At 45.0% G+C, this 140,466-nt stretch overlaps 1 protein-coding gene and 1 pseudogene across 1 annotated transcript; one reads left to right on the top strand and one right to left on the bottom strand.

Moving 5' to 3' along the window:
* Window positions 1-23,725: 23,725 nt before the first annotated feature.
* LOC133751328 (prickle-like protein 1) lies at window positions 23,726-25,851 on the bottom strand (annotated as a pseudogene).
* Window positions 25,852-77,654: 51,803 nt separating this feature from the next.
* Window positions 77,655-140,203, top strand: KLHL6 (kelch like family member 6). The gene is made up of 7 exons (XM_062177591.1): window positions 77,655-77,944; window positions 109,189-109,354; window positions 126,105-126,554; window positions 133,264-133,501; window positions 135,793-135,995; window positions 138,220-138,433; window positions 139,902-140,203. The coding sequence occupies exons 1-7, from the start codon at window positions 77,655-77,657 to the stop codon at window positions 140,201-140,203; spliced, it is 1,863 nt and encodes a 620-aa protein (XP_062033575.1).
* Window positions 140,204-140,466: the final 263 nt, after the last annotated feature.

Here is a 140,466-nt window from a genome sequence, read left to right as displayed (position 1 = left end):
TAAGTATATTTATGTTAAAGTAATACAATTAATATTATAATAATATCTTTAACATATGCTATAATAATCATGTATTATATTAAAATATGTTTATTATAAATAATATATAATGCATTGATTATTATATAACAATTGTGTTATGTATTAGTATATTATATAATATATTAGTTATATTATAAATAAAATAATAAAGTTATCTTTATAAAATTTCTTTACAAAACTTAAATATTACAAGGTTACTAGTGAAATAGCCATCTGATCTCCCACTCTCCCCACTCCTGGTTCTCCAGAAGCAGACTTTTTTTTTGGACAGGCAGAGTTAGACAGTGAGAGAGAGAGACAGAGAAAGGTCTTCCTTTTCCGTTGGTTCACCCCCCAAATGGCCGCTACTGCTGGCACTGCGCCGAACCGAAGCCAGGAGCCAGGTGCTTCCTCCTGGTCTCCCATGTGGGTATAGGGCTCCAGCACTTGGGCCATCCTCCACTGCCTTCCCCGGGCCACAGCAGAGAGCTGGACTAGAAGAAGAGCAACCAGAACAGAACAGGTGCCCCAACCGGGACTAGAACCTGGAGTACCAGCGCCACAGGCGGAGGATTAGCCTGGTGAGCCATGGCGCCAGCCATGAAGCAGACATTTTCAACTATTTGAGCTATTTCTTCTGGTATTCAGATCAGCATATCCAGATAATGCATACCTGTTTCCTATTAAGGAATCAGTTATCCCTATCCCCCATCCTTCCAATATCATGATCTGGTTAAGTCATTATTTAATGTTTACGATACTGATACTTGGTATTTATTATTCAAGGTTCAAATAGTATAGAACTGACTTTCTTGAATGGTTTTCTGTCTTCTCTGGAGTTAATGTCTTCTTTTTCTTTTTGCTTACTGTATTATATGATTTGAGGATATCCCCCAGTAGTTCATATTTCGAAGCTTGGTCCGCAATGTGGCTGTGTTGGGAGATGGTGGAACTGCCAAGTAGTGAGCACTAGTGGGAGGTAATTAGATCATTAGGCACTGCCCTCATCAGAGATTAATGTAGTTCTTTTCTTGTGGGATCCCAGTTAGTCCCTGTAGCAGGGGTTATGAAAGAATATGACTTGCCTCTCCCCACTGTCTTACTTCCTGTCTTGCCATTTGATCTCTGCCTCCCACCCATGCGTCTTCCACGATTCCATATGCTATATGATATTGCCAAGGGGGCCCTCACCCAAACCAAGCAGATGTCAGTACCATGTACTTGAACCTCCAAAACTGTAAGCTAAATAAACCTCTTTTTACATATTTATTTATTTATTTACTTGAAAGGGCATCAGAGAGAGAGACAGAGACAGAGAAAGATATCTTCTACCTTCTGGCTTATTCCCCAAATGGCCTCGACAGTCAGGGATGGGTCTGGCTGATGCCAGGGGCCAGGAACTCTATCCAGGTCTCCCACATGGGTGGCAGGGGCCCACGTACTTGGGCCATCAACTGCTGTCTGCATTAACAAGAAACTGAATCAGAAGTAGAGTAGCTGGGACTCAAACCAGCACTCTGATATGGGATACCAGTGTTGCAAATAGTGGCTTAACCTGCTGTACCACAATGTCAGCCCCAATAAAACTCTAGAAAAATGAAATATCCAGGATTGGATATTTTGTTATAGCAATGCAAAGCAGACTAAGACATAATATATCTGCCATAATATCCTCCCAACTTCTCTAAAAGAATGATGAAATTCAGTACAATCTATATATGATCAAACTCATTAATCCACATATATGGATATGTATTTGCATGTAGACACACACAAAAATATATAAATTTCCTTTTCTTGGACACTTTTGTGGACACTTCTCTTTAGGGTTTTACATAGTTATTATGTTGGAATTTCCTTTCTCCAGCATCCTGGGCTTTCCTTCCCTGATTTTTTTTTAAAGATTTATTTTATTTATTTGAAAGACAAAGTTACAGAGAGAGGCAGAGCAGGGGCCCAAAGACTTGGGCCATTCTCCACTGTTTTCACAGGCCATAGCAGAGAGCTGGATTGGAAGTGGAGCAGCTAGGACTTGAACCAACGCCCATATGGGATGCTGGTGCTTCAGGCTGGGGCTTTAACCTGCTGAGCCACAGTGCCAGCCCCTCCTTCCCTGATTTTGAATGTTGCCTCCCATTATGGTGGAGCACATTCTTCCTAAATAGCTTCCTAAAAACAGATCCTTGGGAAGTAAATAAATTTTTTTGTGTCTAAAAATGTCATTATTCTACTTTTACCTTTAAATGACAGTGTTGGCTAGGTATACAGTTCTAGATTGTATTATTTTTACTTAAGATTTTGGGAAGACATAGCTTTATTAGCTTTAGATTCCAGTTGAGAAGCATGATGCCATTCTTACACTGATCTGTTGAGTGTGTGTGTGTGTGTGTGTGTTTACTTGATAATTCCCACTCCTTGGGGGTAATCACTGAGTAGGTCAGCCTGATCTTTTGTTAGTGATTCCTTTACTTATGAGCATCTAGCTTTTTGATTAGCCCTTGCAGCCTGCTATTCCTTGTGGCTTAAGACAGAACTTCTGGACTTTAGTACTTGACCCTTCCAGTCTTGCAGTTTCACACCTGACCTTGATGTTGTTGTACTTTATCTTGTTCTCCACCTGTTTACTATTATTCATATGTTCCTCCTATGTGGCATAGCCCAGAAGTTTGTAAGTCTTCCTGTTTAGGAATTTGGGGATCATAGGAAGATCTTGACCTAATACCTTAGGGTTCTTCAAACATTTACATTGGGCAGAGTTGGTGGTATGAAACACAGGATAACTGTGTGCTTGGGCTCAATCCAGTGGCTCCAGGTTGGGGCATGCCACTGTGACTTGTACTTTACAGACAGTGACTCAGGAGAAGGAGTGTCTAGGGATGTGCATTGGTGCATAACACTAAGCTAGCCCAGGAACCTAGGGTAAGAGGCAGGCAACTAAGCAGCCATTGGGTTGTCACTGCCTTCATAAAGTCCCAACTCCTTGGCATTACATACAACGTCCTTCTTGATGCATCCTAGGGTCTACCTGTGCAGACTACATACATTCTTTATGAATAACTTATAGTGCTCCACAGATTATTGCTCTGTCTCCAGGCCATTCCTGTCTGAAGCCTGCTTTTTTTGCCTTGTGTTGCCTCCTTCCCTTCACTCTATTAATTAGCTAGCTCCTGTTCTTCCTGCTGCTTCTTGTGAGCCTTCCCTCCAGGGGAACTCTTCTTTCCCTCTATTGCCCTCTGGGCTTGATATCCCCCTTCTGTATTTCCATAGCAAACCATCCTCACCTCTTCCCCAGAAATTAACATACTAATTGCACCTGTTAATTTATGTGTCTTTCCCAACTGAATGCTCTCTGAGATCTCTGAGGCCAGCGATCATGGCTTATTCATTTTGTATCCCAAAGCACCTGGTAGTTGCTCCATAAGTATCTGTTAACCATGGAATGATCTCTGCTTCTTGAGGTTAAGAGGACCTAAGAGAGAAAGTGTTGTGAACCCCCTGGGATCCATTTGGTCTCATTTACATGATGCCATCCTCAGACCCTCCTGGGGGAGTTGGGTGCAGGAGGATCAATCACAACTCTGAGAGAGGAAGAGAGGGAGGGGACTCATAACACATAGGCAGCCTGGCACAGACGCAGAGGACTGTTGGTGGGTGTAGAGGCTCCTCAGGCAGCCAAAATATATGTGGTGTCAGCCCTGGGGGTTAGGCCTAGTCTATAAGTCAGGCATCGTGGCTGGTGTTAGTCCATTTTTTATTACTATAACAAAACACCTGAGGCAAGCTCCTTTACAAAGAAAAGAGGTTTATTTAGCTCATAGTTTTGGAGCCTGAAAGTACAAGATTGATGGCTCCATTGATTTGGCCTCTGGTGAGGGCCTAATGGTGGATGCATCATGGTGGGAACACATGTGGGAGGAAGAGATCACACTGAAAAATAGGAAACCAGAGCGTAATTCAGGGGTCAGGCTTGTTCTCTCAATCACTCACTCTCATGAGAGCTAGGAGTCCCATGAGTACTACCTTAATCCCTTTCAAGGGGAGTGCCCTCATTGACCTAACCACTCCCTACCAGGCCCCACCTCTTACAGGTCCCACCACCTCTTAACAGTGCCATACTGAAGACCAAGCCTCCCACAAGTGAACCTGTGTTCAATACAGTATATTGGGCCATAGTCTGTCTACTTGCAAATCCCACACCGCACTCCTTGCTTTGTGCTCCACAACAGCCTGTAAGATCTGAAGGTAGCCAGACATCAATCGTGCCTGCCCACCACCCTCACCACCCCCACACCATTCTTTTTCTTCCTTCTCCCTCTAGCCTGTTCTCCTTCCCCATGCAGACAAAGGCCGATCCCATTCCCTAGACATGACAAATACTGCAGAACTCCCACCTCCCCTCTTGGCCTCCAGCACTTTGAATCTCCCTTGTCTCAATTTAGCAGGGGTGATGGCAATCCTTTAAGGCCATTTCCAGTGCCACCTCTTCTTTAGGACCTTCTCTGATTCTCTCTTCTCTCCCCACTTGCTATGAAGCTGAACACATCTTCCAGGACTTCAGAATGCTACACTCACCTGTGTTCACAAATCCCCCTTAAATATCTCTACTCCCTCACCTCAGCGCCTCCTGTCTTCCTCCACTCACACGCCCTCCCAGCCTCCCCCAGCCTCGTGCTTGCATTTCCTCACTCTCTCTGATCTCTGCCACCTTCTTCCTGACAGATACACTCCTTCTTCCCCTCTTTCAGTAATTTGTATTTTCACACTCATGGCTTTTCAAGCAAGGGAGTGCCACTCTTCAGAAGACAGAGAATAGCCATATGTGGAAGCTAATATATATATATTTAATAAAAAAAGTGGATGCTATTTATTTGGTATATAGATATATATAAATATTATTATCTTCCCTGAATTATATCCCTAAATAGTAATATTCCCTTCTTTCTTTACTTTATGGTCTTTGCCATGAATCCCATGTTATGTGATATTAATATACCCACCCCTGCTTTCAAAAAAATAGTATGTATGATGTGAATACTGCAAAATGTTAAAAATTATTAAATCTACATGTGCTTATTGAACATTATATTTCTCTGCATTATTTGAAATATTTTAAAATAAAACAAAAACAACAACAATAAAAAAGAAAACAGAGAATATCATAAATAACCAGTTATCTCGCCCACCCCAGCCTCACCCTATTTTCCTCCACAGATATGTTTAAGGGCTTGGCAAGTTTGTTACACAACACTGAGTGCTGAGTGAAGGGAAGAGTAAACATGGCACACCATTTGCTCTTGGCACCTGAGCCTCTGGTCTTGAGGGCCCTCCCACCCTCCCTTCTTCTCCGGTGAGGTTAGACATGAGTCACCTTCAAAGCCCTGTGGGAGACAGAGAGCCATTGAAATACCTGGAAAGGTTGGCACTGCCCCTCTGGGGACCCTTTCGGCCAAGCATACCTTAGGATCAGACACACTCACTGTAGATTTCAACAAGGAAAGATGTATGTGGAAAACTTTTCCATTTTGAGAACTGGGGGAAGAGAAGTCTTGCCACTTGGAAGGTGAGCTTCCCCTCCCCCGTCCCTGAGCCTTTGTCTCCTTTTCGACGCCTGCCCTTCTTTACAAATGAAGCCAGCAATGGCCTTTCACTCTCATGGAGCCAAGTTGGGATAGCAGTTCTTGGTTTGTTGTTGAAACTGTTTGTCCTAGGTAGAAGTTGATGAAGTTGGTGCCTTGGCGGCCTCAGGATCTTCTTTGAAACCAAACTCACCACACTAGATAGGCCCTGGGTTCTGACTTCAGGGACCAAGACGTATCTGCATATCTTCGTCTACTGTGACATCAGTCATAGCTACACTCTTCATTCTGCCCCAAGGACAGTAGTGAGAATTCAGGTGACCCTCTGGTTGCAGAAGAAGCTGTTTTTTTCAACAAGTTTTGTCATAAATTCCTCCTGCCCTGACTGCTCTAGGTAGACCTACTTCCCCAAAGGATATCCTCTAACACCTTTTCACATGACTCTGCAGAGTCCTCTGAGGCATGAACACTTAGGAAGGGTGTCTTCTGCTTGTGGCATCTGGTCACACGCTCTGGCCAGTCCTAGAAATGAGCGTATCCCTGCCTCTAGCATTGCTCAGCAGTCTGTCCCACAGAGGCTGCAAGTCCATATAGAGTTTCTGCCGCTGGCCCCAGAGGACTGGACTGCATCTCTGGTTTCCTGCCTCCAAGGCTTGCTGCCCCATGACATTTGTGAGGCATACGCTAACTTCAGCTTGATCTTGCTCTGCTGTCCCTGGCACCACTCTCCTCTAAATGCTTGCTGTTTCTGAGTGTGTGCCTGCCTACTGATGGTCCCCTTGATTATTTGATGGGCAGCCTTCCCAGGAATCCTGCGGTGGGTATGAAAGGAAGGGGCTGAACCCATCCAAGAACGAAAGTTGCATTCCTCTCCTGTTACTGAAAAACTACATCCAGTTTCTAAACACATTGTGTCTGTTAAGGCAACTGTCCCTAGCTGGAAAATCCTGAATGTATCATCTCACCTGATGCAGTGCTCATCGAATACTCTGTCTGAAGCATCCCTTTCAAATCATGCAACTTCCCAAAAGCTCCAGTGCAGTTCTTAAGAGTGTTTTCCAGCCAGCGCCGTGGCTTAACAGGCTAATCCTCTGCCTTGCAGCGCCGGCACACCGGGTTCTAGTCCTGGTTGGGGCGCTGGATTCTGTCCCAGTTGCCCCTCTTCCAGGCCAGCTCTCTGCTATGGCCCGGGAAGGCAGTGGAGGATGGCCTAAGTCCTTGGGCCCTGCACCCCATGGGAGACCAGGAGAAGCACCTGGCTCCTGGCCATCTGCAGCGGCTGTTGGAGGGTGAACCAACGGCAAAAAGGAAGACCTGTCTCTCTGTCTCTCTCTCACTATCCACTCTGCCTGTCAAAAAAAAAAAAAAAAAAAGTGTTTTCCCCACATTGATAGTCCAGGGGCCATCCTAATTTCTGTTGTGCCATTGTTCACTCTAATATCTGCTCAGCACTTTGACAGTCTTATCCTGTGTTTCCCTATAAAAACTTAAAATCTCAGAGCTTCCGGCCGGCGCCGTGGCTTAACAGGCTAATCCTCCGCCTTGCGGTGCCGGCACACCAGGTTCTAGTCCCGGTCGGGGCACCGATCCTGTCCCGGTTGCCCCTCTTCCAGGCCAGCTCTCTGCTGTGGCCAGGGAGTGCAGTGGAGGATGGCCCAAGTGCTTGGGCCCTGCACCCGCATGGGAGACCAGGAGAAGCACCTGGCTCCTGCCATCAGAACAGCGCGCCTACCGCAGCGGCCATTGGAGGGTGAACCAATGGCAAAAAGGAAGACCTTTCTCTCTGTCTCCCTCTACTGTCCACTCTGCCTGTCCAAAAAAAAAAAAAAAAAAAAAAACCTCAGAGCTTCCACTGGAGCTTTAGAATTGGAGAGTGTTAGATTCAAAATTTAGCTTTTCTTCTTAATAAAAACTAAATATCCTTGAGCATATTGCTTAATCTTTCTCAACCTCAGGTTTCTCACCTGTAACATGGGGATATAAACACCTACTTCATAGAATTATTGTAAGGATTAAATGAGGAAAATATATTCAAATAGTGTCTGGGTATAGTAAGTGCTCAGTAACAATGAAAATTAGTGGTATTATTATCTTCTTCCCCACCAATTCTATGTCCTCTAAAGCTTTGTCTTTTGCTGTAAGAATATGAAGAGTTAAGATGGGAAGAAATGAAGAGTGCAAGGATATATAGCAGCAGATGTTTGTGCCTGCATCCTATATCAGAGTGGCTGGGTTTGTTACCGGCTCCAATTCCTGCTAAATCAGACTCTGGGGAGGCAGCAGTGATGGCTCAAGTAACTGGGTTTCTGCTCCCCGTGAGAGAGACCTGGATTGAGTTCCCAGCTCCTGGCATTGTCTCCAGCTGTTGTGGGCTTTGGGGAGTGAACCTGTGGGTGGTGGCTTACTCTTTTAATTTTATCTTTGTTTCTCAAAGAAAATAAAAATTTTAAAACATAATGTATAAATTTGAAAAACAAGTATGAAAAAATGATTTAGGGACCTAGAAACCAAAGTCAGCCTTTGTGAACACCCAAACAGTGTTGTCTCCTTCAAGGAGAGATTGCTGACCAGGTTTAGGAAAGAAGTCTGCCTCTGCCCTTCAAATACCCACACTCACCGCCTGAATAACTGAGTTTTATAGCCATGGCTGCCTCCAAGTTGCAGCCCAAGGAATGAGGATACCTGAGTTTCTTTCAGGAATCTTTTGACATTAAACAAACAAACTGTGTATATATACACTGCTCAAATATGTTTTTAAAATATTTTTTAAAACATTTGCCTATTATGATCAAAATAAGCACTTGTGTTCCCTGTTGCACAATCTCCTTTGCTTCCAGCTCCAGATCACTCTGTAACTGGCCTAGAAAATGGTGAGGTCTCCCAGGTCACCAGCACATAGGGACAGAGCCTCTTGACCCTGCCATGGGACAGCATCGCAAGCACATGCCTGGCATACTTTGGAAAGCCTGCCTGCATCTATTACTGGTGCATGAAAGTTTTGCTCCGGTAGCAAATCTCTAAATTTAGATGCTTTTCAGGATGAACTCTGAGTGACCTTTGTCCCAAGGGCTAGTAAGAAATTGGAGGGCACCTTGCTTTTTATTTATTAATTCAAATGTCAAAACTCATCTTTTACAATGAGAAGTTGTGAAGATCACCATATTAATGGAAAATAAGACAGAGACTGTCTAAGAATTCTCCTTTACAGTTTTTGTAAAAATATTACCTCGAATTTTTCTTTTTAAGATTTGTTTATTTATTTGAAAGGCAGAGAGGCAGAGAGAGGAGGGCTTTCATCTACTGGTTCACTTCCCAAATGGCTACAATCGCTTACGCTGCGCTGATCCGAAGCCAGGAGCCAGGAGCTTCTTCCCAGTCTCCCACATGGGTGCAGGGACCCAAGGACTTCTGCTTTCCCATGCCATAGCAGAGAGCTGGATTGGAAGTGGAGCAGCCTGGACTTGAACCGGTGCCCTTATGGGATGCCAGCAATGCAGGCAGCAGCTTTATCCACTATGCCACAGAACCAGCCCCTTGAATTTGTTTTTATTGTACTTGAGTTTGCAGAGTATTATCATATATACACACATCATGGCAATATTTTGCAAGTTCAAATGAAATAAAAACAAATCCAGAGTGGAAATTCTTTTCCTGGTAACTCTATGACAGTATCTATAATTCAGGAATTTCATTCTAATATAATATCTCAATGCTTATTTTTGCCATTTGATTGGAAGAAAAGATAATTTCACAATGCATTAAAAAGAAATTAAAGATTGAAACTTTAAGGAACACTGAATTAACCTTAGGGAAGAATCGGCTCCTAAAAAGGCCTGCCCTATCAACATTTCTATATGGAGAGTCAAGACTGTGACTCTGCGGCCGGCGCCGCGGCTCACTAGGCTAATCCTCCGCCTTGCGGCGCTGGCACACCGGGTTCTAGTCCCGGTCGGGGCGCCGGATTCTGTCCCGGTTGCCCCTCTTCCAGGCCAGCTCTCTGCTGTGGCCAGGGAGTGCAGTGGAGGATGGCCCAAGTGCTTGGGCCCTGCACCCCATGGGAGACCAGGAGAAGCACCTGGCTCCTGCCATCGGATCAGCGCGGTGCGCTGGCCGCAACGCGCTGGCCGCGGCAGCCATTGGAGGGTGAACCAACGGCAAAGGAAGATCTTTCTCTCTGTCTCTCTCTCTCACTGTCCACTCTGCCTGTCAAAAAATTAAATAAATAAATAAAAAATTAAAAAAAAAAAAGACTGTGACTCTGGATTCATATTAACTGGGTTCAGATCCTAGTTCTGCTGCTACTAACAGGGTGACATTGGGAAGTTTACTTTGATGCTTGGTTTCTTTGTCTGAAAATATAATATTATGAGAATTACTTGACAGTTTGTAAAAAGAGCACATAACCCTAATAAATGATAAGTGTTATTCCATCAAGATGTAATGATAAGCACAATTAAGACAAGATATAACATTTCACTGACATATCCTCACAAAGAAATATTCTGTAACAGGAAATAACATTGGGTAGTGGAAAAATACACAAAGAAAGAGAGGAGTCCTATGAAGCCCTGTCATAGTTTCCTCAGCTACCTTAGACAAATCACCTGATTCCCCTGGATCCAACTTTCTCCATCTTTTCTTTTCTTTTTTTTTTAAGATTTATTTATTTTCCTCATCTTTAAAAGGAGCACTTTGCCTTGCACCTGTCAGGGTGTTTGGCTGTACTATTTCTGAAGCCCTGTCTAGGTTTGGAAGGCCTAGGTATGTTTTGATTGAGGGGACTTCAGTGGTAAAGTTCTTTTGTTTCAAGAAACACCCAAATCAGGATATACCTGGAGGCACATGGCACTCTTGGAAAAGGAATTTTGTGAGCATACAAGGCTACAACTGACGAGAAAATAGGTTTCAGTTCTAGGAATGAAACATGAGTTTTATAGGCTTAATGAGACTTGGGAAGCAAACCATTATTTGCCTGAGGATCAGACTGAACTCTGTTCCTGCTCTGAACTTTTTTTTTTTTTTTAAATATTTCTTAATTTGAAAGGCAGAGTTACAGAGAAAGAGAGAGCGAGAGCGCGCGCGCGAGAGAGAGAGAAAGAGAGAGAGAGAGAGAGATATCTTCCATCTTCTGGTTCACTCCCCAAATGGCTGCAATGGCAGGAATTGGGCCGGGCCAAAGACAGGAGCCTGGAACTCCATCCAGGTCTCCCACATGGGTGGCAGAGGCTCAAGCACGTGGGCCGTCTTCCGCTGCTTTCTCAGGCACGTTAATAGGGAGCTGGATATGAAGTAGAGCAGCTGGGGTATGAACTGGTGCCCAAATGGGATGCTAGCAAGGTAGGTGGCTGCTTAACCCACTATATTACAGTGCTGTCCCCCTACCCTGAACCTTTAAGACAACTCTCTCTAAGGGCTTTCCATGCTGGATCTTTGAGTGAACACCTCATCCCCACACAGCTCCACTGTCCTCAGGGAGGACCCTGAACTAATCTTCTCTTCCTCTAAGCCAGGGGTGGGGAACCTGTCTCTGCCAAGGGCCATGTGGATATTTTTAACATCATTTGTGGGCCATACAGAATGATCGAGTTAAACAATAGCCTGCTGTATTTGGTCAAGCATTTAATTAGCTCACCCCTAATGTGATGGCTGGAACCGCTTCTCTTGGGTAAATTATGTGATGTTAGCTAGTATAGATGTTGTTGCTACTCACAACTGCTTTTCTTTCTTTCTTTCTTTTTTTTTTTTTTGACAGGCAGAGTAGATAGTGAGAGAGAGAGAGACAGAGAGAAAGGTCTTTCTTTGCCATTGGTTCACCCTCCAATGGCTGCGGCAGCGGGCACATTGCGCCGATCCGAAGCCAGGAGCCAGGTGCTTTTCCTGGTCTCCCATGCGGGTGCAGGGCCCAAGCACTTGGGCCATCCTCCACTGCCTTCCCGGGCCATAGCAGAGAGCTGGCCTGGAAGAGGGCAACCGGGATAGAATCCGGCACCCCAACCAGGACTAGAACCCGGTGTGCCAGCACCGCAAGGCGGAGGATTAGCCTGTTAAGCCACGGCGCCAGCCTCACAACTGCTTTTCTAGCCTGGAGTGCAGAGGACTCTACAATGGCAAGTTTTGAAAAGAACTGCTTGCAGCAGGAAGTTGTTCTGAACACAGATGCAAGTTTTGATGCATGTCTTCTCAAAGTGGTAAATTCATCACTGCATATGTAACATTTATAAAACTCAAGCAGTGGGAGGTTGTATGCAGCTCTCAGCTCATCATCACTTTGCAGCTGAATGATTTCCTTGCTGTAGGTTATCAGGCACTTCAGCTGGTTCCACACTGAGTGGTGTAGCAAAGGTGTTCAATTCCATTTGTTTACTTTTCACATCCTTGAATTTTTCATTAAATGCCAATTAATTTGACACAGTCACTGGCATATTCAAATGTCCTGCAAGGCTTTTGTCCTTCCAGAGTGGGGAGATGTATGGTGTTATTCCTTTCGAGTTGCTCTTTCCACAGCCTTAATTTAGCTTTAGAGGATTTCATGTTTGAAGGCAGGGAGCTGAGAAGCTGTGTGGGGCCCTGCAGCTTGCTATTAGCTCTGAGAGGTACTTGGTAATGTCCACCATGAATGCTAGATCACACAGCCACTTGCTGTCATTGAGTCCCTGACAGGTTTTCCCTTCATCTCCAATAACAACTTGTCGCAGTTTGTAAAACCTCATGAGCTTGTTCCCGCGACTCAGCCACTACACTTTCCACTGATAAAAAAGAACATGGTACTCAGAGTCAAGATCAGTCAGTAACTCCTTAAGCTGATGCCTGTTATACCCTCTGCTTTTGATAAAAAATGTATGCATGTAACTGCTATTGACATAACACTACTGAGCTGCCACGACTGTGCAGAGACTTTTGGTGTGTGATGCAGTGGCATGTAATTTGATCACTTGGGTGGAGACTGAGACCATTCAGCTCTTTCTTGACCAATGCAATTAACCCTTTTTGCAAGCCAGCCGCGGCTGGAGCTTCGTCTGTAGTAAGGCCACTGAAGTTTTCAAATGTTAGCCCAAATTTTTTCACTGATAAAAAAGTCAAACAAGTCCTCCTCTCTTATAGTGTCATGCATGGCTTCCAGTGACAGCAATGTCAAACTCTGCAGTTGTCCCGTGAACAAAAATGGCTAGTTGGGCAACATTTGTTATGCCTAACAGCCAGAGAGAAAATTTGAAAATCTCTTGCAGAATCCTTCAGTAAAGTTTTTTCGGTATCTTTTGCTAAGTAAGCCAATTTGAGAAGGTTCTCCAAACCAAACACTCTGAAACAATTTTACTTTTGTGCTAAAAATACCCTAGCAGCCAGCACACACTCTTTCACAAACTCTCCCTCTACATGGGGCCTTAGCTTTTTTGCAAGTAGCTGGCTCACTACATAAGTCATCTGAATAACGTCTCTGCCGCAATAAGGCCTGGTGAAAGCAGCTTGTTGTGATTGCAAACCTCACTGAAGAGCACTGATTTTATCCAGATGCGTTTGGCCTCCCAGTTCATTGAGTTTAGCATGTTTTGAGCTGTGATGACGCTCCAGGTTGGCTTTTTTCATTACTGCTAACATATTGCCATGAAGTAGGAATACAGGTTTGCTTTGACTTCAACAACAAAAAATAACCATTTGACCGTTTCTGTTGAAAAGATTGACACTCTGCATCAATTTTTCTTTGTAGTCATTTGTAGGATGTAACATCACTTAAGTTTTGATAACTATCTAGTATGTGTGTTGCCAGTGATGTGATTATTTTGTTTTATCAATGTTCTAATCCTGCATCTTGGATTTGGAACACCTCCAACGTTTGTATCATAGACTCTTTAGGTCTTTTCTGTGTACTGTCATTTTCTTAATCTTCATTTGAGACTCAGTTTTTTGCGAGGATTGTTGGTTGTGGACATGTGAATGAAGGTTGGATTGGAGTTAGCATCTATGTTGACAAAGAAGTCAACAGCATCCTCATCAATCATCGGAGGCAACTCATCAATGTCATGAGGAATCATCTCATTGCGTCTCATCTCATCATCACCAGATCACCATAGTTTCGCCACAGTGTGTTAACACTTTTTCATTGTGTACACTTGCAGCTTCCTGGCACCCACTCTTCTCTGAGTCACCACAAGATAGGCAGATGGACTGCGGGCAGCAACAAGAAGCATACATGTCTGTCCCATCCTGTACTCGTGGGTGTCGTATCTATTCCATAATGGATGTCCCTTCTTTGTTCCTCATAATTTATATTATTATGATTTCCTTAATATAAATTTGTGTTGCTATGAGAAAGGCTCCTAGATTTATTGAATTTTGAATCCCACCTTTTTTTTGCCTTGACAAAACTAAACTAAATGATTTCACAACTTTATATAACAACCCACTGGCCAGATATTCCCCACCCCTACTTAAAGCCATTCCACTCCTGGGCTTAACCTGGAGCTTGCCCTGCTCCCAACCTTTTGGTAGGATGTGCTATCTCCTTGAATTCTTTTTAGAGTCAATAATTCCATGCACTAGGTCCATTATTACATTTCTGATTTGTATTTCCTATTATCTTTTCATTAATTACCTCCTTGCTCTAAAAAGAAGAAATTAATAATTTTTAAAGTTTTCTTTTTCCAAATTAAGAAGTATTATATACCAGTTATAGAAAAATTTAGAAAGTATGAAGAAGAAATAGGATATCATCAAGGATTTTCTGACTCAAACATAGCTATTGTTAACAATACACAAGAACTCCTCAAAAAGTTCATGGAAAATGTATATTACAAAAAAACTTCATGATTTCAAAAGTTTTTTGACCCAGGACAGACATTTGGTGCAAGTTAAAATACCACTTGGGACACCCATGCCCCATATCAGTGCCTGGTTTGAGTCCTTTCTTTACTTTCTGATCCAGGTTCCTTCTAATGCATATCCTATGCGCAACAGGTGATGGCTGGAATGCTTGGGCCCCTGCTACCCACATGGCTCCTGATTTTGGCCTAGTCTTGTTTTGGATGTTGTAGACATTTGGGGAGTGAACAAGTGGATGGAAGATCGATCTCTCTCTCTCTCTGAACAAGTGGATGGAAGATCTCTCTCTCTCTCTCTCTCTCTGCTTTTGATCTCTCTGCCTTTGAAATAAAATGAAACTAAATAAATAATTAAAATGTGTATTTTTTTTTCTTTGCATGGGGCCAGAGTTGTGATGCAGTGAGTTAAGCCACTACTTGTAACACAGGTATCTCATATTGGGACACTGGTTTGAGTCCCCACTGCTCTGCTTAGCATTCAGCTTCCTGTTAATATGCCTGGGAAGGCAACAGAAGATGACCCAAGTACTTGGGCCCCTGCCACCCAGGTGGGACACCAGGATGGAGTTTCTGGCACCTGACTTTAGCCTGGTCCAGCCATTTGGGGAGTGAATCAGCAGATGGAAGATCTCTGTTTCTTCCTCTCTCTTTCACTCTGCCTTTCAGACAAGTAAATAATTTTTTTAAAGATTTTTATTTTAAATATTTGAAAGGCAGAGTTACAGAGAGGGGCAGAGAGAGAGAAGGAGAGAGATCTTCCATCCACTGGTTCATTTCCCAAATGGCTATAAAGGCCAGGGCTGGGCCAGACCTAACCCAGGAGCCAGGAGCTTCTTCTAGGTCTCCCATATGAGTGGGAGGCCCAAGTACTTGGACACCTTCTGCTGCTTTCCCAGGCACATTAGCAAGGAGCTGGATTTGAAATGGAGCAACTGGGACTCCAACTGGCACCCATATGCCAGCATTGCAGATAGTGGCTTTACCCATTAAACCACAATGCTGGCCCTAGTAAATATGTGGGGGCAAACTGTTGAAATCTTTACTTAATATATACTAAACTGATCTTCTGTATATAAAGAGAATTGAAAATGAATCTTGATGTGAATGGAAGGGGAGAGGGAGCGGTAAAGGGGAGGGTTGTGGGTGGGAGGGAAGTTATGGGGGGGGAAGCCATTGTAATCCATAAGCTGTACTTTGGAAATTAATATTCATTAAATAAAAGTTTAAAAAAAATTTTAAAAAACTTATCTTTCAATTCCATCTTTCCACAAACTTTTTGAAATACTCTTATATTTCTGGTCCTTTGTTCATATATTTATATACATAGTATGTCTATAACAAATTCATAGATATATTTGTATGTTTGAATTAATACTATACATGCAAAATAAACATACAAATAGATACATTTGTGTGTTTGAATTAGTACTATAAATGCAAAATATACCCATATGAATATTTAATATGTGACTTTCTGTTCCCTTCTCTGACCTATCTTCATCTGCTGCCTCTTGGCAGTCCCAGTGATACTGCCTTGCAATTTGGAACTGGCTTCCCTCAGCATGAGACTGTCAAATATTCAGATGAATTAGAGTTTCATATGCTAAAAAGATCTTTTCCTAAATTAAAGATGACTTGGGCTCATCAACTATGCAGATACAAGTCCTAATACAAATTTATCTTGGATGCTTTTCAGGTTTCACAGTGTTCCCTTACATTTTTTGTTTTAATTTTAAAAATACCTATATTTACATTGACACATAGTAATTGTACAAGTTTATCAGGTATAGTGAGATGTTTTAAAACATGCATACAATGTATGGTGATTATATCAGAGAAACAAGTATCTATTACTTTAGTTATTATTTCTTTGTGTTGTGAATGTTCAAAATCCTCTCCATTAGCTATTTTAAAATTATCAATTATCAATCATAGTTATTTTATTGTGTTATAGAATATTGAAAGCTGTTTCTCTTAACAATTGCACCCTTGTGACCATTAACTATCCTCTTTTCACCTCTCCCTCCCTTATACTTTTATTCTTATATTATTTTCCATTTTTGGTAAAGAGAAATTTTCAATAAGATTAAAATGAAACTTCCATTAAGTATTATTCACAATTACCTGTTATCATTTCAATATTTAAATATTTTATTTATACTTTTCATAGGCTCTTACTTTTTTTACCTATTTTATATTTTTTCACTTAAGATTATACTAGGAACATTTTCTGTGTTTTATTGGATCCACCTAATTAATCTTTTTCATTGGCTCCACCCTAATAATAACAGTAATGACTGGCATTTATTGAGTGTTTATTGAGGCTTTGTCTGTGTTATCTTATTTAATCTGCATGCAACACTATGAGTTAGTGACTATTAGTAGCTATCCAGATTTTGCAAATTGAAAAGCTGAGACTCAGAATCATTAAATAGTTTGCCCAAAGATTTAAATCTAGAAAGTCTGACTCCAGAGTCTGTGCTCGTTCTAAACACTTAAATAGCTCTGCTTGCTTCCTATGCTTTGTTCAGCGGCTTCACTGGTTTTAAATACTGAGCTTATACAGAGTAGGTTTTGTCTCCTCTGCTTCAGTAACCATGCAAAAGACATCTTTCTGTATAGTTCTGACTCTATTGCACGGTTTTTTTAGGCTCAGTTCCCAGAAATGGAAGGGGAGAACCATTTTGTCCAAAAGTTTTATTCAGAAGGATCTTATTGGGCAAACTGGTAGAAAGAGACAAGGAACATTTATTTCTTTCCCCACAGATCTAAACGCTGTGTTGTGGAGTTAGTGTAGTGTCGGGGAGAGAGCATTGAGGAGTCTGGTCCCTTTCAGTCTGGTTTGGTGCCCCTCTGCTATGGAACAGTCTGGACTTCCTATAACATTTATCCCAGGTATTGGAACTTGTTTCTCTATGTTGCCCCCACTTAGATAAATAGACATTTTTCTTCTTTCTACCCCAAGGTTTGACAGAGTGCCCACTGTGTACTTGATACTTAATAGATGCTTGTTTCATGAATAGATGAAGGATAGAGAAAGACCTGTCTCAACTGTGAACTCTCATTTTCAATTAGGAACTGTCCATTGCTGGGGTGTGTCTTATGTACATCTTTTGTTTTGGTACTTTGACATTTTGGGGCCTTGCTGACGTTGGAAGGGTCTGCCTGCACCAGGATTAGCTACTTCCTAAAGTGGCAAACAACCCCTGGGGTGCACATCTTTCATATGCAAACCCATCAATCTCAAGACACTCCATCCACCTCCTCAAAGAAGCTTTTCAGGACTCACACTTGAGCCACTACTCCCCTGTTCTACTGACCAAGGGCTTGGTAACAGGCACATAGGGACAGCCCCTCTGCACCACAGCCTGCTGAAATTACCCAGACTAGCCAGTCCTAAGCAAATCTGCCTTAACCCTACCCATTCCTTACGGTGAAATCCACAATCAAGGCTCTTGCCCACATTCGCCCCTTCTCCCTTTAACTCCTCAGGAACCCTGATGCTTCCCCAGGTGGCCCTGCATGACATGGGGAAGTGTGCCCCCTCTTCTTGGGGGAACTGTGAGCAACAAACTGTGTTTCTGATGGCAGTTATCACCCCATCTGTTGACCTTACCATACCTGAGTCATAATAAAACCTACATTAAAGTTGCCACCAACTGAAATGGTGGTGGGTGAAACATCAGGACAACATAAGGGAACAGTAGGCCTGCAAGATGTAAGTGACAGTAAGAGTGGCACTAAGTAACAAGATGTAATGTTGACAGCCTGGGAGAGAGCATGATAATTATAATAATTAACAGTAAGGACAATTTCATAAACTCAAAGCTTTATTGCTTCACTTTTACGCATATTATGTAATTAGTTTCTCTTTGCTCATACAGTTAGATGGTATTATCATTCTGTGTGATTACACAATAGGCTAGGCCTTCTGCTGAGTTCATAGAACCAGAAATAAAACTGGAGATTGCCAGATCCAGTCTCCTCATATACAACTGAAGCAAATGAGGCCAGGCCGGGGAAGGGGGTCCGGGCTGTGTGTGCTCCCGTCCATCCCTTCTGTATTCATAGGTGCTGTTCTAAGCATGACCTATTTTTTACCTGTCTCAGAGCCTGGCAAGAAGTAGGGCAGAACCTGCTAGCTGGGGGCCTGGATATCAGTTTCTTTCCCTGAGGTCTGGCTGACACCCCTGGGTTACTATCCCAGGTTGGGTCCTTTCACTCCTGCTCACAATACTATCACACCAGCACCTCTCACCGTCCTTGGGACAGTGACTGAGAAAGTCCTGGCTGTCCTGCAGGGTAGCTGCCTTCATGACCCTGGGGTACCAGGCTGGCCTGGCCATGGGGGTCCAGGCAAGGGATCAAGGTTGCCAGGGGTTCCAAGGGGTTACAGACCTTTCCTGTTGCATTAGTCGGTTCAGAGTGGAACTGATCATGTAATTAGGCATACAGGGGCCTGCATTACTGTTACAGGTGCTCCAAACACCTGGGTGTGAAATTTGCCCCAGAGCCTAAGGTTAGACTGAATCTGTAGCCTAGAGGATGGAGGGAAAAGTTAAAACCAGTTGGGGGGCGGGCAGGGCACTAGCTGGGCACACAGCTAAAGACATTTCTCTCTGCTTGTTTCACAAGCACCCAAGCCTCATGAAAGATCTAATAGGACCTGAGGCATTTAATATATAGTTGATGAATCTGATTTGGTTCTGAATCAGAGTGTCTATTTGAGACAAAACTTAATGGGTGCGCAAAGGGAAGACGCAGCAAGTGCAGTCCAAACACAGAAAGCCCTTGCATTGTCTGAACTAGTTTCTGTGCTATGAAGTGCAGCCAGGACGACACAAACTCCAGAAATAAAGCCTGACTACTTCCTCTGGATCGTCACCCTCATCAACAAAACACTGTGCTGAGGACAGGATCCAAGGCTGGTGACAGGGCGCTGCAGCTCCAGTCCAGGAGATGGCAGAGGCGGGGACCCGAGAGTCAGGAACCGGGTGGAAGCTGAGGGCTGGGTCTCCCATGGGCTCCGAGAGGATCTGGGGGAGCTGTGGGCATAATGAGCTTTCAGGTCAGTTAACGCCCAGAGTGAAGGAGAAGAGTGAGTTAAGGTAGAAATGGAGGTTGGGGGACTGAGACAGCAGCAGCCATGGTCCACATTTCCCTGTAAGGAAGTCACAGCCCTGTGGCCTTGGGTCTGAGATGGCTTAGGTTTGAAACACCAAATCAAGTCAGGTTTTGTAGACAGCTGCACCCGCAGGATGGTCTTAGGCCTTCAAGGGCCCAGGCCTCTCAGGGAAACCCAAAGCTCACTTTATTTTATTTTATTTTTTCTTTTTTTTGACAGGCAGAGTGGATAGTGAGAGAGAGAGACAGAGAGGAAGGTCTTCATTTTTGCCGTTGGTTCACCCTCCAATGGCTGCTGCAGCGGGCGCATCTCGCTGATCCGAATCCAGGAGCCAGGTGCTTATCCTGGTCTCCCATGCAGGTGCAGGGCCCAAGGACTTGGGCCATCCTCAACTGCCTTCCTGGGCCATAGCAGAGAGCTGGCCTGGAAGAGGGGCAACCGGGATAGAATCCAGCACCCCAACCGGGACTAGAACCCGGTGTGCCAGTGCCACAAGGCGGAGGATTAGCCTGTTAAGCGACTGCGCCGGCCCAAAGCTCACTTTAATTCCTAGAGGCCTAATGTCCATGACAGATGGTGGTGTTGTATCCTGGGCAGTGGGAACGTGGGAACAGCATTTGAATTTTTCTCCTCAGGACCCTGCCTCTCACCTCCTAGGAAGGAAACAAGGGGTGGGAATATAGAAAAACACGGGAAGTTTCATATGAGACTTGGAATCAGCCATGTACATTCCCTCTCTCAGAGGCAATCACTGCTTGTTCATCTTATAATGGGCATAATTACCACAACAGGATTATTGTATGAGATGAGGGAGAAGCTATCTTAATGTTTGGATACATCCCCTTCTATTTTTAAAAGCATATTAAACACGATTAGAATCACACTGTAAATTTTTTTTCCTTAAGAATAGTATGACTGGCCGGCGCTGTGGCTTAATAGGCTAATCCTCCACCTTGCGGCGCCGGCACACCGGGTTCTAGTCCCGGTTGGGGCACCGGATTCTATCCCGGTTGCCACTCTTCCAGGCCAGCTCTCTGCTATGGCCCGGGAAGGCAGTGGAGGATGGCCCAAGTGCTTCGTCCCCTGCACCCACATGGGAGACCAGGAGGAAACACCTGGCTCCTGGCTTTGGATCGGTGCAGCACCAGCCGTAGTGGCCATTTGGGGGGTGAACCAATGGAAGGAAGACCTTTCTCTCTGTCTCTGTCTATAACTCTACCTGTCCAAAAAAAAAAAAAAAAAAAAAAAAAAAGAGTACCTACTAGATGGAGGAGGTGTGGTGATACCCCCTCTGCACACTGCACTTCCATCTGCACTGGACTCAGTGTTGTACAGGCACTGTTGTCTTTTCACATGACATGCTTAAAGTGGTAGTGTTGCTCATTATCACTTCACCAGGAAGGTCACATATTGGTTTTATTAGCTACTTTGGGCATATGCACAGGCATGAGAGGGTGTTTTGTGGTGCATGTATGAATGCTTCTTGCTCCTGATGGATTTGAAGCTGGGTGGAGCAATACATGTTTGGGTAGAAGATGGATATAAGGGTTCAATTTTGAGTCCCATTTCTTTTTTTTTTAATATTTTATTTATTTTATTTGAGAGGTAAAGTTGCAGACAGTGAGAGGGAGAGAGAGAGAGAGAGAGAAAGAGAAAGGTCTTCCCTCTGTTGGTTCACTCCCCAAGTGGCCGCAATGGCCGGAGCTGTGCTGATCCAAAGCCAGGAGCCAGGTGCTTCCTCCCAGTCTCCCATGCGGGTGCAGGGTCCCAAAGACCCAGACCATCCTCTACTGCCTTCCCAGGCCACTGAAGAGAGCTGGACTGGAAGAGGAGCAGCCAGGACTAGAACTGGCGCCCACGTGGATGCCGGCGCCACAGGTGGAGGATTAACCTAGTGCACCAATGCGCTGGCCCCCACAAATCCATATTCTAACACAGCAGGATAAGTCTTTGAGAGAGGAAAGAAAGCTAGGACTTTAGCTCATAACTGGGATTTTCTTGGAAGCCCCACTACAGGAGGCTAATTTTTTCCCTCAGTGTCCTTGCCTCTGATTCTCATTGTAAAAAGATGTCTGGGACCCACATCTGGGTGTAGTTGGGTACAGGCAGAAGCCAAAAATATTTTTAAACTGTCACTTTTACTGATTGCATAGTAATCATAGAGCAGACCCAGTTTTTCTGTTTTAAATTTTTTTATTTATTTGAAAGACAGAGAGAGAGAGAGAAAGGGAGAGAGAAAGAGAGAAGAGAGGGCTCTCTCATGTGCTGGGTCACCCCCAAATGGTCATACCATGCAAGGCTAGGCCCAGCCAAAGCCAGGAGCCCAGAACCCAATCGGGGTTTCCCATGTTGGACTTGAGCCATCCTTCACTGCTTCCCAGTGTGCACATTACCAGGGAACTGGATTGGAAATGGAGCAGCCAGAACTTGAACCAAGCACTTTGATATGGGATGTAGTCTTAACTGTTGCACTAGAATGCTCATTCAAAAGGCCCAGGTTTCAAAATTGCTGTTAAAGGCCAACAAATTAGCTAGAAGGGAGGAAGGAAAAGAATAGCTTCTCTTCAAGTAATAACTGTACAAAGTCCTGTGCCACACAAAGCAGATCTTTGTAGTTTTTGTGTCTTTCTATGAGATAACCACCACATTGCTGAGGGTAGCAAAACCATCCTCTACCACGGCCAAAGTGGGGAAATTCACTAACTCCATTTCCCCTTGTTTCTGCCATACATTTCAGTACCAGGTATGGGGCTTTTTTTTTTTTTTAAACATTTATGCAGTTTACATTGCTTGACCCATAAGTAATACTGGTAAGATTGACATGACCGTATTACACAGTTTTTACATAGCTCCACCATGCATACAAAGCCTTTTAAACATGGAAAAATTTGGCAGTTTGAATTTTCCATCCCTAGGCAATATAAATTTGGCCATTAACTTATAAACCCTGACTTAAAATATGAACAATCATTTCATTTGTGAATGCTGTTTATGGTTCCCTAACAAATCTAACAATGCAGTGTAACAAAGGTCTTGCAAGTCAGGGTTATAAAAATATCAGCTTTAAAATCTAAACTGTACAATATGTGCATTAATATTTGCACCGCTCAATTAATAGGACACTGAAGTCTGTGGAATGCTACAGTATAAACAGCAAAGGTTTTTTTTACAATCTGGGGCTGGAGCTAATACAATGCAGTGTTTACCTGGCTAATGAGGAAAGGGGACAAAGTTGGCCTCATACAATAGAATGCACACTGTTAGAGATCAGTGTGACCATGTGCATGGCTCACAACAGGACAGGCTGATCAGGACCTGAGCCAATCTGATCTATGTGGATGACAAACACTATTGCTTTGCACAATTCTCCATCATGTAAAATCAACACCCTCCTCCAGCCACCAGTCTAACAGGTTCTATCCCAGGAAGATAAACTAGGGAAAGCTTACCTTTAAATATAATTCCAGCACTGTAAACAGAAGATGGGTTCTCATTTACATGGACAGAACTCTTTAGTGTTTTGGAAACTCTCCTATGGAAGAAAAAAAGATATGATTACATGGTTAATGGTTATGTGTGGGTTTTTTGTTTTTTTGTGTGTTTTTTTTTTGTTTGTTTGTTTGTTTTTTACAGGCAGAGTTAGACAGTGGGAGTGGGAGAGAGGGAGACAGAGAGAAAGGTCTTCCTTTTTCCATTGGTTCACCCCCCAAGTGGCCGCTGCGGCTGGCGCACTGTGCTGATCCGAAGCCAGGAGCCAGGTGCTTCCTCCTGGTCTCCCATGCAGGTGCAGGGCCCAAGAACCTGGGCCATCCTCCACTGCCTTCCTGGGCCACAGCAGAGAGCTGGACTGGAAGAGGAGCAACCCGGACAGAATCCGGCTCCCCAACTGGGACTAGAACCCAGGGCACCACAGGCGGAGGATTAGCCTAGTGAGCCACAGCGCTGGCCCTAATGGCTATGTTTTAAACAAATGATCTATTGCTACTAGGTTAAGAAATTATATAGTTTTGCCCTTTTCTTCTTGGACTTAGTTGTCCTCTAAGCAACTGATGGGCAGAAGGTGCAGAAGTTGGACCAGAGAGGTTGTCTGTATAGCCGGTGACTAGGGCTGAGGGATTGGTCGTCCCAGAGAACATTTATGTGCTTCTGAGTTGAAAAAGGAGGAGGAATGCCAGGAATCATTCCATTCATTTCAAGGTGTACGTTCTACTTCTGCGGAAATGGTGATGAAACCTCAATCCTCTCTTCCAAGTGGTAGACCTGAGTCCTTTCACTCACAGGAGGCTGCGCGATTTTGATGCTGTTTTTGTTACCACTGTCATGACATATTCTGGAAACTTGACCCTCTGTGGTCTGGACTGAGACTTGGAACTTTTGAGAATTGGCAGATATACTAGTTTTCTCTTCAGGCATGGCTTTTTGCTGGACACAGCTCTAAACTCTTTAAGGATTAGGCACTCTTGTGCAGCATCAAAGAGTTCAGAGTTCCCATGTTGCTTATTTTCTCAAAGTCTTCTTCCTCCATTTCCTCAGAGTTTGCAGAGAATATAACAATGACCTTGGCTTGGCTTGCCCATCCACTGCAGCCCCTGTGATATCAAACAAAACTGCAGAATCTTGAGAATCCTGAACATGTTACTCTGGTTTTAAGTCTGACAATGCCCCAGAGAGTCTTCATATCCTGTGTTGGATCACGGCTATATCCTGAGGCCCTCTGTTCCACATCCAGTTCCTGGAGATTTCTGCTTGCACAGCCTGGGTGCTCGCCATAAGGGGAATTGTCAGTCTATCTTGTGATTGTGTCCCAATATGTATCAGGTCAGTGTTTTTCACTTGAAAGGCTCTGGTTGTTGTGCCTTAATTGATTTTATTCTTTTTGCCCTAAGATTTTCTGTGTTACTCAAAGCTATCTTTAAAAAGTATTTATTTGTTAACTTATCTGTTTACTTGAGAGAGAGGGAAGGAGAAAGGCTCCCATCTGTTGGCTCAGCTGGAAGCCAAGAATTCAATTCAGACCTCCCATGAGGGTAGTAGGTAGTAGGTAGCACTGCTCATTGGCTTGAGAATACATTTCATGCAACTTGAGGAGGATCTCTGTCATATAATCTTCATGCTTAGCCCTACCTTCAGGGTATTCTGGGATCTCATGCTCTATTGTGCATTTCTAAAATTCTTCATTGAAAAGCTCACTCCTTGTCTGGAGAAATTCAGATCGTCTAACTTCCAAGAAAGAGTGTCATCAGCATGGCATTGAAAGGCCAGGAAACGTAGTTGAGAGCAAAGGACGAGAGGAAAGACTGTCTACATTGTTCCACTGGCCAGCTGCTTTTGCCCATTCACACATTTCTGGCATCTCTTGATTAAACTGACTGCACTGCAGTTGTTAGAATTAGAGCATAGATGTCTTTACCAAGGCTGCGTGATTTTGAGCAATGAATCTGACCTTGTTGGGAATGAAGGGACATCCCAACAAATAGGCTTTACACTAAGCATGCCTGCACTGCCCATCGTAGGTTATCTGCATGGTCGACACCAGTATATTTCCCATAGGTTTCACAGTACTCTGTATAGACTCAAAGTGGCCAAGAAGAATGGGTGTTACTGGTGCCAGTGGCAACTCTCAGCCTCAGTGCACTCCTCAACAAAATTATCTCATCACATGCTGAGCGCAGTGGTTTGAGCCGTTCAGCATGATGCCTGTCACAGTGAATTTTTCCATCCTGTTAAAAATAGACGAGCCTGACCAGCAGGTCTTTACATGTGAAACAGACAAAACAGAATCAGTGTCAGCGTGCTCTGGGACCCCCTTGAGAGGCAAGCACTGCAGTTTCACCTCTGTTTATCTTCAACCCACACTGCTCACACACAGTGTGCATTACTGATATCTCATGGCTCTGTGTTACTGCTCCGGACAAGAGCTTAATCTTTCCTCTTTCAAGTATCCTTTCTTCTGCTAAGCAATTGAGCTCTTGCAATTCCTTTTTTGTCCTTTTCATTCAAACGCTAACAATATTTTACCTCAAGTTGGTGAACTGGTACAAAAGTCCTTTGATTTAATGTTTCTTTCTGGAGCTACTGACCTAAGGACACTTTTCCTCTGGTTATCAAAATACAGCTGGATCAACTCCAGTCTAAGGCTCAGGGGGACCAGGGTTACTCCTCCAAGTGTACTGCTGGAGTCATCATCTAGTATGGAATTTTTCTGACACCCAAAGGCAGATTTGCTTATTTTGAACTTGATCACCAAATGTGTTATAATAAAGTTAAAAAGCCAGTTGTTCAGTTCCAGGACAACAAACAATAGTTGCTTCATCTACCAGGAACCTTAGTGAATGCAGCTGCTGAGATATCTCGATCTTTGATCTTGAACATTTTTTCCTGCACAGTGACCTGCTGAAGAAAGGTCGTGGGGTTCTGCATTCAGAGAGAACTGGGTTCAAATCTCAGTTCTGGCTTCTTAGGGATCCCAAAATGGTGGAATAGCAACAGGGTGGTCTGACTCATGTGGGATGCAATTAATATTTAAAAAGAGGAGGGGCTCCGCACTGTGGCGTGGTGGGTGAAGCTGCTGCCCAAAGTGCCGGCATCCCATATGGGTGCCAGTTTGAGTCTTGGCTGCTCCACTTCCCATCCAGCTCTCTGCTATGGCCTGGGAAAGCAGTAGAAGATGGCTCAAGTCCTTGGGCCTCTGAACTCTCGTGGGAGAGCCAGAAGAAGCTCCTGGCTCTTGGGTTTGGATTGGCATAGCTCCAGCTTTGTGGCCATCTGGGGAGTGAACCAGCATATGGAAGACCTCTCTCTCTCTCTGTCTCTCCTTCTCTCTGTGGAACTCAAGTAAATAAATAAATCTTAAGGAAAAAAAAGGAGGAGAAAGGATACTTGCAGGACAAAGATGGGGGAGAATCCCAGCGGAAGACCCAGCAAAAACAAAAGAACAAAATATGCAAAAAAGAACAAATTTGCAGCAAAAAACAACAAAAGCTTGGACCAGGGAGGAAGATGCCTACCCTGGCAAACCAGGTGAGAAGGGAATCCATGGGTGGGCCCACGGTGCTGTTGATAACAGCAGGAGGGAGAGCTTGGTGAACTGCTATTAAAGTTCCACACAAATCCCCTAAGATAGCAGAGGTGGGAAGAAAAAAAAGTGTTGTGTCTCTCTCCTCTCCCTCCCTTGCTACAACAGAGACCTGCAGCCAGCCAGGGAAGCCTCACACCATTTTTTTTTTTTTTTTTTTTTTTTTTTTTGGACACAGGCAGGTAGCTGCTGCCTCTACCTCCCCTGTGAGTGTCCAGCAATAACAGCGGTCAGTCCCCACCTAAACAATGGGGACCACAACAATTCAAAAGAATTCCTCCCCACTCTGCGCATGCTGTACCGTGCCAGTTGCCCAGCAATGGGAGGGGAGGGAAAGCCCCACCTATGGGACTCTCCTTCCTGACTAGCACCATTGTGAAGTGAGTGGGGCTGCAGTGGGCAGGTGCTCTGCACACCTGTGATCCACAAACCTAACCAGAGGAAATGAAAAAAAAAAAAAAAACAACAACACATACCTACCCCGCCACTGACCCCAAAGCTGGTTGGGAGGACCACACATGGACAGTGGCTCTGGGAACACCTTAGTTTCCTTATAGGCAGGACTGGATAGCAGGGTGGAGTGGCCCCACTGACAATCCATGACCTAGAGAGCCCTGGGAGCTGAGTCTGAAAAAATGGTGACTGCATAAGAGGAGACAGAGTGTGACTAGGCCCTGGACAACTACAGAGCACTTCCCCGCACGCCCCACCTCCCAACTCCTCAGTTACCTATAGCAGCTCATAACAGAGGGGACCGTGTTCACAGGAAGGATCAAATGTGCAGTTCATTAAGCAGTGTGGGTGAGTGCTGAAGAAACCAGGGACTAACACCAGGGTGTTCAGCAGCTGTAAGGAGAAGGGCAGGTCATGCTAACAGAAGTGACCATTCCTCTCCATCCAGTTAACCAGAGGAGATTTACCAAGCCCAACAGGGGTCTTACCTTGGAAACTTGCCCCACCCTGAAATACTGAACAGAGCGCCCTGGCCACACCCAGCACACACCTGTTGGTATTCACTGACTGTATAGTCATCCCACAAAGCCACACAGATCAAAGATAAAAGCCACCAGACAATAAAGACAGTACACAAATGCAAAAAAAAAAAAAAAAAAAGGAAAACATTTAAGAAATAAGAATAGAGCCGTAGGTTAATCCTCCGCCTGTGGCACCGTATGGGTACTGGTTCTAGTCCTGGCTGCTCCTCTTCCAATATAGCTCTCTGATATGGCCTGGGAAAGCAGTGGGGGATGGCCCAAGTGCTTGGGTCCCTGCACCCACATGGGAGACCCAGAGGAAGCTCCTGGCTCCTGGCTTCGGATCAGCGCAGGTCTGGCCATTGCGGCCGTTTGGGGAGTGAACCAGTGGAAGGAAGATCTTTCTCTCTGTCTCTTCCTCTCACTGTCTGTAACTCTACCTCTCAAATAAATAAAATATTAAGAGAAAATAATGAAGACACTATGAGCCCCCCATAGGAACACTACAACATTTCAATGTTAGAAGGTGAAGATGAAAAGATTGAGGAAATGCCAGAAACGGAATTCAGAAAACTAGTTATTGGACTACTTAGAAGCAATCAGAAGCAAATTCAAGAACTAAAGGAAACTATATATGATATGAATAAAAATTTTTCCCGTGAAATTGAGATAGTAAAGAGAAATCAATAAATACTAGAAATGAAGAATTCAATAGAGAAAATAAAAAATGAAGTGGAAAGTCTTAACAGAGTAGGTGAGGCAGAAGAAAAGAATATCTGAGCTAGAAGACAAATCTCCGGAGATTTCAGAGTCAGACCAAAAACAAGAAGAAGAAATTAGAAAACTAAAAAACACTGTTGGAGAGCTACAAAATGCTATCAAATGACCCAACATTTGGGTCTTGGGAGTCCCCAAAGGCATGGAAAGACAGAAAGGATTAGAAGGCCTTTTCAGTGAAATAGTAACAGAAAACTTCCCTAATTTGGAGAAAGAAAGGGACGTCCAAGTATAGGAAGAACATAGAACTCCCGATAGACATGACCAGAAAAAAAATCTTCACCACAGCACATTGTAGTAAAACTCTCCACAGTAAAACATAAAAGATTCTAAAATGTGCACAAGAGAAATGCCAAATTATATTCAGAGGAATCGCAATCAAACTCACAGTGGACTTCTCATCAGAAACCCTACAGGCTAGGAGAGAATGGCGAGATATATTCCAAGTTTTAAGAGAAAAAAAACCATCAACCTAGAATACTGTAATCTGCAAAGCTCTCACTTATGAATGAAGGTGAAATAAAGACCTTCCATAACAAACAAAATTGAAAGAATTTGTCACTACCTGTCTAGCCCCACAAAAGATGCTCAAGGATGTGCTACACACAGAAACACAGAAACAGAGACATCACTATGAAAGAAGGTGAAAGCAGAAAATCGTTCATCAAAAATACAAAGGAAATCCAAAATTAAAAATTGGATTATTAATGGAAAAATGACAAGAAGAAGTCGTTACATAAAAATAGTCACCTTGAATGTAAATGGCATCAACTCTCCAGTTAAAAGACACAGATGGGCTGAATGGAGTAAAAAAGAAAGCCCATCTATTTGCTGCCTACAAAAAACACATCTTACCAACAACAGTACATGCAGACTGAAAGTGAAAGGATGGAAAAAGATAATCCATGCTAATGGAAACCAAAAAAGAGCTGGTGTAGCCCTCCTAATAGCAGACAAAAGAGACTTTAACACAATAACTGTTAAAAGAGACAAAGAAGGACACCATGTAATGATTAAGAGATCAATTCAACAGGAAGATGTGATTATTATAAATGTATATGCACCTAATTAAAGAAACCTCAAATAGCAAAGCAATCTTATATAGCAAAAACAAAGCTAGAGGCATCACAATACCAGATTTCAAGATATACTACAGGGCAGTTATAATCAAAACAGCTGGTACTGATACAAAAACACATGGATAGGGGGCCGGTGCTATGGCGTAGTGGGTAAAGCTGCTGCCTGCAGTGCCAGAATCTCATATGGGTGCTGGTTCAAGTCTCAGCTGCTCCACTTCCAATCCAGCTCTCTGCTATGGTCTGGGAAAGCATAGAAGATGGCGCATAGTCCTTGGGCCTATTTATCCATGTGGGAGACCAGGAAGAAGCTCCTGCCTCCTGGCTTTGGACTGGCACAGTTCCAGCTGTTGCAGCCATCTGGGGAGTGAATGAGCAGATGGAAAACCTCTCTCTCTCTCCCTCTCCTCTCTCTGTGTAACTGTGACTTTCAAATAAATAAATAAATCTTTCAAAAAAACCAGATGGATAGACCAATGGAACAGAATAGAAACACCATAAATAAATATAAGCATCTATAACTAACTTATCTTTGACAAAGGAGCTAAAATCAATCCCTGGAACAAGGACAGTCTCTTCAACAAATGGTGCTGGGAAAATTGGATCTTTTCACTTCAGGAAATTAAATTTTGATGGTTGCTATAGTTTTACATTCTGCCTGTATTTGCTTTAAATAGTAGTTTTCTTTAACTTATTTTGGCTTTTTAATTTCAAGTTAAAAATTGTTATAAATTCAGTTTAACAAATGGTTTTTCTTTTTCTGAAGTCAATATAAGCATTCAATAATGGAATATTATTCAGCTTTAAAAAAGTGAAATTCTGTCATTTGCATCAAAGTAGAACTGGAGGACAACATATTGAGTGAAATAAGTCAGAAACAGAAAGGCAAATATCACATGTTTTCCTTTATATGTGGGACCTAAAATTTTAAAAAAATTAATAAATAGAAACAAAAAAGAAAGAAATGCCTGTGTTTATCAGTTTTGCTGCAAATACAGACTTCATCAAACTTGGTTTTAAATCTTTGTCAAATAAATTATTAATTATATGCTACTATAACCTTACAAATTTGGTGACTATTTTAAAATTTAATTCATATGAGTGAAGCTGAACATCTTTTTATTCGATTATTGTTGATAACTCTTGCCTGTTTTCTTGCTCAGCTATGATCTTTTTGCTTTTTATTTTTGAACTCTATATTTAGTGGAGCATTAAGCCTTTGACTATAATGTAAATTAAAAATATATATCTTGGAAGAAGGACCTGTATTCTAACTGTATAAATACTTCAATAAAAACTCATTTAAAAGAAATATATATAAGTGTCGTTGGTCATTTTTTCTTGTACAGTATATATTGACTTATGCAACTATTCCAAATATTTATTGGAATTTACCTTAAGCCAGGTAGAGTGGAAAATGCTCCTTTTTTTTGTTTTTGGAAGATTTATTTTCTATTTATTTGAAAGGCAGAGTTAGAATGAGAGACAGAGAAATGGCTACAACAGTCAGGGCTGTGCCAGACAGAAGCCAGGAGCCAGGAGCTTCCTCTGCATCTCCCATGTGCAGGGGCTTTGGATTATCTTCTGCTGCTTTCCCCGGCTCGTTAGCAGGGAACTGGATTAGAAGTGGAGCAGGTGAGTCTCAAACCATTGCCCATATGGGGTGCTGGGGTCATAGGCAGTGGCTTTTCCCACTACGCCACAACACTGGCCCCGGCAAATACTCATTTCAATTACATTTTCATGTATCATCTGAATCATAATAGAGACCACACTTTTGCTTACTGTGTGTTGTGGTAAGAACACTTTGAAAGCATTGTTCAACATATTTAGGTACTTAACATATATACTAAGCATCTTCAAAAGGTTCATGGAAAATGCATATTATAAAGAAACTGCTCATGGATTTAAGAGGGTTTTTTTTGCACTAAATAAATTTATCTTTTCATTCCATTTTCCATGAACTTTTTGACATTTCCTTGTATACACAGAAACAAGGAACAGAGCCAAGAGTTCAGCAAGCACACATTGCGGTGATGTAGTATTGTCCCTGCTGGCTGTCCTCTGCTTTCACAGGGTCGTAGGTGCAATCTTAGGGAAGATTTGATTCTGACTTCCAGAAATGTGCGCCAAGATGCTAGGGTGTTTCACGGACTCTAAGGCTAGTCTCATGCAGCACCAGAAACAGGTGCTAGAAACCAAGTTATCTCTCCCTGTCTTTGTCTCGATTTATGAGGCATCCAGTTCAACATTCTGTTCTTTCATTCCAGTTCTTTCATTTCTGTTCTCTTTGAGAATGCTGTGTGTTGTGGTAAGAACATTTTGAAACCTTTCTGCAGTGTATTTTAGGAGCTTAACACAAATACTAAGCATCTTCAAAGGATTTATGGAAAATGCATATTATGAGGAAACTTTTTTTCTTTGCTTCCTCAGCTTCCCATATCACATCCTCTTAAGGGTGTACTCATCAAGCCTGATTTAAGGGCTGTATCTTATTCCAAATTTTCACAAAAGACAATTTGATTGGCCCAGCCTGGTCAAGTATCTATCCTGTACCAACCAAAGGTGGCCAAGAAAGTGAAGCCAAGAGAACATGTCTATGGAAATTACCTCCATGGGAAAGGGCAGTTCTGAGGAGAACCCCAAAAGGAATCCCATAACCATGTGTGATCAGTGTTCATTGTGAGGACTCCCATGAAGAGAAAGATCATCACAACAATAATTAATTAATTAGTGTCTGTCTTATTCTAAGAAAGAATTTGAGGTAGCTAAGTCTATAAGTCTATGCTTAGGTGCAGACTTTAATATAATATGCTTGGAAGATAAATTTAGCATAAAAATGCTTCAATACAAAATTATTAAAATTTCTGAGCATGGTTCAGTAGTTTGAGTTATTGTCTTGGGTGGAAAGTCTGATTCCCACTGTTTCTGGGTAAATGCAGAAACACAAAAAAGTGACATTTTGGCTGGTTTCTTTTTTACTACATACAATCTGTGCTTTAGCCAAAACTATATTAGTAAGAAAATGTGGTAAAACAAGAATTAGTAAGTCAATTTGAATTTAACCAACAGAGGGTGTTGGTTTGAGATATTTAAAATATTTCAGTCAATGTAATGTTTTGATGAATGAATTGTTAAAGTCTCACAAGGAAATGAAATTCAGTTTTCTGGCTTTTACTGTGTGTTTCTATGTGACCATAGATAATAGCACCTCCTAGTGTGGGTGTTAAACATTTTAGGTCAAATATCTTCTTGTTTTACTGTTAAGTGAGATGGGGAAGTGAAATATGGAACAAGTCATTGCTATGGACAGGATGCAATAGTAAGGCAAATCACCATTGTTCTTTTGCATTGTTGTTATATTTTTACTGGAAATGTTTTTTTTACGGCAATGCCCTTTGGTATCATCATTTAATTATTCAGTAATACATTTGTCTGGTATAACCCAGGCCCCACCTGGGACTGAGTATTTCTGTTCCCCTGGGGAAAGATTCTGATCTTGAGCTAATTTGCATGACTTCAGATGACTGGGAAAAGGAGAAAGTTACTTTCCACCTAGGGGGAGAAGGGTAATCTAGAGGGAATCTCAAAAAGTCTGTGGGAAAATGGAATTAAAAGTTAAGTTTATTTTGGCATGCAAATTTCTTGAAATCCATGTATAATTTTCACATATTACACATTTTCCGTGAACTAACTTTTTGAAGTACCCTTGTATTTCAAAAGGCATAGATGTGTTTCCTTTTGTGTGATTATAATTGGGAAGTCGAATGTTAAGGGTTAAGTAACAACACACTACATTAGGTTGAGCCATGGATGAAATGGGCCTTAGGGATGGGTGCAGCTTGGAGGACTATCTAATAACTCCAAGCTAGACTCTAGGATCACCTTGTTTCTTTGTGAGGGGAAATAACAATTTGTAGCATTGGAGTCTCTTTGTGAAGACTTTTTGAGAGAACACAATAGTGGGCTCCTGTCAGGCTTCCTTCAACAGAGGTTGTCTTAGAGAGGCCAACCTACAGGGCTCAGCCAGTGCCTCTTCTGCAGACAAGTCAGAGCTTAGAGATGACTGGAGGGATTCCACCAATGAGTCACCAGGGAAGGTGCATGCAGGCGCTGTAGTTAGATGATGGACGCAGTAATGTGAGAACTGGAAGTTCTTGAATGTAGGGGCATCAGTAAAATCATTGGAGAAGACTTCAGGAAAGGCTTGCACTCTGAGTGAGGTGGGAAGATCAGGTCTGTTCCTGTAGCTCTGCCTTCTTCTGGGTCATTCCCACTTCATTACCAACTGACTACTGTATCTCTCTTTAAAAAACCTTCACTAGATCCCCTGTGTCTCTGCCCCCTTTTTTGGAAAAACTGAGAAACTCTACCTACACTCTGCCTCCAATTCTTTACCTTCTTTCAGCCTACTGAGCACCCTGAATCAACTATGTAAAATAAATTGGGGATGAATTAGCTGAGATAATAAGAACTTCACAGGTAGAGAAGTTTCCTGATTTGGGCTCTGGCTTTGCTTTTCTCTTTGGAGGTGGCTTTATGCTCAGGCTGGTGCCAAAATAGTGTCTCAGAGTGAGGTGTCACAGCAGAAATGACAATAGCCAATGGAAGAAGAGTTGTCTTTCCCCGTGTCTTTTTTTTTTTTTTTTAAAGATTTATTTGAAAAAGCAGAGTTAGAGAGGAAGAGCTGGAGACAGAGTCCTCCCATATGCTGGCTTACTCCCCAAATGGCCACAATGAGCTAAGAACTTTCTCCAGGTCTCCCAAATGGATGCAGGGGCCCAAGCACTTGAGCCATCTTCTGCTGCTTTCCCAGGCACATTAGCAGCAAGCTGGACTGGAAGTAAAGCCACCAGGACATAAACTGGCACCATATGGGATGCTGGCATCACAGGTAGCATCAAATCTTAACCCATTACTCACAACACTGACCCCCCAACTTGGGTCTCTTTTTAACCAAAAATGAGATCTTTACAGAAATCCTTTAACAAACTTCTCACATCATTTTGGACAGCATTGTATCACATGCCCATTTTTGAATACACCATTACCTAAAGGAAGTGGCTCATAGTGGATGGCTTGGACCAGTCACACTTTACACCTGGAGCTGTTGGTAGAGGTTCTGTTTGCAAGGAGACTGAGGAGAGCAGATTCTCGGGAAGTCACTAGTATTTCCATCCAGCTTTTGTCCTCAACACTACACCGAGAGGGAAATTCACCATTGAACCTTTCTTTTGCTTTTATCGTGTTCCTCCCTTTAGCAACACTTGACATAGTTGAGCACCTTTGAGGTTCTTCTACATCATACTTCTTTGGTTTTACTGTTCTCTCTAGTTTTCTCTTTCTCATTTTTATGGGCTGAGTACAGAGGGTTTTAAAATAGGACTCATTCTATTTTGCACTTAAGTCTTCCCACCACAACTGGAGCAAATGATTCACATATTTTGAAATGAAGAGTGAGATAGTTAGCCAAGACTTGCAAAGTAAGTGGCCAAGAATTACTTTTTATCTCCCTTATCTGAGGTTGCACTGAGGGGGTCATTTGAAGGGTAAAGCTCAGTGGACTAGAGTGTGCTGTGGCTGGCTTGCTGCTGGTGGCAGGATGAAGAGAATCCTATCCTGGATTCTCCCAGAGTTTTGAGGAAATGTTGCTTGAGTGCTTCCATGGATCTGATAGAGAGAGAGAGAGAGAGAGAGAGAGAGAGAGAGAGAGAGAGACAGGCATAGGGCTTACTTAGGTCCTGGCTAATAGGCCTGCTTGAAGAAAAAAAATAGCAAACCATGAACAAATGCTAGTGAGTTGCCAATTCCAAGATTGTGAAGATTGCAAGGTAGTGAAGGAAGAATTGTTAATGACCAGCCCTAGGTGATGACTTTACCTACAGCAAGGGAATTGGCATTGCAAGATTTCCTAAGATGATGAAATCTACATTGAAGGAATCATAATGTGGTACTATGAGAGAAAGAATAAGCGTAAGACACCACCAACCCCAGGAAATTCTTATTAGTTCACTGGAAGACTAGCTATGTGAGATCACCCCTGCCCTATGCATTTTCTCCCTCCTGCTCTACTTCAGTCCTGGAGGAAACAGAGGCAGCCTATTGAGTTGGGAAAGAGGGCTTCACATTTCAGGTAAATTAGAGATATATTATTTAACATTTCATTACCACAATGAAATATCTGGGGCTGCACATTTCAGATAAAGATATATCATTCAATGTTTCATTACTACAATGAAATACCTGAGGCAACTAATAATATAAGGAGAAAAGGTTTATTCAGAACTTTGAAGTTCATGTCCAAGATTTGGTAGGCCAATTGGCTTGGGTATTGTGAGGCAGCTGGATAATAGTGGTGGAGTCTGTGCAGAGGAAGGGCCATGTGGTGACCCAGGAAGCATAGAGAGCAGCCAGGCCCAACTCAAGCTTTTACACAACCCTCTCACAAGAATTATTTTTTTGAGGGCATGACTGCACCTACCTAAGGGCCTCCTGCTAGGTCTATCACTTAATATAATTGGGTTAAATTTCCACCTTCTTAGCACCATTAACTCATGACTTTGTAATTAAACTTTTGCTTGAATTTGGGGACCAGGCCAACTCATATTCAAACCATAGTAAGAGAAGAGCTAGTTCCCACTGGCAGAAGCTAGATGAAAGCACACCCAAGCTGAGAGAGGGAAGAGACTAAACTTCATTCATAATAATTACTAAAATAAGACTGCATGTGTGTGACCAACAGTGATTAGATTTTATTACTTAACAATGTCCAAAAACATGACAAAATTGCCTTCAATTTTATTCAAGGAGCAAGAAACAACTAGTTCCACCAAGGGGATTGTTTGAACAAGTAGCAGAAGAAAAGATCTAATTACATTGCATTTACCCCTCTTGCTCAATGTTTTCATTACATCTGGCTTTTTGCTTTCCCATTCAAACTCTAAAAGAAACTGCTCAAGACCTGTCCAGAGTCTTTTCCCCTTCTTTGCCTGCATCTTCTTAATATGACTTCTTTTTCTCTTTTATGGATTTTAATCTCCCCTTATGTTGATGACTTTCAAATTTGTAACTTCAACCTAAACATTTTCTCTGAGCCCAGAATTGTGAGTCCAGCTGGTCCTGGTTCAGTTGGGTATCTGGTAAGCATCTCAGCAAGCCCCTAGTTGTCTTGCTCTATCTACCTCCACCATCTTTTTTATTCTGCAGTTGTCTACTATTATAATAAAGAGCATCACCTTTCAACCAGTTGCATAAATCCAAAATTTAAGTCATTTTTGATTTATCCCTTTTCCTCATGTCCTAAGTCTGAGTCTTGCATATTCTACCTGGAGAAAACACCCCAGATTCCATCCTCTGTCTCTACTGACAATCCCTAATGCAAGGCATCATATTCTTTTGCCTGGTCTACTGCCAAAACCCTGTTATGCTACTTTCTTCCACTTTTGGCCCATTTAGTGTGTTTTCCAGTTCACTCATGTGAATTTTAAATCTAATGATGTCACTGCTCTACTTAAACTCTTTGTTATTTTTCCATTTCATATAGAATAAAATTCAGTCTTCTAACCATGGCCTACAAAGGCCCTTATGATCTGGTCCCTGCTTCCTCTTTAAGTTCGTATAGAGTAATCTCCGTCTTGCTCACTAAGCTGCAGCCACTCTTTCTTGAATGTGCCCATCCCTTGCCAGCTTTGGGACTTTGCACTTTTGATTTCCTCCCTGGAGTGTTCTTTTATTGACTCTTATAAGACTGAATTCTTCTCAACCTCCAGGTTTTTGCTCAAATCTCACTTCCTTGGAGAGACTTTTCATGAGTAACTTTTTTTAAGGTTATTTTATTTTTTGGAAAGTCAGAGTTTTATATATATATATATATATATATATATGTATAGAGAGAGAGAGAGAGAGAGAGAGAGAGAGAGAAACAGAGAGAGAGAAACAGAGAGAGAGACAGAGAGATCTTCCATCCACTATTTCACTCCCCAAATGGCTCCAACAGCCAGGGTTAGGCCAGACCTAAGCTAGGAGCCAGGAACTTCTGGGTCTCCCATGTGGTTGCGGAGGCCTGAGCACTTGGGCCATCTTTTTGCTGATTTCCCGGGATCATTAGCAGGGAGCTTGGTTGGAAATGGAGAAGCCAGTACTTGAACCAGAGCCCATGTGGAATGCCGGCATTGCAGGCAGTGGCTTTACCAGATATGCCACAATGCAGGCCCCTGAGTACCCTTTCTAAAGCAGCTGCTCCTATACCCTCCATTACTCTCTTTCTAATTACCTTGTTTCTTTCAGCAATAGCACTTGTCACAAATTTAAATGGAATTTTAACTTGATTACTTATTTTATTTTCTGTCTCTTTTACCACAATACACATTTCATGGCAAAGAGATCTTTCCATCTTGTTCATACCAGTGTTCCTGGCACCCAGAATAATATATGGTACCTGCTCAACAGAGTCTCAGTGAATAGATGAATGAAAAGGGCAGCATCCAATGAGTAAGTTCCTGTGGAGGAACAGGTAGACCTGAGCTAGAAGAGCCTAGAATGAAATCACAGGGCCCTAAAGATTGTTCAGAGGGAGGATGTTGGTTCAAGGTGGGGCTTCCTCCAACTGATTGGACCACAGCCCCCACCACCATGTTATCTGGGAAGAGAAGAACAAAATCTTCAGGGTCAAGCTAGATGTTTACAGTGGTCAGTTTTGTGTTCTCTGTAGTCAGAAGATCAAAGAGAAGGAAATTTCTCAACCGTCAGGAGCCCCTCCCCAAGACAATCCTGTTAGAATGGCAAGAAGGGCACCACTTTAAGCATTCTACTCTTTAATGAACAGATTGAGTGACAGTCTGTTTGGTGCAGGGAGCTGTGTTTATAACTTCCATTCCCTCCTTCACAATTCAATTCAAATTACAAACAGCAATAGATGGTAATGACTTTGATCAGCATCATGTGGTAGAAAACATCTGGGCTTTGGGATCAGAGATATCAGGGCTCAAAGTCTGTCTCTGTCACCAATTTAATGATCTTGGGTAAGGCGCTTACCCTCTATGAGGTTTCATCTCCATGAATGAAACAACTAGCTTTGCAAAGTTTTGGGGTTGAGGGTTTGACACATAGAAAGAACCCTACCAGGGGCCAGTGCTGTGGCATAGCTGGTAAAGCTGCCACCTGTGATTCTGGCATCCCATATGGGTGCTGGTTTGAGTCCCAGCTGCTTCACCTGATCCAGCTCCCTGCTAAGGTGCCTGGGAAAGCAGCAGAAGATGGTCCAAGTACTTGTTCCAGTGCACCCATGTGGGAGACCTAAAGAAGCTCCTGGCTCCTGGCTTCTGTTTGGTCTAGCTCTGTCTGTTGCAGCCATTTTGTTGTGGCCATATGGGGACTGAACCAGCAGATGGAAGATTTCTCTCTCTGTCTCTGCCTCTTTCTGTCTCTCTGTAACTCTACCTTTCAAATAAACAAATTTTTTTTTGGATCAAGGTTGATATGCAACATATCAGTTGGAATTGGGTTTCATCACTTATGACATCAAGAGTCCTAACTAATATAGCATATAACACAATGTGTGGCATATAGCATCAGCTCTGGGACAAATGAGTGCTACTACTACAACAACTACTACTACTGCTACAATAACTAATATTACTACTGAGACCCTTGGTACCAGATCATGAAGATCAAATGTCTAGCCTCTCTGAGGGGCATTCCTGAAACTCAGCTATCAATGTGGTTCTCAGAGACAGTTTGATAAGTCAAACTGTCCTTAAACTAAATTTTTGCTCCTGGTTGGTTTTATCCATAGGCTACACTTGCTTCTATTTCTGTCATTCATTTATTCAACCATTCAATATGCAAAAAACTAAGAAAAGGGGCCGGCGCTGTGGCTTAACAGGCTAATCCTCCACCTTGCGGCACCTGCACACCGGGTTCTAGACCCGGTTGGGGTGCCGGATTCTATCCCGGTTGCCCCTCTTCCAGGCCAGCTCTCTGCTGTGGCCCGGGAGTGCAGTGGAGGATGGCCCAAGTGCTTGGGCCCTGCACCCACATAGGAGACCAGGAGAAGCACCTGGCTCCTGGCTTTGGATCAGCGTGATGAGCCGGCCGCAGCAGCCATTGGAGGGTGAACCAACGGCGAAAAGGAAGACCTTTCTCTCTGTCTCTCTCTCACTATCCACTCTGCCTGTCAAAAAAAAAAATTAAAAAATAAAAAACTAAGAAAAGGAGTTTCCTGTTAAATCTTGTGGCAACAAGACATAAAGGGATTCTTCAGCCTCTCTGAAGTAGCCTCCAGTAGGTACCATTTGGGTGAGAGGAGGTTCTCTATGAAGGAGGTCCTCTATGGCGGGGGTCCGCCATGAAGGAAAGCTTGGTATATCCATACATGTAGAATTTTCTCACCTTTGGGCAGAGCTTAAAAGGGCCATTCCTGTGGGTCGGCAGCTAATGGACATCATGCAGTTCTGAGCTGATCCGTGTCCTGCCTGATCCTGCCTGATCCTCACAGTAGCCTCCTGGCCCCACTCTGTGCTTTGCCTGACTTTAATTACCCTAGAACAGCTGCTCTCTCCTGCCCTGTTACAGCCCCAAGTCAGGGCTGGCATCCAGCAGCCTTCATGAGGGCAGGCATCCAAAGGACTGGAAGATACTTTCTGTAAGTGTTTGCAGAGGGATGATTTCCCTGATAGCATGGCCTCTCTGGGTTACAGAGTCACTTTTCTGTAATCCGGGCCATTGGCAGTTTTCAGCTATTTGAACTCACTATTTCCAGTGATAGCCGGAGAAGCAGTACATATCACATAAGGAATGTGTCCTTGGATGTGGATCACTTTCATTAGGCAGGGAACAAAAACACCATGCACCCTGCTTCTCCAGAGAACCACAGTCCCGAAATGGCAAACAGCATGGAGAAGTGAAGCAGCTGCATTAGTGCACCAGGAAAATACCCCAGCAAAGGCATCAGGGCAGGCAGTGCCCTGGGTTAGGCTGTGGCATCATTCAGAGTTGTCTACAGGCTAAGGCCTCTTTTCTCTGTGTAGTAGTGCTGGGAGGAGTTCTGTGGTTTCAAGGGGGTGGGATGAAGGAACTAGGGAAGAGTCAGTGCTCCTGGCCCAGGAGCGTGGATCCCTGGTGGCCTGATACCATTCCCAGGGCTGCAGACTGCTCTACTTACAGGAGTGGAGCCAGGCACAAAGATCATAGTCAGGTCAGGTGGGGGAGGGCCATGTGCTTGAAGTAGCCTGGGGCCACGTGGCCAGGGTGGAGAACCAAAAATCATTGTCAAAACAAGCTGCATAAGCAGAATGGAAGAATGGGCGAGGACCGGGACAAGGGGACTGCTGCAAAACGAAGGCTGTGGACAGCAAATCTGTGAGGGAGTTTCGTTCCCTGTGAGCCTTCCGTGGTTCTGGGGTGGATGTGAGGCTTAAAGTAGCTGCACAGGGTGCTCAGGTGGAAGGCTGAGCCTGGAACCTGGTACAAGGGACTTCCTCCGGTTCCTGGGGATGTAGAAGGGTGGGATTGCTTTGATGCCTGATACGGTTTGGCTGCACCCCCAACTATACAACTTTGTCTCACACACATCTATGGAATTTAATTTCCATTAGCTTTTTTAAAAGACATTTATTTATTTGAAAGGCAGAGTTACAAAGAGGCAGAGGCAGAGAGAGAGAGGTCCTCCATTCGCTGGCTCACTCCCCAGATAGTCGCAATGGCCGGAGCTGCGCCAATCAGAAGCCAGGAGCCAGGAGCCGCTTCCAGGTCTCCCATGAGGGCGCAGGGGCCCAAGGACCTGGGCCATCCTCCACTGCCTTCCTAGGCCATAGCAGAGAGCTGGATGGGAAGTGGAGCAACCAGGACTCAAACTGGTGCCCACACGGGATGCCGGCACTGCAGGCGGCAGCTCAATTCTCTATGCCACAGCGCTGGCCCCTCCATTAGCTTTTAAGAAGTGTGGATTGTTCTCACCTGAAAGGCACCTGTGACATTTGCAAGGCTGTTAAGAACCTCCCTTACCTTTTAGGTGCTCTTCGTCTCATCTAACATGGAAGCTTCAGTGTCTTGGTGATGCTGCATTCTGATTTGTCTCAAGTGCAGACTTGAGAGGTTGCAGGCAATCTCTGTCCTCTCTACCAACACCAGCTACTGCTCCTGATATCCCCTGATCCACAAATTAGGGGGCAATTGTTTCGTTAAATGTCTTCTATTTTTTTTTTCTCCAGAGCTGCTCCGTGATGTGTTTTTCAACTTTTTTTAGAAAAAGATTAATTTATTTATTTGAAAGGCAGAGTTACAGCGGCAGAGAGAGAGAGAGAGAGAGAGATCTTCCATTTACTGGTTCACTTCTCAAATGGCTGCAATAGCCGGAGCTGGGCCAATCTGTAGCCAGGAGCTTCTTCCAGGTCTCCCCCGTGGGCGCAGGGGCCCAAGGGCTTGGGCCATCTTCCACTGCTTTCCCAGGCCATAGCAGAGAACTGGATTGGAAGTGGAGCAGCCAGGACTCAAACCCACAACCATATGGGATGCCAGCACCGCAGGTGGCAGTCTTACCTGCTATGTCGCAGTGCCAGCCCCTCAAGATTTTTTTTTTTAATCTTTATTTTATTTGAAAGGGGAGACAGAGAGAGACAGAGACATAGTTACAGAGAGATCTCTCATCTGTTGATTCATTCCCCAATTGCTTGCAACAGTTGGGGCTGGGCAAGGCTAAAGCTGGGAGCATGGAGCTCAATCTGGTTTTCCATGTGGTTGGCAGGGACACAACAGTTGAGCCATCACCTGGTGCCTCCCAAGGTGAACATCAGCAGAAAGCTGGATGGGAGAGTGGAGCTGGGACTTGAACTCTGGCACCTTGAAATGAGATGCGATGTCTCAAGTGACAGCTCAACTACTATGTCAGATGCCTGCCCCTCAAGTATTTTTTTGTTGAGTCATCTAATCATTTTGCCCTCTACCAGCAGAAAAGGAAACTTTTGGAAGTCTTAAATGTTTTTAAATTTGATGCATTTTTTTTTTTTTTTAAAAACAGAGGCAAGTCAGAGAGGAATGTGATAAACTTGAGAAAGACTTCATTTGACAACTTTTGAGGATTACCTAGCCGTTGGCTAAATCTGAACAATAATGTAGTGGAAATAAAGGCTCTAGAAGCATGGGATCAGTGCCGTGGCTCACTTGGTTAATCGATTATGGTGCCGGTTCTAGTCCCTGCTGCTCCTCTTCCAATCCAGCTCTCTGCTGTGGCCTGGGAAAGCAGTAGAGGATGGCCTAAGTGCTTGGGCCCCTGCACCTGCGTGGGAGGTCCAGAGGAAGCTATTGGCTCCTGGCTTCGGATCGGCGCAGTTCTGGCCATAGCAGCCATTTGCGGGGTGAACCAACGGAAGGAAGATCTTTCTGTTTCTCTCTCTCACTGTCTATAACTCTGTCAAATTAAAAAAAAAAAAAAAAGCTGTAGCAGCAAAGCAGTCTGGCCTCCAGTCCCATTTCAGTCTTCAGTTGACAGCACGACCTGTGAAGTCACTCACTCTGGGCCATATCTGTCATATGGGAGAGTAAGTAGATCAGTGCCTCTCAAACTGTGATGTGCCTGTGGATTGCCTGGGATCATGTTAAAATGCAGGTTCTGGGGGCCGGAGCTGTGGCATAGTGGACTAAGCCTCCACTTGCGGGGGTGGCATCCCATATGGGTGCTGGTTCATATCCTGGCTGCTCCTCTTCCGATTCAGCTCTCTGCTATGGCCTGGGAAAGCAATGGAAGATGGCCCAAGTGCTTGGGCCCCTGCACCTGTGTGGGAGGTCCAGAAGAAGCTATTGGCTCCTGGCTTCAGATTGGAGCCCAGCTCTGGCTGTTGTGGCAATCTGGAGAGTTAACCAGCAGATGGAAAACCTTTCTCTATGTCTCTCCTTCTAAATGCCTGTGACTCTCTCAAATAAATACATCTTAAAATAATAAATAAGTAAAACGTAGGTTCTGATCCAGTAGGTCTGCTGTGTGGCCTGAGACTCTGCACCCGAGTTGCTGCTGCTGCTGCTGCTCAGCCTGGAGCAGCAATGCTTAGAGGGCCTCTGTGTAATCCTCAGTCCTGGATACTCGCCACAGTCTCCTTGAGAATGCAAAGCTCCGAAGCCCAGGTGCTGCCTCCAGAGAGCAGGCTACAAGTGGTCTAGGATGAGGCCCAGGCTTCAGTGTTGTTAATAATAAAGCCCATCAGGTGATCTCAATGTGCTGTCAGTGTTGATTATTATGATGATGAGCTCTAGGAGTCCATGAAAAAAATGTGTATTCACAAACATGCTTATGTATGTATACATATAAAGATGTGGAGGTATGTGCATGAATGTGTGTATGTATGCATATATACACATATGTATGGAAAAAAGTTCCTTCTTATTTTTGCAGAAAGTGTAGAAAATTAGAATCCTTCCCTTTTTTTCCTTTTCTTTCTTTCTTTTTTTTTTTTTTTTTGGGACAGGCAGAGTTAGACAGTGAGAGAGAGAGAGAGAGACAGAAAGGTCTTCCTTTTCCGTTGGTTCACCCCCCCAAAATGGCCGCTACAGAACAGCGTGCTGCGCTGATCTGAAGCCAGGAGCCAGGTGCTTCTCCTGGTCTCCCATGCGGGTGCAGGGCCCAAGCACTTGGGCCATCCTCCACTGCACTCCCGGGCCACAGCAGAGAGCTGGACAGGAAGAGGAGCAACCGGGACAGAATCCAGTGCCCCGACCGGGACTAGAACCTGGGGTGCCGGCACCACAGGCGGAGGATTAGCCTAGTGAGCCATGGCGCTGGCCGAATCCTTCCCTTTTGATATGTAAGGAGCTAGGGCAGAGAAGGTTCAGAGGAATCAGCAAAATGACTGTCCGGCCAGAGGTCACCAGGGTCAAACAGGCCAAGGAATGTGCAGGCGGCATGAACCTCAGGAAGGCAGGGCTCCCCATACAGGCTGTGTGACACAAAGCTTGTCAACTAGGGGAGCTTGAATGACCTGGCCAAGATTCTAAACTACGACTCTTTCTGTTTTTAAACCCAAGTCACTGGCACTGTAAATAGGCAGGGCCCAACCACCTGCCAGTTCGCAATTTCAACACTTTATTCTCGGAAAAGTTGAGTGCACTCACTGTAGCTCAGGCACCTGGCACATGAGGGTGGGGGAAGGTTTCCACTGTTTATTCAAGCCGAAGAAGGAGGTGACTGTACCTAAGTTCCATCATACCATTCACCAGAAAAGCAAAAGCAAAGAGAAAATGGCTCTTTGAAATGGCAGCTGCCTTCAAGGGTGTGTGTGTGTGTGTGTGTTATTCAAGAAAAACCATCCCAAAGGCAAGGCTTCTGCTTAGGGAATGAATGGCCTGTTTGTGCAGCCAAGTTCCTTGAACAGTTTGCTGAGGGGAGGGCCTGGGTGACTTGAGGAGGAGGGCTTGTGTAGAATCCCCAGGAGAATGTGGCCTGGACAGAGGGGAGGTGAGAAGGAGGGAGAGGCATAGGCCAAGGTCACTGGGTGGTTGTGGGAGATAAGAAACATCTGAACGTGTGTCTGAGCTGATGCAGGGCAGCTCTGGGATGCCTCCCTGAGCCGCCCAGTAGCTTCCAGGGGTGCTGAATAAGTGGAAGGGCCAGTCCTGCATGAATCACACCAGGGCCAAGAGAAAACAGCAGCCTCCAATTCAGGGAATGGCTGGGATTGGAGCTGAAGTAGTGAGTACAGCCCTTCCTGCCCTGTCCCAGGAGGGAGAGCCCTGGGCTTCCCACAGGATGCAGAACTGGGATTGGGACCTGCTGAATCTAGATTTTTTTTTTTAAGAATTAGTTTATTCGTTTGAAAGGCAGAATTACAGAGGGAGAGGGAGAGAATTTTCCATTTACTCATTCACTCCCCAAATGGCTGCAACAGCTAGGGCTGGCCCAGGCTGAAGCCAGGAACCAGGAGCTTCATCTGGGCCTCGCATGTGGGTGTAGGAGCCCAAGGACTTGAGCCATCTTCTGCTGCTTTCGCAGGCACATTAGCAGGGAGCTGGATGGGAAGTGGAGCAGCCAGAACTGAAACCGGGGAATGCCAGCATCAAAGGCAGCAGCTTAATCCATACTGCCCCCAATCTAGATCTTAAAGGGACAGGGCCTTCAGCTGATATTAGGGCCCTATTTGAAGTCAGGGCTATTGAATCATATGATGGAGGAAGTGACTAATATGCATTTTCCTGATGCCTGCGTGCTGAACCATTACAAGTTTATGGGCATCTAGAAGTTGAACCCAAAGAATTTAGATAGAGTAGCTTATAATATAATGAGTGGCTAGGAGGAGGGGATTTGTTGACCTGCTTTTTGAGAGAAAATGACTTACTGGGAACCAAAGCTCTGGGAGACTCAAAGGCCACAAGACCGCACTTCCTTTGTGATATGACTGCAAGTTGTCAGAACACTGACCTTGACGCTTGTCCAGGGAGGCACAGGGCCTTCGTCCCAAACTGCACAGCTGCAGACTGCTCATTTTCCATTTCTGAGTTGCTCAGAGTTCAGTGAAGTCACAGGCTTTGAAGAATTACAGAATTATTTGGTGGAAATAAGTTGTAATCTTGGAAGAAGTTTGATGAGCTTAGATCATGCTTTAAGTTTCCGTGGCTGCTGTTGGCATTTTAGGGAAGGATTGCCATGTACTTCAGTGATTTTCCAGGAATACTGGTCTCCTTTGTTATAAACGTGATTTAAAAAATCTGCAATGCAAATGTGCTGATGCATGTTGTGCTCAGTGCGGGGACCAGGACACATTGGGGTAAAAATCCTGCATGGGTCCTCTTTACCAGTCTATGCATCTTTGAGTGGGGTTGCAACTGCTGGGGAGGAAGCAAAAGGGGGACTCACAAAAGGCAATTGAAAGTGAAAGATGCCACATGAGGGTTGGTATCCTTATCTCTCTTTGGCTCTCCTGAGCTGAGTGTCAATGTGGGAAGCTCATCTGCAAGCATTCAAATAGAGAGAGGCCATGGGAACATGGATGTGATTGAGTATGGATCGCTTTTGGACAGATCACTTCTTACTGGCCCTGAGAAAATTAAAAATGTTAATAGACTCATAATTTAACTGTGGATGGCTAAGCTCCAAGTGTTTCTGGATTAGCCTGGGATGACCTTAGTGAGTATTACATTGTCAAAGATAAAAATATGTGAAGCCCACAAGGCAGTCTCAAGGTGTCTGGGGTTTTGGAGGTGAGTGGGTACCGGTGCACATTGGACTGTAAGCCCCATGAAGGCATGGGTCTGGGTTTATCACATTTAATTCTGTATACTCCTCCTTTAGCACAGTACTTGCGAGAAGTATGTGGCAAAAAATACCTTTTTTAACAAAATCTTGCAGCCACTTTTTAAAATTTATTTTTAAAGATTTATTTATTTGAAAGGCAGAATTGTAGAGCTACAGAGAGAGGGAGGGAGAGAGATATCATCTATCTATTCTCTTCCTAAATGACTGTAATGGCTGGGGCTAGGCCAGGCCAAAGTTGGGAGCCTGGAGCTCCATCAAGGTCTCTCAAATGGGTAGCAGGGGTCCAAGACTTGGGTCTTCTTCACTGCCTTCTAGGGAGCTGGATTGGAAATAGAGCAGTCAGGACTTGGACCAGTGCTCATATGGGATGCCGGCATTGCAGGCAGTGACATAACCTGCTGTGCCACAATGCCAGCCCCAACAAATATCTTTTCAATTGAAAGCTGTATGATTGGGGGCCTTGTGAAAGACCAGAGCAGAGAAGAAAACTTCATAAGGTGGCTGACCAGAGAGAGAGAAAAACCACTTTTATTTAGGGTCATATGTGAAATCCTTCTTAAAAAGAACTTTTTGGGAGCTGAATCTTGTGTTATTAGTGGAGCTAAGAATCAACAAGATGTTATACAATTATATGTTTATATGTGTATAAGTATCAAAGTGTCTTTATTGATGATAGGATTGCTTTACTTATGATAGGGCATTCCCTCGTTCAATCAGATTATATTGAGCAGCTACTATATGCCAGAAACTGCACCTCACACCAGGGAGACACATAGGTACAGTGCAGGAATGGCCATTTGCACATATATTGCCAAAAAAGTGTCAAGTGCCAGGACACTGAAGCTTGGAGCTCAAACAGGAGGTACATCTAAGCCAACCTGGAGGAAGTAACTTTCTTAAATCTTCATCAACAGAAATGGTTCCTTTGGGTTGTGTGGACTATGGCTCTCCTATTCTCTCAGTGGTGAAAGTTGTAGTTCTTCCCAACACTTCTTCACCCCTACTTCTGAGGAAAATATCTCCCACCTGGGAAAAACCTACACCTCAAAAAACCTTGCTGTCTTCCCTCCTGAAGCTGCTACTTGATCTAGGGCCAAATTCACCAAAAAGAACCCTGGAGAATGTGGTTGGCCTAGTGATTAAGACGTTGGTTTAGCCTGCCATGTTCCATGTCAAAGTGCCCGAGTTCCATACCTGCCATTGCTCCTGACTCTATCTACCTGCTAATGTACACCCTGGGAGGCCACAGTGATGGCCCAATGGTTGGTTCCTGCCTTTCACATGGGAGACCTGGATTGTATTCGTGGCTCCCAGCTGGATTGCTGTGGACATTTGGGGAGTGAGCCAGTGGAAGGGAGCTTTCTTTATCTCTTCACCTTTCAAATAAATAAATAAGTAAAATTTAAAGAACCTCGTGCATAAGAATGTCTGCGTTTAAAATAACTACTTTTTGCTATGTTCTAGCTATGTTTTCTGATTCTAAACTTGCCACGTTCTCAGATGAGAAGATCTGATTTCTTGTTGTGGAGCTTAGAATTTCCTTTTGAAGAATAAGAATTCAAATAACTTGTGTTCCATTCCTTAATGTCCACTTTTGTGAAGAGTGATAAAACAGGAAGATGTTTCCCTAAAAAGGGTACCCTCTCTACTGGTTGGTGGTGGTCAAATGAAGTACAAAAATTCAATTTGGGTTTAGAAAGTACTCATCAATTGAATAACAGTTGTTTTGTTTTAAATAGAGGTTAGAGTACATGTGAGTATAATTATCAGGTGGGTGTACCCACATCCTGTTCTCACTTAGCCTGAATTTTGAAGAAGAATAGATTTAAGTTTATCAGTTATTAAAATGAGGCTAATCATAGTCTAGAGAGCAGGTGGAATTCAGGGCAGTTATTGGTTGGTTCAAAGACAGCCTAGAGCTTGGGAAGTGATCACCAGTTGAAGCGGAGAAGGAAGATGTGATAGTGTGCTGAGATTTATTTATTTGAAGGTTACAGTCACACAGACACACACACACACACTCAGAGAGAGAGAGAGAGAGAGCGCACATGCAATATCTTCCACTGGTTCACTGAAGCCAGAGAAAGAAAGAGAGAGAAAGAGAGAGAGAGAGAGAGCGAGAGCGCACGCGCAATATCTTCCACTGGCTTCCACTCCTGAAGCTAGGAGTCAGGAGCTTCATCCAGGTCTCCCACATGGGTAGCAGGGGCCCAAGTACCTGTACCATCCTCCATCACTTTTTTCCCAGGCCATTAGCAGAGAGCTGGATCGGAAGTGGAGCAGCTAGGACTTGAACTGGTGCCCATGTGGGATGCCGGCATCGCAGGTGGCAGCTTTACCTGCTGCGCCACAATGCTGGCCCAACCTCTTCAGTTTTATCTGTTGGCCACCTCACTTCCACGTCTCAGTTTCTTCAGTTCTTGGAATGCTCCTTGCTCCCTCTTGCTTTTGGATTTTTTCCCCCACATTGTTTCCTTTGTTTAGAATGTTTGCCAATCTGTCTATTTGTCTTTCAGCTTTAACTTAGATGAGACTTCTTCCATGAAAGCTTTCTCTTACTTTCCCAGGTCTAAATCAGTTTCTCCTCTCATAGGCTCCCAAAGCATCAAGTGTGACTCCCATCAGAACCCTTGTTTTTCTAACTAACTAATTAATTAATTTATTTGAAAGGCAAAGAGAGAAATGAAGACAGAGGATTCTCATCTGTGGATTCACTCCCCAAATACCTGTAGCAGCCAGGGCTGGGCCAGGCCAAACCCTGGGAGCTGGAAATTCAATCCTGGTGTCCCACATGGATTGTAGACTCCACTTGAGCCATCACCTGCTGCCTCCCAGGGTGTGCATTAGCAGGAAACTGGAATTGAGAGCTGCGTTGGGACTCAAACCCAGGCAATCCAGTGTGGGGTATAGGCATCCCTGGTAGTATCTTTCTTTGTTTAAAGATTTATTTTATTTTTTGAAAGGCAAATGATAGAGAGAGAGAAGGAGAGACACACAGAGAGAAAGAGATCTTTTACCTCCTGATTTGCTCCCCAATGGCTGCAATGCTTTGGGTTGGGCCAGGTCAAAGCCAGGAACCTGGAACTCCATCCTGGTCTGCCAAAGTCCTTGGGCCATATTCTGCTGTGTTCCCAGGCACATTAACAGGGAGCTGGATCAGAAGTGAAACGGCTGGGACTTGAAGTGAGGCTCTGATAATGGAATGCCGGTCACAACCCAACCTGCTGCACCACAGTGCTGTCTCCCAGGTGGTGTCTTAACCCCATCATAACCTGTTCTGCATTGCCATTGTTTGTCTTAAGTTGTCAAGTAGATGATGAGACACTTGCAGGTGGCCTGTGTCTAAGTGTTCTATCTCCGTGTGGTTAGTGCTCAATAAATACTTGCCTATAATTTCCGAGAATCCAAAATGAATGATTGCTTTCAGACAGATTTGATAGTAAGTGTATTATGATAAAAAGTTTTAAAGGAATCTTCTCCCTCCAAACCTCTTCTCTTCCTTTCTCTTCTCTCCTTCATCCTCCAAATATTGTGAAGTTTTACAGTGAATACACATGATGGGGCAACCTGGTATGATACAAAAAGTTCTAGCCTTGTAGTTTTTTTTTTAAAGATTTATTTGTTTTTTATTTAAAAGGCAAAGTTACAGAGAGGCAGAGGCAGAGAGAGAGAGAGCGACGTCTTCCATCCACTGCTGGTTCATTACCCCAATGGCCAGAGCTGGGCTGATCTGAAGCCAGGAGCCAGGAGCTCCATCCAGGTCTCCCTTGTGGGGGCAGGTGCCCAAGCACTTGGGCCATCTTCCATTGCTTTCTCAGGCCATTGCAGAGTGCTGGATTGGAAGTGGAGCAGCTGGGACTCGAACTGGCACCCATGTAGGATGCCGGCACTGCAGGCAGAGGCTTAACTGGCTACGCCACAGTGCCAGCCCCTAGCCTTGTAGTTTTAACAATAGCATTTGTCACACTCTTCCTATTTGCCAGGCTGTGTTCTCAGCATATTGCATATCTTAATTCATTTGGTCCTCACCACAGCTCTGTGAGATAGGCACTACTATCTTCATTTGGAGGTAAGGATGTTTAGGTACGGAGACTCAGCCAGTGCCCCATTACTAATTAGCTGACAATGTGGGCAAACAACCCTTCCTAATGACCTTTCATTTCCTGAGCTATAAAACGGAGAAAGCACTTGCCAAATCTTTGACTTCCAAATTTTTAGTTTTCTTTCGTGCCATATATATTACACATACACAATAGCACATTCGTCTTTCATAGGTTAACCGTGAAGGCCACTGATAATGCTGCTGTTCTATCAGTGGACAACGGAGCATGACCTGTGGCCTGGTGATGTTAAAGCCTGCTAACCACCAGCATAGCCTCCGCCGTAACAGCCAGGGTCTATGTTCAATGAGTTAAATATTTTGCTTCATGTTGCTCTCATTATATTATAAGAATGCATGGAAAGTATCAGCATCATGGCACTGCAGGTTAAGCTGCTGCTTGCCCAAAAGAGTGCCAGTTCGAGTCCCAGCTACTTTGCTTGCCATCCAGCTCCCTACTAATGTGCCTGAGAAAGTGCTTGGACCTCTGATACCCACTTGGGAGACTGGGATGAAGTTCCTGGCTCCTGACCTTGGTCTGACCCCGCCATTGCAGCCATTTGGGAAGTGAATCAGTGGATGAGAGATCTCTGTCTTTCTCTCTTTCTTGTGCCAGCACTGTGGCATAGCAAGTAAAGCTGCTGCCTGCAGTGCTGGCATCCCATATGGGTGCTGGTTTGGGTCCTGGCTGCTCTGCTTCCCATCCAGCTCCCTGCTAATGTGCCTGGGAAAGCAATGAAAGACGGTCCAAGTCCTTGGGCCCTTGTACCCACATGGGAAACCTGGAAGAAGCTCCTGGTTCCCGGCTTTAGATCAGCCCAGCTCTGGCCATTGCAGCCATTTGGGGAGTGAACCAGCGGAAGCTCACACACACACACACTCTCTCTCTCCCTCTGTAACTCTTTCAAATAAATAATCTTTTTTAAAAAAAAAAACTCTCTTTCTCTCTGCCTGTTAAATAAATAAATAAATATTTTAAAAAATGTATGGAAACATATGGAAATAAAAAGTGATACTGGTGATCAATAAGACTAACTATTGAGTATTTTGCCAGCTATTAACTATGGTCTCTTGACTTCAAACCCACTCTTGTGTCCTTGGCTTTGTGATGCTGGGGCCGGGGCTCTGTGCCGTCTTCTCCCCTGTAGGCCCTGTGAGTAGGGACAGTAGAGGAAGATCACAGAGGTGCAGGATATGGAAGGAATGTACTCTTTTCTGCTGGTTTCCTATTTGTTTCTGCTGGCTTCATTTTCCTGTCATCATTACTCAGTAATGCCACTTCTTCACTCAGGCAGAGCTAGTTCCTTCCAGAAACAATTCAATGCAGTTTGCAGTTTTACCAGCTTTCAAGGCCAGCTTCGTCCTGTCTCTGAAGGAACACTAGCACAGCAGACTGGCACCTCTCTTGAGAAGTACATGTTCCAGCTCCATGGAACCCTTCTCCAAGTTTCTAAGTGAATAATTCCAGCCTCTTCCCTTTGTTCCCTCCAGCCCAACAAACTGCTTCCTGCACTTGTTACCTCTGTAGTAGCTTAGTGTTATTCTCATTTTGATTTAATTTTTTCTGTGCAGTATAACTTTTATTTTTTACTTTTTAAAAATTTTATTTAAGGTATACACATTTTATGCATTTCATATATGCAAATTTGGGAACATGGTGATTCTACTCCATCCACATTCCCAACCTTCTTCCTCCTCCCTCTCCTATTCCCATTATTTTTTACAAAGATCTATTTTCAATTAACTTTATACTCATAAGATTAACCATACACTAAGGAAAGAGTTCAACAAATAGTACGAAGGAAAAAAAAAACCACTGTTTTTCAACAATCGAGACAGGAGCTGTTCAAAATCATTGCATCTCAAAGTTGATTTAATTTTTTTTAAAAAAATTTATTTGAAATGCAGAGAGAAAGACACAGAGAGTTCTCCCATCTGCTGGTTTACTCCTCAGATGTCCTCATTAGCAAGGGCTAGACCAGGCCAAAGACCAGAGCTGGGAACTCAATCCAGGTCTACCACTTGCGTGGCAGGGACCCAACTACTTGAGCCATCATCTGCTGCCTCCCAGGGTGCACACTAGCAAGAAGCTGGAATCTGGAGTAGAGTCAGGACTCGAATCCATGCACTCCAACATGGAATGAAGGCATTCCAAGCAGCATCTTAATTGCTTTGCCAAATGCCTGCCCATCTTTTTGCCTTTTTAATTAATTAGTTAACAATTCTTTTTTACCTAAAAATTCTGTATACTAATTCTGTCTGTTACAAAAACTGATATGGTTTCCATCTTCTAATTGGATCCTGACTGACAGAAATGCTATCCAATTCACTTAATTCTAACAATAATTCTAAGAGTGTAACAATAATCTTAAGAAGTAGATTATATTTGTCTAGCTATATTTAATTTTTTAATTTATTATTTTTCTATGGGTAGAAAATTGAGGGATAGTGAGGTTAAGCAACTTGCTCAAGTTTACACAGTGAGAAAGTGGCAGAGCTTGGGCCGGCACCGTGGCTCAATAGGCTAATCCTCCGCCTAGCGGCGCCGGCACACCGGGTTCTAGTCCCGGTCGGGGCGCCGGATTCTGTCCCGGTTGCCCCTCTTCCAGGCCAGTTCTCTGCTGTGGCCTGGGAGTGCAGTGGAGGATGGCCCAAGTGCTTGGGCCCTGCACCCCATGGGAGACCAGGAGAAGCACCTGGCTCCTGCCATCGGATCAGCGCGGTGCGCCGGCCACAGCGCGCCAGCTGTGGCGGCCATTGGAGGGTGAACCAGCGGCAAAGGAAGACCTTTCTCTCTGTCTCTCTCTCTCACTGTCCACTCTGCCTGTCAAAAAAAAAAAAAAAAGAAAGAAAGAAAGTGGCAAACCCTGCAATGCCATGGTAGAGCCTTTGATCTTCAACATAGGCTATAGGTTCTCAAGCTTTAGTGAGCATTAGAATCACCTGCATGGTTCCTTAAACCCCAGGTTTCTGGGATTTATCTCTGGGGATTTCAGGTTCAGTGGGGCTGGGATGAGGCCTGAGAATTTGCATTTCTAACAATTTCTCAGGACCGCCACATGAGGACTGCTGCACCTGGCCACAGATGTCAGTTTAAGGTAATTAAGCAACAATTAAGCAGACTTGAAGCTGAGACAGTGACTATCCTCAGTGGACTATTCTTTGGATTTAAATTTGTCAAGTGTATACTATAAAGGAAAATAACTAAACCAGTTTTCTGGGAATTTCACTGAAGAGTTTGTCAACCCTATGAGGTAGGTACTATTGTCATCAGACCTCTATTAGAAATCTGAGAACTGAGACACATGGAGATTAAATGACTTGCCCATGGTCATGCACTAGTGCATGATGGAATTCCACTAAAGGTGGAATTCAAACTCAAGCAGTCTGACTCCTCACACCTTCTCTTAGCCTGCACCTTATTACCTTTCCTAAGTGCCAGTGAGTAAGAGTGTGTTTCTGAGGCTAAATATCACACACAACCTAGACTACTAGGATTGTCCTGGCAAAGGCTGCTGCTTCGCTCTGTGGATCACCCACACCAATATAGAGTCCACCAATGCATCCTGCACTGGGGGCCTTTCAAGGAGCACTTTGCAAATGACATGTGCAGTGGGGAGTGCAGTCAGGTCCCTTGGCAGGCAGAGTGGAGCGCTGGGGTGATGCCCAGAGATCCTTTCTGGTAGAGCCTTCTTCAGATGAAATTAGGTTCCTGGCCTCTGATACTAGTGACAGGAAGCATAGAGCCCATAAACTTAACATCGTTGCTTTTATGCAAAGCAAGAGTGGTAGGTTTTTATGTTCTCATGGCAGGGCTGGGGAACATCCAGCCCACAGGTTGTATGAGGTCTGTGAAGTCATTTGGTATGGCCCTGATAAGGCAATGCAGTTGGGACTCAAAATTCAGATGAGATTCGGTGCGTTCATGGTGGTATGGCTGTAGACAAGGGACTCAAAATTCAATCAATCTGCAGCAGGCTAATTTTTAAGTTGATGAATTTGAATGGCCCACGAATGATGTTACAGATATCCAAATGGTCCTTGGCAGAAAAAAGGTTTCCCACATGCTAGACAGGAGCTCATTTGCTGAATATTCAATTACTAAGGAAAAAAACGAAACCAGAGAACAGTAACAATGCCACAGTTAGTAAACATTGACTACCCTTAAATTCTGGAAGAGGCCCTGTTTGAAAACCCTTGTTGTCAAAATCCTCTTGGACATGGTGATATTCTCAGATATTCTCAGGGGCGGCTTGGTGAAAGGGGTGCACACTGTCCAATTTAGACATGGAAATGACTTGCCGTTAAAATGGGTTATTTTGAGAGAGTTAGAAATAATTTACATGTCAGTCAGTCAGTCGCCAAAATGGTTCTCATTATGTCTGGAGGGAATTTCTGTCTCTGCTCTTCTTTGCCTAGGGTTTGAAACTTTTGCTATTTAATCACAGTGCCTATTTACTTAGCATTACCCTTTGTCAGGTGTGTTGCTAAGGACTTTCCATAATGAGCCCTCATGCTGTAGCCACGGCAATGCTGCGAGATGGGCAATCTTGGTTGCAGGTGAAGAAACTGAAGATGCCAAATACTGAGCAAATCGCCCAAAGCCACACTCTGGGGTTCAAATTCAGGTGTGTCTGCCTCTGGAGCTGGGGTCCTTGCTGGTGGTCTTCTGCTTTCCTGCCTCCTCCAGCAGGAACACCAGATCCCTACTATGAGGGGATGGATCTTCTGTCTCTGTGCTAGGATTCTTTGCTCAGGTGCAGACCCTGAAGGTCCAAGTTATCCCTCTGAACATGCAATGGCTAAATTTCCCAGTCCCCAGTTGGAAGTGGATGATTCACTTCCACCTTCCCAACACACCACGCCGAAGGAGCAATTTACAAAATGGCCACATTCAGAAGCAAGCAAGGAGTTCTACTGTGAAATCCTGCCACCCTCAACTTCTCCTGCCGTAGTTGTACCTGGAAGGGTTAATGTGGTGATTATATTGTGGATAAACTATATTGACTATTTAAGGCATCTTTCAATAATATTTTCTTTTTTCACATATGCACATCACCATGCTGAGTAGCAGAGCTGCTAACCCAAACTGGTGCTTGTCTAAAAGTCATTTGTAAATGGATTCAGAATGTGATAAATGCTTCTTCACATTTTTAAAGAATCATCAAAGATCCAAGCTAATGCATTGTATTTATTGTATCAGGTTTCTAAGATGTTAATTCTAGAACTTAGGGTAAAACACGGATCTCTGGATAATGAGTATGATTATATCAGGGATATGTGTGAAACTTTTCCTTGAAATGGAGGCAGAGAAAAAGCAAATTTTAATAATCAAATATTTTCCTTTTTTCATTTTTAATCTAAAGGTATATTGAAATTATGTAGCTTGATATTGCAAACAGACTTGCTCATACTTCTTTACCCTGGATGAAGTGTTGTAAGGGGGAAAAGCCACCTGGATGTTTCAGAATGAGGATGGTTGGAAGTCCCCGACCCCTAACTTTGTGCCCCATGCTATTCTTTGGTTTTATCTTTAGCTGACCAGGTGTACCGCACTCTCGTGGTACACCCAGAGGTGACCATCTCTGACCAATTTGTCTTCTGCCCTGGAGGTTGTTGTACCATTGAGTTCTTGGGAAAGCAATGACTATGGGCAGAGGCAGCTGTAGCATCCAATGTCCCGTGCCCCCATGTCATTGTTGTAAGCTGCAGCTCCTAATACATGGGATGATGGTAGTGGTGTCCTCCAAGGCTGTCCTGTGGAGTGATTCTGAGTCTTGGCTTTGGCTGTGTCTTCCAAGTGTAGTTCATTGTCCACACTGGAAATTCTGTGATCTGCATGCAAACCCTGGAAACTTTTAAAGTAAAAATAAAAAAGAACAACAGAATGAGTTCTCATATACTCTTTCCTTTATCTCTTTTTCTCTCTCTCTTAAAAAGATTTATTTTATTTATTTGAAAGGCATAATTAGAGAAAAAGGGGCAGAGAGAAAGAGAGACTTGTTGACTTGTCTTCCATCTGCTGGTTCACTCCCCAAATGGCTGCAATGGCCAGGGCCAGGTCTGGATGAAGCCAGGATCCAGGAACTTCATCCAGGTCTCTCACATGGGTGCAGGGGCCCAAGCGCTTGAGCCTTCTTCCACTGCTTTCCAAGGCACATTAGCAGAGAGCTGGATTGGAAGTGGAGCAGCCAGGACTCAAACTGGTGCCCATAAGGGATACTGGCATCGCAGGTAGTGGCTTCACTTGCTGTGCCACAACGCTGGCCCCTGTTTCTCTCTTTATATGTTTTATTTTGATTCATCATTTGAAAGTAAATGGCAGATGTTGTGATGCTTTGTCCCCAAAGAGCATTTATCTGTTAAGAACAAGAACATTCTCCTATATAACCGACATTCCATTATCACATCCAAGCAATGTAGTCTTGACGTAATACCACTATGTACAGTTTAAATTTCCTAATTTCCTAAAAATATCCTATATATCTACTTTCTTTGGGCAGTGTAAGCAAACCTTTAATATCACTTTTGCTCTAGAATAATTCACACATAAATTGAAAATGTCTTAAATGGTTTCAAATATCCCAGGACTCAGCTTTCATTAATATTCTTTCCATATTCAAGTGCAAATTCAATTGTGTTGCATTTAAGTATATTTTGAAATATACACTTTTTTCCTTTTATTTATTTATTTATTAATTTTTGTTATATAAAAACTATATCTGTATGTGGGACAGACTATGTGATATTTCATTACTTGTATATACCATGTAATGTCCAATCTGGGTAAATATATTTATTCTTTCAAGCATGTAATGTTTATAGTGAAAACATCCAAAATACTATCTTCTAGGATTTTTTTTATGGAGAAATATGCACTATGTTAACCTTATCTTTTTTTTTTTTAATAATTTTTTTTTTTTTTTTGACAGGCAGAGTGGACAGTGAGAGAGAGACAGAGAGAAAGGTCTTCCTTTTGCCGTTGGTTCACCCTCCAATGGCCGCCGCGGTAGCGCGCTGCGGCCGGCGCAGCGCGCTGTTCCGATGGCAGGAGCCAGGTGCTTCTCCTGGTCTCCCATGGGGTGCAGAGCCCAAACACTTGGGCCATCCTCCACTGCACTCCCTGGCCACAGCAGAGAGCTGGCCTGGAAGAGGGGCAACCGGGACAGGATCGGTGCCCCGACCGGGACTAGAACCCGGTGTGCCGGCGCCGCAAGGCGGAGGATTAGCCTGTTGAGCCACGGCGCCGGCCTATGTTAACCTTATCTACAGTTACTCTACTGTGCAGTAGAATCCCAGAGCTTCTTACTCCTCTCCAGCTATAATGTAGTACCTGTCAATCAATGTTTCCCCAGCCTTCCCACCCCACTTCCCTCCCCTGCTCTGGCAACCACCAGTATATTATTAACATCAGTATGATCACCTATTGTTCAGGTTCCACACACGAGTAAGGTCATGTGATGGCTACCTGAAACACACATTTATTGATAACATTTTTGAAACTCTGAAATACCCTGCACACAATATTCCTGATATACTAAACTGGGAAAGAAAACTCCTTTTTTTTTTTTCTTCCTATTCAAAATCTTAACACTTTTACATGGACAATTCAGCCAATTTCCAGAACATTTTTTCATTTTGCAAAGCTGAAAGTCTATGTTTATTTAATAACAATTCCTAGTTCCCACCCCCTGGCAATCATGCTAGTACGTTCTGTTTCTGTGGTTTTGCCTATGCTAATAGGTATCTCATGCAAGTGGAATCAAGAAGTATTTATCTTCTTGTGACTGATTTGTTTCACTTAGCATATTGTCCTCAAGTTTCATCTATGCTATAGTGCATGTCAGGATTTCCTTCCTTTTCAAAGTGGAATAATATTCCATTGTATGGATATATCACATGTTGTTTACCCGCTCATCTGTAGATGGACACTTGGGTTGCTTCCAGAGCTTGACTGTGTGAATAATGTGGTCATAAACAAGGGTATTATTTTTCTTTTTAAGTTCCAGATCTAAACAAGAATTACACACACGCTATTCTGCAAATAAGTTCAGCTTGTGCTAAAAATCAGCTATGTTGATTTGTTGCTGGTCAACAGGGGCTTAGACTCTACTCAAATAAATATACATGGAATAGCACAATACCTTCTCTGTTGCATAACTTGATGCTAAACACATGAACTCAGAGAGGATGTTGGGAAGCATGAATGCTGCTTCTCGCTTCTGATGTCCACATGCGTTAGTCTTGCACTCCCAGGCTGTTTGCATCCTCACATCCTCCTTCATTCTGCCCCAGGGCAAATGGTGAGTTAGGAAACAGAAACTGTGTGTATGGGCTCACCTCATCCCACTTTGTTTGGGAATTGCCTACTCTACCTAACGTGGTTTCTGCTTTGCAAGCTTGGGAGTGAAATGGGGACAGGGGCCAACAATGGTTCAGTGTTGCCATAATTTGAGTGGATCCTTTGTTGATTACATAGTTTGGCTTTCCCTCTTAGCTAGTACTGAAGTATTGGGTCGTCATCTCCTAACTCTTTGTTTTATTTCTCAACTAGTTCATCTCCTGGATGAGGGAAAAGGTGGCTGCTTCCAGGCTTCTTAAACACCTGCATAATCAAGGAGATACTTGAATCCCAAACTTGACCACTCTCCTGCACAGCAGCACCCTGCTATTCCACAGGTCTGTTCAGAACACCAGATTGCAATTGGAGAAGATGTTGGGTCTATGTAGACCCACGTAAATGAATCATGGTGCTGCTGAAGAGGTGTTAGCTCCAAACTAACTTGATTTTCTCCACTCCAGGGACATTCCTGTGGAGAGCTATGGAGTACTCCACCTTGCTTGTGCAAAATTTTACACTTTTGTTTTCAGAGTCCATTCTGAAAATGTCCAGAAAAAGAAAATATTATTCATTGCTGAAAACTTGGGAAGGAGAAAAACACAAAGACATACAAAAGCTTCTCACTCAGGAGTCACCCCTTTAAATGGATTGGTACAATTTACCTCTTTTACATGAATTTCTCTTTTGCACTCCAGAGTTGTATATCAGGCATCTTTCTGATAGCACATCTTGGGTGTCTCAGACTCTTTGGGCTCAGTGTGATTTAGCATAAACTCTCAGTCTTCTCTCAAAACCTGCTCCCTTTCCAGTGTCCCCCACAGCAGAGTGTTGGTATCTCTGTTTATCCAGCTGCTCACGTTAGAAACCGGGGCCATTAAAAAGTCCTTTTCCTTTATGTTCCACATTTTTCCAAATCCAATCCATCATTAAGTCTTATCAATTTTAACTTTGTTTTTGCTGATTCTATTTTACTTTTTCAACTTAATATTTTATTTATTTAAATTTTGAGATAACATACTTTTAGATTACATTATAGTCAAAGGCTTAAAGGCTCCACTAAATAAAGAGTTCAACAGATAAAAAGTAAAAATACTATTAACCTGCAGGAAAATTTTAACTTGAATATATCCTGATTTGTCTTGTGTCTTCCTCCACACTAATTCCCAGTCCATGCTGGCATCATACCCCATGCTACAACCAAACCTCATTAGGATTGCTGTGATAGTTCCCAGACTGGCTCCTTTCACCTTATTTCATCAAGGTGGCCCTTAGCGGGCTGGCATTGTGGTGGAGCAGGATAAGCCACCACCCACAGCACTGGCATCCCACATGGGAGCCAATTAGAGTCCCGGCTGTTCCACTTTCAATTTAGCTCCCTGCTAGTGCACTTGGGAAAGCAGCAGAGGATGGCCCAAGTGCTTGGACCCTTGCACTCAAGTGAGAGACCTGAAAGAAGCTTCTGGCTCCTGGCTTTGGCCTGGCCCAGCCTGGCTGTTGTGGCCATTTGGGGGAGTGAACCAGAGGACAGAAGACCTGTCTCTCTTCATTTCTCCCTCTCTCTGTAACTGTGCCTTTCAGATAAATTTTTAAAAAAAGCTTAAAAAAAAGGTGGCCTTTAGTCATTTGTTGTCTGTATCAAAATACTTTCATTAAGACATTAAACATTTTTAAGTTGACATAAAATTATATGTATGTGTTGTGTGCCACATGGTATTTTGAAATATATATACACATTGCAGAATGGCTAGATCTATCCAATGAGCACAGATACAGCCTCACAGAGTTATCATCTTTGTGGTAAGAACATTTAAAATCTACTCTCAGCATTTTTGGAGAATACAATATATTACTAACTACAGTCATCACAGTGTCCGTTGGATTTCTTGAACTTACTCTCCCTATGTGAAATTTTGTATCCTTTGACCAGCGTCCCCCACAACTCCCTCCACCCCACAGTTGCCCCAGCTCCTAGAAACCACTATCTTGCTTTTTACTTCCATGAATTCATTTTTTTTTTTTCGATTCCACATAAATGAGATTATGTGGTATTTGTTTTCTACGTCTGGCTTGTTTCACTTAACATAGTATCCTCAAGGTTCATCTATGTTGTTGCAAGTGAAAGGGTTTTCTTCTTTTGTTGTGGCTGAAGAATATTCTACGGTGTATGTATAACACACTTTCTTTATATTTTCATCTGTTGGTGGCCACTGAGGTTGCTTTCTTATCTTGGATATTGTGAATAAGGCTGCAATAAGCATGGGAGTGCAGAAACCTCTTTGTTATACTGATTTTATTTCATTTGGATGGTTGCTTAGTAGTGGGATTGATGGATCACATGATAATTCTATCTTTTAATTCTTTGAGCTATCACCATACTGTTTCCCATAATGGTTGTACTGATTTGTATTCCTACAAATAGTATGCAACTGTTCTATTTCTCCACATTCTCGTCAATACTTGCTATTTTTTGTCTTTTTGGTAATAGCCATTCTAATGAGAGGTCAAGAGATTTCTCACCGTGGCTTTAATTTTCATTTCCCTGATGATCATTGATGTTGAGCATTTTTACATATATTTGTATGTCTTCTTTTAAGAAGTATCTATTCAGGTCCTCAGTCTATTTTTAAAAATTCATTTATTATGTTTTTATTTATTTGAGAGGCAGAGAGAGAGGAGACACAGAGATCACTTCTCTCTCTGCTGGTTCACTCCCCAGAAACCTGATTCAGCTGGGGTTGCACTGGGTGCTGGAGCCAGGAGCTGGGATTGCAATACAAGTCTCCCACATTGTTAGGCCATTTTAAAAGCATGTTGTTAGTTTTCTTACTATTCAGTTGTTTGAATTCCTTATGTATTTTGTATATTAGCCTCCTATCAGATGCATAATTACAGATATCTCTTTCCATTCTGTAGGTTGTCCCTTCACTCAGTTGATTGTGTCCTTGACTGCACAAGCTCTAGTTTGATGTTATACCACTTGTAGAGGCAGAGATTTTCAAAGTGCAAATCTGATTACACAAGGGTACTTAAACCTTTGTGGAAAATAGAAGTAAAGGATGCATTTACAAAAAAATGGATACATTTACTAGAGGGAAACAAATGAAATCAGCATATGAAGGGTCTTCAAAAAGTTACGGAAATGTACAGTATATATATAAAAAAACTACACATGCATTTAAAAATATTTCTGCAGCAAAATAAGCTTATCCTAATTCCATTTTCCATGAACTTTGAAGTCCCCGCATATCTTCCATACTCCACTACCATTTGCTCCCCTGATCTCTCAGTGTTTTACCATCACTAATTGGAGAAAGACAAAACTCTTTAGCTTGACCTAGAAAACCCTGCACAATTTGATCCTGTCTGCTTCTCTAGCCCCATCCCTCACCATTTACTGTCTAAATTTCTTTACTCCAACCACACGACCTTGTTTCAAATCCTTGTCCTTGCCATAGTCCCCCTACCACAGGAACTTTGCATGCACTGTAGCCCCTGCGTGGATAGCTTTTCCCCTTGCTCTTCACTGTAGATGATGCATGCTCATTTGTTATAGCTCAGTCATCACACAAGCTTTGGCCAATCTCCTTGACCAGGTCACATTGCCTCTGATGAAGCTTCTTTACCAAGTGCTTTTCCCTCACAACATGTAGAATGATTGCAATATCTGTGTTTGTTTCATAGTGCTGACCTCCCTCAGACTGCAAGCTCCTTGAGGTTAGAAACTGTGTTATGTTTTGTTCACCACTGTGTCCTGAGCACCTAGAATATGCTCATTAAATATTTGATTAATGAGAGAATACTGTACCTCTGGTTTTTTGTTTTATTTTATTTTTAAAAGATTTTTTTATTTGAAAGGCAAGGTTACAGCGAGAGAGGGAAAGTCAGAGAAAGAGAGAGAGAGAGGTCTTCCATCCTGTGGTTCACTCCTCAGTTGCCTGCGACAGCCAGAGCTGGGCTGATCCAAAGCCAGGAGCCCAGAGTTTCTTCCTGGTCTCCCATGTGGGTGCAGGGGCCCAAGGACTTGGGCCATCTTGCACTGCTTTCCCAGTCCATAGCAGAGAGCTGGATTGGAAGTGGAGCAGCTGGGACTAGAACCAGCACCCATAGGGGATGCCAGCACTGCAGGCAGCAGCTTTACCTGCTACGCCACAGTGCTGGCCCCTGGAGTTTTTGTTTTTCCAATTTACGCCTTGGCTGTTCATTTGGAAAGTCCACCTGAGAATTTGGTATTGTAGGAGATCTGAAGTAGCACTGTGTGAAGTTTGGCATCATGTCTTTTTCTCAGGGCTCGTCTCTGCACCTGGTAACATCCTGGTCTGTGGAGGCTGGGTAGTATAGTGGTTAGTATGTGGGGGGTCAGACAGATGAGTGTCACAACACTGCTTCTGTTCCAGTGAGGCCCATTGGATATAAGGAGCAGAGTCTCAATCAAGTCACTTCAAGAAAAGTGGGACCTAGCTTTTTATCTCTTTAAAATCCCAGAGCAGAACCCTAACTGGAGCAGGAAGAGTGGGCCTTGATTCAGGGTGGCCCCAGGACTTCAGCAACAGGAGCTCCTGGGTTTTCACCTGGTCTTAGGGTGACCTGTCTCAGCTACTCTCTCCATGTGGGCTTCGGTCTCCTCTTTATACCTCCTAGGTAGCTCTGCTCACTTAAAAGTTTCTGCTTTTCCGAAATTTGACTTGCACATGCCTTAGCTTTCCGTGGTTCTGACTCTGCCTCATGGAACCTCTTGATGCATCTTTTTCATTCTGTTTCTGTTGCCAAGTGACAGACTTTTTCAGAGTTGCTTTCTTCAAATTCCAGAGAGAGAGAGAGAGAGAGAGAGAAGCAGATTTTCCTATCTGACCTTTTGCCCCAGCCATGTCCTTGAACTAATCTCTATACTTGACTGCCTTTGGGTGGGGGCACCACTCTAGTCCAATTAACAGGAGGAAATGGCAGAGTCATGTGGTACCAAAAGCAGCTTCCTGGGCAACAGAGGATGTGCGCTGGGAACTTTGCAGTAGGACAGGGCATGGGCAGGGCCAATACTGTGGCTGATTTACCTTGGACAGACTGTGTGACCTGGGCTAAAGTATCGAGCTTGTTTTGAGCCGTGGTTTCTTTGATTATAAAAAGAAGAAAGTAATCTACTTTATCAAGTTATCAGGATAAAAGGACTGAAGACAGATAAGGCTCACAGAGCAGTTAGCCCAGAACTGGTGTGCCTTACAGTAATAGTATCAACAACATACTATTTGTCAAATTGCCACTCTAATTTGGGTTACTTCAGGGAAGATTTTCCCTTTAGGAAGAAATTCCCTTTATGAAGATTTTCCCAGATGGAGAAATCCTTCTATGAATTGCTATGACTCTGGTTAGAATAATGTTTCTGACGCACAGGGTGGGGTGATGGGAATGTTTATTTCCCTCGGGAGGTGGTGGTCTCTGGACCCCTCTACAAGGACCAACTGGAAATGATCCAAGATAGCATGGGGACAATGGACGGCCTGTAGATACTAACAAAGGCCATTGTACCAAAGGAATTTTTGAGCTGAAGCCAGAGCAAGATTTAGAGTGAAATACACACACTTGCTCGTCCACAGAAAGGTCTGAATAATGAAAACTAATGTTGACGTAGTGCTTAATATATGCCAGACATTGTTCTAAAGGCTTCACGTATGTTAATTCATTTCCTCCTTTGCACCACACATTGAGGTGCATACTATTATTATTTCCAATTTACAGGTGAACAAACTGAGGTCCTGATCTAATTTTTAAAATTCTTTCCGTAAACCCTGAGCAATGACCTTGCTTCGACCTTCACTGATCTCTAGTCCTTGCTCCTCTGGGTCCCATGGCTGGTGCTGCTGTGTCACCAGACCTGATGTCTTGCCTTGCTCCTCCTATTTCTTCCAGGTGTTAAGATTATTTCAAATCTGGACACTGGTTTCCTAAGGGCTTTCACCAGCCCCCTTCCTACCTTGAGCAAGCCTGGCAAAGAGGCAAACCAGGACATGATGCCACAGTGGCACAATGAATGTGAGGCTATGTGGGGCTTAAGTGGTTCAAAAATTAGTGTTGAGAAATTCCCTTTATAAGATAACTGGGTTTGCCCTCAGGAAGGTGTAGAAGCTGGAAGTGCCACACTGAGCTGCAGATGTGGCTTCTGTAGTGAGTACATGCAGGCGAGGGTGACTCTGGGGTGTGTGGAGGAAGGGTGGTACAATGGTTAGCATGTGGGCCATACAGAGGAGCATTCACAAACAGTTCTGCTTCTGTTCCAGCGAAGTCCATCTGGGTGGAGGGAAAGGAGATCCCATCAGTCTACCTTTAGAGGGGTTAGGCTTCATTTCTCTGAAATCCAACAGTAGAGCCTTAATTGGAGCTGAAAGCCCAAATGCGAAGAGGCTCAGGAGCTGAGCAGTCTGAAGGGGAAGTGGGATAACTGTGGTGTGATGGTGACCATTTAATCACTGGCTCTCCAGAAACAAAAAGCCCTGACTTGTAGCATTTCCAGTTTCTGTGGTGTAAATACTCCTGTCATGGCCAATTTCAACCAGCACAGCGTCACTGAACATGCATGCAAGGGACTCTCACAAGTAAGCATGAGTCCATTCCACACACCACACACCAAGTGGTACTTTTGATTCTTTCCTGAAATTTTCTTTTTAAAAAAATATGTATTTATCTATTTGAAAGAGTTAGAGAGAGAGAGAGAGAGAGAGAGAGAGAGAGGAGTCTTTGATTTGCTGGTTCACTCCTCCAAATGGCCACAGCAGATGGAGCTGGGCCAGACAGAAGCCAGGAGCCTTTTCTGGGTCTCCCATGGGGGTGCAAGGGCCCAAACACTTGGATCATCTTCCACTGCTTTCCCAGGCATATTAGCAGGGATGGGAAGTAGAGCATCCAAGACTCTAACTGGTACCCATAGGGGATGCCAGCACTGCAGGTGGTGGCTTTACCTGCTGTGTCACAGTGCCAATCCCCAAAATTAATTTTTTAAAAATCAGAAATATGGGGTTTCTTGGGATGGAGTGACATATTAAGGCCAGACTTTCCTGATTTCACTGTTTGCTGACGGCCAGTCTTGGCTTTTGCTGTCAGGTTACTCCCTAGGCCCTGGGGCTCACCAAAGAGCTTGCATCAAAGGCTTGGTTGGGCTCACAGCTGCCTGCCCTCAGTGAGGCATTTCTACAGTTTGACTCCTTCTTTTGGGAGAGGTTGCTCACAGCCACCTGGTAGGAGTCTTGGGCACACCTGGATTTCCATAAACTCAGGTCTGCAGAGCACATTGTAGGCAGGTACCCAGGGACCAGGGTAGGTGGCCCTGACCAGAAAGTTTAAGACAACTCTAACCTGTAGAGGACAACACTTTTATGATGTTGACCCAAAGGAATAGTAATGCTGTGGAAAGTGGGCTGTATGTGAAATTGTAACAGAAAATACAGCCTGGACACAGAGTTTTTAAAAACAATGCCTGCTGGAGTAGATGATGAAACAGTCAGCTCTGGACTCAGTTTTGCCCTTAGAGTTTGGCTTCTGGACTCCCTATTTGGGTCAGCCTTGTGCTCCTCCTCAGCGAACTTTCCCACTTCCTGCTTCTGAGGGAGACAGGCCCCAATCTCATTGTTTTATAGGAAAGGGTTTATCTTTTGTTATTGTTATGACAGATGTGGTTGGCAGGAGGAGTTGGCCTGAGAGGCCTTTGGGCTGGGTGTTTGATGGGCAGGAGTCTAGGAGGATTGGGCAGCCTTGAGTCAGGCAGGAAGGAGAGACCAGGCCAGCAGTGTCTGCAGGATGGAGGTGGGAGAGGCGGGGGAACTCCACCTGTAAACTGGGAATCCACAGTGGACCCCTAACCTGAGGGAATGGAGGAGGTATAGAATGGAAGGCAAAGCTACTCTGCTTTGAGGCATAGATGGATTTTCCAGGAACTTCACATTTTTAAGCAAGGTCCGCTTGTGTTTCGTTCTGAGCTGGAATCCTGTTTCAGCTACTAACTAGCTGGGTGACTTGGGGCAAGTCACTTCACCACCTGACTTTGTTTTGTGATGTCTTGCTTGAGACAGGTGTAGGCCAGTGTGGGTGACTGAATACTTGAGAATCTCTCGTACTGGGCTGCAAGAGGCTCACTCAGAACTACTTCCTGTTGCCTCTTGTTTGGTCACGGAGCCACCTTCTGGCTTCTTCCACCTGAAGGCCTTCCAGATCCTGTTTCAGAGTCTTTCTCCTTTTTGTTAAGCATTCACAGTGCCTACAAAAGGTCCACACAGAGCAGTGTTTCTCAAAGAATGGGTTGGGCACCAATATCAACAGCTTCACCTGGGAGCTTGTTAGGAATGCAAATTCTCAGACCCTCTCCAGACCCACCAAATTGGAAAGCTTGGGGTGATAACTCTGAGGCATGCTGAAACCCAGTCCCTTCACTGGCCTGATCTCATACAGTTGTACAACCCTTTTCACAACCCCATCCCTACTCCCACATCTTGTGTTCCAATAGGACCAAATGGTGTATACTTCTCCACACCTTCCTTGTCTGTTTATAACTCTGAATGTTGATTACTGATCTTACCACTCCCACAGATAGACACCACTCTACATGTTTGATATCTCAATGGTTTTCAACAGGGGTGAATTTTCATGCAGGGACAACTGGCAGTCTCTGGAGTGATTTTCAGTCTCACAATACCTGGGGAAGGGAAATACTGGCCTCTAATGGGTAGGGGCCAAGGTGCTGCTAAGCCCCTTTTACAATACACAGGGCAACCCCCATGACAAACAATGATCCAGTCCAGAATGTTAGTAGTGTTGTGGTTGGGAAACCCTGAGCTAGGATATACATATGCTTCTGGCTTGACTTTTGCAAAAGTGGTACTAAATTTGTGTGTTGTTCTATAACTGGTAAGTGTAGTATTTCTGCAGCCCAAGAAAGAGGAGGAGAATCTACGCAAAGTGAGCAAACATACCTCAAAGGCAGGAAAACTGAGCATATGTAGAGACAGAGCAGGTGGCTTGAACCTGCAGTAAGGAAATGTGCCACAGAGGCCAGGAATACTGGCTGTGGGGTGAACACATGAGTCTGAAGCTTAACCCTGCCTCTTATAGGATCCAGGGCCTGAGTGAGGGGAGGGAGGAAGTGCACTGGTGCCTGCCTGACTTCACTAAGCCGTTACTCTCCAGGAGCCTTGGTTTCCACATGTTTGAGGTCAGGACAACAGTGCCTACTTCCAGGGGTTATTGTGAGCCTTAGCAGAGACAACAGGTGGCAGAGCCCTTGGATGTGTTAAATGAATGCTGATTACTATTATTATATTTTAAATTTACTTATTTATTGAGAGAGAGAGAATGAGAGAGAGGAAGCGCACTCCCAGCTACTGACTCAGTTCTCAAGTACCTGCAATGGGCCAGGGCTGGGCTGGGCTGAAGCCTGAAGCTGGGAGCTAGGAACTCAATCCAGTCTTCCACGTGGTGGCAGGACCCCCTCTTTGAGCCATTACTGCTGCCTCCCAGAGTCTGCATTAACAGAACACTGGAGTCGGGAGCCAGAGTGAAGGATTGAACCTACTTTATTTCAATGTGGTTTGCAGGCCTCTTAGCTGGCCTCTTAACCACAAGGCCACATGTCCACTCTGAAAGCCTCTGTTATTATTATCTTTTTCTTATCACAGCATGGCCCACTGTGCACTGGAACTGCCAGACAGAATTGGAGTGGCTGGGTTTTGATACCTGGCATCCTATCTGGTGTCTTAACCCCTATTGTTATTATCATTGTTACCTTTTTCTACTGTCAAAAAAAAAATCAAGATATGGAAACAATACAAAAAAAGTATAGTTTAGTGAATTGTCATAAAGCACCTCCCCCCTTGGAAATACCATTAAGGTTGAGAACTGTACCAATCACCCCAAATGCCTTCCATGTGCCCCAGCCGAAACCCAGGTTGGTGAAGTTTTCAGTGTGTTTTTTAAGACTTTGGGTTGGAATATATTAGTTGGAGGATGTCCTAAGTGTTAGGCCCTCAAGTGTAGATGTTACATAGGCAGTTAGATGTATGAACTTATAGTAGAGGAAAAAATCAGGGTTGGTGAACAAGTGTGGGAGCTGTCAGCATACAGGTGGCATTTAAAGTCATGGAACAGATGATGTGCCTTAGAAACACCAGCTAGGGAGAGCAGAAGTGAAGAATCAAAGTCTAGACTTTGTGCCGTAATAATTATATAACTATTTGTTTAAGATTTGTCTAAACATCATTGCAATCATCAGAAGCACTAAAAAAAATTGTTTCCCAGAACACAAAAGAATAGGCAAAGATCTATCAAGTAAACAAAAAGAAAACAGGAGTAGGAATTTCAGACAAATCAGAAGACTGTCTAAAGAAAAAAAATTAACACAGGGCCAATGTTGTGGCACAGCAAGTTAAGCCACTGCTTATGATACCAATATCTTGTATCAGAGTGGCGGTTCAAGTCCCAGCGCTTTTGATCTATCTCTCTGCTACTATGCCTAGGAAAGCAGCTGAAGATGGTCCAAGTATTTGGGTCCCTGTCATTCATGTGAGAGGGCTCCTGGCTTTGGCCTGGCCCAGCCCTGGTTGTTGTAGCCATTTGGGGAGTGAACCAACAGATAGAAGATTCACTCTTGTTCTCTATCTTTCTGTCTCTCCCTCTTTCTCTCTTTCACTCTACCTTTCAAATAAATAAATATTTAAAAAATTAACAGGATAAAGAGGGACATTTAGGGGCCGGCACTGTGGGGTAGCGAGTAAAACTGCTGCCTGTAGTGCTGGCATCCCATATGGGCGCCTGTTCCAGTCCTGGCTGCTCCATTTCCAATCCAGCTCTCTGCTATGGCCTGGGAAAGCAGTAGAAGATGGCCCAAGTCCTTGGACCCCTATACCCACGTGGGAGACCTGGAAGAATCTCCTGGCTCCTGGCTCAGCTCTGGCTGCTGCAGCCATTTGGGGAGTGAACCAGAGGATAGAAGACCTTTCTCTATCTCTCTCTCTGCCTCTACCTCTCTGTAACTCTGCCTTTCAAATAAATTTTTTTTTTTAAAAAGAAGAACATTTAATATTAATAAAAGATACAGTCCATCAATAATAAAACTATAACGGCATAGAACTTTGAATAGAGATTTAGATTATTAAAATATCCAGAGCAGAGGTGAGTGACCAGAGTGAAGCATTTGAGATCTATGTCACAGGCAGAAAGATCACAAGAGCTGTGACTAGGGTGTGGCACGGTATCCATGTTGACCACACCTTTCAGTGAGGCCCTCGTACACAAACTCTGGGCCGACAACGAAGTCTTGAAGCCCAGCTCTGTGTATGCAAAGATCCTAGACCTTGTCTCATTCCCTTTACTCTTCCTGTTGTGTCTTACCTCGTTCTTCATTCACCTGACTTCATCTCTGGGTGCACCTTGACACTTAAGCCTGGTGATAGGTTCAGTCACATCAACTAGTTCTTCCATGGTTCTCTTGGACCTGGATCAGCATATGACTGACTTCTGAGAGCTGACGTTGGCCACCATGCCAGGTCTCAATTTAAATTAATGACTATCAGCCTCCAAAGAACTGAGAAAGGAAAAATTAGCTCAGATCAAGAGAGCAACAGTCTTCCTTCTCAATCATACGATTGAGAAGATAGACATGGATGCAGAGTTAAAAGGAGACATTAATTCTCCAAGGGACTCCTGACAGCTATAAAGTGTCATAGATACCCTGAAGTAAGTGACTACTACATTCTTGCTCACTGAGACACATTGTTTTCTAAAAATCATAGACGATCAGAGTTTGCTGTTTGAAAGTAAGAACAAGACATCCTGTACCTGTCTGGAGGATCTTAATTACTTTGACACACAAAAGTTGTCTCAATTTTTTTTAAAGATTTATTCATTCATTTGAAAGGCAGAGCTACAGAGACAGAGAGAGAGAGAGAGAGAGAGAGAGAGAGAGAGAGGTGTTCCATCCACAGTCCACTCCCTGAATGGCCGCAACAACTAGAGCTGGGCTGATCTGAAGCCAGGAGCCAGGAGCCTCAGGGACTCCCATGCAGGTGCAGGGTCCCAAGCACCTGGGCCATCCTCCACCGCTTTACCAGGCCACAGCAGGGAGCTGGATTGGAAAGTGGAGCAGCTGGGACCTGAACTGGCGCCCACATAGAATGCCAGCACTGCAGACAGCGGCTTCACCTGCTATGCCACAGTGCCGGCCCCAAAAGCAGTCTCAATTTTTAACTCAGGTGTAGTGCTTCAGGTAGGGGCTTCTGAATGCAACATCCTACACTTATCTTAACCTTGTAATTTATTTCTTTTTTTAAAAGTAAATTTTGAAACAAAATTTATTTATTCTATTTGAAAGTCAGGGTGAGAGAGAGAGAGAGAAATCCTGCATCCACTGGTTCACTCCCCAGATGGCTGCAATGGCCAGTGCTGGGCCAGACCAAAGCCATGACCCAGGAACTTCTTCTAGGTATCCCACAAGGGTAGCAGGGGCCCAAGTACCTGGGCCATCTTCCACTGCTTCTCCTAGGCCATTAACAGGAAGCTGGATTGGAAGCAGAGTAGCTGGGAAAAGAATCAGTGCCCAGATGAGATGCCAGCATCGCAGGCAGCAGCTTTACTCACTACTCCACAGCACCGGTCCCTAACCTTGTAATTTCTAAAGAGGAAAGTCTCTGGGTCTACTTCAAAGTTTAGACTTGAATTTATCCCTTTAAATGGTTTTGCTTTGAGCCTATCCTGATATTGTTCATTTATCTTTAGCCTAAATTTCAAATTTTCTTGTCATTTTTTCATCTAAAATGTTTAAAAAGCCTTTTTTATTTTAAAATTTTTAAATTTATATAAGGTGAACAAAGTTCATGTATTTCATAAATACTAATTTAAGAGCATAATGATTCTTCCCATCCCATCCCCCATCTTCCTTCCTTTTTTTCTTTTTAATTTTTACAATGACATACTTTCAGTTTATTTTATAATCCACCAAATAAAGAATTCAGCAAGTAGTAAATAAAGAAACCACTGTTCCTCAGGAGTATAGATAAGGGCTAGAAACAGAATGTCAATATCACTCATATACATTACTTTTTTATGCTATGTATATTAATTAGCACAAATCAGGGAAAACATATGGTATTTGTCTTTTTGAGACTTATTTCACTAAACATAATGGTTTCCAGTTGCATCCATTTTGTTGCAAAAGACAGGATTTCTTTCTTTTTTTATGACTGAGTAGTATTCCACAGAGTAAAATAAACCTTAAATCAATTTGGAAAGAATTGAGAATTGGTCTTTTTTTTACAATATTTAGTTAATTTATTCAGGTTTTCTTTTAAATCTCATAATAAATTTTGTAATTTTTTTATGTCTAGGCTATCCCTAGTCATTTACATGCTTTATTACTTCAGTAGTCCATTTTTCATTACTATAACATGATACCCAAGGCGGGATAATGTTATAAAGAAAGATTTATGGGGCCAGCGCTGTGCACAGTGGGTTAATGCCCTGGCCTGACATGCTGGCATCCCATATGGGCGCCAGTTTGAGACCTGGCTGCTCTACTTCCAATCCAGCTCTCTGCTATGGCCTAGGAATGCAGTAGAAGATGGCCCAAGTGCTTGGGCCCCTGCACCTGCGTGAGAGACCCGTAAGAAGCTCCTGGCTCCTGGCTTCAGATTGGCACAGCTCCGGCCCTTGTGGCCATCTGGGGAGTGAACCATCGGATGGAAGACCTCTACCTCTCTCTCTGCCTCTTCTCTCTCTGTAACTCTGACTTTCGAATAAATAAATAAATCTTTAAAAAAAAGAAAGAAAGGTTTATTTAGTCCTGGGGGCTCAACAGCATGGTCCTGGCAGCAGCTTGGCTCTGGTGAGGACCTCATGGTTGATGGTGTCCTGATGGTGGGAATGTGTGTGGGAGGAGGAAATCACCTCTCCAAACAGGAAGCTACTCAGACTGGGATCCCCCAGCTCCTTCATGGGACATGCCTCCAATCGACCATTGACCACCACCTCTTAAAGTCCCCACCCCCACACTGAGAACCAAGCATCCAATGCATGAAACCTTGGGGACAAACTAAATCCAAATGATAGCAATTACCATTGTGAATGGCATTATTTTTCCATTATACTTCAAAGTGGCTTTTCCAATTATGCTGGGAAATATATTTTTTTTTTGGTTAAAGATTTATTTATTTGAAAGGCAGTCACAGAGAGAGAGAGAGAGAGAGAGAGAGAGAGAGAGAGAGAGAGAGAAAGAGATCAATATTCCATTGCTAGTTCACTTCCCAAATGACTGCAACGGCCAGGGCTAGACCAGACTGAAACCAGGAGCCAGGAGCTTCTTTTGGGTTTCCCATGCTGGTGCAGGGGCCCAAGCACTTTGGCCATCTTCCACTGCTATTCCAGGTGGATCGGAAGGGAATCAACTAGGACACGAACCGGTTCCCATATGGGATATTGGCATTGCAGGCAGTGGCTTTACCTGCTACACCACAACACTGGACTCAATGTTTTTTATATTATATCAAGTCACTTACTGAATTGCTTTATAAATCTTGCAGAAGTGATGTTTTGCTGCTCTCACATTCACAAACTGTGAATCAGGAGGATCCTTGTGTGTAGAGGAATAGATGACTTGTGTGGCTCCTGGATAATTTCGCAGAGGCCCCATACAGGGTGCTAATTCCATATATGGTGGCAGCCTTTCTATGAGGGCATGAAAACATAGCAATCCAAATATTCCAAGAAGCAAGGAAGAGAAGGTGTTGATATGATACATTTTGAACTTTCTATTAATATAAACAAAGGAAAAAGGATCCTTTAATTCTCTAGAAGAGCAATGGAGGCAATGGTAATGGTGATAAGGTTTGATAGCACTGATGATATTCAAGATAGGATGGCCCTGGAAAATGTGAGAGGGATAGGTCCAGAGACATTGCAAGGGTAACTTGTGAGGTTTTGATGCCATTGTAATATGTGTGTCTCTGTTCTACAAGGGCTGTGTAAAGCCTTTATTGTCGATGATGAGTTAGGCCATTGAGCATCAGGATGCATGAGCAGAGAGCAGGAGCCAGAGCAGCCTGGGTTTGGGCCCCTGCACCCATGTGGGAGACCCGGAAGAAGCTGAGGAAGACTGTTGGTCAGAGAGGACTGGAAGACTGAATCCTCTGATTATGATGAATCATGGTCATTGTTGCACTGGAGTCTGTCTGAGACTGCCTTTCCTTAGGACTAGGATTCCACTGGGAATGTCAGAGAACAGCAGAAAGTGGAAGACATGGGCTTTAGAGTTAGCCAGACCTGAGTTCAAATCTTGGTTCTGTCAGTCGCTATTTGTCTAATTTGGCTTCATCCCAAAGTAGATTTTAAGACAAGGACTGGGTGCAAGTAGTTTATTTGGGAAGCACATGTTTAAGTGGAGAAGTGGGATGTGATAAAGGGAAGCCCTTAGAGTGTGAGTGAGTTACTGCTATGGGCAATTAGATGTCAGTACTATGGGGATCCTTGGAGAGACAGTGTAGAATACACTTCAGTATTGTTCCACCAAGGACAATGAAGCGTGTGTGTATGTGTGTGTGTGTGTGTATTTGAAGCTAGCATATTTATCTATCAAACCCTGGTCCTTGTTTGAATGTCACTGTTAGGGGCATTAACTCTCCATTACCGCTGGTGAGCCACCTTGGTTGCATAGCTCAGGACGAGTGCTACAATTATGTGCCCTTGTCTATTTTCATTGTCTCTAAAATAGAGATTAGACCACTGAACTGTGCCGGATTAGTGGAAAGATAAAGCACATTAAAGTTCCTAGAGTGCCTATCATAGGTTCTGGAACATAGTTGAGGTCAATAAATGATAGTTTTGGGAGCGATAAATTAACATGGGAGGACACTGGCTCTTTGTCTATAGCTGACTTCAGACTTGTTTTAGCACTATAATTTGTGTTAGAGAAGACATCCAACTGGGGTCAGAAGGTGAAATCTGTGATCCTAGGGTAGAGACTTTTCCTTAGGTGCAGCCACCCCCCCCCACCCCCCATAGGAACAAAATCTACTTTTACAGGCATCACTAGCCTAGCAAGATGCAATTAGATAATTATCTCAGTAAAGCTTTTGTCAATGGCTGTGCATTTTGTTGCCTGCTAGGGAAAAGAAAACTTCTACAGAAGAGTGTTAGCTTTCTTGTACCTATAAAGAATGTTGACCAGTTCATGTTGAACTCAGAGCACATCCAAGTTGACATAGATGCCAAACTGATAGATTTTTTTTTAACCTTTGTAGTAAAATCTAATCATAGTATTATCACAACTTGGGCATAGCTCTGTGATGTTTACCTGGGAAAATGTAGAATGGGAGAAGGTAAGAACTACATGCTCTGGCTGGAGGAGTGGGCCAGTGGGCTTGGCAGGAATGTGAAAATTAATATGGGAATTTGATGAGCAGAATCGTTCATGCTGGAGCATTGGGTTTTATTATTGGTTTTGTTTTCTTTTGGGCAGGTGAAGCTGAGTATGGCGAGTGTTGTTTCTAATTTGAGACCTTATGGGAAGCAAGATGCTGTGAGAAGGGCTGGGTTTTATGTTGCCCTCATCTAGTACTGTAGATGTAGTTGGAGTCCTGGAGGTAGTACTATGGAGTTCCTCCCAGTCAAGACCTGAGGGGAGAGTTCGGGTTGTGTATACCCTTGTGGCAGGTACAGGAGAATAACTGAGTAACAGTACTTCCCTTCTTCCGTGTTAATAGAATCTGTTTTTACTCATCTATCAGATGGCTATTCCTTGATCTTGGGAAAGGAGATGTAGTCTCAGGACTATGAATGAATCTTGTTTGCCCAAAGTCAATTATGGTAATCTAATTATAATTCTCAGTGATTGATCTGAGGTGGCCAAGTAACCAAAGAGAACATCTGATGGAGATTTTAGAAATGTCTGGTAAAGACAAGCCCTGTCTAATTCTCCTTCCTGATTTTGAACTGGGGTTGTGTGAACACATAATGTTTGGTACTGTGGTAGCTGTTTTGTGACTTTAGAGGTGGAAAATGGAGCAATTCTGTGTCCTTGAGGATATCACTGAGACACTAAATGGGACCTGGGACTGCATATCTCTGGTTTCTTATAACGTGAGACTCCCATTGATTAAACCACTTCTGATGGGATATTCTGTTATTGAAGCCAAAAAACATCTTGATAGGTAGAGATCTAAGTAAAGAACAAGTTTGGGGGGAATATTTATGACCCTGATTTTAGGAATACAGATCCATGGAAATGAGAAGAGCTGAGCAGACTGAACCTTCTGGGGAAGGCTCCAGTCACCACCAGCCGGAACGGAGGAAAGGTCTTGGACTCTATGAGCAGGAGGACTGTGGTACTGCCAACAGGTAGGAGGCCAGTGAGAGCAGACGTGAGACAGGGGAGGCTACTTGGTAAGGCCTGAGGGACAGGTCCAGCCATGAGAGGCAAGAGGCAACTCCTGCACTTTCCTTTTGTGAGAGACACAAGAATCGGGGCTGTAGTGATATTACCACCAGGTACCTGATGATAGTGGGGAAAACAAAGGGCTTTATAGCCAAGCATAATAGGGTCCTGCCACTCATTTGAGTACAACTTCAGTTCCCTTAGCCATAAAATGAGGATGGTTGCCATAAAGATCAAAATGTATTAACTCCCTGGACATAGTAGGATTTTTATAAATGACAGTTATTGCTGTCTAGCTGAGGCCAGCAGAGGTCATGATCCACCAAGGATCTTGTCTATGTATATGTATATGTCCATCTACCATGCGTTATCGGGAGGTACTGTGGCAGATCAGGCCAATTTGAGACTTGCTGGGGCAGTTGGATGTTGACCTACCCTAATTGGTCTCCAAGAGAAGACACCCTGGGGGTGGAGTTTTAGGAAACCATTTCTTCTCTGCCCCAGAAGGATATCAGAAACAGGAGACATTTTTTGGAGAGAAGGTGGCGGGGAACATTAATGTTTGCTCTGGTGTTGCCTCCCCCTGAGCAGAGAGGAAGATGAAGATAGAATTTGTGCAGTGTCCACAGAAATGAGTTGGGGGTAAGGCGGTGGGGTGGGGGTGTGGTTTCTAAGGTCCCCAGGGGATAGGGTAGGGGCTCATCTTGGGCTCTCAGACTCCTGGAAGGAGGCAGTGAGGACTGCGGCAGGCCCCCCACCCATCTATCCTCAGCAATGTGCGTGTTGAAGCCCCAGGAGCACAAATGTCTTAACCAGAACCAGAGGCTTCCTGTTCACGGATACGGGGTGGGAGATGGACCGAAATAACCACACGAGGCTGGCAGGAGACTCTGAGAAGCCACCCCTTCTCTCCCAGAGCCCCTCCCACACACCCACCCTAAGTAATATCTAACCTGGGATCATTCACAGAAGGAAGAAGAATAGAAGTTGCTGGCGTTTGTAGTAACAGGATGAGAAAGTACGAGACTTCCTGTTATGTGTGTGTGACAGCTGGTGATAAGTGGAGGGCCCTGCACAGGAAATCCGCCCAGCTTCTGCATTGTGACCTGCCTGAAGCTTGGGTGCTCCTTCAGTCTGCTGTTGATGGCAGGACAAAGGGGCGCCTGGACCATGAGCGACCACGCGGTGGAGAAGAGTTTGGAAGAGCCCTTGGCGCCTTCTGCGGACGAGTCCTCTCAGAAGAAGGGAGACTTGGTGGAAGTCTTAAATGGGGATAAGGTTAAGTTTGATGACACGGGACTCTCCTTAATTCTTCAGAACGGCCTGGAGACCCTCCGGGTGGAAAACGCTCTGACGGATGTCATCCTGTGTGTGGACATCCAGGAATTCTCCTGCCACCGCGTGGTGCTTGCCGCCGCCAGCAACTATTTCAGGTCAGAATGCCTAGGACCAGGGTCAGACTGGGTGCAGGTTGCGAGAAATGTCTGTGTGGATGTGAGAGCCTGATCTAACTTGTTGCTTCTTGCATTTATTATCTATTAAGGTCTGTTTAGTTACAGTATAAGCAAGGAAATAATGGAATCTTGGATTTTAGGATTTAAGCCACTTTGAAAGAGAGATTGCCATCCTTTAAAAGCAATGTTTATATATTATGGCGAGTCTTTTATGTGTCTGTCCTTGTTCCAAAGGATGGAAAATGACTTAAGTCATGGGGATTTTTCTCCCCTCGGTCTGACTAATGTGCTGGAAACATGGTATTGTCTGTGCTGATCAACAAAGGTGGAAAAAAAGGATGTGGTCCCTTTTGGGATTATCAAGAGACTCACTGAACAGCAGAGGCTCCGTGTGTGTGTGCAGGGGCTGCGGAGGTGGGGTGGGCAGGAAAAGCCTTTAGGTGCTTTAGATGCAAGAGGCCCCCCGTTACAACAGACTGGTGGTTTCACACTGGCAGACCTGGAGGCAGGAGTCCGGGCTTCTGTCTCACTTTGCCCTTTCCTGACAATGCTCTGAATTTCTGTTTTGTCACTTAAAAGGAGGTCAGTGATGCTTTCCTCCCAGGTCTGTGTGAGAGTGAAAAGGGTCTTACCCAGCACCTGGCACATCGTAGATGCTCCATATATCTGTGTTGTAAGTTTTTCCCTGATTCTGCTTGGTTCTGCTAAAAATCCATTTACTGAGTGTTTACCACGAGCACATCCCTGGGGTGGGAATGTGGAAGAATCAGGAACCGGTGAATATGGCTGGATCTGGGTTTGCTGGATCACTGTGTTCACGAGGGGGACCAGTCCGCAGGGTAATGCAGATGAAGCGAATGTTTTGCAAAAGTGAACACTCAATACCCTTTATCGTTCCTCTTAAGGCTAGAATTCTGGCCGAGGAAATGGACTCCTTTGCCATGGAAGGTGTTTTCTTTTTTCATTTCTCTGGAATTCAAAGAACTGGGTCAGCAGAGTGTTGTGGGTTCCTGTGTTGACCGGGCGGGCGAGGGGATATCTGAGTTTGAGGGAAGTAGTTCCTGTCACACGCTGGACAGACACAGTTATCTGATTTTATTTTTGCCACAGCGTGTTGCAGGTGGCTGACACCCCTTTAACAGATGGGGAAATGGAAACACAACATTATATATCTGGCACTGCTGGAGCAGAGTTTGAGTATATTCTAGAAATCCTTGTTTTAACTGTAGAAAAATGTAAAAAAATAGAAACTGCCACTAAGTTTGGGGTTTCACTCCAAGGAATATATAAAAGCTAAAGTGTAGGCATCACCATAAAAATGGTTGATAAAGGTAAAATACTATACTCATTCCACCATTATTTATTTATTAGAGAGGTAGAGTCAGAGAGAGGGAGACAGACAGAGAGACAAAGATAGAGACAGAGACAGAGAGAGAGGTTTTCCATCTGCTGGTTTACTCCCCAAATGGCCGCGATGGCAGGAGCTGAGCTGATCGGAAGCCAGGACCCAGGAGCTTCTTCCGGGTCTCCCACGCGGGTGCAGGAGTCCAAGGACTTGGATCATCTTCTACTGCTTTCTCAGGTTATAGAAGGGAGCTGGACTGGAAGAGGAGCAGCCGGACATGAACTGGCGCCCATATGGGATGCCTGCGCCACAGGCGGAGGCCTAGCCTATTGCCACAGCGCCAGCTCCTGTCCCACCATTATCCATCGTGTGCTTTCCCATTGATCACAGCCCATTTCAAAGGTGAATGAAAGTCAGTTTAGCTCAGTGTCCCGGGCATTCGCTTTTAGGTTTGTTCTTTCTGTTTGGAAGCCCTGGAGAACGGCTGTCATATAACACGCATCTGGTTAGCAATTTTGTGAGTGGGATGACTGGCTCCATGCAAGAATGCTGCTGCTGTGCCCTCGAGTGATAGAAGGCGTTTGGGCGCTGGATACTCAGGCGGTGATGAGAAGCTGGAAGCACGTGGGATTGTACGTGTCTGCCTATGGATGGTACAGTCTCTCCCAAAGCTGCCTGGCCAGGGAGGAAATTCTTTTCCTTCTTTTCTTTTTTCGAGCAGTAGCTTTTGATTCTTCTCTTGAGATTTCCCACGTGACTTTCCCTCTCTAATGAAATGGTTCTGGAGACAGGATTCTTTTTTCCGGTGCTGCTTCTGTTTGCTGAGCACTTACCGTGGGCCAGGCCCTGTGCCACCTGTGTCACACACTGGTATGCTCACCCATGTAAACCTCACAACCACCTTATAAGGTGGGGAATTGTAACCCCCCCAAGGGTCACAGTTGACGGGACTGCCACAGCCTCACTGCCTCTCTCGCTTCCTTTCTAAGGAGGCTGGGAAGCAAATTCCTCTGGGAGCTTTCAGACACAGCCCTCTGTGCTGTGAAGAGGCTGGAAACTGGTGGGGAAATTATGTAAGTTTTTTTCCCCCCTTTATTCATTGACAAAATAATTGCTTTCTACTATGTGACTGGCTCCAGTGTATTTAACCAACCTGCACCCACAGTCATTTGGATGTTTCTAAATGATCTGCTAAAGAGTAACCTCGAAACTGCTCATTCCACATGTATGGGAGAATACCTTGGGATGCACTTCCGGGAGAGATTGCACTGGCTCCAGTGCATCTCCAGTCCCAGTGGATAGCGCCGGCTTCTGCTTGAGAGAAGAGCTTAAATCACTCTGCATTCCCCACTGCCTGCCTGATGCATTTTACAATCTTTTTTTTTTTTATTATTTTATTTTATTTTATTTTATTTGAAAGTCAGAGTCACACCGAGAGAGTAGGGGCAGAGAGAGAGAGAGAGACATCTTCCATCCGCTGGTTCCCTCCCCAACTGGCTGCAACAGCAGGAGCTATGCCAATCTGAAGCCAGGAGCCAAGAGCTTCTTCCGGGTCTCCCACGTGGGTTCAGGGGCCCAAGCACTTGGGCCACCTTCTGCTGCTTTCCCAGGCCATAGCAGGAAGCTGGATTGGAATTGGAGCAGCTGGGTCTCTAACCCTGTGCCAATATGGGATGCCAGCACTTCAGGCCAGGGTGTTAACCCGCTGCGCCATAGCGCCGGCTCCAATTTTACCAATCTTATAGATGAAAAAGAATATTCCAATTTAGGGTTTTTTTTTGTTTTGTTTTGTTGTTTTTTTTTTTTTTAGATTTGTTTTATTTATTTGAAAGGCACACACAAACATAGAAAGAGAGAGAAATCTTCCATCTGCTGATTCACTCACCAGGTGGCTGCAATAGCTAGGACTGATCTAGGCCAAAGCCAGGAGCCAGGAGCTTCATCTGGGTCTACCATGTGGGTGGCAGGGACCCAAGACCCTGGGCCATTTTCCACTGCTTTCCCAGGTGCATTAATATGAAACTAGATCAGAAGAAGAGCAGCCAGGACTTGAATCGGCATTCATATGGGATTCTGGCATTGCAGTAGGCAACTTAACCTGCTGTGCCACAATGCCACCCCCCCCATTTAGTTTTAATTGGCATTTTTTTTGTTTTAATAAGGTCAAACCTCTTTTCATATGTGTGTTATATGCAGTTTATTTTCTGTGAACTATCCCCATATGCTTTCAAATTTTCATGAATTTAAAATTTTTTAAAAATATTTATTCATTATTGTGATTTTTAAAAATTATTTATTTATTCATTTATTTGAAAAGCAGAGTTACAGAGAGAGAGAGAGAGAGAGAGAGACACTTTCATCCACTGGTTCACTCCCCAAATGGCTACAGTGGCCAGAGGTGGGACTATCTGAAGCCAGGAGCCAGGAGCTTCTTCCCAGTCTCCCACGTGGGTGCAGGGGCCCAAGGATTTGGGCCATCTTCCACTGCTTTCCCAGGAGCATTAGCAGGGAGCTGGATTGGAAGTGGAGCAGCCGGGTTTTGAACCAGAGTCTGTATGGGATTATGCCACAGTGCCAGCCCAATTTTTAAAATTAATATTTATTTTTATCAATGCAAGACATGCATATAGTAAACAGAATCAAATAGTCTTTAAAGAATTACAAAGAAAGTAAAAAATTGCTTCTTCACCTTCTTCTACCTTTTTTTTTTTAATTTATTTTTTTATTTTATTTTTTTGACAGGCAGAGTGGACAGTAGAGAGAGACAGAGAGAAAGGTCTTCCTTTTTGCCGTTGGTTCACCCTCCAATGGCCGCCACGGTAGATGCGCTGCGGCCGGCGCACCGCGCTGTTCTGATGGCAGGAGCCAGGTGCTTCTCCTGGTCTCCCATGGGGTGCAGGGCCCAAGGACTTGGGCCATCCTCCACTGCACTCCCTGGCCACAGCAGAGAGCTGGCCTGGAAGCGGGGCAACCGGGACAGGATCGGTGCCCCGACCGGGACTAGAACCCGGTGTGCCGGCGCCGCAAGGCGGAGGATTAGCCTAGTGAGCCGCGGCGCCGGCCCTTCTTCTACCTTTTAGTCTTGCTCACCAGAAGCCACTATTTTTGACTTCTGGTTTTTTCTTCTAGTATTGTCTCTAGATTTCTACAACATACACTTAACATTGATTTCTCAATGTTAGACATCATGAATTGGCTTCAGATAAGGATTTAGCACTAATTCCTGACCATATACTTCTTTCACCTATAATCTGTCAACAGTATGTTATCACAAGTTTTGGCTGAGTCAATTAAGAATTTGCCTTATTTTGTTCGTGAAAGGATTGCTTTCTGTTGAGCCAACTCTGTATATGATTACATTTCCTGTCTTGTGGGCCTTTTTGTCTTTCTGAAGTTTAATAATTCATTCCCTTTTCTACCTGCTTCGTTCCTCAATGTCTTTTGTTCATAACAATTTTTCATGTGGTCTAAAACATCAAAGAATGGACCGATTCCATTTCCCCAGAGTCTCCTCACTTCCGTCACCCTATATGTGTTTTCTGAGCTTGCAGCCCATCCAGGAATTCCCCTTGACACACTCCCACATCCAACAGAGACTTTTTCCTTCACCTCCTCCATTACTGTGTCTTGGTTTCCCTCTTAATTTGAGAGAGCACATCCTTCCTAAGAAAGGGTGCAGGAGAAGTAAATTCTTGAGACCTTACATATTTGAAAATGTCTTTATTGGGCTGAATAACAGCTCCTCAAAGTTGTCCTTGCCGCAATCCCTGGAACCTGTGGGGTCCCTACAGTAGGTACTTTGCAGAAATGACTATGTTAAGAGTATTGATATGGGGCGATCGCCCTAGATTGGCTGGGCCCAGTGTAGTCACAAAGGCCCTTATTAGAGGGCCATTGAAATTTCCAAATGAGATAGAGGAGCAGAAGTTGGATATGCTTTGAAGACAGAGGAAGGGGTTGTGAGTCCAGTGTAGACAGCCCTAGAAACCAGAAAGGGAGGACAGATTCTCCTCTAGAACTGTTGCAGGGAGCACAACTCTGGGATTCATTCCCTGGCTTTGAACCTGTGAAGTCTGTTTTGTATTCCTGACTTGGTTTTAAACCACAGAGTTTGTGGTAATCTGTTATAGCAGCAGTTATAGCAGTAGTGTGAAACCAGTACTTAGGTGTGGAATTCTTTTCTTTTTAAAGATTTATTTATTAGTTATTTGAAAGACAGAGTTATAGAGAGGCAGAGGCAAAGGCAGAGTGAGAGGTCTTCCATCTGGTGGTTCACTCTCCAAATGGGCATGATGGCCAGAGCTGGACTGATCCGAAACCAGGAGCCAGGAGCTTCCTCCAGGTCTCCCACTCAGGTACAGGGGCCCAAGCACTTGAGCCATCTTCTACTGCTCTCCCAGGCCGTAGCAGAGAGCTGGATTAGAAGTGGAGCAGCCAGGATTTGAACTGGTCCCCATATAGGATGCCAGCACTGCAGGCGGCAGCTTTATCCACTATGTCGCAGCACCAGCCCCAAGTGTGGAATTCTTGAAAATAATTTTCCTTTAGGATTCTGAGAGCATGGCTCCATTGTCTTGTAAATTCCCATGTTGTTGGAAAGAAGTCAGATGTCATTCTTCTTTCTGACCCTTTGGAATCTAGGATCTGTTTTTTCTCTTGAGAAATATTTAGGACTTTCTTTTAGTATTTTGATGTTTCACAATGATGTGCCTTGGCTGTGTGTATGTCTGTGTGTGTTTTACTTCATTGTGCTGTATACATTTGATGGATACTTTTGATCAGGAGATTCGCACACTCTAGTTCTTATTTTTTAAGATTTATTTTAACAACAGAGTGAAGGAGAGAGGAGAGGAGGAGGAGGAGGAGGAGGAGGAGGAGAGAGAGAGAGAGAGAGAGAGAGAGAGAGAGAGAGAGAGAGAGATTTTTCTGTCTACTATTTCACTCTGCAAATGGCCACAACAGCTAGGGCTGGACCAGGCCTAAGCCAGGAGCCTGGAACTGTATTTGGATCTCCTACATGGGTGGCAGGGACCCAAGCACTTGGACCATCTTCTGCTGCTTTCCCAGGCCATTAACAGGGAGCTGAACTGGAAGCAGAGCAGCTGGGACCTGTACTGGCACTTAGACATGAGATGCTGTCATTGCAAGCTGCGGTCTAACCTGCTGCACCACACGCCAGTCCCTTGCAACCTCTAGTTTTAAGACATTTTCTCATATTATTTCTCGGGTAATTGTATGCTCCCTCTTTTCTTTGTTCTCTATTTCTGATTCACCTCTTCAGCGGATGTGGCCTGTTAGAACCATCCTCTGGTTTTCTCATTCTGCCTCTTATATTATTCATCATCTTATCTATTTGTTTGAGTTTCTGAAAGATTTTTCTCAGTGTTATCTTCTAACTTACAGTGTTATACTTTCCAAGAGCTCTTTTTATTTTAGGAATGTTCCTTTTGGTATTACCCTCTTCTTACTTCATATAGATCATATTTTCACTTATTCGCTTGGAGGTTTATATTTTTGAAAACATTTCTATTGGTCCTTGCACTCTATTCCCCCGGTGTTTCTGTTTCTGTTTGTTTTAGTCTCGTTTTTTATTTTAGAAGCTGTACTCAAATCCCTGGTGGATGTCTGTTCATACTTAGGAGTAAAGCACTAAGAGGTCAAATCAGTGCCGGGCTGCGGTGGGTGAGGGCTCTGCTATGGGCTCATTGAAGAGTCAGCTCCTTCTTTTGCTGGGAATTACCACGTCAGTATTTCAAGGTCTTGCTCTTTGTGCCTTTCAGTTTTTAAAATAAAGATTCTCCATTTTCCTGCCTGGGAGAACATAAACTTAGCTGCTTGTGTTCTGGGAACAGAGGAAGTTGGGATCTATTACTCTTTAGCTTTGAGATTTATAAGGAATTCTCCTGTTGCTGGCTTCCCTCCCTCCACTGTGCCTGGCATGCATGAGGCTAGCTGAATTTCTGCAGAGAACACACTTCATGTCTCCTGTGAATTACTGAGGTTTTTATGGGCAGGCTGGGTACGGGGGCCTGAGTGTGGGGAGATGCACCTGCTTCTCTCAAATTGACTTTCAACCAATTCTGCTGTTCTGGGCTTCATGCCACTCCCTTCCTTTCACTCTACCTCCATCTCCTAAGTGTCATCAATTCCTGAGTCTGTCTAGGGCTCTCTGGAGAGAACCAGCTCAGGATCTGTCTGAGCTGGCACTTGGGCCCCCGTTTTCTCCACAAGGTCTGTATTTGAACTCTGCCAATGTACAGTAGGAATTCTACGATGGAAATCAGGCCTGATGGTGCAGAAGCAGGCATGCCGAGACAATGGCTGCCTGTCTTTATCCCCCAGGGCCTGTGTGGGTGCCAGGTGCTGCTCTAACTTCTTACTGCACATCATCTGGTTTAGTACCCCCAGCACTTCCCTCGAAGTGTTGTTATCACTACCATCACCACTTTCCAGAAGCAGAAGCTGAGTTTTTGGGAGGTTAAGTAATTTGCCCAGGTCACAAGGCTAGGGGGAGGCAGGGTGTCTCCTTGGGTCCTCTTGCCCTCTTGGAGGTGACAGAGGCTGATTTTTGCAGACTCATTCCCTGTCAAAAGCCAGACAGAGTACAGAAAGAATCCACCGTAATAGCTATTAGTCCCTGATGACTGTTCTAATTGCTGTTAGCTACAGAGATAATGAAACCTGGGCCTGCCTGGGTCAGTCTTTATATGACAGACAAAACCTGCTTGGCCACTGATTGTCCCATTGTTTCTACCTCAAACTGCCCCCAAACCCCACCCACACACCCAGAAAAACACTTACAAATATAAGTCATGTGAGCTGGTGTTGTGGCGTAGTGGATTAAGTCGCCACCTGTGTCACTTGTATCCCATTTGAGGGCTGATTCAAGTCCCAAGTCCTTGCTGCTCCATTTCCGATCACACTCCCTGCTACTGCGCCTGGGAAAGCAGCAGAAGATGGCCCAAGTGCTAGGGCCCCTGCTGCCCGCGTGGGAGACCTAGATAGAGTTTTGGGCTCCTGGCTTTGGTTTGGCCCAGCTCCAACCATTGCTACCATTTGGGTGAACCAACAAATGGAAGTTTCTCTCTCTCTCTCTCTCTTTGTGTGTGTGTGTGTGTGTATCTGTAACTCTGACTTCCAAATAAATAAATAGCTTTTTTAAAAAAGTAATAATTTGTGGTGCCAGAGGACTGCGGAGGTGGCAAGGTGCCTGGATGTGTGCCATGGCTGCTGCGAGCAAGGCCTATGTCAGTGACCAGACGATGCATTTCCCCTTGAAGCCTGTTTAAGTCTTAGGTGGAAGGAGAAAAGTGGGAGAAAAGGTGGAATTGACACTGAGAGAAAAATGAGGGAGAATAAAGCTTCAAAAGCTACCCATGGCATACATTTGAATGTCACACTGCCAAATGCCAAGGTGTCTAAATAATACCAGAGTGCAAAAAACAGGAGAAGCACAGATTTAACTTTTGTTGTCATTTTTTAACTTTTATTTATTTATTTTCATCAACTTGAAAGGAAGATAGACAGAGAGAGAGGATATCTTTCATCTGCTGGTTCACTCCCCAAATGCCTGCAAATGGCAAAGCTGGGCCAGGCCAAAGCCAGGAGCCCAGAACTCAGTCCAGATCTTCCACATGGCAGGGGCCCAAGCATTTGGACCATCATTTACTGCCTCTCAAGAGCTTAAGCAGGAGGCTGAATTGGAAACAGAATAGGCTGGACTTGAATTTGCATTCTGATGAAGGATGCCATTGTTCCAAGTGGCAGCTTAACCTGCTGTGCCACAAAGCTCACTCCTGTAATATATATTTAATATATATCACTCCTGTAATATATATAATAAATATATTGAATATACATTCAATATATTTTAATTAAATATATTTATATATTCATTATTAATATGGATATTCATTATTAATATGATACATATTAAATATGCATTAATTAATTATATCACATATTTAATCATGTTAATCATATATTAAATCATTAATATAATTAATCACTAACATAATTAATTACATTAATTAACATAATTATATTATTTATTATGATTTTCAATTGTTGTAATAACACACTTATTAATTATTAATATAATTAATTGTGGTATTTAATTATATATTTACATAATAAATGTATATTAAATATGTATAAAATATATATTTATACATAATGTATAATTATTTTATAAGACTATTAAGTGTGTTTTAGAAGTCTACAAATAAAGTTGCCATTTGTGTTATGCCTTTGGATAATTGGTTCCCCAAATTAAAGTCACTGGAAGGGATGCTGTGCACTGAGTCCTGGTGACACTCAAGGGGGTCACCATCCACTCCAGTGGTTCTTACCTTTGAGGGGGTCCAACTTGCTGCAGAGTATGGCACCCTTTGTAAGTGACAAGGACCTATTTGGGCAACCATGTAAAGATCCTGAGGATTGGCAGGAGGGGAGTCATAATGATGTGGGGAGGGGTCATCAGGCCTCCCTCAGTCCCACCTGACGACTGGCCCTCCCTCCATGCAAGCAAAAGCTTTAAAAACAAAAAGCTTCCAGGCTGAGACTAAGTCAACAGCAAGCTCCTTTGTTGCTGCTATTGCCTAGAATCCTTGCCTGGACTCGGCTCTGACTCCTGTCGTGTTCTGTCTCTGGGGCTATGTCACCAGCTACAAAAATTAAGCAAGAGGCTAGTAATGGAGAGGTATTATAGGCACCATCCTGTGGTCTTACTAATCCTGATCACATATTAATCACTTACTGGGTGGTAGAAAGAAGGGCCAGAGGCTAGTCTTAAGCCATAGTTAGATGTTGAAATCTTTAGCTTTTTCTCCATAATGGTGTAAAATGTCTAGAACGGAGCCAGCAATCACATGATAAAATAAGGGGAAAAAAATCCCACCAAGAATGAATCAAAGCCATCTAAGTCTGGATTAAAAGCCTGGCTGATGGCAAAAGCATTGAGGATTGCTGTGGCCACAATGGGTACCTTGGTGAACTGCAGTTGATTACACTACTGTATTTTCCAGTAGCGTGGACCAGAGCCACTACGGTGTTTGATGTTTAAGTCCTGTGGGTCTATGAGGCTACTTCAAAAGTTAATGGAAATATGGAATTAAAAGATAAGTTTATCTCATCTTTTATTATTACTATAATATTAAATAAGATTATTTTGGTGCAGAAATTTTTGAAACTCATATGTAGTTTTTTCATATTAACACATTTTTCATAAACTCTTTGAAGGCTCTCTCATAAAATCCCTTGTTGGAAATTCCAAAATTCCCAAAGGGCTTATAAATAATAAATTTTTTATAACGAATTTAACAGCCAAATTTAACTGGAACTATACTTGTTTGGTGCTGAGGGTGGAGACTGGGAGTGTAGGACATGTGTCCTGGACCAAGGTAAGGCTACTTACAGAGTCTTTCTTCACTTAGGGCAACTATTCATGTATTCTCTACTGAAGTACTAATGCACTGGAGTAATTAGTGCTGGAAGTTCTATTTAATATTCAGGATATGCTAATTTACAGATAATTCTGAATGCCAAAACACATCTGGCTATAAGATTTTTGGGTAAAGGATTATGGAACTTTCTGATGAAGTTCACAGTTTTAATTCTGAGGTTACTTATCTATCTTTATCCATATGCATATTTTTACATATTTATGAACATAGTTTGCATATACTTTTGCATCTTGCTTTGCCTCCTCTTTTCATTATAATTTTTTCCCTATGGTGTATCATACTTCATAATTACTGTTTAGTTGGTTAGTCCATCACTAGTTTGAACAGATGCATAATATGAAAATCATTCTCACTGTGGACATTCACGTTACTTTGCAATGTTTAATTTTTGTCATTGACATGGTAATCTTTGTAGTGAGTGTTTTTCATAGTTGGGAATACAGAAAGGCCAACATTTTTTGAAATATTCCATGTCAGACATGTTGCTAGATTCTCTTTCATTTCATTCAATCCTCACAATATCAACAGTTAGATAACCAGTGAACAGTATTGTCTTTGTGTCACCCTTGCCTTGAAGGAACTTGTTTTGATAGGAAGAATGGTGTCCCCAAAGGGTAGAAATGTGGCTGTTAGGACATTTATTGTGTAAGACCCAGAAATCCATGAAGACCATGCTTGCAGTGGTTTGGGTTATATAGCTGAAAATGATGAGGAAATGTAAAAGTTATTATGTCTATGTCCATGGGATGCAGGATGCTATTGGAACCTTCATCCTGATTTGTGTCTGGGCCTGACAGAACAGACCCCATAGCAGCAAACACTCAGCATGTGCCTTAGGAAAGCAGTCTGGGCCACAGAGTTAAGTAAGATATAAAGGGGTGGATCAGAGTGAGCAAGGCAAAGATATGGTATGCTCTGAAAGTGTAGGGTCTCCAGAACCTGCAGGAGGACCACTGCAGGTGGTCACTGGGGTAGGACCAGAAACTTTTGGTATAGTGGTAAGAATTATGGTATCAGGATTTGAGCCCAGACTCTGCCACTTTTTGGCTGTGTAAGTCTTGGGAAGATTGGCTTCTTTGAGCTGGCACCAAAATCTAGCACAGGCAGGCTGATGGTTTGTGTCTACTTATTCCAGTGAGTTGTTGTGAAAGGAAAATAATAAAATAGATCTATTTATGAATGTATTTGTCTAAACACTTTGTGCATGGTGATATGTCAAATTTGTTAGTTTCGAAGAACAGATATCAACTGGTTTATCTGAGAATGGGAGTTTATGTAAATGATAATAGGAACTCAGAAACTTCCCCAGAAATCTGGAGACCCAAATTCAGAAAACAGACAGGTGCACGGGAGGCCAGTCAGCAGCAAGGACCGCAGCCCAAAGCCACCCAGAACCCGTGTGAGGAGCTGTTGCCAGTCGCTGAGGAATCCTGGAGGCCACAGTTGCACATCTGCGGCCACGGGCCCTGCCCTGAGGCTGACCCTTGAATTCCACCAAACAGACTCGACTCTGTCTTGCCCCTGCCTCACCAACACCCAACTGAAAGCCTGGGATTGGTTATCTAAGTGGTCAGGGCTGAGTTGTACAAGTTAACACCCTGGCTGTGCTTGAAGCTGGACAAGTGACTATCAGGCCTTTGAAGCTTTTGGAGTGGGAAGTGGCTTCTACCGCCCACCACTATGTCTGGGGAGAGTTTCACACGCTGGGCACCCAACAGATGACAAGCATCTTCCTACTATGCATCAGGCCTGCATTAGGTGCAGAAGGGGTGTTGAGTGATCATGAAAACTACTATACAGGTCTTAAGGGATTCTGTGACTCTTGTCACCCAGAAAACACAGCAATGGATCCTGTGATTTCAGCAGGCAAGAGGACAATTATTAGCAATTCCATTTCTCTTCTTCCTTCAGACTGTGAGTTGCCCTGGGGACATCTGTAGGGGTGTGTGGCATGAAGGCATTATCATTCATGGGTGGGAGACGGGTTGACAGACTGAGCTATGTGAAGGCAGCAGCTACCTTATTCATCCCTTTGTCCTTGGTATCATTGCAATGGCTGGCCTTCAGCAGACACCCTCAAAATGCATGAAGTGAATACAACCTTGATGTTGTTCCTGCAGGGTCCGTCAGGGCCAGAGCAGGAAGTCCTCAGGGGTGCATTTTCAGAGAAGGCAAAGATGGTCAAGTGCAATTCTCATAGGAAACGTTGGAAGGAGCAGTGAAACAATAAATAATGCTTCTATTGGGGCTTTTCATAGGTCACCCATGTGATCATCTGGACAAAGATGTGCTATGCCTGCATGTCTATGCCTGTAGACCTTTTTTTTAGCATTGGGAAATAGGAGATAAGGGGAGGGATTCTGTCTCAAGGCAAAAGGGCCATAGGTCCTTTGATTTTTCAGTAAAACATCATTTCTAGGTTTCAATTAAGAACCAAGAACCCATTCTTCTCTAGTTTTGGATAATTTTCCTTTAGCTCCCAGGTAAAACACAACAGAGCTCCCAACTAAAAGGATGAGCTCCCAAGGAATATTTCACCACACCCATCTCAAGTTGTGTGCTTTCTCCCAGCATCAAGTGTGTGAACATGTAGCTGTTCCTCCATGAACCTGCTTTTACAGAACTGGACTGGGTCCTGATACGGTAAATGCCAGTCCCTGAGAAGAGCTGGGACCATGTAGGACGTTCGTGGTTTTGGTAAAACTGCCACAGAGCTCACCATCCACCAGCATTGCTCAATGTTCCCATATTAGTCAGCATTCTCTTTGTTGCAAGGGATAGGAAACCGAGCCACAGCAGCCTAGGCAAAGAGGAAGGTGTTTGGTCACATTACCAAACCATAGGAAGGGCTGGGATGCAGTAGAGTCATGGAGAAGAGGAACCAAGGTCTTGAATATGGTCAGGACGCTCTCCCCATCTCTCACTTGTTTTCTCCCTCCTGTTGGATTTCTGAGGTTAACTTCTGCCACAAGGTTGGGGCAAATACCCAACTGTTGGCAGCTCTGAGACTCTTTTCCTGCTTTGGTTCCAGAAACTCTGATTGGCTCAATGACCCAATTCTAGACCAATCACTGTGTCAGGAGATGGGGCACAATGATCAGCCCAGCTTTGTTCAGGAGTTCACCCTTGGTAAAAGAGGTCTGAGTGTGTATGCATGAAAGTGAGCGAGCAAGAGCAAGCATGAGTGAGTGTGTGAGAGAGAGATCTGTAAAAACATAAGAGCTCCCAGTTGAACCATATGATTTGAGTGGGGCCTGGCTGAGAAGAGCGTTTCTCAGAAATGGGAGAAGCTGGATGAATGAAAGGAAAAATAATGCCCATTAAACGGGGCTAGCAAACCCTTTTTCACTTCCTTTTATTAGCAAGCTTACTGTACTTCTGTATTTGCCCTGGGTGCCTTGGTTTCATTTTAATCACTTAATTCTTATCATCTTATTTCGTCGTTACTGTTTTGTGTTTTATAATACCTTTGCTTCTTAAGTACAAGCCATCTCAGATTCTTGTTAAAAGGCCGTCTCTGTCTAGAGATTAGTCTCCCTTGCTATGAAGAAGATTGTTCGGGCAACCAATCTGTCCTCTGCCAGCCACAAGGAGAGGCATCCTTTTACTCCATTCAAATTTTGTGGAGAGCTCTAAGGCCACAATCATTACAGGGGTGCTGACACTGCCAAGACTTGAAAACACAGTCAAAACCAAACTAGCAAGTTGTGTCATATCCCTTTCTCAGGGGACACTCAGGGATCTAGAAAAAATGATACCCAGTAGGCTTTCTGGATTCAAAAGATCACGTGTCATGTAGAGTAAGTTCAAGCTTACACTTGGGAGGCTGAATGTCAAGAACATTTTGATGTTTGGGGAAATAAGAGAGGGGTAGAAACCCAGTGAATAGTTCCTGTAGGATGCAGTATGCAAAAATAGGACAGAAGAGAGTGGAGGTTAGGAAAATTTAGGAGAGACCACATGATTGGCAGCATCCTAAAAAGTACAGCGAGCAGGTAGGGTTGGCAAGAGATGTCTGTCTCATTTGCTGGAGAGGAGAGGTTAGAATTCCTAGCGCCATGCCTCCTGCACAGCTGCAGGGCACTGCCAGTGGTCCGCAGGCCTTCCACTGAGGACCACTGGGTCACGCTACCATTCTTAAGGTACAAGTACTGGGAGAGGAGGGAGCATAAAATACTAAGCTTTCAGTACTCTAGTGGTGAGTGGGTTGAGTGAAACTTCATCTGTCTATCCATTCATCCAACTGGCCCAGATTTTTGAAGTGCCTACTCTGTGCCACACACAGGGTATACAAACACAAATGAGTTCTGCTTCTTACCTGATCTGAAAGCCGTAATCCAGTTAGGGGAGAGATGAGTACAATCAGTGTTTATAATACAGGTTTATTAGTGCTCTGATGGAGCTCTGCACAGAGGCTATGAGAGCTTACACGGGGGATTAAATGAGACTGAAGAGGAAGCAGTCAGAGAAGGCTTCCTGGAAGAGGCAACACTGGAGCAGCATTTTGAAGGATGATAGGGACTGTCCAGAAGAGGCCAAGTGAAGAGAAAAGGAACAGGAGGGGCACATTTCAGCCAAAGGGAAACACTTCTGAGATGGGCCCTGGCAGTGTAAGCATAGGAACCACAGGGAGAAGGGTGAACTGGGAGTGAGGGAGATGAGTGGACCAGGAAGGCCAAGAGGTGGACAGGGTAAGGCCAGGAGAGGTTTCGTTGGCCAGGGCTGAGGAGTTTGAAATATAAAGGGGGAGGGCATTTGATGCAGTGATTAAGTCACTGCTTGAGATGCCCACGTCCCATATTTGGTACCTAAGGTTAAGTCCTGCCTCTGCTACCTGTCCAGCTTCCTGCTGGGAGGAAGTAGATGCCATAGATGATGGTTTAAGTACCTGGATCCCTGCCACCCATGTGGGAGACCCAGATTGAATTCCAGGCTCCTGGGTTCAGCCTGGCCAAACCCTGGCTGTGGCAGGTACTTGGGGAGTGAAGAAGAAGTTACAAGATGTGTGTGTGTGTGTGTGTGCCTTTCAAATAAATAAAACAAAAAATAAATCTCTGAAATCTAAGGCAGAAGGAAGCCATGGAAGAGTACTTGAGTAGGAAAATGAGATGATCCAAGATCTCCATGAAATAACGCTAGAGACCACAGGTGTGGAAGGCCCCAACTAGGGAGAGGCTCAGGTGGGTGCAGAAGATTGCAGTGAGGGGAGATGAGGCTCAGAATTAAGGCAGAGGCAGTGGGGACAAGCAGACAACTTCAAGGGGCGCTCAGGGTCCTCTCTGAGTACCCTCTGGACAGCTGAACCAGAGAGAGCCCCAGGCAGGGGCAGCAGTGCCAGTGAGAAAGCAGGTAGGAAAGTGCACTTGGGAGGGTTGGAAGACAACTAAACTGACTGCACACTCCTGCTGGGGACTGCCTCTGGGTGTCAGGACTGGAAAAAGAGAAGGTAGTATAGTGTTAACAAGACTTTACCCTATGTAATTCACTGTAGAGCAAAGCCCAGAAACCAAACAAGTAATTTCAAAGTAGCTGAAGTTCTGAACTTGTAATTTTTAGATACCTTGAAGGACATACACACAACAGCTATCATTAAAATCTGTTGTCTTCTCTTAGTCTCTGATTGAGACCACTGCTAGCTTTTAGTGTACCTTCCTTTCAATTCTAACAAGTTCTCTGTCTGGGAGGACCATCTAGAGATAGGTGCTCCTTTGGTGGGTGTTTAACCTAGTGGTTAAGACGACAGCTGGGATGCCCACAGGAGTGCCTGGATTTGATCACCAGCTCCAGCTTCTGGCTCCAGCTTCCTGCTCCTGTGAACCCTGGGAGGCAGTGGTGATGATTCAAGTACTTGGGTCCATGTGGCTCCTATGGGAGACTTGGACTACATTTCCAGCTCATTTTAGCCCTTGCCCATGCCTGAATGTTGTGGGCATTTGGGGAGAATGGAACCAGCAAGTGGGAGATCTCTAAATGTCTCTTTGTCTCCTACCCCAAAAAAGGCAGAAAAAATGAGGACTCCTCTCTCTGGGAACTGTTACAATTGATTAGGATGCAGGGCTTGGCAAATGTAGCGGGGGCTGAATTTTATTTTATTTTTTTTTTGGCCTATTTTATTTTTTTAAAGATTTTATTTATTTATTTGAGAGGTAGAGTTACAGACAGTGAGAGGGAGAGATGGAGAGAAAGGTCTTCCGTCCATTGGTTCACTCCCCAAATGGCTGCAACGGCCGGAGCTGTGCCGATCTGAAGCCAGGAGCCAGGTGCCTCTTCCTGGTCTCCCACATGGATGCAGGGACCTAAGGACTTGGGCCATCTTCTACTGCTTTCCCAGGCCATAGCAGAGAGCTGAATTGGAAGTGGAGCAGCCGGGACTAGAACTGGTGTCCATATGGGATGCCGGCACCACAGGCAGAGGATTAACCTATTGTGCCACGGTGCTGGCCCCTATTTTGCCTATTTTGAAAGTCCGAGCTACAGAGAGAGGGAGAGACAGAGAGATCTTATACCCGCTGGTTCACTTCCCAGATGACTGCAACAGCCAGCACTGGGCCAGACCGAAGCCAGGAGACTGGAGCTTCATCCAGGTCTCCATGTGTGTGGCAGGGGCCCAAACACTTGGGCCATCTTCTGTTGCTTTTTTTCTTAGGCCACTAGCAGAAAACTGGGTCAGAAGTGGAACAGCCAGGGTGCAAACCGGTGTCCATATTGGATGCCAGTGTCATAGGCAGCAGCTTTACCCACTATGCCACAATGATGGCCCCTATTTTATTTTATTTTATTTTTACAGATTTGTTATTTATTTGAAAGATGGAGTGACTGGGGGCAGGGAGAGAGAAAGAGAGAGATCTTCTATCCACTAGTTCACTCCACAAATTGGTGCAATGGCCAGGGTCAAAGCCAGGAGCTCAGAACTACATCCTGGTCTCCCACATGGATGACAGGTACCTAAGCACTTGGGCTACCTTCCTCTGTTTTCCAAGGCACATTAACAGGGATCTGGATCAGAAGCAGAGCATCTGGACTTGAATCAGTACATCCAATATGGGATGCCACTGTTGCAAGTGGCGGCTTACCTGGCTACACCACAACACCAACCCCAGGAGCTGGATTTTAGCCCAACTCAAGCCCCAGCCTTGCACCCTTGCATATAGGCCAATCTGTGGTCATTCCCCCTTGACCTCTAATGTCCTAGCTGCTCTCCACCCACTGCTGGAGGAAGGAGCTCCTGTCTTCCTCTCCTTCGCCTCTGGGTTCAGACGGCTCTTTGACAGCTGGTGCAGGGAGAGTCTGGAACACATGTGATCATCTTTGCTTTATAACAATAGAGAGAACTTTTATGACTGCAGGAGCATCAGCCTTTGAATACCTGTGGATGAAGCCTGGAACTAGTGCCAGTTTGCATGTTTCTAAGTGGTCACAACCAGGGAATGCTCAGCAAAATCTCTAGGTGGAGGTTGACCCTTGACTTCCAGAACATGGCAGGTGATCATAAGGAAGCTGCTGGGAGTTCTAGGGGGTTGGAATAGAAAATGTTTGGGGAAAAAGGGTGAAGAGGCTCCTCCAGGCAGTGGCCTGGCAGCCAACAGTGCTGATCTGCTCCCAGCCCCATGGGGAAGTAAGATTCTGAGCAGATCTCACTGTGAAGGCTACGAGGGAAGTGGTATTTTGTTAGGGGAAGCCAGGTTTCATCTCTGGGAAGGAGGTGGGAGATGGGAAAATCAAAATCAACTGAAAGCAAGAGTGCCTGTCATATTTTGTAATGTAGAAATCTCTGGTAGGAGGACTTAGGGTGGACATCGGTGGGCCTGGAATTCCAATGGCTAGTTGCTAGGTAAGACACAGGCTTTGATCAAGGCCACTCAGTGCACATTGTGTAGTCTCTTGGCAGTTAGAGGAGAAATGTAGGTTTGGAGTTGGGGATAGAATAGGCAAGTCCCTTGAACTACTGAAATATAGGACTGTGTGCAAATACAGGTTCCTTTCCCTCATTTTTTCCTTCTCTCAATGCATCCACCCACCCATCCGTCCAAGAACTATTGTGGGGCAGTAAGGATTTCTCAGGTTCCAACAACTCTAAAAGGGGAGAGAATGCATTAAAAATGGATCCAATCAATAGAATATATAGAGAGAGCCCTGTCTGGAGCCACAGGGTGCGAATGTAGATAAAGCATACACTAACTGTTGATGTACAATGTAATACTTTATCCATTTTAGTTTTTTTTTTCCTAGTACTATTGGTTGAACTCTGTAATTAACACACAGTTATTCTTAGGTGTTTAAATTTTAACTGAAAACTGATTCCTACTAAATTTAAGAGTGGGAATAAGAGAGGGAGGAGATGTACAATTTGGGACATGCTCAATCGGACTTGCCCCAAATGGTGGAGTTAGAAACATGCCAGGGTATTCCAATACAATCCCATCAAGGTGGCATGTACAAATGCCATCTCACTAGTCCAAGTGATCAATTTCAGTTCACAATTGATCACACTGATAGGTCTAAGTGTCAAAGGGAACACACAAATAAGACTAGTGTCTGCTAATACTAACTGATAGAATCAAAAAGGGAGAGAACGATCCATCATGGGAAGCGGGATATACAGCAGACTCATAGAATGGCAGATGTCCTAAATGGCACCCTGGCCTCAGAATCATCCTTTAAGGCATTCAGATATGGCTGAAGAGCCCATGAGAGTATTTTAGGCATGGAAAGCCAAGACACTCTGGAAAAAAAAAAAAAAGAAGAAGACCTAAATGAAAGCTCTCTGCGAGTGAGATCCCAGTGGAAAGAACGGGACATCAAAGAAGAAGGTACCTTTCTCTGAAGGGAGGAGAGAACTTCCACTTTGACTATGACCCTGTCGGAATAAGATTGAAGTCGGCGAACTCAAAAGGCTTCCATAGCCTTGGCAACTCATGACAAGAGCCTAGGGAGATTATTGACACCATAAACAAGAATGTCAAATTGTTAAGTCAACAACAGGAGTCCCTGTGTACTTACTTCTCATGTAGGATCTCTGTTCTTAATGTGTTGTCCAATGTGAAGTAATGCTATAACTAGTACTGAAATAGTATTTTACACTTTGTGTTTCTGTGTGGGTGCAAACTGATGAAATCTTTACATAATATATACTAAATCGATCTTCTGTATATAAAGATAATTGAAAATCAATCTTGATGTGAATAGAATGGGAGAGGGAGCAGGAGATGGGAGGGGTGGGAGTGGGAGGGAAATTATGGGGGGGCGGAAGCCATTGTAATCCATAAACTGTACTTTGGAAATTTATATTTACTAAATAAAAAAAGAATTTAAAAAAAAGATAAAGCATACACTAAAAACCAGTGGTGTAGCTGCAACATGGGATGGGGTGGGGTGGTGGTGCAGACAAGACTGGGCAGGTCCTAGTGTACCTATGTTGAAAGTACTTAAAGCATTTTTTTTCTGGATAGTTTTTTTTTTAATTATTTATTTATTTATTTTTAATTTTTGACAGGCAGAGTGGACAGTGAGAGAGAGACAGAGAGAAAGGTCTTCCTTTTGCCGTTGGTTCACCCTCCAATGGCAGCCGCGGTAGCGCGCTGCGGCCGGCGTACCACGCTGATCCGATGGCAGGAGCCAGGTGCTTCTCCTGGTCTCCCATGGGGTGCAGGGCCACTCCAGAGAGCTGGCCTGGAAGAGGGGCAACCGGGACAGGATCGGTGCCCCAACCGGGACTAGAGCCCGGTGTGCCGGCACCGCAAGGCGGAGGATTAGCCTATTGAGCCATGGCGCCGGCCTGGATAGTTTTAATGTAATTGTTTTTTGGCATTTGGGCCCATTTGCTGCTCAGGATTCCTCTTGTCCTTGTTATCCATCAGAATTCTGCAGTGCAGCTGACAGATATCCAGTTGAAACCACTGGAATGCCTGAATCCCACACAGGAGTGCTGGGTTAGAGGCTTGGCTCTGCTTACAATTCCAGCTTCCTGCTGATGTGCACTCTAGAGTAGCAGGTGATAGCTCAAGTAGTTGGGATCCTGCTGGCCATGAAGAATACCCAGACTGGATTCAGCCTGGCTCAGCCCTATTTGTTGCTGGTATCAGGAGAATGAATCTGCAGATGGGGGATCTATCTCTGACTCTCTGCCTTTCAAATTCAATAAGTAAATAAATTTTTAAAAATCTTAGAGAACTGGTTTCAGGCATTTTTGGATCTTTGTGCTTAAATAAATCCCAATGAGATTCAGTTTCTCTTTCTCTATCCCTTGGTCTTGCTGTCCTCACCACTGGCTTCTCTCTCAGGGACAGTCTTCACACAGGGAGACAAAAAGGTCGCTTCCATCTCTGAACCTCCATTTCCCACAGTGGGAAGACAGCTTCTCTTTCTCAGTAATTCCAAAGACACTCCTAAATTGACTCTGATTGGGCCAACTTCACACCCATCCCTGAACCAAACACTATGATGTGAGGGATGTGACGTGTGACTGGGACTGGGCTTGTCCCTGGCATAAGAAGCGATCTAGCTCTGTCCAGACCTCCCAGACTGATACTGCAGGAGTGGTAGCGATGGGAGCTACTCCTACAAAGGACAAGGAACCATGTTGGGCAGCCAAACCAAGAACTGCCCGTTGTGCCTTTTTGACTGAATCATCGCCAAAGCCGGGCTATAAGCGTTTGTTGTAATTAGTGTTCTCTCCTGTCTGGCTTTGCAGGACAGAACAAGCCCTTGGTTCTGCCATAAATGTAGAGAGGCTGAGCTGTATGGCTGAGGCATCAGGGTGGTCCATTGGGGCTTGGGGGGCTCTGGCTCAACAGGACACAGCTGAGGTCCTGATCCCCAAAGGAGCCATGTGCAGTGACCTTCAGAAGTGTTGAGCCTGGGCAAGTGGCAGGTGGCTGCTCTTTTGATGATGCTTAGAATCTGGGGATGGGAACTCTGGGGGTTCCAGCTCTCTGTCAGTTTAGAGCAAATACTCAGCCAGTGCCTAGAAGTTCTAGAAGCCGACTCCAGACCCCAGGCCCAGAGAGACATGAGGAAAGCTGTTAGTCATATCACTAAAGTGGAAAGAGAGCTGGCCATGGGCTCCCACATGCTTCTCAGGTGTCCCTTAAGGTGTGTGAGATTCACATGCACACAGCAGGTAAGAACAGAATTGTACACTGTTTATTACTAATAAGCCTTTGGTGCCAAGCTGTGTTTAAGCACTATTAGTTCTAATGAACTGTGATATTTTAATGTAGATGGCAGGGGCATTTCTGTGCCTCTAAGCTAGAGAAAGATCTAAGGAGCCAGGATCAGGCCTGCTTGAATCTGAGCCCTCCAGGCTGGAAGCAGAGCGGGTACCTCCCCTTCATCAGGAACTCATGGAATTCTTAGAGGCCTGGATCTCAGAAGACTGAAAAAGAGGACCCTTAGTGAGGGAGGACTTTCTAGGGACATAACTGCTCCAGCACCATGGGTAAATGTTTCCTTGACCTTGATCTCTATTCAATCTCTTTCATGGGGTGAGCCAAGGAGGTCTCTCTTAGTGGGAATAGCCTCTCTCAAGAGCAATAGTTCTTAAACTGTGGCTTGCAAAGGGGTTATGAGCAAGGGCCCAAGTACTTGGGCTATCTTCCACTGCTTTCCTAGGTGCATTAGCAGGGAGCTGGATTGGAAGCAGAGCAGCCAGGACCCAGACTGGTGGGTCTGATATGGGATACCAGTGTTCAGGCAGCAGCTTAATCTGCTGTGCCACAACACTAGCCCCAGGGATTGGGATTTGTGATTGGTTGGGGGTATGTGAGGCAGAGTGTTCAGAGGTGTGGAGTTCGGGGTTGGGGGTGAACTATAAGGGAGTTGAGTGGGTTGAAAACCTATGAGTCAGTGATGTCTGGGAACTAGAGGAGCATACAGAACTCATCATCAGAGTTCTAAGTGGGATGTTTGAGTGTGGGAGTGCTCTCTGCATGCTCCAGGCCCTGGACTTGGGGTGACATAGAATTTCCTGGTGGGAATAGAGGATGCATGGGGAGGCTACCTTGGTCTCCTCTGTGAGGGGATGACTGATAATTCTTGGAAGTTCAGATTCCTGTTAGAAGCAAATGCAGAAGGACTAGAAGGACAAGTTAGCTCATTCATTCATTCATTTTCTCTAAGGACTGAGACCTTACTAGGTACTGTGCATTGTTCTAGCTCCTGGAAATACAGTGATGAACATAGCGTTCTCATGGGAGGACAGTCATTAAACTAGTCAACAGATGTGTAATACCATTCCAGGATGTGACAGGGCCATGGAGAAAAGTAAAGGACGTGAAGGTGTTCGGGAATGACTTAGATTGGGGCAGTGTTGCGAGAGCCTCTCGAAGGTGAGGAGCACACCCCATGGAGGCTGGAGGGGAGTGTGGCCCAGGCACCGTGTTGGAAGCACAGGCTGACTTCCTCCCAGGAGACTCAGGCCCATGGATTTTTTTTCATGGCTGGTGTGGGAGGCGGGCTTTCTGGCCCAGGCTCTATTTTGGGGTTGGCACTGACTCACTGCCACAGTGTTGGGCAACTGTCTCCTGCTGTGCGATGGTTTCTGTTATAAAATGAGGATCCTAATAGCTACCTCTGTTTTACAAGTATCTCATGAGAATTGGTCAGTGTCTTTCTAGAAAGTACTGTTAAGTTACACAATATCTCACATGCATGCTCAGGGGTACGCTGTTAGCAACTAACCCAGCTGTGTTCTCAGAGAGCAGAACTTGGGCTGCTACACCCTGTGCTGACACTGTTGGCCCCTCACCCCCCATGATGGCCTTGAACTCCTGCTGATTTTCTTGGCTTTTAGGCACTGTTGAGCTCTAGACTAAGAGCCCAAAGCCCTAGGTTCTGGTGGTCTGGTCCCCATTCTACTGTGGACAATCTGTGGGGACCCAACTTTGCCCAAGTATTTCTGTGGGTCTCCCAGGAGAGCAACAAGAGGCCTGGGAGTGAAGTCTATGAGATGTAATAGGTGGCTCCTTAGTTTCAATTTATCCATGTACAGCATGGTGGTGTGACCCCAGAAAGCATACATAAGTGGCAGAAAATCAGTAAAACAGAATCTCAAAGAATAGAGCAGAGCAGAGAAATGCTGGGACTCTGGGCACCAACCAGGAGTCCTGGTGAGGACACTGTCTTTAGGACACTTCCCCTCTCTCTCTCCCATGAACATCTGTTAAGTGGAGGTCTTTAGACCAGCCTGTGTGCAGTCCTAACCCTACTCATGCCCTGAATGGGTGGTGGAAGGCAACCGGCACTTCTCACACCCAGTTAGATGACACAGGCCATGTGCTGCCAAGTCAAGAACTCTCCGCCAGCCAGCCTCTCCCACCAGCCCACCAGCCCACCCAGAGCCCTCTGCTCTGTTCCAATCACCTTCCTGCATGGACTGCTTAGCAGGTGTTTGGAACTGTGCTAACCACTGGGTGTACTTTATCTTTCCTCTTCCCCTGCATAGCTCACTGAAGTGGGGATGTTATTGTACCACTTTATAGATGAGGAAGCTGAGGTCTGGGCACTTGCGCTAGCCACATAGTAAGTGAGCATGAGAGCTGCAACCAGTCTGTGGACTCTCCTCTCCAGCCCATAACCAGGGCAGCAGCCCTTACCTGGGCTCCTGGAGCCCCTTCTTTGTATGCATGAAACTCACACACACAGAAAGCCGGACATGCCTGGGAATTTCCCTCCGTGGCCATCACCCACAACAATCAGGGGTGCCGGAGTATCTCAGCCGCTTGTTGGGACAGCTGAGGTCTGGACTGATGCTCTGGAGCTCTCCTGGCTAACACAGCAGTCACATGTGGCTCTGGAGACTTAAGCTGTGGCTCGTCTCACCTGGCATGTTCTGCAGATATGAAACATACACAAGGAATTTTGAAAACTTAGTTTGAAAAATAAGCATGTAAATGACATCATTAGTAATTTAAAAATAGTTCTTACATGTTGGAATGATAATATTTTAGGTAAGCATTGGGTTAGATAAAAGATATACTAAAGTAAATTATTTTGAAAAGATTTGTTTATTTGAAAGACAGAGTTACAGGGAGAGTGGGAGAGGCAGAGACAGAGGGAGAGAGAGAAATCTTCCATCTGCTGGTTTATTCCCCAGAGAGCTGCATTGGCCAAGGCTGGGCCAGACCAAAGCCAGGAACCAGGAACTCCAACTGTGCCTCCCATGTGGATGGCTGGGACCCAAGCACTCTACCCTCTGCTGCTTTCTCAAGGGCATTAGCATCTGGATCAGAAGTGGAGCAGCTGGTTTTTGAACCTGTGCTCATATGGGATGTTAGCACTGCATATGTTACCACAACACTTGCCCCAAAATGGATTTTTATCTGCTTCTTTTCATATTTAAAAATGTAGTCTCTAGAAAATTTAGTTACTTGTTAGGGGTCTTCAGAAAGAACATAGAAAATCATGTTATAAAAAAACCTGTTACCCTTTTTTATTGCACCAAATAAATTTATCTTATAATTCCATTTTCCATGAACTTTAAAAAAAATTTATAGGCAGAGATAGAGATAGGTGAGTAGAGAGTACAATGAGAGAGAGAGAGAGAGAGAGAGAGAGAGCTCCCATTTGCTAGTTTACTCCTCAAATGCCCCCAAAGGCTGTGGCTGGACCAGGCTGAAGCAGGAAGCTAGGGATGCAGGCCAGCTTCCCCATGTGGGTGGTAAGAACCAATTACTTGAGCCATCACTGCTGCCTCCCAAAGTGTGCACTGGCAGGAAACTGGAGTCAGGAGTTGGAGTTGGGCATTGAACCCAGACATTCTGCTGTGGGATGCACATGTCTTAACCAGCATCTTAACCACCAGGCTGAACACCGCCCTGCATGCACTTTTGAAAGTGCCTTCAGGCCGGCACCGTGGCTCAGTAGGCTAATCCTCCGCCTTGCAGCGCCGGCACACCGGGTTCTAGTCCCGGTCGGGGCACCAATCCTGTCCCGGTTGTCCCTCTTCCAGGCCAGCTCTCTGCTGTGGCCAGGGAGTGCAGTGGAGGATGGCCCAAGTGCTTGGGCCCTGCACCCCATGGGAGACCAGGAGAAGCATCTGGCTCCTGCCATCGGAACAGTGCGGTGCGCCGGCTGCAGCGCGCCTACCGCGGCGGCCATTGGAGGGTGAACCAACGGCAAAAAGGAAGACCTTTCTCTCTGTCTCCCTCTACTGTCCACTCTGCCTATCAAAAAAAAAAAAAAAAAAAGAAAAAGAAAAAGAAAGTGCCTTCATGTGTGGCTCGCATTATATTTCTATTGGGTAGTGTTGCACTAGACTCCAACAAAGGGAGGCTCACAGAAAGAGCTTGGCCAACCTCTCCAAGGAAGCGATGCCGAGGGCGGGGTTCTTCATGAAATCAGGAGGTGGCAAGGCGAGCCCCACATGACATCATTTTTAAAAGGCGTATGACTGTGGTTTTGCTACAGGATTTATGGCTGAAGAAAGTGGCCTGTAAATCAGTCACCTGCCCAAGTGACATCATTGCTCCTTTGGTTCCACCTGGGAATTATTAACTTTGCAGGAGCTGGAATTCACATTTGCTCTTTTCTTATGTGTCATACTCTTGTGAGGAGAGAGATGCCAGTTGGAGAAGAGAGAGGAGCAGGGAGAAGGAAGAGGGGAATTATCACTGGTTAAAGCAACAGTACAGAGGGAGACCGGAGGGGAAGATATCACTGGTTTGAACAACGGTTCCCAAAGTCAACAAGTCAGTGATTCTCCCTTTGTTCCTCTACCTACCTACCTACCTATCTATCTATCTATCTATCATCATCATCATCTTTAAACTTTTTGATTTTCTGTCCCTGGGAAAGCAATTGCTTTTGCTCTGTAATTAGCAAAAGGGGGACAGAAACTGTTGAGTGATTTCTAGAGATAAATAGAAGGCAAGGGAAAGGGAGAAGGGGCAGGAATTAGGGACAAATCCCGTGTGGGTTAGGAAGGAAGTCTCAGTGGGAGAATTAGGTTCTGTTACCACAACTCCTTCCTGGGGCCTTCCCATTTCAAAAACTTGGTTGGGAGATAATGGTTCTGTAAGACAACTGTTCATATACCTGCAGCTTGGAAAATTCATTGGCAACTGGTTGAAAAAGTTTTCTAGCTGTGTGGTGGTTGCCTCAACTGGTGCATTTTCTGGGAAAAGGCTTTGGCATGGTTACAAGCCTCCCACTCTCTTTTGCAAACAGCTAATTCATGACTCCAGTGGAACCTACTACCAGCAAACTGAAGTGAAAGCGTACCTGTTAAAAATATTCTCTTTGAGTCTTGCCAGTGCTCATCAACCTTCAAGGGCTCCCAATTGTCTACTAAATAAAAACCTAACTCCACACTCTGCTGCCAGTGCTCTCCACAATCAGGATCTAGATTATCTTTCCAGATTGTTTCCTTACAATCCTCTCTCTCTTTTTCTCTCTTTCTCATCCAAGGGCTCCAACCATATCACACTGTACCTGCTCATTCCTTTCTATGCATCTTTATGCCTCCACTCCCTGTGCTTATCATCTGCAAGCCCTATCCATAATCACATATCAAAATTTTCCTTCACTTTGAGCAACCCGCCCTAGCCTCCAGAGCACTTTGTAGGCCATGTTCAGCCCTTGTGGACAATTATTTGTGCATATGTCCCCGCTGGGTTGTGACTGCCAGGGGCTGGGAGTAGATGGAGAATGCCATTGTCATTCAGGTTGGGCTGCTGTAACAAAATACCAAAGGCTAGCTGGCTCGAACGAAGGCATTGATTTCCTCGAGGTTCTGGTTCTGGAAGTTTGGGATCATGTTGGCGGTATAGTTTGGTTTCTAATACCAGCTGGCTGATGACCATCTTGCTGTCTCCTCACATGCCTGACTTTCTGTTTTGCATGAGCATGGGAAGAGAGAGAAACAGAATAGCTCCTCTCATAAGGATACCAGGTTTTATCCTATTAGGTCCCTTCTCTTGTGACTTCATTTAACCTGAATTGTCTCCTAAAGGCTCTATCTCCAAATATAGTTACATAGGGGGTTAAAGCTTCAATATATGAATGTTAGGGAGTGGGGACACAATTCAGTTCATGGCATTCCACTCTTGCCCCCTCCTTCCAAATTCATATATTTCTCACATGAAAAATGCATTCATTACATCCTCATATTCCCTAAAGTCTTAATTTATTCCAGCATCGACTCTAAAGTCTGAAGTCCAAAGTCTTACCTAAATCAGATATGGGTGACGCTCCAAGTACAATTTATCCTAAGCAAAATTCTCCAGCTGTGAACCTCTGAAGCCAGACAAGTTGTATGCTTCCAAAGCACAGTGGTAGGATGGTCCTAGGATAGACATTAAATATGAAGAAGGAAGAGGTGATGTATTCCAACCCAGCCAGGTAAATTCCAATATATTTTTGAGGCTTGAGAAAAGCCCTCCTTAGTCTGATGCTCTTCCCTCCAGGCCCATGGAGGTGGCAGCATCACCCCCATGGACTGTAGGTGGGTGTTCTGCCCTCAAGGCTTTTGGCAGAGGCTGTGTGGCCCGTTGAAGTGAGGCAGTGATCCTGGTGGTCTCTGAATGGTCTTTGGGGTAAGTTTCCCTCTTGAGGAGTAGTGCATGTTTGTAGCTGGGTACTCTTCCTCTTCAGTTCAAACAGGCAACTTATTGCTCATGTGATCCCATAAGCATTTCATCAAATGGTGCTCTACCCACAGCTCTGGTGTTCTCTTCAGAGCATGCTTTCTCTCTTAGTTGTTTGTTTTTTTGTTTTGTTTTGTTTTTGTTTTGTTGTTATTTTGCAATGCAGGTAGATAGGCTGAGAATTTTCTACCTTTAATTTTTGGTGCATTTTTGGCTTAAAAATTCTTTATTTAATTCATCCCTCCTCCCCGCATTTTAGGATAAGCAGCTGAGAGTAGCTAAATTGACCCTTCACCACTTTGCAGAAACTGCCTCAACTAAACATCCAGTTTAATCCCTCAGAAGTTCTGTTTCCCACAAAACACTAGCAGCCAGGTTAGTCCAGTTCTTTGTCACTCCACAGCTAGGATTGCCTTTCCTCCAGTTTCCAACAGCACTTTCCTTACTTCAGGGTGAGAGTCACCCTCAAGACCCTCAAGGCCTGCATTTACCCACCCAGCGTGCACAGCAGTCCAAGCTTTCTCTAGCAGCTGCCTCCCAAATCCCCCGCCTGCACCCATTTTCCACTTGCAAAGCCACTTTCACATTTTTATGTGTTTGTTACAGCAGCATCTCACTTCTCAGTCCCCAAATCTGTCGTAGTCAGTAGCGGTGCCATAACAAAATATCATGGACCAGGTGGCTTAAACGACAGAAAATTATTTTCTCACAGTTCTGGAGGCTGGAACTCTGAGGTCAGGGTGCCAGCGTGGTTGATTTCTGATGAGGCCTCTCTTTCTGATTCTCGGATGACTGCCTTCCATAGAAAAGAAAGAGAGGCTTCTGATCTCTCTTCCTCTTCTTATTGGGTCATTCATCCTATCAGGATGGGATTTTAACCTTGTGACCTCATTTAACCTTAATTACCTCCTAAAAGCCTATCTCCAAATACAGCCACATTGAGGGGTTAGAGTTTAGTGTACACATTCTGGGAGGAGAAATTCTGTTCAGAACACTGCCCAGGAGTTAAATTCTCCATCCCTGGCATGGCATCCTACACAGAGCGGGCGCTCTGGGAATGTGTGGTGAACTCCAAAGCCTCCGAGGAGTTATTTTTAAAGGCCAAGCTCCCCTGGCTTTTGGGGTTTCTGAGATCTCACAGCCGCTGGGAGGGGAAGAGAGAGTGAGCGAGATTTTGTAGGCAGAAGACAGAAGAACTTGTCTCTGCTATAGCTATGACATCTCAGCCTCATGGGCTAAGACTGATGTGAGGCTGTTGTTCATCCTCAAGAGAAAGTCCACTCAGTTTTTTTTTGTAAAAAAATATACTTACTTGACAGAGAAAGCGTGAGAGAGAGAGCACTCCCATCCACTGGTTCACTCCCCAAATGCCCACAATAGCCAGGGCTGGGCCAGGCCACACCTGGAGCCAAGAATTCATCCCACATAGATGGCAGGAAACCAATTACTTGAGTCATCACCACTGCTTCCCAGGGTCTGCATTAGCAGGCAGCTGGAGTCAGGAGCCCGAGCTGGGAGTGGAACTGAGATATTCCAATGTGGGACACAGATGTCTTAACTGCTTTCTAAACTGCTAGGCTGGACACCTACCCCATCTAATTTTGAGTGCTAAGAACAACAGTAATTCTTCTGAACATTTGGATTTGCTAGAAACATATGTATCACCAGGATTGTGAATAGTGTATCTGACCAGGCTGCCTCTCCTATGCCTTGGCCAAGCCACTGCAAAGGCAGGCAGCAGGGCATTTCTCGCCTCACAATGGATTGTCTTCTTCTTCCCACCCATGTTCTTCTGTGTTCTTTTTCCCTACTGAAATTTACACAATATTGCCATAGTTTTAGTAACTTCCACATTACCAGTGCTCCGGGATTTTTTTCAGAAGCATTGAAAGATTTAAATGCATTTTAAAAACAGATAACATTGCTCACATGTTACCTGGGAAAGACCAGCATTCAAATGCCTACGTCAGGAAGCATGACAAATTCACATGTGGGCTTGACCTGGGGTCAAAAAACTCTCTATATCTATACTTGTTGATTAGTTACTGAGATCAGCCTTACAATCAACTTTTCAATAACTGGTGAAATCCCCTTTGCAGACGAGAAAACTGAAGCTCATGGAGATTGAGAAACATGTCCGACTTCTGAGCTGTGGCAGTGATGTTCAAATCCTGGGCAATCTGTTGCTAACAATAGCATCCTTTCCATCCCGCTCCCCTGCTTCCAAGAGAAGGGCAAAGTCTGACTGTGGGGAGGGAGCTGAAAGGCATAGTCCAGCAGTGAGACTGCGTCGTGGCCTTGGGGCCTCTTGTCCTGGGCTGAGAGAATTCAGGGCTCCCAACTGCAACTGGACCCATGGACAAGGGTCCAGCTCCTGGGGAGAGGCAGCTGCAGGGGCCACTTGCACTGCTGGAGGGTGACTGGGCCTCAGCCGGCCAGCCCAGGTTGTGAGGCCAGGCCCCTGGTCAGAGAAAAGCCAGTGTGATAACTGAGAACTGAATCACAAACCCTGTTTAAGGGATGGATGTTGAGCGAGAAGGGATGGATGAGGCGTGGGGCGCCCACAAGGCAGTAAGAACCTCTAGCACTTGGAGCCAATGAAAGTCAAAACAATGATCTGGAACTTGGCTTTGGGGACCACAGCTGGGCATGGCAGAGCAAGACAACTCACTTCAGGAAGCGCTGATTGGATATCTGATGTGTGGTAGGTGCAGCAGAAGCAGACATAAATCAGTCCAGGAACCCCACTGTTCCAAGAGGGCAGGTGAGTCTGAAAAGTGATCTCCATAGGCCTACAACCAAAAGATTCACATTCACACATCTCTCTTCCAGGGCCATGTTCTGCAATGATTTAAAGGAAAAGTATGAGAAGAGGATCATCATTAAAGGGGTTGATGCTGAGACCATGCACACCCTCCTGGACTACACGTACACCAGCAAGGCGCTGATCACCAAGCAGAACGTCCAGCGCATCCTGGAAGCTGCAAACCTCTTCCAGGTATGTGAACAAACAGGCTCGGTGTTCTCTGAAGCAGGTGAAAGCAATAATTCCCTAGAGACCTGCCTGGACTGGCTCCCAGGCTTGTACCTGGGGTGGACACACACACACACACACACACACCGCTGGGCCTGTGCTTACTTCAAAGTCATAAGACACTCATTTGTAAGTTTTCTGAGAAGTGGTGAGATGGGGCCTTGAGACTCCTTGATGAGATGATGCCAGGAGAGTTTGATGCCCAGAACCTACATTTGATGCCTGACTCCAGGAACAATGGCTACAACTTGCCTGTGCCTAGTTGGACCAGAGGCTGCAGTCAGCACTTCATATCATTCCTTCTAATCCCTAGAGCCCTGGGAAGGGGATTACTCTCCTATTTTGTGGGTGAGAAAGCAAGGCCACCTAGAGGGTAACTGACAAGATTGTGACTTGAACCCTGGGCTTTCTGAGTCCAGGGTCCACGTGCTTGCCACCATGCCATGTGCCCTGGGCAGCAGTGTCCAGGTCCTGGGGAAACAGGACCGTGTGTCAGTACTTTGTGGTGTCTGTGAAAGAAGAGCATTGAGAAGTGAGAGCTTTTTTTTTTAAACTTTTATTTAGTAAATATAAATTTCCAAAGTACAGTTTATGGATTACAATGGCTTTTTTCCCCCATAACTTCCCTCCCACCTGCAACCCTCCCATCTCCCGCTCCCTCTCCCATTCCATTCACATCAAGATTCATTTTCAATTATCTTTATATACAGAAGATCAATTTAGTATATATTAAGTAAAGATTTCAACAGTTTGCACACACACAGAACATAAAGTGTAAAAATACTGTTTGAGTACTAGTTATAGCATTAATTCACAATGTACAACACATTAAGGACAGAGATCCTACATGAGGAGTAAGTGCACAGTGACTCCTGTTGTTGACTTAACAAGTTGGCACTCTTGTTTATGGTGTCAGTAATCTCCCTAGGCTCTTGTCATGAGCTGTCAAGGCTATGGAAGCCTTTTGAGTTTGCTGACTTCAAGAAGTGAGAGCTTTTATGGCAGATGGGATATAGAACCCTGGGAATTAAATAGCCGTTGTTTCTATTCAATATGATTTTTCAATCTGATTATCACAATTATGTTTAGACTCATAGAATAATTAGACTCATAGATTATATCAGTTGCATCTCTAATTATCAAAGGGGTCCCACCTCTGGTTGTGTAGGTCTAATATTATACTACTGCACTTCGTTCTATTGGGTTGTCTTATTGTCTGGATGGTGGGATTTAAGAGAAACAGAGTCCAGGGCCGGGCCAGCTCATTCCCAGGGACCAGAACAAGAATCAGATTTTGTCTCTGGTTTGGGACTTGGGAAGGGGGTGCCTACCTGGTTCATCAATGGGTTAGCAGTTGTGGGGAACAGGAAGTCAAAGTCTGGGATGGTGAGGATTGAGGGATCCAGAATCCAAGACCATTGACAATGCATTAGCTTTGTTGAAGTTAGGGTGCAGCAGGATTTATGAAGTCCAGCAAAGAAAGGAGAGTGAAGAGAGAAAGAAGGGGCCCATGCTGTGGCACAGCAGGTTAACACCCTGGCCTGCAACGCCGGCATCCCATATGGGCACCGGTTCTAGTCCTGGCTGCTCCTCTTCCAACCCAGATCTCCGCTATGGCTTGGGAAAGCAGTAGAGATGGCCCAAGTCCTTGGGTCCCTGCACCCACGTGGGAGACCCAGAAGAAGTTCCTGGCTCCTGGCTTCGGACTGGCGCAGCTTTGGCTGTTGTGGCCAATTGGGGAGTGAACCATTGGATGGAAGACCTCTCTCTCTCTGTGTAACTCTGACTTTCAAATAAATAAATAAATCTTTAAAAAAAAAATAAAGAAAAGGGAAAGAAGAACCAACCATGAAACAGCTGTGATGAATTCTAAGTAACAGGGTGCTGCAATTTTAGCCAATTTTATCAGCTCACTTTTTTTTTTTTTCTTTTACAGGCAGAGTTAGACAGTGAGAGAGAGACAGAGAGAAAGGTCTTCCTTTTTCCGTTGGTTCACCCTCCAATGGCCGCTGTGACGGGCATGTTGCGGCCGGCGCACTGCGCCGATCCGAAGCCAGGAGCCAGGTGCTTCCCCCTGGTCTCCCATGTGGGTGCAGGGCCCAAGGACCTGGGCCATCCTCCACTGCACTTCCGGGCCACAGCAGAGAGCTGGACTGGAAGAGAAGCAACAAGGACAGGATCTGGCGCCCCAGCTGGGACTAGAACCCGGGGTGCTGGCCCCGCAGGTGGAGGATTAGCCTAGTGAGCCGCGGCGCCGGCCCAAGCTCACTTTCCCTAAGATATCTTAAAGAGTTTATTTTTTCAAGAGACAATATTTAATATATGCACACAGTTTTATAGGTAATGCAGCATCACACTATGGAGGGCATTTACTCTTCTTTTATACATTCAGATATGTTTGAAACACTTCTTAAGGTTACAAGACAGAACATAGAAAAATAAACAGAAATATTCAACACTTACAAAAAGTGATATGATAAAGAATGTAAAGTACTTTGTTCCTTTCAACACTTCCGCAGCTGTGTATATGCATGCCTTTATTTGTTCACAAGTAACACCACAAATGATCACATCTTCACATGCTTTTAAAGAACAGGTTACTTCTGGAAGAGCTGGTTCTGCCTTCCCCAGTGAAATCTCCAAGTCAGCAAGCATCCACCCCTCTCCCTTCCTCTGTCCTCACCTGCTCACACCCTCGGCCTCGTTGACTGGCAGAACACTCCTCCCTGTGTGGAGTGGGAGCACTCGGCAACCCCGTCTCCCCCTCCGCCCACCACTCCATCAAAGTAACTCTGGGGAAATCCTTCCTGGGTCACAGGGATCTCCATCTAGTTCAGGTTTTCAGTTTTTGCTGAGCTTTTATCTAAAAGTCCTCCCCCACCCTCCAACACTGCCTCCTGCAAAAGGGCCAGCAGTCTAGCCACAGCTGCCGTTGTGATTTTCACCTAGTCTCTTTTACCCACAGGTCTGAAGATGAACGGGTAACACTGACAGTAATAATAGTAAAGGCATTTCTCCCTTCAAGGAGAGTGTCTGACACTACAATAGCTGCTCAGCGAAGCTGAGCAAATTCTGACTATTTACGACACACTTTGAGTGATGAAATTGGAGCCGGTTGTTGTGTCTCCTATTTATCCCACTAGCTGAAAGCAGGACCTGGCCATTAGGAAAGAAGGCATATCTTGCTTTTCCAAACGCAATTTTAAATATTTTTAACTGCAAGAACATTACAAACTCACTACAGAAAAATTAGAAACCTGAACAAGCAAAATGAACATAAAGATGTCCTGTAACCCCCTCCTATTCAGAGACAATATGGCAGCTTCCTGGGGGTACACCCTTCCAGGTCCCTTTCTGTGCATTGAGAGAGATGGAGGCATCAAGCAAGGTGGTTGACACCTTGTGGAGCCAGACTGCTGCATGTAAACATGCTTTTGATGACTTGATTCTTGGCTGTCCAGCCACGTTTATGATGGAGGCCTTAGAATGCTAGTCTGACGCTCGGTGTACAGTGAGTAGGGGGACAGACCACTGGACGGGAGCTCTGTCAGTGCTGTCAAATGCCCAGATGTCAGTGCTTGTTGCAGATCTCCTAGGGCTGTCAAACTTCTCCAGGTGATCTCGTCTCTCGCCCAGAGGTCACAAGTCAGCTGCAAGTCTGCACTGGGTGCGTGGGAGTGAGCGTGAGTCTTTACGTAACCCCCGGACTTTCAGGATGATGTCCTCAGTGTCTGGTGTCTGGGAGTTCAGATCCTCCCAGTCTGGTTTCTGTACAGACTGACCCCTCTTCTCCAGTGGGAGTGGGAGTGGGAGTGGGAGTGCGAGTGGTCATTGTCAGACCGCAGAGGTGGGGCAGGACAGGAGGCTTCACTTCTCCCACTCAGCCCCTGCTGTCAGCCCCATCTCCTGCTCCTGGAGACTTCAGTGCCCCTGCTCTTCTGGTTCTGAGGGACAAGCATGCTCCTCTCCAGGCGCCTGCACCCCCGTGCTGCTCTCACTGGCGACCCTTACCAGTCTTCACACTCTGTGGCTTGGGGTGACTGATGTCCCCTGGTTTCATCGAGAATGGCTTTTGTGTTTCTGTTTTTCTTCTCCTTTCAGTTTTGTGCGATTTTGCAAGAGAGCTATAAAAACTTCAGTTATTAAAGACTGCAATCTTTTGTAATGCAGGATGCAAATATTTTCCATTGGTCATTTGAATCATTTATTTTAAAAAAATTTGCTTATTTGAGAGGCAAAGTGAGAGAGAGAGAGAGAGAGAGAGAGAGAGAGAGAGAAACTCTCACCTGCTGTTCATTCCTCCAAATGCTGGGAACTCAGTCCAGGTCTCCCATGTGGGAGGCAGGGACTCAGTCATTTGAACCATCAGTGCTGCCCCCTTTTCCCACAGGGTCTTTATTAGCAGGAAACCATAGTCAGGAGCTGGGACTGGGTATTGAACTCAGATATTATGATCTGGGACGCAGGTGTCTTATTCAGTGGGCCAAAACACCTACCTAATTTTTAATTATAGCTTTTATTAATATACAAATTTTTTTTTTTGACAGAGTGGCTAGTGAGAGAGAGAGAGACAGAGAGAAAGGTCTTCCTTTTTGCCGTTGGTTCACCCTCCAATGGCCGCTGCGGCCGGCGCATAGCGCTGATCCGAAGCCAGGAGTCAGGTGCTTCTCTTAGTCTCCCATGCGGGTGCAGGGCCCAAAGACTTGGGCCATCCTCTACTGCCTTCCAGGGCCATAGCAGAGAGCTGGCCTGGAAGAGGGGCAACCGGGATAGAATCTGGCGCCCCAACCGGGACTAGAACCCGGTGTGCCGGCGCCACAAGGCGGAGGATTAGCCTGTTAAGCCACGGCGCCGGCCAATATACAAATTTTTAAAACTTGTATTTAGTCAGGTGTAGTGATCATTTCCTTTGCAATTTTTGCCATTTTTTAGAAAGCCCTTCTTCACTGCTTGACCATATATTTATTTAGTTATGGTTTTCCTTATTCCACACCGCCCATTTTCTCCCAAGAGATGAACTTCAGTGGTGAGTGGAGTTTTAGGACAAGAGTTGGGCAAGGACAGAGGTGAGAAGGAGACAGGGCTGCTCTGCTTATTGTTGAGCCTCTATTCTGTTAGTACCTCCCTCCAAGTTTTCCAAATCTCTTTCTCTTTCTAAGCAAAAAAAAAAAAAAAAAAAAAGAAAAAAGAAAAAAAAAAAGAAGAAGTATATTTCTTTCAGAGGCTACTTTCCTGAGTTTCCCTCTGAGTGTTAATTCTCATGAAACTGAGTGCTGTGGGCTTCAGGTTTTCCAGCTAACCCACTGATTTTCATGGCCCCTGCATTGTTCTTCTTCTTTTTTTTTTTTTTTTTAATTTTTTGACAGGCAGAATGGACAGTGAGAGAGAGAGACAGAGAGAAAGGTCTTCCTTTGCTGTTGGTTTACCCTCCAGTGGCCGCCGCAGCCAGTGCACTGCGCTGATCCAAAGACAGGAGCCAGGTGCTTCTCCTGGTCTCCCATGGGTGCAGAGCCCAAGCACTTGGGCCATCCTCCAATGCACTCCCGGGCCACAGCAGAGAGCTGGCCTGGAAGAGGGGCAACGGGATAGTATCCGGTGCCCTGACTGGGACTAGAACCTGCGGTGCCGGCACCGCAGGCAGAGGATTAGCCTATTGATCCGCAGCGCTGGCCTGCACTGTTCATTTGTCTCCAGCATAGAAAACTGGGACTATTGTCATGCTGGAAGTGCCAGAAAGGACAGACGTGTTGTTTGTTGTTGTTTTTTTTAAAAAAGGAAAGAAATTACCTTATGGGTTCTTTTTTTAAAGATTTATTTATTTATTTATTTATTTGAAACTCAGATTTACACAGAGAGAAGAGAGGCAGAGAGAGAAAGAGAGGTCTTCCATCTGATGGTTCACTCCCCAATTGGCTGCAACAGCTGAATGGAAGTTTATTCCCTTCATTTGTGTGTTTTCACTTTACTTTGATATTTGTGCCCTCGATAAACTGGGCTAACATTAACCTGTGAGAACACTTCCCCAAACCACCCCTAAATGTTGCTTCCCTGGATTAAGATTATAAGAGACCATGTGTAAAGGTTTTTTTTTTTTTTAAAGATTTATTTATTTTATTTAAAAGGCAGAGCTACAGAGAGGCAGAGAGAGAGAGACAGAGAGAGAGAGAGAGAGAGAGCTTCTGTTGGTTCACTCCCCAAATGGCTGCAATGGCCAGTGCTGAGCCATACTGACGCAGGAGCTTCTTCCTGGTTTCCCACGTGGCTAGCAGGGGCCCAAGTATTTGGACCATCTTCCTCTGCCTTCCCAGGCATATTAGGGAGCTAGATTGGAGCAGCTGGAACTCAAACCGGTGCCCATATGGGATGCTGGCACTGCAAGTGGCAGCTTAACCCACTATACCACAGCACCGGATCATATGTAAAAGTTTTTAAAAATCATATTTTATGATGCATGATTAGAACAATGAAGTGGACTGACACTTTATTGATTCCAAATTAACTCAGGTCATAGGTAGAGAAAAGTGTGCCAGGATAGGCATTTTGTCTTGCTATTTAGAACATCTATAGAAGCTGGGCACTGCCTTGTGTGACTGAAATCAACAAGAATCACCTTTTCTTGGTGTTCCTCATAGCACCAGTAATAAAGGTTTCCTAACCTTCACACCAGTGATGTGACAGCTGCTCTCTCATTTTCAGCTTTTCTTTGTAGGTCTTCTCTTAGCATCTAGAATTTCCCAGTATAGTGAGACAATTCAGTTGATGAAGCCAATGACCATTACGGCTGCTCCATACCAGACAACGTCATGTTGCTCTTCAGTTTATAGCCTGGTTTCCCTTGGGTCAGGAGCCCAATAGACCCAGCAGCCCTGGCATGGAGTGGGACAGTCTCTGTTAGTAGGAAACTTTGAGTGGCAGGTGCTGATAGACCTGCCTACTGGAGGATCTTTGCAGTAACCTAGCCATCATTTTTTGGCCAATTATGAGGAGAAACAAATTTTCTCCAAGTAGTTTGGGGGAAGGTCAAGGCAGGAGAAGCACCTGAAGGATCTGTTCACATGAGAAGTTGTGTCTCTGAGGTGACATCACCCAGCAGGGGCCCCTGGAGGACAAAGGACCTTAAGTAGACCTTTTGGCTTCTGCATTTTAGATAAGCAAGCCAGCCATAGACCGTAGACTGGGGACAATGACTGCAAGAATGTGGCAAGGTTTCTCAATCTTGGAGAATTGTGCCGTGTTTGTTTGGATAATTTTGCTGTATTTGTTACTTTCATTTTTCTTCATTTACTTTCATTTTAAATTTTACTATAAAAAGCTCATGGAAGAATGAGGGCGTGAGAACTTATCAGCTGAGCAGTACGAAGACAGGAGGTCAGGGAGACTACACTCACCTTGCATTTTCTCTAGGGACAGGAGGATCCCAAAGATACGGAGCAGTTGGTTAAAAGCCACAACTTACAAGGAAAAAAAAAGAACAGACCAAGTACCTGTGGCCAAGGTGAAGAAAGACAGGAGCTGCCGGAGTGGAGCTTGGTCTCGTGGCCTGGGCGTGGCCATGTGGCCTGCTCCTGAGAAGAGCTGATCGGATGCCACAGGGCCAGTGTTGTAGCTTTCATTGTGGTGACAGTTTGAGGGGATTTTGATGAAGATCCTGGCATTGCTTATTTTCCTATGATTTCTTTTGCAAATGGCAAGGAGAATGATGGTGAGATCTATGTGGATGAGAGAGCCAGCTTGATGGCTTGGGTTGGCTTCTTGGCTTACTCAGAGTGTGGACCACTGTAGGCATTCTGTAAACGTTGGTTGACTAGGTAAACGAGTGAATGAATGAGTGTGTGGCTCTTTCATTACCAATAGAACATAAGGGCTTCCTCAGTAACTGCTTAAGACCCCAACAAATCCTGCTCGACCTCCTTCAAGGGGCCACAAAGAAGCCTAATCCTGGCTTGTGGAAATGTTTGGGCTAATAGAGGAGTGAGTATTCCAAAAGCCAATGTTAACACTTGCTTCATTTTCAGGCACCTACGAAGTGCCAGGCATCTAGTAAAATGTAGATCCCATTACCTGGGATGTACAGACTAATTTCTATTGTCAATTTTCATTGACAGGGACCCACAGACTATATCTATGCAACACCACAGTAGCAGTCCAGGCAAGAAAACCAGTTCATTTACTATCATTTAGATAAGATCGATGTGCTGATTGGCTGATGCACCCCATCGCACATGTCATTCGGCTTTGCTGTGTGGGCATTGTCAGCGCTAAGAAACCAGATGAATACTCCAGGCCCACGCGATAGCAACAGTTGCCCTTTTCGGAGGGCTCACAATGTGAACCTGTACTGTGTCATTTTTACCCTCAATTTACAAGTGAGGGATATGAGATTCTGGGACATTAAGGAAATGCTGAAGTCTTCATAGCCGGTAAGAGAGGAGTTGGGATTTACTCCTGTGCATTCTCCCTGCATACACCGTATCTGTCACTTACAGTGAGGCCTGAAGCAACCCAGGATCCTGAAAGCGGCTAGGAACTCAGCAAGGGACTCTTGAGAGGGCTGCCCAGGGGAATGTTCTGGAAATCAGTGGTGCTCTGTGAGAGGGTGTCAGGGGCAAGACTCACACAGCTGCCACCTCTCTGTCTGAACAACTTCTGGGGAACCTGGGATACTTAGGGCCGACAAATGTCCCAACAGTAGGCTTGCTGTTGCTACACAGCATGTCTTTTCTCAGTGTTTGATCTCAATTATGCACTCCTTTTATTTTTAGGTTTAACTTGCATTCAGTAAAATGCACATTTCTTAATGGTACAGCTTGACGATTTTTCACATGTGTATACAACCATGTAACTATCAACCAGATCAGGATTTAGAACATTCCTGCATCTCAGAACCCCCACCCCCACCACCCCTGTGTGTATCTCCCCAGGGTAACCACTCTTTAGCATCAATCATTTTTGCCTGTCTTCAACTTTCATATTGTTCTTTATGAGTTCTACTAGCGTGGAGAGGCTAAATCTTAAGCTACAAACTCAAGTATGCAAAAAAGGTGTGATTTATCCCATTATTTTTCTCTCAGGGAACTTAATCTCTATCCTGAGGTTTCTGTTCTATTGGTAGCAGAGATCATAGTCAACTCAATAATATCTCATTTTAGGAAAGCTTTCATTGATTCTAGATTAAGGTTGTTTATATAGTTCTGGGAACTTTTATACAGTGCCAGGGCAACGTGGGAAGAAGCCCCTGCCCCAGTGTCACCACAGTCATTTGTGTTACTGGTCCATGCTGGCACCTGATGGAGCATCTGTGTTGCCATGCTTCTCCCTCTGGTCTACCGCTTCCTCTGTGCCATCAGCTGAAGTCCCGAGTTCCATCTGCCTTTGGTCATCACTTCTGACAGGTCACTTTGTATTCTTTGGATTCTGTTTGCAAGGCCTCCTCAAGGCTACCAATAGTCTCAGCTACTTCTGTACCCCCTTCAGGGGCACACAGATAAAATGTGGGGTTTTAGTTTTAATGGGAATTCAGGTTGCTACCAGGTTCTGACTTCACTGCTCCCTAACTACCTGAAGTTGCTCAGCATCTACTAAGTGCTAGGTACTTTGTGAGACATCACCAGCGAGAAATAAATATAAAATGGATAAATACCAGTTACATTTATGTAGCAATTTATCATTGCCTTTCCTATATATGATCCCATTTGATTTTTTTAAGATTTATTTTTTAAATTTGAAATTCAGAGTTACAGAGAGATGTAGAGACAGAAAAAGATAGGTCTTCCATCTGCTGGTTCACTCCCCAAATGGCAGCAACAGCCAGAGCTGAGCCCCGAAGCCAGGAGCCAGGAGCCTCCTCCAGGTCCCTCACATGAGTGCAGGGGCCCAAGGACTTGCACCTTCCTTGGCTGCTTTCTCAGGCTCATTAGCAGGGAGCTGGATCAGAAGTGGATCAGCCAGGACTCAAAGCAGTGCCCCAAATGGGATGCTGGCTCTGCAGGCTGGGACTTTAACTCACTGTGCCACAGTGCTGGCCCTCCCACCCCCATTTGATGTTGACAGTGCTCATCTCTGTGAGTCAGCACACCAGGTAATGCCCTCACAATAAGGCTTCCAGGTGGGTTTTATATTTTTAATATTTTCCAGATGAGGAAACTTGTGGCTTAGAGAGAATTCAGCTCATCAAATGGCAGAGATACGATCTAGAACTTCTGATTCCAGATGTCTGCTTCTTTCTACTACCCCAAAGCCTCTGAAACAAGGAGCTTCCAACCCAGTGGGCACTCTAACAGAATCCAAGGCAAAAGGAAGTGACATTGAACTAGACCTCATGGAATCAGTAGAATTTCAACAAGTGGCCATTGGGTTGTGGAAAGATATTCCAGGCAGAGAGAACTTAAGCTTTCAGCCTTCTCTACCCTCAACTCCACCTCTGACAGCTCTCTGTACCTCATGGGCTTGCTTTTCAGCACCTGGCTTTTCATACACACACACACACACACACACACCCCACATCCTGAGCATCAACCATGTTCCAGATACAAAGCATTCCATTTAATCTTAACAATCGTGTTATTCCCGGCCACCACCTTGCCCCTATGCTGAATTACTGAGCTCCAGCTGTGCCACTTATCCCTTGAATGTGTGACCCCCATGCATCTACTACTGCTAGGCTGCTAGTCTGCTGGGGCCACCACTATCTCCTCTGGAAACTCAGGGGTTGTTTGTTGCCTGCAACTTGACCAAGCTTGCTCCATGCTAGGTCTCCTCTCTCTAATTCCACTTTTGAAGTCAGTCTCCTTCTATGGTTGACTTAGTCCCCTGCACCTGCTCCACCTTAGAGAATGGATCCTTTGTAGGTCTTAGCTGCTTTTCCTGCCCACTCCACATAGCTTGCATGGACCAGCAGACCTCAAAGCCAAGTCTAGTGCAAGGCCTGAGAGGAGGGAGCAGATGGGGACACAGCTTCTCCATACTAGGCAACAGAGGGGGACATATTTCTTTAAAAAAAAAAAGATTTATTTATTTATTTATTTGAAAGTCAGAGTTACACATAGAGAGGAGAGGCAGATAGAGAGAGAGAGAGAGAGAGAGAGGTCTTCCATCTGCTGGTTCACTCCCCAGTTGACTGCAATGGCTGGAGCTGTGCCGATCTGAAGCCAGGAGCCAGGAGCCTCCTCTGGGTCTCCCACATAGGTGCAGGGGCCCAAGGACTTGGGACATCTTCCACTGTTTTCCCAGGCCATAGCAGAGAGCTAGATTGGAAGTAGAGTAGCTGGAACTTGAACCGGCGCCCATATGGGATGCTGGCACTGCAGGCGGCGGTTTTACCTGCCGGCCTGGGAGAGGAACATATTTCTATGGGATTGAACCTGGTGCTTTGCATGGGAGAGAGGAGGAGAGGTTTAGATGGAAGATCAGGATCAGTAATAATTTACATTCTAAATAGGAAGACTCCTTCAAAACACCAATACAGAACTCAAAGAAGAGCTTTACTTTTAGTATCTATTGCCTAAGAAGGAGAGCAAAAAAAAAAAAAAAAAAAAAAAAAAAGAGTTTTACAATGTATTCAGACACACTTTGCAATAAATTTGAATTTTATTAATCACATCAATTCACCCTTCATGCACACTGATTTGTTTGAACTCAAGGTAAGAATACCAATGTCTTTGTGAACCTTTGCAGTAACCCCAAGGCCACTTAGGGATGTGTGGTCGTGAGAATTGCTGATTTGGACTCAAATAGACCTTCAGTTGTTGTAGAGTGGGTTGGCAAGAACCTCAAGGGAGAAGTGTAATCAAATGGGTGGCGTCTCTGTGGGACCCAGATTCTGGACAGTGTGAAGGGGAAGCAGAGGAGGGGCAGTGGAGATGGGGAGCAGGGGGTGTGTTCCCTTAGAGGCAGACACTTCTCATGGGAACAGCAGCCAAGTCTCAAGCGGTTTCTTTGATTATATTTTTAGTTTCCCTGTTCAAGAGTCAGGTGCCTGGCTGTAACCTTTTGCTCACATGTCCCCCTGAACAGGAAGTTGGCTGTCTGTTGCTATTATCTGTCATCTCCAGGCTTTAATAAACAAGTTCATGTGTCACTGGGACAGGCTGAGGCAGACAACTTACCCTAAAGTCTTGAAATCTTGAATGTGAAGAAGCAAAAAATAAATGTGAAAAGAAATGATTTCTTATTCCCATGATTGCCCTGCTCATCAGCATTTTCCCAGTCATTGGTCAATATCATGAGGCCTCTCTGACCTCTCATGCCCAGAAAGTATTTATGGAGGCATATTTGGGGGGAACCTGGGCAGCTTGGAGACCCCTAACCACCCTGGGCTCACAAGGCCACTTCAGATTCCACTGGCGTTTTGTTAGCTCTCCAGTGTAGCCAGTTACAAAGGCCACAGGATGCTGCATGAGAAGAGCTAACTGGCCGTGATTTGGGGTGTCACCTCGACCACCTACTAGCTGTGTGACCTGGAGCAATGCACTGATCTCTCTATTTCTTCCTCTATACAAATGGCTGCACTAATACTTTCCTTTTGTTACTTGTTCAATAAAATATGTCCACTAAAATATAAAACGTATTTGTTAATTGAAATACTGAATAGGGAAGTATCTAGCACAGATCTTGGTAGGTACTAGGTATTTGATACATATTTCTTTCCTCTGTCTCTGCTTTTACCAGACTTTGTGCTAGAGGCTGCTAGGGAAAAAACAAACGTGATTTAGAATTTGCCTTTGAGACACTTTCTGGATAGATCATGATATAAGGCAGAAATATCATAGGTGCTATACAAACGGGCAGGGAGCCCTAGTGTTGGGGAATTGGAGACCCCATCTAGAAAGAAGTGGTTTGGGGAATGAACTTCATGGATAGATGACATTTCTCTACTTCCTTTCCATTCCCCTCCTTTCCAGAGGTGAGGAAGGTCCCATCGTCTGCTCAGGACTCTACTTGCTGGCTCTCTTGATCACCTCTCCCCCTCCGTTGGCTTTGTCCTCAGATAGGTGGACACCAGGGAGCAACTCACGGTGTCTCCTGAAAACTCAACTCCCAGAAAAATGCCATACATGCAAATAAAATGTTTGCATACAGTTGTAGGGGTTCACAGATGCCGTTGAATCCTTCCATGGGTCCCAGATTTAATAACTTTGAATGAAGAAAACATCCCTATGTAGGACAAGTGGTGGCCTTGCAATTCTTCTCCAGGTAAACTTAAAAATGGGACTTCTCAGTTGAAGATAGGTGAGGTGTCCTGAGTCTTTCCTCAGAAAGGTGGGCTCTGGAGTCAAACTTGTCTGGGTGAGAAGGGTGGGGTTTAACAGGTAGCGGTGCAGGAGCAAGCCATGCAGGCCAAGGAGATGGCTGGAGCACAGAAAGACTCTGTAACTGGGAAGCCCAGGGAAGGTTTGCAGAAGGTGAGGAGGGGAATGACTTTGGCTGGGGTTCCATTGGTGAAGGTGCTACCAGATGCCGACTGGGAACCAGAGCTCAGGTTTGATGGGGAAGAGTAGGGCTCTCTTTGGTTTCAGGCAGTGGATTCACTAGACTTTGAGAGTTATCACAGTTGTGACTATGCTCTGTGTGATTATGTGATTGGTGTCTGCCTCCCCCACTGTCCTGAGCACGGGGCCTCCTTCTGCTCACCTCTGTACCCCAGTACTGCTTTGCTCAGTGCATATTCAGTGCAAGAATGGAGGGATGAGTGGATGAATTAATGGTGTCAGAGTAGAGAGAGATGTTTGGACAATGTTTCTATCAAATGTGAGTTTTGGTGCTTGATGTGATTCTCTTCCAAGATTTCATTTTTTAGCTCATCAGTTGTCATCAAACAGGGATTGAAACAGACATTGTGTGGGTCAATCATTCCTGTGCTTAGGCAGATCAGATCATCTGGGCTATCCAGTGAGGTTGTCAAATGGTGTTTGGCACCTGCCACTCCATTGTCCCCTCATCATCCCACTATTCGACCTGAAGCAGCTTAAAATGATGTAAAATCATGCCTTTTGGAATTAGAGAAAATGATTCAGATTTTAGCTCTACCACTCTTTAGCGATGAGCCTCTGAGAAAATCACTTCTCTGAACCTGGTTTCCTCATCTACAGAATAGAAATGATCACAAAGATCTACTTCATAGCACTATTGTGATAACTAGATAACTCTTAGGATCAGTAAAAAGGGTCTGGCATAGAGGAGGTACCCTTTAGTTCACCTTTTATGTTTCATTTTGTACTTTAAAATTGCAAGAAAGCAGTCCTTGTATATATTTTCCTCTGATTTCAAATGTTCATGCTCAGTATAGAAAATTTGGTCTATGCGGAGAAATTTAAAATAATTAATAACATTATCTTACCAACATTATCATTTTATGTGTTACTTCTAGTATTTTCTCTATGCATGAGAAATTTATTGATTTTAAGTTGATAGTAGCCATTCAGAACAGGAGAAGCTACAAAAGGGTGGGCAGTGAACAGTAATTCTCCCTCCTTTCCCTGCCCTAGCCACAGGTTCCTCTTTCCTGGGTCTTAGGGACCCTCCCAGAGTTAGTCTAAGGATTTCAGGACATCCAATTAATGTTCACATTGTCTCCTACACAAATGCTAGTGTGGCCATGGTGTTTTGCGCTGGAGGCTACCCTTAAGTGAGTTTCCTTTTAGCTCTCGTAGATGTTTCCATGGGACAAGGCCAGATAGGGCTGTGGTGACAGGTTCTGAGAGTTCAGCAAGGCTTGGTCTCTGGTGCATATTTTTACTCTTTGAACTGAAAATCTTGCAAACAACTAAACAGGTGTTAAGATTCTCAGTCTCAACCGTTTCCACAGTTGCTCAAGCGAGGAACAGAGCTGCAGGCAGTTGGGGCCACAGACAGGGTGGTCACAGACAGGATTCAGGTTCCCTCAACTTTGCATTGACCCCTAGGGCCATGTTTTCTAAACTGACGATCGGAAAGTGTGGTCTGACATGGAAAGACTATTTTGCAATTGAGATTGACCCAAAAAGTCAAACATGTGTGCCCCATAGAATGTTCTGGACTGAAGGCCAAGGCCCAAGTCAAACTGGTCCACTCTAAGATCAATCCTGCCCCAGCCTCCACTCTCAGGACCACAGCCTAGCTCCCCTCCTCCCCCCAGCTGCTATCACAGAACTTCTCCTCTGCATATCAGGTTCCTATCTGGTTAGCTTTGCTCCATCCATGCTGTCACCAGCACATACCTTCAGACTGGTGTGAAGGTCCTGCCCCCACAGCCTCTCTGCCTCTGCCTTCTGTTTGTTGATCAACCCTGCACACTGAGGACTTGACCCTATAAGGAGCCCAGTGGACACAGAGGGAATAAAGGAGGGTGGATTGATTCATTCAAAGCAGTTTGGTCCAGCAATGAAGACACTGGTTAAGAAAGCTGCATTCCATATTGAGGTACCTGGTTTCCAGTCCTGGCTCTGTTCTCAACTGCAACTTTCTGATAATAGGAGGCAGTAGGTGATGACTCAAGTAGTTGGGTTCCTGCCATCCACATGGGTGACAGGACTGAGTTCCTGGCTCCTGGCTTCAGCCTGGCCTAGTCCTGGCAATTGTTGGCATTTAGAGAGTGAATCAGTGGTTGGAGCTCTCTGTTCATCTCTTTCTGCCTCTGAATAATTAAAAGAGAAAAGAAAGCTAATCTCCAGAGAATGGAGAATGAACTGATCCATTTGAGACACCTCATCTATAAAATGGGTATTAAATAATATAATGAATATAACACTACCTTGTCATCTATAAGGTGTCATGCAAGCATAAGAGTCTTAGGTTTTTTTTTTTTTTAATTTATTTGAGAGGCAGAGTTACAGGGAGGGGGCTAGAAGGAAGGAAGAGAGAGAGAGAGAGAGAGAGAGAGAGAGAGAGAGAGAAGGAGACAGAGAGAAATATCAATCTTCTGGCTGCTGGTTCCAAATGGTTACAACAATCAGGGCTTGATTAGACCAAAGTCAAGGGCCAGGAATTCCATCCAGGCTCTCACGTGGGTGGCAAGGGTTCAGACAATTTGACTATCTTCCACAGCTTTCCCAGGTGCATTAACAGGGACTCAAACCATTGCCAATATGGGATGCTGGCACTGAGGGTGGCGGCTTAATCTGCTATGCCACAGCACTGGACCCTAGAATCTTATGTTCTTTTTAAAAAATTTTTTTATTTATTTACTTGAAAAAGAGGGAGCTGAGAGAAGCAGAGAGAGAGAGAGAGAGAGAATGTCTTCCATCCACTGGTTCGTTCCCCAAATGACTGTTACAGCCAGAGTTGGGTCGGGCTGAAGCCAGTAGTCAGGAGCTTCATCAGGGTCTCCCATGCTGTCGCAGGGGCCCAAGCACTTGGGCATCTTCTGCCGCTTTTGCATTAGCAGGGAGCTAGATTGGAAGTGGAGCAGCTGGTTCTCCCGTATGCCACAGTGACAGCCCTCCACAAACTTTTTGAAGTACTCTTGTATTTCCTGCTAATTGATGATTAAGTCCAGAGGCTTACTAATACACATTGAGCAGATTTTTAAATTCAATACATCATAAGCAGTTTTCCATGTCATTTGGTCTCATTCTACATCACTTTTAATGATTATAGAGCAATGGACTGTATACATATATAAGCATGTATTTGGCTGGTCCCCTATTGTTGGACATTTAGATTGTTTCTGATTTGTTGCTATTGAACAACTCACTGACAGCCATCCCCGTGGACTGATCATTTTCCCAACTTCTGTTAGTTCCTGCGGATGGTGGATGCCTGTGCCAGTTTCCTCACAGAAGCCTTGAACCCGGAAAACTGTGTTGGCATACTGAGGCTGGCCGACACACACTCCTTGGACAGTCTGAAGAAGCAGGTTCAGAGCTACATCATTCAAAACTTTGTGCAGATCCTGAACTCTGAGGAGTTCCTCGAACTTCCCGTGGACACTCTGCACCACATCTTGAAGAGTGACGATCTGTATGTGACGGAAGAGGCGCAGGTGTTTGAGACTGTGATGAGCTGGGTCCGGCACAAGCAGTCAGAACGACTCTGCTTGCTCCCCTATGTCCTGGAGAATGTGCGCTTGCCGCTCCTGGACCCCTGGTACTTTGTGGAGACTGTGGAAGCAGATGCTCTCATCAGGCAGTGCCCAGAGGTCTTCCCGCTGCTCCAGGAAGCCAGAATGTACCATCTTTCTGGCAATGAGGTAAGTCCAAGATGAGGCTGTGTATTTAGCCAGTGCAGCCAGGGACTCACAGATACAAGGAAGCTGGTTCACCTACTCTTAGGACTTTAAGTAGTTTGAGCAATTTCAGGAGCCCTGCATTCTTGATTTCTAAATTGGGGAAGATACTACATTTCCAGACAAACATTGAGAGGATTAGGCAAGTGTCATGCCTGGCCCAACTTCCTCCTTCCCACGCGTAAGGGCAGGGCATTGATGAGGGGCCAACACACAAGCAGACAGGGAGATGTCTGTCCAGTCACCATTTCACAGGGGTGCTGCTCTCCTGGTTTTCCCTCTCCAGAGAAGCCTTGTATGTCTTGGATCTACTCTGACATTTTACCTTGGTTCAGACTCTCATCACCTCCTTCTTGAATTTCTGGAGATTCCTCAGATCACATCTCCTGGCCCCTAGTCTAGTCTAGCCTCCCTCTCATTCATTCACTAGGTGGGTAATCTAAACCTCAAGTCTGGAGTGGATGCTAGGCTAAGTGGTTAAGACACCTGCGTCCCATATGGACTACCTGGGTTAAATGCCTATCTCTGGCTCCTATCTCCAGCTTTCTGCTAATGTGTACCCTGATGGCTCAAGAAGTTGGGTTCTTGCCACCCAAGTGGGAGACCTGAATTGTAATCTTGGCTCCAGGCTTTGGTCTTTCTCAATCCCAGCTGTCTCTGTCATTTGGGGAGTGAACCAGAGGATGGGAGATCATCTGCCTATCCCTCTACCTCTCCAATCAGTCAATCTGTCAATTAAATAAGCATTTCCTGTAAGAAAAATAAAATTGGGTTTGACCACCCCTCTCTTGGGCTTACCATCAGTTTGTGCACATGCACACCAACACGGGTACAAGGAGGTCACCATACACTGGTTCTGGGATACCTACCAAGACTTGTTCATTAAGTCAATGGTAGAAACAGCCACAGGTGGCTCAGGAAGTGTCTGTTAAGGCTCCTCGGGAGCCTCTTCCTTTTTCTGTGTGTTCTTTTCTGGTTCCCCGTTTTCCTTGGCTCCATCACTCTTCCATTCATTTTGCAAACATACCCTTAAATGTTTGGTTGAATTTGCTAGAGTCTAGCATTTTATTTATGAGAAAGGTTTTAACTGAAAATTGTATTTCTTTAATACTACTCAGGCTATCTATTTCTTCTAGAGTAAGTTTTGGTAGCTTGAATCGTTTGAAGAATTTTTCCATTTCATATAGATTGATGAATAAAGTTGTTCACACAACTCTCTCATTATCCATTTAATTTCTGTGGAATCTATAATGATGTGATATCAGATATTAGTGATTTGTGTGTCCTCTTCTTTTCCTGATCAATTTGGTTAGAGGTTTATTAATTTTATTGATTTCCTCAAATAAGCAAATTTTCTTCTGTTGCTTTTATGTTTTCTATTCCATCTATTTCTGCCCTGATTTTGATTATATTCCTTCTTTCTTCTGCTTACTCTGGGTTTAATTTGCTCTTCTTTCTCTGATGTCTTAAGGTGAAAACTGAGGTCCTTGATTTGAGACCATTTTCTTTTTCTGATATTGGCCTTAGTGTTATAAATTTCTCTCTACAAATTACTATAACAACACCCATATGCTTTCTTTTAAAAAAAAAAAGATTTATTTTATTTATTTGGAATACAGAGTTACACAGAGAGGTAGACACCGAGAGAGAGAGGTCCCCCATCTGCTGGTTCACTCCCCAGATGGCCGCAACGGCCAGAGCTGCGCCGATCCGAAGTCAGAAGCCAGGAGCTTCTTCCAGGTCTCCCACATGGAATCAGGGGCCCAAGGACTTGGGCCATCTTCCACTGTCTTCCCAGACCACAGCAGAGAGCTGGATAGGAAGAGGAGCATCTGGGACTAGAACCAGCACCCACATGGGATGCCGGCGCTTCAGGCCAGGGCCTCAACCGCTGCGCCACAGCACCAGCACCCCCCCCCCCAATATATTTTCATATGCTGTGCTTTCATTTGTCACAAATAAATCCTAAGCACACACTAACTCTGCCAGGATATGTATCAAGCACTGCAAAACAGTCTCTGCCTTATTAAGCTTTGGTCTGTTAGAGAAGATGGGGCATTTAGTAAATAACGGGCGAAGTGTTGACTGATGGGAGAGCCCAGGAACCACGTGGGTCCTATCCCAGGCTGGATACGTGGGTCCCAGGAGACAGCTCAGCACTGGGTCTCAGAGCCTTGGTATGATGGCAAACAGGTGTATCTCTGCCACAGCTTTCAGCCCAAAGCTAGGCTTTGTTTCTTATTTCCTGAAATGCAGATGATAAAGGCTTTCCTCTGATATCAAAGGACCCTGCCTTGTCTTCTACAACGCTTGTATCGTGAAATATTTTCACTTTTTTTGTATTTGCAAGGTTCTGGAGATAGGGTGGGGTGGCTTAGGAGAAAGAATTCTGATATCTGAAAAATCTATTTGTGGAAACCCAGGATTGGAGTCGGGCGGACCTGGGTTTTTATTTCCAGTGCAGTATGAACTTGGGCAAGTCACTTGGCTAGTTTGAGGCCCTATGATCTATCTCATAGAGGTAACAAAGGCAGCTAACTAAAAGAGTGGTTTTGAGAATTAAACAGGCAATGCATGAAATGCACTAAGCACAGTGTCTGGGACCTGGTCAGTGACCCACAAGTGGAAACTGCCGCCATTCTCACTGAGCTCCTTTATGGGTGCCTCGTCTCCCAAAATAAAGCATTTTCTTTCTCTGGGGCTAAAATCTCTCTCTTTACCGTGCCCCATGTTTTTGTTGCCTTCTTTCCCCAAATCTCACTGAAGGCATTTTCTCATTTCCATTTTGTAATCTGGGCAACTGAACCAACCAACCACCACGAGCTCCTCACTGGGGTCTCATTGCCAGTTGCTTCCCTGAGACTCCAGTCCACTCACGGTTTGAATGACTTTGGTTTACTCCAGATGACAGCAGTGTAAGCCTGGCGGCTACTTTTCTCCCCTTGACCTTGATTTCCCAAAGGTTGGTCCTTCTTGTTCTGTCATCATCTCTCCCTTGAAACCTTGCCCATTGGCCAAGTTGATGGCAAAGTATGGACATTTTAGGATCCTAAAAGCCAACGTCAGTCTGCATTTGTTGAGGAGTGGCTGGCCCCCTCAGTGAAGGAGGCCTTTACTGGAAGAGCTCTTAAAAAAAATGTATTTATTTTATTTGAAAAACAGAGCTACAGAGAGAGGGGGAGAGATAGAGACTGAGAGATCACTCTCCAAATGCCTGCAATGGCTGGAGTCAGGAGGCAGGAGCTTCTTCCAGGTCTCCCTTGTGGTGGCAGGGGCCCAAAAACTTGGGCCATCATACTGGAAGAGTTCTTTTGGGGCAGAGGAAAGTTACTCCTTCATTTTCTTTCCTCCTGAATTTCACGTTGGTTTATACCAAAGGTTGCTTTGATGTGTGTGGTGTGGGGAGAGTGGTGCAGACGCTCCATTCCTGACAGCCTTGTTAAAGCAATACAGTCCTTTCTCTCTGGTCCTTCAGTATAGGCCTGTGGACAATGAGCTGGCAGTAAACAACCATCCATTCTGTTTTTTTTTTTATTTATTTATTTTTGTTTGACAGGTAGAGTTATAGACAGTGAGAGAGAGAGACAGAGAGAAAGGTCTTCCTTTTCCGTTGGTTCACCCTCCAAATGGCTGCTACGGCCGGTGCTGCACCGATCTGAAGCCAGGAGCCAGGTGCTTCCTCCTGGTCTCCCATGCGGGTGCAGGTGCCCAAGCACTTGGGCCATCCTTCACTGCCCTCCCGGGCCACAGCAGAGAGCTGGACTAGAAGAGGAGCGACTGGGACTAGAACCCGGCGCCCACAGGTGGAGGATTAACCAAGTGAGCCATGGTGCCGGCCCCCATCCACTCTGTTTTTAACAATCTGAGAATGAACTGGTTAGTCCTGATGGTTGCATGCAAATACTTGGCACACATTGGCAAACACTTCCCTACGAATGCAACAGACTTACATAGCTCTGACTTCAGAGTCATGCCTGTGGGGTTAGTATTTTGCCAATATAGCTGACCTTACAATTTGGCAGCAATGCCACCTCTCAGAGGTGCTGTGCTTCTGAGTTATGGGCAGGTCTCAATCCCTTGGTCCCATCAGCTGGGCAATTGTATTAGTTGCCAATTACTGTGCAACAAATTACCCTTGCAGTTAGTAGTTTAAAACCAAGGTGCCTTATCTCATAGGCTCTGAGTGTCAGGAATCTAGGAGTGGTTAGCTGGGTGGTCCTGGCTCAGGGTCTCTTAGGAGGTTGCAGTCAAGCTGTTGGCTGGGGTTCAGTCAGCTCAAAGCTCACCTGGGGTTGAAGGATTTACTTGCAAGCTCACTCACAGGACGGTTGGCAGGGACTGGTTTCTTGCTGCCTCTCGGCTGGAGGTCTCAGTTTCCTGCCACGTGGACATCTCCATCAGAAGCTGGCTTTCTCCAAAGGACATGATCTAAAATAGACCAAGGAAGGAACCAAGATGGAAGCTGTAGTGACGTTTATAGCCTAATTTCAGAAGTGATGTGCCATCATGTCTACTGGAATCTAGGGATCATAGAGACCAATTCTGGGACATATTGGAAAGAACTATGCAGGGTATGAAGACCAGGAAGCAGGGATTACTGGGGGCCTTCATGGAGTTTGGGCTCGAGGGCCTGCATTGCCTGGCTTGCTCATTCATTGATTTACTCACCACTCATTTATGAAACCAACCTCCATAGAAGCCCACAAGCTCTAAGCACTGTTCTTGGTGCTGAGGGTCCATTGAGGCAAAAGGGCTGCTCCTGCCATTGGGGAGTTTCCAGTAAATTAGAGAGGATTAGGAAAAGTGCTGTGATGGAGAAATGCAGGGTTATGGAACACATGTAGAGAGGCAGGGGTGACTTCCTGGAGAAAGGGACAAAGTGATGAGGTAAATAACTTCTACTGACTTAAAAGGTGAGTGGACTGGGGGGAGATCGCTGGGAGATCCAGGCAGCAGGCAGGAGCCCAGGAGCTTCCAGCATCAGGAAGCCATCTTGCAGAGGTCAGGGCTGCAGGAAAAGATGCCAGTCCCAGCGTTCCGGAGGGAATGCTTCAGAGAGGAAGCAGATGTTGGGTTCAGAAGGGAATCACTTCCGGGGCGAGAGCTATTCTCAGAGCAATGCCGCACCAGACCAAAATCCCCATAGAAAGAGGACCAGACTGGTGCTGGAGGTTGTGCCCCTGCCGTGGGGAGGGAAGATTGAGGGACAGACACCAGGGCTGATCGACAGCCTAAGAGAGAAAATGCAGGCAAGGAAAGTTTGTCTGAGGCACTGACTTATGACTCAGCTCCTGTCCTGCCCACTGTGTGCTCTCACTGTGCCTCCAAGTTCCTGGGAGCAGTGCCCCCACCTTGACCCCAGCTGGCCTTTCTGCTGTCAGTGTCCCCACACTCAGCCCACTGCCTAGAATTTGTCCTGCCCACACAAGCCCACTCTCTTCTGATGACCAGGAAGGCAGAGTCCTGCCACACACTTTAGGGCCTTCCAGAATACAGGCTGGAAAACTTATAGCAGCTGGCCCTTTGGTGCTGAAACACAAACACACGAACAAAGGCTGTGGAAAAGTCAAGCGTGGGCCTTGGCGGGTCTGATCACTTGTGGCCATTAGTTGGATTCACCACTTGAGGTCCCAGTCTTTGTTGCTGTCACCTGTTTGTCATCAACTGTGGACAAAGTCAATCAGTGCTAGGTCAACCTAACCTTGTAGGACTGCTTTGGCCACCTGGCAAAGGAGCACTGCCTCTGCCACCCATCAGTCTACCTCCGGAACCTTCCCCATGGAGCCCTGGAGGTCAGGGACGTGGTGGCATCAGGAGGAAGTCAGCTCTTCCTTTTTCGAGTCGTAGCAATCAGGCACCTACTGCCCCTCCCAGACACGCTATCCACTGAGGGCTGCGTTTGCACAGGAGCTTTGCCCATCCCCCTCCCTCATGCTCTCTTGAGTGCTCCCAAGGCCCTGATGGCATGGAAATGATGACAAGCCTTTTCCAAAGGTTGTGTTGTCTCTTTAAGGTTATGGCCATAGTGAATGAAATCTGATGTGTTGACTTCCATACTTCTGTCTCTTTAGCTGAGTTCCAACACCTATGGGGTGGATTTCTTCACTTGCCCAAGGCACTGAAGCATTGGTATTGGAACCAGGCCTCGATCTTCCTGGCCACATCCTGTTCCCTCCTGGTTCTTTCCCCCTAAGCCTCTGAAGGCTGTGTGGGGTCACTGTCTAAGACCTCTTTGCCAGAAGAAGCCTGGTGGTGAGCATAATCTGAGCCATCTTCAAGAAGTTGAATCCAGAGGAGAATAGGAAGTAGCCGGAAGTGAAATTCCAGGGTTTTCCTTTCAGACCAGACAGGAAGGGAGAGGCAGGAAGTGCATTTGAGGGTAAATAGACCCCGGGCTTCTTAAGATAGAAACAAAATAACAAGTAACACTTGCTGAGTACCTGTTATGCACCCTACATATATCATCCCGTTTAATGTTAACAGCAAACCTATGAGGTCATCACCACTGAAATCCCCATTATACAAATCAGGAGGCAGAGGCTCCAGGAGGTGAAGTGCCAGGGTCGCCCTGTGGCAGATCTGGAAGTTGGGCCCTGCTCTGCGTGGCTCTGTAGCCGGAGCTCTGACCCCTCAGCAGCTCACCGCGCCTTCATGTCCTCCCGCCGCTTTCCAGATCATCTCAGAGCGCACCAAGCCCAGGATGCACGAGTTCCAGTCCGAGGTGTTTATGATCATTGGCGGCTGCACTAAGGACGAGCGGTTTGTGGCGGAAGTGACCTGCCTGGACCCCTTGAGGCGCAGCCGCCTGGAGGTGGCCAAGCTGCCGCTGACCGAGCACGAGCTGGAGAGCGACAATAAGAAGTGGGTGGAGTTTGCGTGCGTGACTTTAAAAAACGAGGTCTACATCTCAGGTAAGCAGAAGCCGCGGGGCTATGGCCAATCCCTGGTAGCACCCTCGGGGTCCGGCGTGCGAGCCAGGCAACCTCTAAGAAGCCCCCATGCACGCAGCGTTCCAGCGCTGACCGAGTCCGGCTATGGGGCTAGGAGCCCGGCATGCAGGTGGTGGCATCACCCGCTACGCCGCAACACCGGCTCCCTTCAGTATTCCTTCTCAGAAGTTTCCTAGAACTTTTTCCAGATTTACTTTTCTCAGTGAAATTTAGAATTAGCTTGTCGAATTCCTAAAGTGCTGAAGGCACTGAGCGTATGGGTTCCCCAGGACAGTGCTGACATTTGCAAAAATGCATCTTCTTATCCATGCTTAGGCCATGCTGTTCCAGTTAATCAGGTCATACTTCCTGAGATACAATTATGATTTTTTCTTCTTTTTTTTAATAGAAGTTGCGTACATTTCTTTGAAAGATTATAGTTATTTTATAATTTTTGTCATCACCTAAGTGGGGATAATAGCACAATGTTGTTTTTTTTATTTTATTTTTGACAGGCAGAGTGGACAGTGAGAGAGAGACAGAGAGAAAGGTCTTCCTTTTGCCGTTGGTTCACCCTCCAATGGCTGCCGCGGTAGGTGCGCTGCGGCCGGCGCACCACACTGATCCGATGGCAGGAGCCAGGTACTTATCCTGGTCTCCCATGGGGTGCAGGGCCCAAGGACTTGGGCCATCCTCCACTGCACTCCCTGGCCACAGGCAGAGAGCTGGTCTGGAAGAGGGGCAACTGGGACAGGATCGGTGCCCCGACCGGGACTAGAACCTGGTATGCCAGTGCCGCAAGGCGGAGGATTAGCCTAGTGAGCCGCGGCGCCGGCCTAGCACAATGTTTTGAATAAAGCCTCTGAAATGTACACAATTCAGAGAAAAACAGTCAAACTATTTGAAGAAATTCACAGGAGAGCAAGCTCGGCCTCTCTCAGAGCCAGGGAAAACCAAGCTGTGACATCATTTTTCTCCAGCAGGCTGTTTAAAACCAACCAACCAAAATGCCTCCCTGACCCCCGCTGTGGGAGGAGTATGAAGAAAGGCTGATCAGCCCAGCTCCGGAGGATGCGCTGTTGGCTGCTGTGACAGTTCAGGGGCTCGTGCCTTTGACCTTGGCTGCCAGCCTGGAGAGACAGCCCCATTGCGGGATGCGGTCGGTGACGTCCATCACCCTCCAGCTGAGAAGTCACGCTTTTGCTTTGAGCTGCTGGTGGTGCCCCAGGCCAACAGGGAGCCAGCATCACAAAGCTATGAAAAATACCTCATTAAAGTCACCCAACACGTCGGTTCCTCTTTGCCTTGGTCACTCTCCCTAATCACTACCAAAGTTTATTGAGAGAGGTGCCTTGAAAAATATATGTACCAATTCATTCTCAACTGACCTTTTGTGAGCATCTCACACTTATATAATAAAACCTACCCTAAAAATAGGAAAGTCCCACTTACACATTTACAGAGATCAGAGAGGATTTTGTAAGATCCTCTGGTGATGTTTCTCAGGGTTGTGTCTTTGCTTTTTTGTTTAGATAAATAAGCAATGTGAGAGCTGAAGCTTCTAATTTGCTGGCCAAGGCCCCATTATCCCTGCCTCCCTTCCTTACTGCTCCTCTGGGCACAAGCCCTGGATTCAGTCTCTGTCTAACCTTCACCCATACAAGCTTTTAATTTATTTACTTTTTAAAATTTATTTATTCATTTGAAAGGCAGAGAGAGGGAGAGACAGAGAGAGATCTTTCATCTGCTGGTTCACTCCCTAAATGGCCGCAATGGCCAGGGCTGGACAGGCCAAACCCAGGAGCTTCTTCCAGGTCTCCCTTGTGGATACAGGGGCCCAAGCACTTGGGCCATCTTCAGTTGTTTTCCCAGGAGCATTAGCAGGGAGCTGGATTGGAAATGGAACAGCCAGGACTTGAACCAGTGCCCATATGGGATGCTGGTACTGCAGGCAGCAACTTAACCTGCTGTGCCATGGGACTGGCCCCAACTCATCCAAGCTGACTGGGATCCTGTCTCCCTGAAGCCTTCTCTGGAGCCCACTCACATAGCCGCCCCTTCTGTGAACTGTAAGGAGGCCCGGGAAACAGCCTGGCCCAACCTCACATGGTATCTCCCTGTGCCTCTGCACTTGCTCTGTGTTCCCCAGGGAACCACACTCACCGTGCGATACAGCAGGCTTGGGACCTAGCACTTCTGGATGCGTGGGAAACTGGGGGAGAAACTGCTGCCGACACACCTGATGTTTCCTAAATGCTTTGTTTCTCTTGTAGGTGGCAAAGAGACACAGCACGATGTTTGGAAATACAACTCTTCCATCAACAAATGGATTCAGATCGAGTATTTGAACATAGGCCGCTGGAGGCATAAGATGGTAGTGCTGGGTGGCAAGGTGTATGTGATCGGAGGGTTCGACGGCTTGCAGAGGATCAACAACGTGGAGACCTACGACCCCTTCCACAACTGCTGGTCGGAGGTACGGGAGATAACTTCTCTGAGTAACTCTGTCTGTTATTACTTCAACAGTTTTATAAAAGCTACAATAGTCCCCCCTCATCCATGGATTCAGTTTCCCTGCTTTGCATTATCCACTGTCAGTCGGGGGCTGAGAATGTGTACCATTAGACATTTTGAGGGAGAGACAGACAGGGAGGGTGTGAGATCACATGAGATAACTTTCATGAGATGAGAGGAGATTGTTTTAATTGTTGCAGCTTATGATGAGCTATTGTTAAACTCTTCCTGTGACTAATTCATAAATTAAACTTTGTCACAGGTTTGCCCTAGGGTATTTCATATGTGCTGCCGAAGTGAGCACAAGCCCTAGGGTATTTCAAAGACTTAAAAAAAAACTTTGAAGTTCAAAAAATGTATAAAAAAATGAATGAAAAGGTAAGTTTACTTTGGTGCACAAAAATTTTGAAATTCATGGAGAGTTTTTTTTATAATACTTATTGTCGTGAACTTTTTGAAGACCTCTGATTGCATGGATTTCAAATATTTTACAGTAAAAGAAATGTACTTTAATAAAGATTTATCTATTTAAAAGTCAGAGTGATAGAGAGAGGAAGAGAGAAACGGAGAGAGACCAGGAGATCTTCCATTCACTGGTTCACTTCCCAAATGGCCGCAACAAGCAGGGCTGGGCCAGGCTGAAGCCAGGAGCCTGGAACTCCATCTGGGTCTCCCACGTGGGTGGCAGGGCTTCTGCTGCTGCTTTCCCAGATGCATTAGTAGGGAGCTGGATTGGAAGTGGAGTAGCCAGGACCCGAACTGGCTCTCTGATATGGGATCACAGACAGCGACTTAACCCATTGTGCCACAATCTGGCCCTATACATGTACTTTTTAATTCCATTTCCATGAGCTTTTTGAAGTTTCCTCTTGGTACATTGTACACATATATGGGGTTTGGTACTATCCACAGTTTCAGGCATTCATGCAACATCTTGGACAGCCTCCCCCGTGGACAGCAGCGGCCACTGTACATGCCTGCAGTGGCACCTGGCTTGCTCTGCCGCCACGGAGAACATTTTTGGTGTCTCTGAGTTTCCTTCCTGCTTTCCATCACTCCAGCATTGCTGACCAAGTCCCAGCAACAGTGAGCTTGCAGGTAGTAAAGGTGCCTGCCCTATCTTGGCCGGAACCGTGGGCTCACCCTGCCCTGAGAGGGCGGATCTTTTGTCCTGAATGTCTTGTCCCAGACTCTCTTCCAGATGCCTTCTGTGCTGTTCTCCCCAGACATGTGGGGCTCTGTTTACGAAGCCAGAGTTTGTGAAGCCAGAGTCATTCGCTCATATTTAGAACTCGGCTCTGATTTATTTTCCCATTAACAATGACCCATCCACACACCTGCATGCCAGACTTTGGCAGTGCAGCTTTGGTTATAAATCAGACCCTGGAAGAGGAAAGTGATCTCACCTGGGATATTTCAAGTTCATTCCCAATTTCAAATTTCCTTTCTCCTGATAAGATCATATGTCAGAGTGCGTTCTAGCTTTGTGGAAGGTAAAACACTGCAATTATACACATAAGCAGAGGCAGCCCAGTCACTGTGACATCTGGCCAACACTTGGCAAATGCCCTGAAAAATGCCAAATGAGGAGCTCCTAATATTTCTGGAGGATGTGCCCGAGGTTTTCTCAGATCATTAAGTCCGTCACAGAGCTGCTCTGAGAAGTCCTCTTATAGTCCTGGGGCTCGCAGGGTGCAAGCACTGGGGTGGCTTGGTCTCCAGATCTGCAGTGTTGCCCCAGAGTGGGAGAGGCCGCCTACCTGTGGCTACCTGCAACCCTTATTCCAGTATCTCTCCCTGGATTTCAGCACTAGGGACGATGAATGGTGGCACATAGCAGGCCTCCAGTGAATTCTGTTTGAAAGAATGACATGTGAATGAACATGAGTATGCATGCTTGAAAACTCCCAGCATGCCTGCCTCACCTGTGTAAACACTCCTGCCTGCTCTCTCCTTCCTGAGTTCAATACATGCCAACTCTAGTCTACCTGGAGCCTGGAGGGAGGGGGGGACAGGGCTTCATTCTTTCTGTATCTTAAAGGGAGGTCAAGTTCATGAACCTTGTCACTTCAGGCAAAGGCTGCCCAGGTTTGTGTCCCCTTGGTGTCAGGGCTATGTCCTGTGAGCCCCTGTGGCAATCTGGGTAGTGTGACTGACAGTGCCTTCCTGCCCCTATGCCTCCACAGGCTGCACCCCTCCTTGTCCATGTCAGTTCCTTCGCAGCCACCAGCCATAAGAAGAAGCTCTACGTGATTGGAGGAGGGCCCAATGGGAAACTGGCCACAGACAAGACTCAGTGTTATGACCCTTCAACCAATAAGTGGACTCTAAAGACGGCCATGCCGGTGGAGGCTAAATGCATCAATGCAGTGAGTTTCCGGGACCGCATCTACGTTGTTGGTGAGTGGGTGATGGTTTCCTATATGTCGGAGGCGAGGCCAATCTCCACCTATGCAGTCATGCAGGCAGAGCAGAGAGGGCCCTCCTGGGGTCACCTGTGTTCCTGGGAGATGTGGGCGGGGTTGAAAAGGAAGAGAAGATGGGTTTGGTCCAGGCCTTGGTGGAACTACCTTGCAATCCTGGAGGCAGAATTAGCCCACATTTAGTAGGAGACTTCGAAAGGTTTACAGAAAAATGGAATTAAAGGTTAAGTTTGTTTTAGTGCAAAAAAAAAAAAGTAAAAATTCATGCACATGGGGACTCTTCAAAAAGTTTATGAAAATGTGTATTATGACAAGACTTTGCATGAATTTCATAACATTTTTGCATCAAAATAAGCTTATCTTTTAATTTCATTTTCCCACAAATATCTTGATGTTCCCTCACACAAAGCAGATTGACAGGGGAGAGTCAGAAGTGTCTATAAGAGCAAGGTTGTGTGGCAGGAGTTAGCAAATGCACAGAAACTGGAACATGCACATTATAAGAAGTGCCCCCCAAACGGTACCAGCATTGTTTTTTACTTTATGTTCATGGGCATTTTGCTCCCCTTGCTTGCCCTGGAGGCTCTGAAGAGTTGCATTTAGTTGTGAGGAAAGTCTGGCCAGCCAGACCACAGTTGGCCCATCATTTTTAAGGATGCGGCTCTCCATCCTGACTGCACAGTAGAATCGCGTAGGGAGCTTTTAACAAAACCCTGGGTAGCTGAGCCTTATCCCAGACCAAGGAAATCGTGATTGAGCAGAGGTCGCTGAGCGACTGCACACCTGTGTCCTCAAAAAGCTCCAGGTGATTCGCATGTGCAGCCAGGCTCGAGAACCACTGATTCAGGAGATGCCAGAAAATAAGTCACTTCAGCGATCGAGAGCTCCTCGGAGAAGGCTTCCTTGAGGCAAAACACGGGCAGCGATTAAGGAAAACATACTGGGCTCCCTTGCTGCAGGTTTCTTGGAACTTTGTTTATTGTCAGCCTCATGCTGGCTTCCAAAGTCTGATCTCCACGTGGGCTGGTGTCCCGGCTCAAGTTCTGCCAGCCCTCTGCCAGGTGCTTGATGTGCATGGGCCTCCTGGCTTCATGTCACCACCTTGGTCTTGGGGCTTACGGTCACAGATCGAAAAAGTGGCAGAGCTGAGATTATAGGCTGAGCCTACCCGAGGCACCAGGTGGAATTTATCCCAGGAAGCTCTCTGGGGGTGCATTTGGCAGCTGTGTTCAGCCAGGTGACCCTTGGGGTGCAGAATTTCAAGGCCACTGCACCAGCAACTTGCCATTCCTAGGGGGTCTACTCTGGCATTCTGAGCCCCCAGCCTCCTGTTTGTCTTGGCAAGGTGGTAGACTTGACCTAGCCAGAGAAGAATTTTAAGGGTTAATGGGGAAGAAAGCCAGAACAATGATGGAGTAACTGCTGTGTCTCCTCTTCCTCTTCAGGAGGGGCCATGAGAGCACTATACGCCTACAGCCCCCTGGAAGACAGCTGGTGCCTGGTGACCCAGCTGAGCCACGAGCGGGCCAGCTGCGGCATCGCGCCCTGCAACAACCGGCTCTACATCACCGGGGGGCGGGATGAGAAGAACGAGGTCATTGCCACGGTGCTGTGCTGGGACCCCGAGACCCAGAAGCTGACAGAGGAGTGCGTCCTGCCCCGCGGGGTGTCGCATCATGGCAGTGTCACCATCAGGAAGTCGTACACCCACGTCCGGAGGATTGTGCCAGGAGCAGTGTCTGTGTGACCGTAGCAGGGGAGCCTGGAGACCCTGAGCACTCCTTCGGTGCCTCTGAGCCCTGCACACTCCTGCTTGGCTGGCGTTTGAGGCCATACATCAAGGGCTGACTGTGGCTCACTATGGCGCATCTTGGAGGTCACAGCTTTGGACCACTGAGACCAGCCTGGGATGTTTGAGTGACCTACCTCGGGAGGGAAGGCGAGAAGACGACTCGTATTTAACATCCAAGACACATACCTACTCTGGCCAGGTTCTCTGCCGGGCACTTT

This window comes from Lepus europaeus, chromosome 2 (assembly GCF_033115175.1).
Source record: "Lepus europaeus isolate LE1 chromosome 2, mLepTim1.pri, whole genome shotgun sequence".
In the NCBI taxonomy this organism is placed as follows: domain Eukaryota; kingdom Metazoa; phylum Chordata; class Mammalia; order Lagomorpha; family Leporidae; genus Lepus; species Lepus europaeus.
Note: the sequence above shows the minus strand (reverse complement) of the source record. Positions and strands in the feature narration are given on the sequence as shown.

What these genes read in the sequence shown, in the direction of transcription:
- KLHL6 (XM_062177591.1), top strand. Translation starts at nt 77,655, where the DNA reads ATGGCAGGACAAAGGGGCGCCTGGACCATGAGCGACCACGCGGTGGAG. An exon ending in AAGCTGCAAACCTCTTCCAG is followed by an intron (nt 109,355 to 126,104) that starts GTATGTGAACAA and finishes AACTTCTGTTAG; the next exon opens with TTCCTGCGGATGGTGGATGC. An exon ending in AAACGAGGTCTACATCTCAG is followed by an intron (nt 133,502 to 135,792) that starts GTAAGCAGAAGC and finishes TTTCTCTTGTAG; the next exon opens with GTGGCAAAGAGACACAGCAC.